Source organism: Rissa tridactyla, chromosome 2, assembly GCF_028500815.1.
Source record: "Rissa tridactyla isolate bRisTri1 chromosome 2, bRisTri1.patW.cur.20221130, whole genome shotgun sequence".
NCBI lineage: Eukaryota > Metazoa > Chordata > Aves > Charadriiformes > Laridae > Rissa > Rissa tridactyla.
Genome location: NC_071467.1, coordinates 72,659,169 through 72,781,064, shown reverse-complemented (window position 1 = coordinate 72,781,064; position 121,896 = coordinate 72,659,169). Strand labels below are relative to the sequence as shown.

The window sequence follows — 121,896 nt, the reverse complement described above, 5'->3', positions numbered from 1 at the left end:
AAGAAGAAAAAGAGGTCATTATAATCTGAACCATAACAACCTCACTCTTCACATTGGATTTTCTCTCAGAAAGAACGTCACTTGGGACACTTGGGAAGACTGAACACTTTTCTTGCAGTCTCAGAGTTAGGACTGAGCCCGATAGCAGATACTGTTCCACTAGGGTGAAGCAATTCTTCCTTCTTCCAATACGAGACTTTATATTAAATGGCCAAAATGACCCTCTGTCATTAGAAGAATATAACGTGACTCTTCTGCAGTATCCCATAATGCTCTTTATGGGCCTTGAAAAATAGAAGACATACTCCAAAAAATATCTTTGAGATGAACCTTAGAAGAACTTTATAAAAAAGATAAATCACAAGGACGGCATTTCTCTATTTCTTTTTGAACTGAATGTTTATGATCCACCCATGACAAAGAACTGCATCTCCACGTTAAATACGAACACTTCTCTGGCACTGTCTGGCTTCCATATGCCTTTTAGTCCAGAGAGCATTTATGCCTTTTGCGGAATGAAAAGAACAACCTAAAATGTCAACTTGCGAAGCAGAGCAAAAGGGACTGTTACCTGTGTCATTTTGCCACATTTGTATCTATGCTAAATTAGCTCTGGTAGACCAAAATACGATTTTGCTTTTGAACTGTGGCATATCAGTGTTTCCCTGCCTGCAGCATGTGCAGGACTGAATCTTTTTCTAAAAAACAGGAAGAGTCAAAAAACCAGTAACAGTCTTTGCCCATCAATGTTATTTCATTATGAACTTGGCCCTGCCTGATTTTTACAGCCGTGGTGTTGAGCTTGATTCTTTTGTCATCCTTCTTTATTTACTTCTCCAACAGTAGTTAGTCATTGCCAGAAATTACATATGCTGGGCAGATGCAGAATCCAGATATTATTGTGAGTTTTATTTCTCCACGAGTGCTATCTGATTTTACCTTTTGCTCCTTTCCTTGTTTGTTTGAAAGCCCTTCTAATGCCCTTTTTGGCTGGTATCATGCATTTGCAACAGCAATTTCACATACAGTGCCAGCTTCTGGGGTCAGCTGAAAAGAATCTGAATGCCGTGACTCAAGACCATCTCTGAAAAAATATACGTATAACTGAACTCTCTGCCTAAACACTTCAGGAACAGCCATTTTAGGATCTGTTCTTGTTCAGACTATAATTAAGAGAGAATTTTACTGCTAATTTTTGGGAAGCAGGATGATCCCTGTAATAGTCTACCTTCAAAATCTGGGGAAAGAAACTTCAGAGGAGCCTAATTATGAAGGATGGGCGTAGAAGAATTTAGTAATCTCCAATTCTGTTCTTTCCCTTATGGGCTCTGAAACAGCCTAAGCAAGACACATCAATATTCTATCAGACAGCATTCATGTTTGTAGGACAAGACTATCATTAGTGTGCAACAGAAACAAATGAACATCTCACATTATATTCTGCAGGGCATCTGAGACAATCAGTTGTCTTATTTGGATTTGTATGTGCTTGCAAACAGCTTACTTGCAGTTTACTAAGCAATACGGCTGACTTATTGTTCATTGATATACTTCATCTCAAGTAATGGGTACTGTTACAGCAGGATTATACTTTGATGTTATTTGTTCCATCCCTCCTCCTCTCTGAATTCTGATGACATGGGTGCAAGACGCATCCATGCTGTTCCACAGTAAAAGCAATATCCACAATAATCCTCAGACCCCGTTGATTTTGACAGAGCTATTTATACTTATGCTGGGCACATGCCTGAGTAGCTAGCTAAATTAAGACTTCAAGCCAGTACATTCACCCGTTACTTTCTTTTATGTTTGCATAAAAATGCAAAACCTCTTAAATCTGATATTTAAGCATGATCTTTAAGACACAGACATCTGGGACAGCTATTATAAATGTATCATTAAGCAATTCAGTGACTGGAGTATTACGCAGTTATCCTAGGCAGTTAATAGGTTTACTCAGCTGGTACGACAACCCACATATTACTCTCTACTAACTTCGCAGCTGCTGAGTGAATGTCATAAATCATTCATCTCTACCCTTGCCTAAATGATAAACGACTCATCTACAAGATGATGTTCTGAAGCAGGAGTGAGAAGCTGAACTTCCTCACTGATCCAGGTGGATCTGGAAAAAGTTACAGCAAGGTACACCTGGAAAGGGGTTAGACAGAGAGGTGTGAGGAATGACTAATGTAATTATTGCATTGCCTAAATCCTTCTAATGCAATCCGATAAGAATGCATAAACTATTTGAACAATAATGCTTTGAAATTTGTTATTATTAATGACATATACTTCTGTTGGCAAAATACTAAGAATGTCATTTTGAACTTTCAAGATTTGTTTTAGCACAATAACAGGTGTAACCACAGGCAAGTGCTATTGAACTTGTCTTATGGTGGGTGAATCCAAGATATAGAGAGGTCAATTTGTAGCCAAAAGTGATGCTACTTTTTCTGATTCCCAGTACAACCACTAAATATTGAAACAGATCCCCTATGTTCTCAAGTCCCCATTGTGGCAATCAAAGTAGAGTAACAGGTGACTCGAGGAGCAAGTGAGGATCATCCTCCTAGCCCCATTTCTCTCCCAAACAACCATGAAACGGATGGCCGTCACTGCTGGATATCTTACCTTTCAGTAGGTGCCAATTTTTGCCTTGTCTTAGTAGAAAAGACTTCATCCCAAAATTAAACTATCACAATTTATTTTGGTTTATGCAAATTAGCTAAGATAGCTCACTGATGTAAAGCTGGCTTTGGGTTCTGGTAGCTCTCTCTAATGAGACTGAGTCATCACCATCAGCCTCAAGAGCAAGCTATCAAAATTTTCATTAAAAATTATTTTTTAATGAAAAATTTACTTCCCTTTTTTTCCCATGTTTTTTTTTTTAATTTTCACAGAAATAAACTTAATTTGAATGTCAAACAGATTTTTTTTTCTCTTTTTTCCCTTCTTTTTTACTTCCTCACATAAGCAATTGTTGCCTACCATCTTCCCTCTGTTCCTTTGTTTTTGTACACACTTCTTCGTTGTGCTGGGAATTTTTCAGCACTTCCATACCTTTGGAAAAATATGTGAGTGTGGATCTGATAACTGTTTCAGAATTGGAGCAAGGTTGAATAGTTGTAGAATAGCAAAGAAGAAAAGTAGTTGGAAAAAAAAATCCAACCCAAAATAAACCTTGAACTTTGTTCATTTTTTACACTCAATGGAAAAGAGTAGAAACAGGAAAAAATAACTATTTGAATATTCTTTTCTGAAAGGTCACAAACACGTGGGTGGAAAAACTAAAGTCTCCACTCTTAAGCCTTCAGAATAAAAGAGACTTCAGAATGGCAATACATTTTGCAAAATTATTTTTCCATTATTTGAACCAGGTCAGGACTAAATGTTCAATTCTGGATAAAGCTCACGTCAACCACTGTAGTAATGTTTAATGGTTAGAGAACTTGTGTGAATCATACTATGATTTATACCTTATTATGTGCAGAGAAGTTAATAGGATACTGGGGCAATTGTCAGGGAACTGGTACGGTGTCTTTTGTGTAGCTTGCCAGCAGGACGTAAGAGTTTGGATGATGTGTAAAATACTCTTACTTTAAATCATAGAGATATGGCAGTAAGCTGCATAGTCACTATCCAAGAAAAAACTCTGCCCAACCAGATACTCATGAAAAAATAGTATTGTGTGTGTTCAGTACCAAAATTTCCTTTTTTAATGAGTACAGATTCATGCAAGAGAGGCAATTGTCAAACCTGGGCTTTAGATTTCCTCAAATTTTGCTGTGTTTGAAATCCAGAAGCAGATCTGAATTATACAGTTCAAGCCTAATAAAAAAAACACAGGTGAAGTCCATGAACGTTACAGAAATCAGTGGAAGTTTCATTATGTGCTCCAATGGAGAAAGAATCTGACTCCAAGATGCACTTGGAATCAGGGAGCCTCATTGTATTAAATTACGCAGAAATATAACTGTGCATGACTGTGAATTGGTCTGCAATCAGAGAAATGGATGAAAAACGAAAGGTCCTATTAACTTTGTCACTGAAGTCCAAAGAAAACGTGTGTGGACTACATCTGTTACACCCAGGCTTTTCTAGATGAATGAACACCAGGATTAAATCAAGCTAAATTTCAGAAAGCTACATGTATATGTGATGGCAGGAATGCCTCTAATCATGTATTTTCATCACCAAAAGGATTTTGGAGTTCTGCCATTTCAGAAGGGTCATCAGGCAGTAGTATCCCATAAGGACAAACTGAAAACTCATATAACTGAACTATAATAATACATTAGCAGTTAGTTATCATTATTCCTGTTAGGAATTCACAACAAACCAATTTTGATTACAATGTAAAAACCAGAAAATCCATGGAAAATGCAAAAAGAACAGTCTAGAAATCAAAACAAACTGAGACTGGCTTTTGGTGCAAATAACTTTGTCTGTAATCTTCTTTCTGTCTTGTAAATAATAAATGTATTTCTAACACTTGTAGGATTTGGATTCCTGTTGATATAGAGCTCTAATAGCGAGCCATGTGTGACTCCAATAAGACATGATAATATTCTGTCAGCTCATCAGTTGGACCTTTATACTGGAAATACCTGGCTCAGTCACTATGTGAGAAATCATGCCAAGGCATGAAAATAATGTGATTCTTTTAAAGAGAAAAGTTGTTTAAAATGTCCTATCCTGGTTTATGGGCCAAATTCCCGCACTAAACTATCCAAGAATAATTATAATACTTTGGAGCTATTGGAAGGCAGATAAGCTGAAAGCATGCTTATTTTTAAATGGTATACTATATAAAAAGCTTTATACATCTGAGTAATTTTGACACATTCCTGTTTATTTTCAGTAACGCCTTCAGCAAATTACTTTGTAAACGCTAATCGATGTGATGTTTTGAAATCAGTCAGAGTTAGTGAACCTGACAGACAGCTTCAAACTGTCTGAGTGTCTATTTAACAACATTTTGTGACAAAGCATTTTGTGCCAGAGCATTTTTCGGGAAGGTGGTGATTCATCCTATTTATGTAGCTCAATGCAGTAGCTAACAACCAGTATTAACACCGTGCAGAACCAGTAGCACGTGACAGGACCCCGACTCGGCCAGAGGGTTAGTGTGGAGCTACGACACTGTCTGATCACTACCCAAAAGCAGATAAAAGGAGGCCTGGACAGTATCTGCCCAGCTCTAACTCATTAGACAATTCTGGTTTGCACTGGAAAAAACAAGAAGGCATATAGTTACCACATGGGGTGTCCTACCTGAAAGCATTGCTAAATGAGACCTGTCCTACATCTGCCCTCTCCAATGGCTTAGGTACGCGCTGGGAGAACCAGGTAATGCACTATGTGGAATGAAAAGGACTTGTACTACTTCTTCTTCAAACATCAAAGAAACACTGGCTGCAAAATCTAGCTAAAAACGATCTGTTCTTTCACACTCATGGAAATTGTTTTCTTTTGTGTTGTGTTTTCTTACATTGAAATAAAACTAGTAGGGAGTGGAGAAAAATGTTTTTCTTTGTGTATTAAAAATACAGGGGCCTAAATCCAGCTTTCCTTGTACAGCTAGGCACAAAAATCAATCCTACAACACGCATAAGTAACCTTTGCAGGATCTGGCACTCAATCTTCTATACATGTAAAACCAAATTGCCATGTGAGTAGTGTGGTTCAGCAGAATACATTCTGCAACAACCCTGTGCATACATCTGCCTTTGACAAAGATGGGATGCGCTCACTGAAAGTAGTGCATGTAACAGAAAATTTCCTCCATAAAAGGTAGTTCTTTTTCACTTCCATGTAATCTCACTGAAATTAACAGAAATTGCACATAAGCAAATGGTAAGCTATTTTGACTACAGCATCACAGGGAAGAAATGTCTCGTGAAGGAGAGGGGAAGAGGATTAACTCTCCCAGTCAAAACATAGTATTTAATTTAAAGCAGTCACAATTTTTAAAGTATGTTAAAATTTGTTTGGTTTTTTTTTTTTCCCTTCTTCATTTAAAACTGTGACATTTTTCCTTGTTGCTCTTCTAGAGAAAAAATCCAACTAAGGATATTTACAAGAATGATTACTCAACAGATCGTTACCAAATTACACACTTTCAGCTGAGAGCTAATGCAGAATTTGTTCACCAAGAATAAGATAGTTTCCCTAGCGATGGTAATCCTGCAAAAGCCCTTTGTGTCACACTTGTAGCCACTCAGGTATGTAAAGTCTTAGGATCGAGGACAGGACATATCTCTCTTGTTGGCTGGTCTGGAACAAGAGTAGTGTACACTCTATGCCTTAAGGTTCCAAGCTGACAGATATATCTTGTAGTGTACATCACATCAACCTTGAGTACTAGCAGCAGCAACACAGGAGCAAGTGTCAGCATCTAAAATGATGTTACTGTACAGGAATGAACTACAGGCCTTGGATAATGTTGGCATTAGCCATTTTTCAAACAGGAGAGGTCATATTCTGAGAGGTTAAATAACTGCCGTTGTTAAAGGGAGTGACTTACTTAAAATAACTTAGGGTCTCAAGTGTAAATGAGTTCAAATTGGTCTTCCAGGTGGTTTGTGCAATGTGAGTTATTTAGGTTACAGAGGTTTAGTATCATTTTAGTTTTTATGACAAAACCTTCTGCACCACATGCATATAGGCCAGGATTTGCCAGCCTGGAAAAGTGATGACAGAGTGGTGATAGTAGAAGTCTGTAAGCAGCAACAGAAAGAGAAAAAAAAGAGTAGGAAGTGATTATTTATGGTTCTCTGCAATACAAAAAATAGGGGGAATTAACTGAAGTTATCAGCAACTTAAAAACACACAAAAGGAAGTAAGTTTTAACAGAAAGTAAAATTAAACTCTGGAATTCATTATTATAGGATAATTGTGGACATCAAAGTAAAATTGGATTTAGAAAGGAATTAGAAAAATTCAAGGAAGAAAAACCATCAAACACAAGGATATAACTTCAGACAGGAAATATTTTGTTACTGAAATGGTATTTGCACATACTATTTTAATAAAGAAAATATATTTTCTATTTGTGACCAGATATAGCTATTCCTAAAGTTGCTTCACACTAGATATCGACATTTTTGTATCATGCATTTTTACAGATCACCATTTTTAATATCTAATAGGAGAAATTTCTTAAAATTGCCTTTTGAGGACAGTTTGGATTTTTTTTCTTCTTTTTTCATTTTTGCTACTGAATGTAAATAGAAGAATATTTCTTATTCTTTCTTCCCCCTGATTTTTACCATTTTATTCCTTGGTATTTCAGTTTTGTTTTGGGGTGGTTTTTTTTTGCAATTTGAGTTTTTTCCAAAAATGTATAACTAGGTAAAAGCTAACACAAGGTAAGGAAATAAGGGTGGTTGTTTTTTTTTTTTTTAGAAAACTGAAGAAAATCACAGTGGAAAAGAAATATAATGGTACTGATGTCAGGGGAAAGTCCTAGTGGACCATTTCTAGTAGCAGGAATGTAGTTGGAACAGAGATGCCTAAATCATAACTCAATCAGTTGTTGACAGAGAAGGAGAGGAAAGACAGACACAGTCAAAAAAGAATCCCCAGAGAAGATGATAAAAGTCTGTGGCCTGACGGGGTCCTGATCTCAGCCTCTCGGCCGTTAAACCTCTCGCACTGAAGCTAGTCATTAGTAAACAGATTGCTCAGAAGAGGCAGAGGAGGAACACGGCAAGAAGAGGGCTGCGGGAGCCAGAAACACCATGATTAATGATGTTCTGCAGACATGCAAAAGCAAACGCGCTCCATGTTCACAGCATCAAATTCAGCTGCAGTCTAACAATGATCCCTTACTTGTTGTCTTGGCATACGGCACATGGTTCTTCTTCTAGAAATCATTTTATATTAAAATTCCTGGTAAATCTTTTATCCAGACCAGAATGAACTAAGCAGTGAAACTTGTCCTCAGGAAAGAAATGAATAACTTTGAGCAAAATGGCCAGAGAAGTGGTGGAGGAGAAGGTTCCGTCTGGAACAAAGACCATGCTGTAGCCAACTGTACCACTGGAATCCCCTGAGGAGTAGAGGAGTGATGCCGTGTCTAAGGAGGCCATCTTCCTGACAGAGAAAATTTGCTCTGGCAAGAGCAAAGTTTTCTCCTGAGGCGAGTGTGAAGGGTAAGGCTAGAAGTGGCAGGGCAGCACCTGGAGTGCTCTCCTGATCCCCAGCCAGTAGACCTACGCCTCTGATACCAAACCACAACAGCCCTGCTGCACAGCTAGGTAGAGGCAAGGTCTGGTTTGCTGCCCCAGGGTTGGGAGAAAGAATAAAAAGGCTGAGTTTTACATTTACATCCATCCCTCACCAAAACCAGAAATGTCAAAAAATCTCACATTTTGCTGTGGCATGCTGTCACATGCCACCAAGTCTGTTGACATTTGGTGCTCATGGCAGAAAATTAACTTTGTTGGTTTTCCGTCATGATCTCTGCCAACGTGGCTATCTCACTGTAATTTTAAGGCATCTGTGTGCTTTCTTTTGGAAGAACAAATTGACAGCCCTATTGCACAGCCTTCAAATTGGGACCCATTTTCACCTTTTGCTAGCCTAGCTCTTGGAGCTCCCACCATCAAAAGGTGCGATTCCAGTGAAGACATTTAACACAGAAAGCCCTAAAATATTCTGAAAACAATATAGATGCAGAATCGTTAGTCAATAACTTAAGCTTTACACTGAATGGTTATTCATTACATATATTTAGTTATTACAGCCCTGGTTAGAATAAAGAAAAAACTTGATTTTCAGTCTGCTGTCTTCAGAAGACGTTTGCTTGGAAGCTCTTGGTTTTGTTCTGGGATATTTTGTCCAAATACTGCATTCAGGGTCTCTATTCTATTGTTTCACCATGAAAGCTTTTCCCTAGAATAGCTTTTCCCTTTCTTAAAGCATCATTTTGCATTGCTCTGCCCACGACACGAAGGTTAAGAGAGTCTCTGAGGTCTGATCACACAGCAGAGAGACCCAGACACTCAGCCAGTGGGGTTGGCTACAGCTGGAATGGGATGGAGGAAACAAAGTACGGCTCTACCAGAAGGTGTGACCAAATGCTCATCTCAGAGGATTTAATTAACGGGAAGGCTGTAACCCTAGCAAAGCTGTAACCGCAGGTAGCTGCAGGCAGCAGAGGTGGTCTCTCTCACTACGGTTAGACGGGAGCTACTCACTTCTCTGCTTCTTTGAGGTGGATGCTTTGTTTTGGCACCTGCTTTCCTCTTGGACTGAGCAGGCATTCAGGATTGACTTTCCAGGCATGCTGCAAGATCTGCCTAAGCTTTGGGAGAGTTGTGATAGGATCTGGAATTTACTGGTGAAGGTAATTACAGTTTGGGATTGATTTAATATCAGGCTCGTTGGTTTATTACACTTGCTTGTGAGAGAATAAAGCAGATGACTTTTTCTTCTATATTGTTTTTCTCTAGCAGAATAGAAAAGCACTTAAACAACCCAGAAAACATCCATTTTCTTATTAATGGGAAAAGGTAAATAATTGATTAAAAGGCAAAATTTACTGTCAATAAACCAGTATTTGCAGAACAAAGTGAAATACCAACCAGTCTTGCTATAGACATCAACTTTCCATCCACCACTCCTTAATGAAAATCCAGTGGCCACATCTAACTTATCAAATAATAACTCGGAGCTGCAATCAGAGGTTCTACCTGGGTAGCACCTCGTGGGACACAAAGCATTTATCTGAGATGCGTCATCAGAATCTCTCATTTACCACATAGGCACACAGAGTAAAAAGCATTCATTAAACAAATAAGAGTAGAAATGGGAAGATTTATTCTGGAGACTGTTGAAAGCCTACCAGGAAAGCAGATTTTATTCTTATCAGCTGGGAAAACAATTGCAAAACATAATCTTGTTTTGTCTGGCTTGCATTTTGCTCTCTTTCTTTTCGTTTTTAAGATGATAGCAGCTCTGACTTCTGTGCAACTTTTTCATTTGTTTCACAGTCCATTTTTTTTTAAGAAATTCTTTCACTGGCAGCTACCTTTATGTCACTTTTAATTTCAAAGCTGATGCTTAAAACCTATTCTGTGGCACCAATACAATTAGTGGCATGTTGACTGCTATTCCTTCTGGCTTTAGTACTCTGTCAGATAATTTTTACAGTTCAAACAGAGAATGTGGAGCTAAGTGGATCTTTTTACAGAAGACTGGAAGAAATATATCGCTAGCAATGTTACTGCGACAATATATATACTGTAATATTAAAGCTGTATTTTAAACTGAGAGTAGTTTCTCATCAAGACCAAAGGTAAATGTAAAAAATTAGTGAATGTTAGTTGTATGTAATTTGAACCTCTGGAAAGTATTCCTTAGATTATGCATAATGAAATCGCAAAATAGAAAAGACAATCACTCGAATCAATAAGGGCTCATTTAAAAAGCTTGTTCCTACTCCCTTGGCAAGTACTGCCATCAGCAAGAGCAGGACCCAGTGATCACAGCACCACATGCCTATCTGCGTCCAGATCAGAATAATAACCTTGAATGTAGGGAAAGTTCCAGCAATGTTGGTTGAATTCCATTTTATTTTAGATCTGGTGGGCGTGGATATGCATTTAAGATGCACGCTTGCCAGCGACTGACTGCACACCGACATCAGTGAGAGACGCATGGTCTGTACAAACTGGAGGTGAACTCCAAACACTGCTGTAGGACTGCTATACACCGGTGGCGTTCTGCTGAGGTCACCGATGGTATATACCCTCCTTGGTACCAGTATAAGAAAGATGAGAATCACCTTTGCTATAAATAAGAAACTAAGACTGTGTGTTTACGAGTTTAAAAAAGGAGGAAAAAGGACTGGGGACCCCAGTCTGGCCTAGCCATGCTGAGAACGGATTAAAATTTCACTTACAATGCAGACCTTCCCCATTCTGCCACAAGCCCGATGGCTTCTTGATGCCAAATACTGTTTTCAGTGGTTTACCAAACCTCAAAGCATACTAAGACTGAAAGCATTTGGCTATGCATCTGAACATCAGAGAGACATGAAATTTCCAGCCTTTTTTGACTGTTAATCTAATTCCTATGTGTTAGGGTGAAAACAGACCTGCAAGTCATGTTTCAGTGCCTGAGTGATTCCCACTCCGAGCAGCAAATTGGTCTTAGGCTGGTAAACTTTCCTCTCTAAAAGGTCAAAGTTTGAGGGTAGAGAGGGCAGCATCAGCTTTCTGGTATTTTTCATGCTGAATGGGAAATGACCCTTAGGGATTTTTAGCAGGCCCTTGCAAGTCTTCAAGCTATGCCAGTGTACATCTGACAGGTGGAAAATGGTAAGGAGTAAATGCCATCACGGCAGGTAGCGAAGACAGACACATCAGAATGAGGACATTTGTCAGCCATGCATTGAATCACAAGAGGTATTAAGCAGTAAAATGAGGTGCTTACCATATAGGTACAGGAGATGTCAACTAAGGACGATTGTCTATGGTGTGTGGTTACCCTCAATGCACGTAGCAAGCTTCAGATTTCAAAAAAGTAGGCTTGCAATCATTGGCAGGGATGGGATTTCAGGTAATTTTCAGTACAAATCATACACTAACTGGAAGCGGGCATTGATTGCTTGGGGTGAGCCAAATTTCTTGATGATATCATATGAAGTCTGTTGGCATAACCCTGCTAACTTACGAGAGCAATGGAACTGACACAGCTCAAGGCTGCTGGAGCTCCTTCCTTATAAAAGAAGCAATACAGGCAGTTCTGGCAATCAGTACCTCCCTGTCCTGCCAAGTTCTTCTGACGCCATTTCATATTCACAATGCCCCAATGACTTTCTTGAGCTTTTTGGAATATCCAGGGTGGCAAGGGATGCTGAAAAGATGGTCTGCTGAGTACAAGCAAACTGAGATATGTCTTGCCGTGGATAAATTACCTGCTTTATATGATCAATTGTCATGTTTTGAAAACAATATGACTCTAAAGTTTTGTTTCATCTTATTAGAATATGTGTTTATCTGCAGAAAATCTTACCTATCTGTGCCACGAGGACTGTGTTCAAACACACAGCTGATCAACCTTCTTTCTTAAAATGCTTTGAGTGATTCCTAAGTCAGACAGCTGGATTATTTAATTAATTTATTCATGAAACCAGAATGACTTTGATCACAGTTAAATAGGTCTGATTCAAAATACCAAGTCGTAACCAAGAACTACACAATGAGGAATTGCTTCTACATTATTTAAATACGCTTTAAAATTTTAAAATTCTTTTTTATCTGAGCCCTGAACAGAGATGGGAGGACTACCCGGAAATAAGTTCTGAATTGTTGATGATCAGTACCATCACTCTGTGCAAGCTGAATATGTGAGGAACTGCTTACATTTACATCACTGATACAAGGTTCCTCTGGGGGGACATTCCTTCTGCCGTTTTCTGCCTGGACCACAGTGAGAGCAGTATTATTACAGCCAGGTGAAAGCAGAAGTTGTTGTGAGGTACAGAAGTTTACTTCAGACACTTCATAGCAGTGGAGTCCCTTTCTGCAAAGAAAAAACAGATGATATCTATCTTAACAGTGTGAATCATTAGTGTGCAGCCATCCCTTGATCATACAGAAGAATACTGCAGTCCATAGCACTGTTATGTACACTTTATTGAGGAATGTTAAAAAAAAATGGATTTCTACCTACACTATGAAATCTAGTGAAGGAATTCAAGTATATAATGGTGACATGACAAGTTCCTTACTTAAAAAGACTATGCAGGTCTTGTATTTCTTCCGTATTCTGACTTTCAGAGTGATCTTTGATAACCTACCTTGAAAATAAGAACGTATTATATGACATTTTTATTTTCAGCACCATATAGTGCTGTTATTGTTGAGTATTCACTGAAAGGGCAACACAGCAGGGTGTAAGAATCCAGGAAATTTCTGGAATTTAGATACACCTCTTTAATACAGATGCTGTATGGGTCAAGCACTGGAGGTGCCTCTGCTGGATTCCCTAGTCATGGATAAGGAAATACTGGTTGAAGATGTGATACTCGATGACAACCTTGGCTGTGATTACCACGAGAGGACAGAGCTTAAGATCCCGTCAAGATGGGCAAAAAGGGGGAAACTGGGGGGCTACCTGCTAGACAGCTATAACCTAAGTCTCCAGGAAGTTTATGGAGCAAGTCCTCCTGGAAACCACACCCAGGCACATGAAGGCCTACCGCAAAGCATCCCAGAGATTCTTTCTAGGAACTCAGTGAGACACAGACTAGAGAAGTGGACTACTAGGTTGCGAACAATGGCTGGATCACCAGGCTCCAAGGTTTGTGATCAATGGTACAAAGTCCAACTGATGGGCAGTCACTAGGTGTGTCCCACAGGAGGGACCTGAGGCCAATACCAGGATCAATATTGGTTAATGCCTCCTAATGACCTATGCAAGGAGACAGCATATACCCTTAGCAAGTTTGCAGCTGACAGCACAGTGGTGGGCAGATGGGGAGGTGGGGGAAGGCAGTCAATGCACTGGAGGGCAGGGCAGCCATTTGGATGGGCCTCAACAGGCTGCCAGAAACGTCACGAAGCTCTGGGGAGAAAAGTGCAGAGCCCTGGAACTCTGTAATGCAGGTGCTGCAGAGTCCTGGGGCTGAGGCTAGGCTGGCTGAGGGGAAGCTCTGCAGGAAAGGACTCCCTGGTCCTGGTCACAGAAAGTGGAACAGACATAAATAGTGAGCCCATGTGATGATGCAGGATCATCCCACCTGGTACTGGGCAGTATTATCGCACCACGGCCAGGTTAAGGGAAAGGATTCTTGCCCTCTGCTTGGCACTTGCGAGACCATGCGTGGACAACTGTGTCTGGCTTTGGGTTCCTCAATACAGAGAGAAAAGAAAAAAACAGAAAGTCTCACAAAGGGACACCAGGATGGTTAAGGTGACATACAAACAGAGCCAAGGAACATGTGTTTGTTTGGCTTAATAAGAAGAAGGCTACAGAAGGATCTAATTTCAATCTTCAGTTACAGAGGAAGCAGCTGCACGCTCTTTTGGAGGTGCACAAGGAGAGGCTATAAATGAGTTGCAGGAAAAAGAAGGAGATAGGAATAAAAATGTATCTGCTATTTCTAAACCACTAGTGACACCTAGTTTCCAAGAAAAATACCGGTAGCTACATTAGCACTGCAACTCAGAAAAATGCATCAGATTGCGTTTATGATGCTACAGGTTTGGCAATTTGAAGGTTCTGGATAGCATCATCCCAAACTAATAGACTTTGATAATAAAAATATGTGCATTAAATCTCTGCTCCAATAAAGAACACAGAGCTTGCAGCTGTGGCCTCTCAGTAGAAGGCACTGATGCTGTAACCTATCAGAGACATTTCCATGGCTGTGCTGTCAGGCTAAATCACTCATTCCTCATTAAGGACTGACTCCCTGATAGTCCACACACTGTACATATTGATGTGCACTGAGACAACCTTTGGGGTTCCACCATCTGGCTCCTCAGGTGGGAAATCCTGGACTTGAAGTGGAAGCAGCACATTCCTGCGCAACTCCTACTCTCACAGGCAAAAGAGATGCAATTGAGGCAGGTCTGGGCTGAGCTGTTCTGCTTAGAGTACTCCAAAGACACTAGAGTACTGCAAAGGCCAGGAGCCTCCTTTCCCTCATGCTGGCCCCAGTTCAAGTTAAAACAAAAGCAAAGTGAATGGTCACTCTGGGCCCCAGAGGACTGTCCAGAAACACTCAGGTTCTCCTTTTTGGCACAAGAACAAATCTCTGGCAAGTGTGTTGGTTTGGAAATTCTGTTCATTGGGGACAGAAGGTTACAAGTATGTGACACAGCATAAAGGTTCTGACACTTAGAAGAGGGGAAATGCCAGACAACAAAGTCTTTGGGCAGCCACAGTCTCACTGAATTGATAGAGCACTCTCAGCTACAGCATCCTTACCTGGCTTCCAAACTTTCCTGCCTCCTGCTCACCATCTCCCAAGAGAAATAAAAATCCCACTTCCAAAGAAATGCCCTAACTGGGCAGCAGCTGTGGTCAGATGTGACAGAATAGGAGAGTCACCAAGCGACAAAGCATATGGTGGCCTGGACCACGACCAGACAATGACAGCGTGTCTGGTCACCACTTTATAATCAGCAGATGACTGAAGAAACATGAACTTTCCATTGCATTCACAGCTGACACCCACACAGAGCTGCTTATCCATCACCAATTCTGACTGCATTTTGAGTCGGATATGACAAAACGATGCCACAGAAACCGAGTACAGAAGAAGACTATGTCACTAACAGCAACTGGCAAAATTACTGTGCTTAGGTCATGTTCCCGAAGATGTTGCAAGAGCAAACTAAGAACCCCTACTGCCTGCACAATCTTCCTTTCTACATACTCTCTCCTCATTTATTGTTCTTTCCTCAAAAAGCTCAAAAATACAGTTTTGAGGTGAAAAAATAAACATCCCTGGGGAACAGCCACCTAGCACTCTGGCAATTCTCAGGTGTGCTTTCAGTGTAAAGAAGAGAGAGCTAGTATGCATCAAAAAATACATGGATTTTATTTATGGACCCCTCATACATCTGGGAAAACTGTGGTTACTGAAGTAACTGATGTTTTTGACAACAAACTGACAGCTAGCATGTAGAAGATATGGCTGATGTCTGTGTAGTGACAATTCTAGTAGTAGACTTTTCCATCCCACTCTGGCTGCTCATTAATGAATAGGAGTCTGGGGGTAAGTGCACTCCAGAAGACAAGTACCCTCCGTACTGAAGGACTACACAACACGCAAGATAACCTGAGGTGCTCTACATGACAGGAGAGTAACGTTGTATAGCTGGACAACCTGTCGTGCTATGCGGATCCAACTGATACAAGCCAAGCAAGCTAAGCTCTACAGTGTGGGTTTGTACATGAACCTGTACAAGTACAAACCAAGCATTACAAAGTATGTTGCTCAGCAAATATGAATAGTGTAGTATATAGACATAGTCTAGAGCACTACTCCACCATCCTCCTGCTCAAAGCAGGATCACATATGAGGTCAGACCAGGGTGGTCAGAGCTTTATCCAGCCAAGTCTTGAAAATCTCCAAGGATGGAGACTGCACAGCCTTTCTGGGCAACCTGTTCCATTGTCTGACTGTCCCTCTGGTGAAAAAACATTCTCTTTATATCTAATTGGAAACTTCCATGTCAGTTTATGACCATTGCTTGTCAGCTTCTCATCATGCATGCCCATGAGTGGCTGTTTTCTCAGTAACCTCCCCATGGGTATTGGAAAGCTGCCATTAGGTTGCCCCAAAGCCCTCACTTCTCCAGGTTAAACAAGCCCAGTTTCCTCTGTCTCTCCTTCTGGGTTCTGTGCTCCAGCCATCTGACCATCTTGATGGCTTTCTGCTGGACTTGTTATAGATATTTTTCCTATACTAGGGTAGACCAAAACTGAATGCACTATTCCAGATGTGGTTTAATGAGTGCCGAGTAAAGGTGATTAAGCACTTCTCTCAACCCTCTGGCTATGCTTGTGGTAGTACAGCACAGTGTGCTGGCAGCCACCATCTCCAAAACCATGATGGAGATATTTTGTTACTGAGTTCACAGTAACAAAAATACAGTGTCTGCTTCCTACAGTTAAATGGTTTCTGGGACATCATGTACTCTACTGGATCACAAAGATGAACCAGCCCATTTCCTTTGTTTTACAGGCAAATTAAAACTGGTGTTTTCACAAATTTCAAGAAGGTTCTTCACACAGTATATCAATATACGGCAGAGTTTTCCTTTCTGTTGCAAAGATAACATTATTTATTGTTAGGAATGTGCTTTATTACTTTTATGCTGTAACTAAGAGCTACATGCACTCTAAGGCACATATTAATGATCCATTAATATACTGCTCAGATGTTTAAAATTACTCAGCCTAATGTTTCATGCCTTTCTGCACACCTGAGTTAATACATACCCTGGAGTGCTTTCTTGCATACTTACAGCACTCTCTCTACTAAGGAAAACCGGGACTTGATTGCGTCCATATATTAATCACAGCATATGTTTACATAGTATGACTTCACTTAATAGCGTAATGATGAAGAAGCCGGATGTACATAGCTGTCTGGCCGAATGCCTGACTTAGGAAAAAGGGAAGGTTTTCTACAAACATCTTTACATCTCCACAGAGGGCCAAAGAAATCACAGAAATGCTAGGGAGATTATTTTTTTTTAAGATTGTACAATCTATCTTTATGCATAAAATATGGGAATGTCTTGCCGGATCATCTATACATATCTCAGTAAGTGGTTTTTGTTAATCTCCTAAGCAGCAAATAATTTCTGCCTTTAATGAATTACATTAAAAGGTGAAGTGCTTAGTGGCAGGAACTCATGAAAAAGAACCATTATTCACAAAGAGGTTTTTGGCTCCAGTAGGCAGCTTCTGTAAGTGATTTCAATGGGCTGCTTCCTTCCATTTAAGTTTTCTTTTCTGCCTGCAGCGCTTCACACTGATTCAACTATTTAATTATTTTTAAAATTTATTTATTTATGATTTCTGCCAGGGATATGCCCTTTTGTTGTACAGGTAACAAATGGGGTTTAATGTTTCTGAAGAAATGACCCATATGAATTACGATCTTTCAGTCAGGAATCATTTTACAGCTATATACCAGTGTCTTCTTTTTGCATTTCTCCATTTTTCATGCCCTTATTGGGATGTGGAAGCAGGATCATTTACACAGAATTGGGTTGTGAGACAAACAAGCATATTGTGAGAGATGGAAAAATATTTTTAAGTATGAAACTTCAGAAACTGTTATACTGGATGGACTGGACACTTGGAACAATAAAAAAGAACTGATATACCCCTGCTGTACTTTTGAGATCCAGGTAGCAATTCATATGCTGACTAACACAAATTCTCAGATGGGAAACAAGACTAGAGAAACCTCATTTCTCCTCTAATGCTGTTGCATCTCCTGGGTGGGACTATTTGAGAAAGAGCTACAAAACAAAAATAAAAATTACAAAAGGCCAGCCTCATACAAAGAAAGATCTGGTCTGTTCTGATGCAAGAGCTGGTTTCAGCTCAAATCCTACATGGCTGATGAGCAATGTGTAGTAAACCAGTAAACAAACATATATATAGATTGTTTTACTGATCTATGTAGTGGTGTAAAATAAGGGTTTCTAAATAATTCCAGTGAAGCACAGAATATTACTAAGGATAAATAAATCTTCCAGTTACATCTCTGGGCTACAGGAGAAAACGGCAGCTAAAGGCAACTGCTGTGTGGGGGGAGTACCAGACTGGAGTGCCCTGGAGGAAACAATTAAAATTAAAATTGACGCTTAGACTAAGACATGTTCATATCAACAAACCATGCAATGAGATAGGTAAGCTTGGTGAACAGCAAAGTAGTCAGGTGGTGTATATTTTTAACATAGTCTATAGCTCTTGGAGGTATAATAGCAGACAATTCATGCTGAACTACATGATCAGTGGAGTGCAGACCATGGCCAGTTTCAGTGGGGCTTTGCCCATTTTGCCTCTCTGGGCAGTCTGTTAACCAACGCAAACTGACGCCTTTGCCGTTCCTTTGGTCCCATCTGAAAGATGAGAAGATAGAGCCTCAGTGTAGACAATCTGCCTTATCTATCTTAACATAGATCTCATTTTAAATTTTGCGTTTTCTTGCCAACTCCAGAGAAAATATCTAAACCAGTATTATCTTTTGTTATCCTACCTTTAAAATGCTTAGTGATAAAAAATCATGCTCCTGTCTTGTGGCAGTTTCAATTTAATCATGCCTCCAAGAGTTCCAGGAGCTCAGCTCAGACAGATTTTTGAAGGGGCTTCCAAGAATCAGGGTTCAATGTTCTGATGATCAGCTGGAGTGGTGTGGGCAGAGAAAGGGCACACATATAGGTTTGTACCTTGAAGCAGCTGCTTTTGAGAGAGCCCTGTAGGAGAGCCAAGATGCTGAGTGCCCCAGCACCTCAGCAGAACCAAGCCTTCTCTTTGAATTAAGACTGGATAATAGAAATGATCAGATATTTGGAAAAAAAAAAATTAAAAAATTCAAAGATGTGGACTGGAGGGGGGGGTTACCTTTTCCACACTGCACCATAAGCATTGCTATTTTAGACAGAGATCAGCCCTTCTAGTACTTGAACGCTTCCTAGAATTCCCTCAAGGTAACAGAACTTAAAAATTCCAATTGTTACTAGGGTTAAATTCCCCTCTTACAAAAGGTTTTATATGGGTGTCCTTGGGTAAGGGGAAAAAAGAAGCAAAAAATCTGCGGCCAGCACATGAAGCATAAGGATGATGTACAGCCTCTTGGTGACTGCCCTCTGAAATGGAATTACATCTTTGAGCTACCTCGAGCTTCCCAGTCCCATGTTCTACACAAACATCAATCAAGTCATTTCTTCACAGTCATTGTCTTTACACTTGCACGGGGCTCCTTTCTCCAGGAGCAGGAGAACACAGACGACTATCACTAACACACAGTGGTCAGTCAGACAGGAGGGAAGCAGTGCAGAATTTTCTTCTTAGGAAATCAGAGAAAAGGTGCTATTATGCTGTAAACACAGGAGCGGGTAGAAGAAAACTTGCCATCTGTTGGCAGCTCCGCCCTGGTGGACGTGGGTGGTTTTTTTTTAAAGGCAGGTGAATAATGGTATGAATTATTTCTGAGTGAAAGCTGAGCTTTTCAAAGCGCCGCAGCAAACGAACCCTCCATTGCGAATACTTCCTGTCTGAGAGTCACTTCACTTTGAGTAAGTCTCGTGGTAAATTTCTGCTCACTGACTGGATAAGCATAGCTTTTAAAATTAGAGTACTGGTGTAAACATTTACGATTACAAATTTAAAATGTGCTATAAAGATTTATGGGGAAAGTAAAATCTCAATTTTGCTGTATACTATATTGCGCACTATATTATACACAGATGATAAATCACTCGGTATTTAAATATATTTATTTACAGAACAAATACCTATCTCAGAGGATTTATTCTTGTTTGCAAAATGTTCTGATAATCTGGGATGAAAGATGCAGAGGAAGCAGTAATAAACACTTCTACAACCATTACTAACATTTTCTACCAATTTCCTGTTCTTTTTCCTTATCTTTTTTGCTTTAACGTCTGAATTTCACTGTTTGTTAAGATACTTTTTAATCTAGTCTTGTATGTGTGAGAAATGTTTCTTTCTCCATAGCTGTCCACAAGTTTCTCCTGCTAATGTCAGAATATATGCCTCCAGAAAACAGTATTTGAATGTTAGTTACTAGATTACCATTTGTATTTCATTTTTCTAATACTTGCATCCACGTTAGCTCTGTCTTAATTTTACTTCACTAGCCAGTTCTACTTAATGCCAGAGTGTCCTCTGCTGTACGTTGCAAAAATAGGTTCTTTAATCCATGATGATCAAAATGCAGTGAACTGATAGAAAGAGACTCTGTAGGGATCTGCGCAGATTCTCACTTAAATTTCTCTGTCAAAGCATTTTTGCAAAATCCTTTCTAGTTCTGCAAAAATCATTCACGCTACAGATGATTTTGTAAATAGAATTCACATCAAAAACCTCCTAATGCTCCCACCTTGCCTCACCAGTGTTTTATGTTTAAACGGAAGATTTCACTAAGAACGCATGCTAGGAAAATTGCCTGAAAACAATCTTCTGGGACATCTCTGAATGTCAGACATGAAATAGGGAGAAAACTTTTTTTTTTGTAACTAGCTTTCTGCTGTCTGGTGAGGACAAACTGGATGTGTGAAAGGCTATATGAATACTCCTTTTCAAGGGTGGATACTTAACCATTGCCAGGATGTCCCCAGAGTTAGGTGTACACATATTTTTCTAATGCACACATAATTTTATACAAATATTAAAAATAATATCTGAAAAGCACATTAACTGCAGTCATAATTATTTGCTACAGAAATAGGATTCAGGACAGACCTGTAGCAGTTAAGGTGGATAGTTCTTTGAAAACGTGAGTTAGTTGGTAATGTTTAAAATAAGAAGCGGTCAGGTGTTTTTCAGAAGAGCAGGAGGAAGGCTAGAAATGCTCACATTAAGGCTAGAAATGCTACTCATGTTCAGCAGCATAGAGCACTTTCCATGCATGAAGAACTGACTTGGATCCTTCAACTTGAAAAATGACTGAAGATGGTAATCTTGAAAAGATGATAATCTATGAAAGCAAAGGTGAGCAGAGAACCACTTTTATTCAGTTTCCGAAACAGCAGAAGTAGCAAGGATCCAATAAAGCTTTAAGGGAACAGGTTTTAAGAAACGAAGAGGAAATACTTCTGCACATGGTTTTGTCATTGAACGGCTGAATTCTGTCATGATACTGTCATTGTCAGAAATAAATAAAAAAGATGAGCCAGCTTTAAAAAATGAGACCAGGCGCATTTGTGGATTAGGTATCCACCTACAAGTATGTGTCACAGTTAGGTTCCTCAACCTACTAAGTGAAAAAAACTGGTAGGCCTGGATTGCCTTGGGCCCTTATTTGTGTCTGGTTTTTTATGTTATTCCCCATCGCAAAATGCCGATGTGTCTGTTCTTCTGTACTAACGGCCCATAACTCTGTTTCTGCTCGCTACATCCTACAGCCTCCCAGAGCTCATCGGGAAACCTCCCCAAAGTCACTTGCTAAGGTCGGCGCGCACAGACTTTGCAAAGTGTGGCCACCTGAAGGAAGCCATCGCCGAGCAGCCCCGCTCCCCTAGCGTTAACGCTCCGCCAGGACAGGCCCTAACGGCCACGCAAAGGCTGCTGGGAGAGGCGCGAGGGCGGTGCGCGCTCGAGGGATAAGAACGGCTCCAAGTACCCAGCCCCCTCCCCGCTCCGCCTCGTTCTAGGCCCCTGCCGGAAGTGAGGGAAGGAGGAGAAGGGGGGCGGGGCTGGGGCCGGGCGGCGCTCCGGTAGGGTCGGTCGCCGCCATTTTGTGAGCGGCGGGCTGCCGGAGCGCGCGGAAGTGGCGGACGGTGAGGCGGGAAGGGACGGGGCTCGCCCGGCTCCTCCCCTGCTGGGGCGGAGAGGCAGGGACTGAGCGCGGCTGAGCCGAGCCGAGCAGAGCCGGGCTGGTGGGGGCGGCGGGGCCGAGGCGAGCGCGGCCCAGCTATGTCGGCGTTCTCGGAGGCGGCGCTGGAGCGGAAGCTGTCGGAGCTGAGCAACTCGCAGCAGAGCGTGCAGACCCTGAGCCTGTGGCTCATCCACCACCGCAAGCACTCGGCGCTCATCGTCAACGTGTGGGAGCGGGAGCTGCGAAAAGGTGAGGCTGGCGCCGCCGCCGGGCCTTTTCCCGCCCGCGGGTGACGGGTGGGGCCTTCCTCGGGGCGGCGGGTCTGGGGGAGGTGGTAGCTTGTGCAGCTGCGGTAGGTGTGCGGCTGCTGAGGGGAGTGATGGCAGGCCTGACGAGCCGGGGAGGGAGGGAGGGAAGGTGGGTGGGCCGGCCGGCCACGGCACCTGGGGAGAACGGAGCTACTGGGGCGAGTATGAAACCCTGGGTCTCGATTTCTTGATGATTGTGGGCTGGGAGGTGCTTCTCTTCCTTCTTTTTTTCTCCACTCCCCTGGCTCCTCGCTTCTCCCTCCCCCATTTCTTCATCGTCCCTTAGTGAAATGTCTCTGAGGAGGCTATTTTTTGTGTTTTCCTTCCCTCCTTTGTGTAAGGAGAGAGGAAAGTGGGAAAAGGGAAGGAAGGGGTCAAGTACAGGGTTTGATACTGGTAGTTACGTCTCATCCAAGACACTTTTTAGGCACTGTTTTTAATCATCTAGAACGATGGTTAGCTGTAATACTATTTGAGTTTCCTGACAGGATGTTTTTTTCTACTTATGCCAGCAAATATTCTTGTAGGGCAACTGAGAATGGGAGTACTCTGTGGAAGAGCAATTTAATGTGTCCAAAGTGTTTTTTACTTCCTGTTTTTGCCAGATGGCTAATACCGATGTTAGCATTAAAAGATGTGTGTTTCTTTAGCTGTATTGAGTATTTGATGTTGAGTGTGCTGACTTAGGTTTTTACATGTATTTCCTTTTAAAAGAAAAGAACTTGCAGCTATAGGCAGTGGTTCAGGGACTGTAAGGTAGAAATGGCATGTAAGGTTTATTTGACCTGATTGAAAAATAACTTGATCTTAAGTTGTCTCATTTAAGAAAAAGAAAAATTACTTGCTAGAACTCTACCTTGTAGGAAATGTTACTGTCTTCCAGTTGCTTCCTTGGGAGCCCCATTAAGATGTGGATCTTTTATGGGAAAAGTAGAAGGCTAGACCTCTAAGTGGAGAGGAAAAGTAGCACTAAGCCATTAAAGGACCTATAAAAGAGAAACCACTCCCTTAGTTTCGCACAATGAAGAAGAATAGTCGACTTGCAGAAATTATGTGTAGTGGAATACAAGGAGTGCATGGCTGGGTCACAACTACCTCTTGATTAGGGGGCATAACTTCATAGCAAATGGATTGAACCACCACTTCCATACAGTATAGTATGTAAGTATGTTCCTATAAGCTGTAGGTTTTCACATGGCTGCTGTGTATTTGTTTAAAATATGCTTTTTGTGTGAAATATTATCTTTTGAACTTTCTAGCATGAGTTATATTCTTTTTTTTTGTTGCCTAAAGACACATTTGGTGGCATATTTTATCTTATGAAATAAACACATTTTCACTGTATGTTTGTGAGCTTTCACTATATGTTTGCAAGCTTGCTTTCTTGTTCTGGGAACAAATAAATGGATCTCTCATCTGCATCTGAAACGTTTCATGTTTCTGGGCCTTCTAAACAAACAACTTGAATGTTTGGTATTCTGAATAATATCAAAAAGGTATCTTAAACCAGTTGGCATACAGCTAGAGTTTTGGTTTCTTGTCTTAATTAATGTGCACAATACCAGTTCATAATAATCTATAATATTAATGGTCAGTCCTTAACTTTAGTATTAGAATAACTTTCCTGTTGTGCTGTTTGACTAATTGGAGAAATGAAATGTTTGAAACATGGGCTACATGTTTGAAGGTGGCATTGAGAGGCAAGGATAATGATTTTAAGAACTCATGGGAATGCTTTGCTTTTTCTCAGCTCTCAATGTCCAGCTTCCACTTTTAAGTCTGTTTTGAGGATGTAGCTCAGGAGCTGTGGATGAGCATAGCAGCTATAATTGGTTTTATCTTCTGTTGAAGTTCTCGTCCAGCTTTTGCTGCTTCAAAGTAAGATTTATTTCTGGTGACCTCTTTTTGGAAGCCAACATTCAAGGGTCTGTGGAAAGCATGTGGTAGCCTACCTCCAGGAGGACTATGTTAGTTTCTTTCGAGATCCTGCACCTTTTCTTCTGGGCTTTTAGGTCTTATGTGAAGTGTTTCCTCTTTCGTATGTTTCTATACCACTTCATTTGAAGCTGACATAGTTAAGATAGGTGGGATGTATTTTACTTTTCTATCTCTGATAATAGTACCTGAGCTTCATAAGTGCTAGCTTACATTTGCCCAGTACTGTCTTTTTGCTAATTGCAGCACTTAATTGTAAGACAGTCCCTAATCCCCAAGGGGTGGATTTAGTGGAAGATGAGAACGAAAACGAGTATGCTGTGGTGAAGTGACTTGCATAAAACATCACAAAGCAGAACACTGGCCATGAGGCCATAAATGGAGTAAGTTTAAGGCTCCTCACTTGCCACCATCCAAGCTGTAGAAACGTTATTTCTTTCCTACCTGAGAGGAAACTGATCTCTGTTTGGGGAATATGGACACAAAAATTACTGGCATTGCTGCTATTGCTAGCCACTAGTGTCCTGGAACTGAAAATCAAACCTTGCTTTCCTAAACTTTATTTCCTTTCACTGTATCCCTTTTTTATTATCACCCCTGTCTGCAGACCTTCCTTCCATCCTACTCCCTTTCACACTCGTGGAACATTGTCTAACCAAGTTGAACACAATACAGTGTGATATTACGTTTTTCCTGGGTGCTTTCATTTTTGGTAAAAGATCCTTTGTGTCATATCAGCTTGCATGAGCCTTTCTGAAGATTTCTTTAATTATTAATGAAAACAAGTGCTAGGGTCTCAGTTCTTTTGTTCCGAAATGCTTGGTCCTGATTCTTTTATTTTTAAAATAGTCTTGCCTATAGTCTTGGGGTAGAAGTGAAGAGGCAGCTTTTCAAATGTGCATATAACTTAGGTAATACAAAATCTTAGTCCCATTCTGTTTACTTGGATTCATTGGTAGTGTTCGGGTCCCATATTAGAGCATCTCTACAGATCATCAGTTCCATACACCCTCATCTACAGGTTTGCTGTTGAACTTTCATTGATTCTTTTGGTGAATTCTTGCATTTAGATGTAAACTTGGAGAATGGGCAAACCTTGCAGGTCTTTGTCATAACTTGGAGCAGTTATGTAACATTGGATTTGTCTTGCAGAACTCCAGTGTTGCTCAAGTTGTATCAAGACAGTTGGTGTAACTCTGATTACTGAAGGAATATGCATATATGCTTTTTCCCTAATAATACCATACATTTTAAATGTAGTTCTTAAAATACTGGCATGTAGAATTCATAGAAGGAAAGGTAGTATAATGTATTCTAGAATAAACTGTATAGTGACAGTACTGATAACTCTGAACTGTCCAGACATTCCTAGTAACTGTCACAAATATTTAAGTAAAGGACGTCTTCTCATACAACCAGTAGTTTGATGAAATTATGGTAAGGATTTGGTTGTTGTATACTTCAAGAGACTGAGTGTAGAGACATTCTGTTTCATGACTGACCTCAAATATGTACTAATGAAAAATGTATGGATAACCGTGCCTCTAGAGTGGGTCTGTGTCAGAGCTGGTGCTCTTCCTGGGGTATTAAGTATTTCTCATTCTGCATCTGTGCAAAACCACTCGGGTGTCACTCCAGGTACTCCACATTTTAGTTTATGTAGTGGTGTTTTCACTTTCTTTTACTATGATTAGTGGAGAATAGATTCTGTAGTTCATTGATCTTTTGTTCCTTGATGAGTAAAATGAGAAAAGATTAATAGAATGCCTTTAACTTAAATAACAACTATAATGAAATAACAAAGATTTCTCCTGTTTTGACAGATAAGCAGAGGCCTACAATGACAACAGAACAGCTCCTTTTCCACTCTGGTGTTGGTTAAATGTCTTTAAATATTTCTGATGCTTTTTTGCTGACAGTATCTTGTGCTGTGCTAATGATGAAAATCCAGTAAAATTAATAATTAGTTTTGAAATAGAGGAGTTGTCTGATGGAAAGCTGGTGCTGGCACAAAGGAGACTGTGATGATAGCATCACCCATTTAGGCTGCAGCCTGTGTTAGCACTGGCTTCTGCTGACCATGAGTCTGCATTCTTTTGGATTTCAAAGTTGATTTATGGAATAAATGATTTGGTGGGGCTACTCTTTCAGCACTTCATTTGTTGTAAATGTATTATTAACACAAGAATTTTATGCAGTTTGGATTTTTATTCTAGAAAGGTGTGGCTTTTTTCTTGGTATTTGTGATATGGCATGTTAATGATTGTTTCAAAGTAATGTTTGTGGATTACCTTGTGGTAATGTTGCCACAAAATGTAGTTATTCTACAGAGACCTTAGGAGTGGGGGTTAGGGAGAATTTTGTAAAGGCTTGAAAAGTGTGCTGAGGAAGAGGAAAATGATCCTGCTTCAGCTAGACTTCAGATGTATGAAATGTAACACTCAGTTAAATAGTTAATTACTTAGTAGTCACAAGTGTACTCAATATTTATTGAGTAGTACTAATTAATTAACTGTAATGTGAACACATCAGTCATTCACAAAATGCAACTGATGGGCCTGTTAAAACTATTTAGCTTTGTGTATCCATAAAGGCATTGATTTATAGTTGTGGTTTTTTTTTTAACTGAGGAGTGGGATTACACATAAAACTTTGTTGTCTAGGCCTGTAGCCACTGCATCGCTGCTGAGAAGACCCTTAGGACCCCCCTTGAAGAGGCTCTTCTGAGATGGAGGCTGTTCAGACTTATTTTTTGTTATTTGTGAATCAGTTATTTTGCTACCTCTTGCTCCCTGTTTTCAGGGTTCTCTGCAACTGTAGGGGTTTGTGGTTTGTGTGTTTTGTTTTGAAATGAAAAATTTCAATTACACAGAATCACAATTCTGTAATTCAAAGCATCAGCCTTCAAGGGTGAATACTAAGTGCTTCTTCAGTAGGCTACATGTGATACTTGCTATACTGGGTTAAAATGTGTCCAGTTTAAAAGGGAAAAAATGAAATAAAATTGCTAAATGTTTGAGTTTGGTAATATGGGACTTTTTATTTCAAGCTCCAGTTAGTTGTCTGTAATATCTTCTTTTCCTGTGAACTCATTTTCTGTAAGCTTTTCCAGGTCCATCTCTGTCACTTGTTAGGTATTTACATCCTAGTGATATTTTAATAGTTATTGTGTTGTATCTTTAAACCTAATTTCAGATTCAGGTATCTGTTTCCTCAGAGTCTGACATGGTATCTCATAGATTAGTCAGTCTCAGAAAGCAATGCTGAACACTGCCGTCTTCCCCCCCTCCCTTAATCACATGACCTCTGGTTTTGGCTGTTATCTGTCACCTCACCCGTGTCACACTGATCGTCTCTGCTGCAAAGCTTATCCAGGTTCGCAGAGCCATTGTGTATCGTCTTTGACAGCTACAATTGTATAAGTACACCTGGGCTGCTACAGAGGGACATATTTTTAGCGCTTGACTCTGACAATTTACTGGGTGTGCCAATTTATTATACTTGAACTTTTTTTGTTATTTTGAGGTGTTGAAGTCATTCAGTGGTATAAATAGCAACTAATTTTGCTTATTTATGGCTGTTTGTCTACAACTTCTGCTCTTGGGACATTTTCTAGTGTTTGGGTCCTTGCTCATATAGCTGCTGGCATTGATGCAATACATTTTTTTGAAGCTAGTGGCTGTTGTGTCAGTTGCTCAATGCTGCAGAAAATTGGAAGGTAGAGGATTCTAGTAGGCAAATTGAGAAGGTCTAGCAACACTGAACCCAGATTTGAAAGCTGTACTACATCTGAATTACTCTGATATTCAGTCAACTACTTTGGAGCAGAACCACAGCCAAAAGTGGTGGACATATATTGCCTTGCAGATGTGAAGTGGATTTCAGGAAACGAGTTCCTGATGTAAAGCAAGTATTTCCTGTATTACTTAGTGTAGTTTTTCTGCCAAGAGGAAGAATCTTTCACTACTAGCAGTTGTAAGATTATTTTACTTAATGTTGGTATAGTGTCATTGGCTAATGTGATATACATGAGAGAATAAATAGGTTTTGTTTTATTTAAAAGAAATAAAACAATGGCTTACTGATTTCAGTGGTTAGTAGGTATTCTTGAGGAGGCCAGTAGGATACTTAAGACGGAGGTGCTTGTGGATACCTTCTTGCTTATCCGCACGAATCTTCTCATCTGTGCAAAGAGGTTTGTAGATCAACCAACAGCAGGCAAGACTTCTGGTGAGCATGAGTTGTTGAGTCAAGTTAGAGAAACGTTATTTGCTGCATATACGATTTACAAAAATATGATATACAGGAGCAACAGATTAGCAATGTAAGAATCTTTCACTTGAAATAGTCACATTTGGATTGTGTAATCCAACCTGACTAGTTGACTCTCTAATATTAGTCTTGAAAGAATGCAGTGTGTACAAATCTACATTCATTTGTTGCTGTACCACGCATGTCTTGGTATCTTACCTGTGCCTGGCTGTCTTTCATCATTCTGGTTCTAAATGCTTAATTTTGGTGTCTTTTTCCTATCCTAAAATTGTTGTTGCTGTTGATTCCTATCTATCTTGGCATTGTACCGGCCAGGCAATGAAAGGAATTGGTTTGTTTCATGTGTTCAGGTGATAGACTGTATGTTCAAGACATACTAAATGCAGTGGGAAGCTTCTGCAGAGTAATTATGTTGGAATGGTTTCCTTGGTTTGTGACCAACTTTCTCTCATCCCTATGGTAATGCAGTGCTGATGGCCTCTTTCCCAGCAGTGGCTGTATGCTGTGTTCCCTTTTCTGCTAGCCTCCAAACTCAAAGTCAAGATACTTGGACCCTCAAACCTTGAAAACACACTTTGTGGGAAATGTCATTCCCCTCCAAAACGGAAACACAGCAGTTCTCAAACCTTGGTAAAATTCCTCAGGAGAATCAGGTGACTGTGCAATGCTGAACACTTAGTTTAACTTTTTCATAACAGAAGGTTAATGAATTTTAAGATTAAGTGCTCTTTGTACAACATGCTTTCTATGGATGTTTGAATCTGTCTTTGAATTGTCCTTTCTGGTGGTAGCCTCTCAAGTGACTTTTTACAGATACGCTTTCAGTCATGTTACCAAAGACGCTGCACTTCATCAGCTTGCATTAAAACTCAGGTTAGTTCTCAGTGTGAAGGCTCAGTGATCTTGCACTCAAGTTTCAGTGCTGCTTGACTGAAAAAAGAGAAGTTGGGTCTTGTAATAAAAATCTCAAAGGCTTGTCAGATGTTTACAAAGATGTCATGTAACTTCTCATGCAAAGGTATGAAGCATGCTATGACACAGTAAGTGTCCCAGGGAATTTGGGAGAAGTGCTGACACATACACAGCTGCATGTATGTAGGCTAATGTAATTCAAAAGCAATTGAGCCAAGTCTTTATTTAAATCCATATGAGAGAACTTTAGTAAAAAAGCTGTTTAGTGCTGATAACATTTGTGAAGTTTTTAACCTACTGATGCTCTTTTTCTCAAAACTTCTTGTTAAATGATATTTTCATTCAAGGTCAGTTAGCATAACAGAGCTGGCCTGTAGAAGGTTAAAGCCTGATGTAGCACTTTCAGATGGGTCAATAGTCTATGCACTTGTAGTGGGATGTAAGTGAAATCCCTTATGTGCCTGTGTGTTTCTCTGTAGTTTCTTCCCATGTGTTTAAGACAGCAAGTATCTTTCAGCTCTAGGGAAGAGGTGTAGAACAGAATGAAACTAACAGGCATGTTTCTAGCAATCTTCATGGGAGCTCAATTTCCAATGCCAGGAGGTAAATCTGCAGAAAACAAATATGGGTGATTATGCTGGCTTTGATTGCCAGAGTTAACCTCATTGAAAATAACATGCCTACTGCCTTCCAAGGTAGAATACTAGAGTTTCTTGCACAAAAGTGGTGGCTCTTCAGTGTTCTCTAAGTGTTCAGAGTTCTCTAAGTATTCTGGACTCAAGCATACAATATCAGGGCATCTATATTGGATTGTTAGAGAACCAGGAATACCCAGACCAGGCTAACAAGTATGCATTCCTAAGAGGTGTAGCTTGCCAAAAACTAATGCTTGATAATGAGGATGCTAAGTCTCTCCAGCATAGATGCCTGATTATGCTAGTTGCAGGTGAAATACCATGCATACCTGCAGAGTATTAATTGGCATTTAATTATGTCAGGTAGACTTTTGGGACAGAATTAGTTTCAGTTGCAAGGTGCCAATCCCATTTAGTCTCATTGTGGATGCTTTAAGATAATCTGCTTAATATGGTCCTTATACCAGCCAACACCATTGACCTCTTCAGAATCCAGCACTTCAGGGAGCTGCTTTGGTGATGGCTTTGGTGGGTAAATGGTAAATCTAACTGAAACAAGCAGAAGAGTTATGTGAACACCGCACAGAGCTTCTGAAAAGATGACTCAGTCCAGCATGGATGCTTTCTTAGCAGTTTTGTGTTTGCAAACCGTACTCTTAGTGTACCAGAGATACTGTGAGCTAGCTCCTACTTCTAACACTATACACTCTGGCAGTACGTGCTTTTCAGATCCTTCCTTAACCTAAGATTGTACCTTTATTCTTTCATTTTCTTCTGACAGTAAGAGTGCTTTTTACTAATAGCCTTGCCAAGCATTGAGGACACTTTTTTGTTTAAATAGTCTAATTGATCTTTGATCCATTTCGGTGTTCTGAGGTATATTAAAGCCCAGAGCTGAAAAGTTAGTGTTACTGCTACTGAAGATGCTTTAAGCAGATAATCTTTTTCAGAACAGACCTATCTGGTCTTGAATTTAATTTTGTATTTCAGATTTCAGTAGTTAATTTACAGTCATAGTGGCTTGGAGTTGAGAACCTCAGTTGCTGAAGGTTATGTTGCACTTTAGTCTTGTGTGTAAAGCAGAGAGGTAGTAGGCCAGTATGTAACTCCTGAAGATTTGTGAAGTGGAACGCTTTTTGACAGTAGGCATAATTTTTAGCTTTGGAATTTTGTGCGGAGCATTCTTACAGCAAGAAGAATTAAATTTTACTTCACAATATTCTTTGTGAACGTAAGGGCAGATTATTAGTTGAATTTCTAACTAAAGTTACAGATAGCTTTATAGTGTTTTGAAGATTTGTGTTCATTAAATGCAGCTTTGTGTCTGTTGAATTGTAGTAGAAAACTGAAAAGGTAATACTAGAGGAAATAAGATTGAACATGACTTCCTGGGTTTTAGCATGCTTTTTCCAAATACAGCATATTGATCTGTTTACTGTAGTGAACAGATGAAGTCTAAGCTTTGTGAGAATCAACATCACCTGACTTCATGGCACTGCGTACATCTCCTGTCTTTATACCAGCTCAGTTGATTTGGTTACTTGTTGGAAACAAGGAAGTTGAGGTCTGAAACAAACCAGTTACATCTCTGAGGATTAAAATAATAACCTTTTTTTTTTTTCCTGTGACATGGATAGACAAGAACCTATCCTGCATGCAGTTCAGAGGATGTAGCATGGGCAACAGTCTGCTTCGTTAGATTTTGAGCCCTAATTCTGGACTCATCTAAGAAATGGGGAGGGCAGGCTCAGCTGTGGTAAATGCTGATTAATTTTGGTGCATTCATGAGACAAGATGTATTTTTGAAGATTCTCTCTTTGAATAATTCAAAGCTTTCTATGTGTCAGAACTATGATTTACCTGAAACATAGGTAGGAGATGTATTGCTATATTGTCAGTCTTTTTAATACAGAAATTAGGTAGTATAAGTCTATGAAGTCTGTGTTTTAGTTTAGTCAGATGTTGACCCAAATAGATGATCTCCTGGGTGTTTGCAGGTAGTGACTTAATTATTTGAAGCAGACTTTTAATAGAGCCACTTTGTGTCCAGCACTTCCAAACTAATTCTTTTTTACCACTTTTTATTTTGCCTTGATTCTAAGAGATAGGTGCATTTTTACTTTCAATGCGGGTTTTTTTACCACTTAATCCACTTGTTGGGTATGTCTGTCCAAGAGGATGGGAAAAATTCAGTACTTAAAGGAAAAATCCTTCAGAGGAGTCTTTCTACAATGCAAAACTTATTCTCAAAAACATTTCCTTAGAATAGAAGCATATCAACATTGAATTTTCTGTTTGTATGTGAGGATGGTGGCTCTGCATGTTTGGGAGGTTGGACAAAATCAAATCATATTGGGAACTAAGCATGAGTTGTAAGAAATCCTAGGTTGGCTGTAGCACAGTGCTGTTTTCCTCAAGAGGGCAGAAAAAACTTAAATCTTGTCTTTCAAGAGAAACCACTATTTAAACTTGGGGCATACATACTGAGTCTGTGTGTTGGTAATGGATATTGAAAGTTTTTCTGGTATTAAGACAAGGTTAGAAGTGTTAAAGAGTTGCAGCTCTGAGAAACCTGCAGGCTAATGAAGATTAGATGAAGTGTGATGGTAAATGAAAATATCTGAGTAGGAACACTTAAAACATGGAATAGATTTGCAGAAGTACTTTGTAAATTGGAAGCTTGGAATCTATTGCACTTTATTGGGAATGGGGTAAAATGCTTATGACGTTTGGAGAAAATATCCACCACAGCAGCCTGAAAGTGATTTTTGAAAATGTTTTCTTGATATTACAGCTGTAGACACATGAACGTTTTAATGATTAGGAGGTGAGGGAGGGAAGTATCACGGTAATACGGAGAGGTTCACTAAGGATTGACTGTTTGGTTTGCTCAAATCAAAGAATGAGGGTTGGTCATATTAAACTGAATGAAATTCAAACTGAAAGGAGGAGGTTCTTCCCATGAATGATTGTGGATCTCTGAAGCTCCTTGTCAGAGGACTTCATCGGTGTAAGAAACTTATGCAGGCTAAAAGGGAAGCTGAAGTATGTGGAAGAAATACATGAAGGCTACCAAGCAGACAAATCACATCAGGCTCAGGAAGATACCTGAAAATAGTTGGCGCCTGAAGAATATTTTTGGAATATCATGGTTTTTTTCTGTTTATTTTTTGAGATGGGGCTAGAGGGATGTTGTGTCATTATGAAGGAGGAAGAATCTGAGGAAGGAGTTACAGCAGGAGAGAAGAATCAATGAGTCACCAAAGTCTTCACATTTTTAAATAAAAAATCAGAGTGAAATGTAAGCAGTGATTAGAGTAGGAAAAGCACATGTGATTTGCTTTTTCTGTGTTTAGTATAAATGTGGATAAATAGGTATTAGTTGGAGAAACTAAAATTTCTAATTGTTCTTGTTTATTGCTCTTCATTAGCAAAACCAAATAGGAAGCTGACATTCCTGTACTTGGCCAATGATGTCATACAGAACAGCAAAAGGAAAGGACCAGAATTTACGAAAGACTTTGCTCCAGTAATAGTGGAGGCTTTTAAGCATGTTTCAAGGTACAGTAAATTTCTGTGCAGTGTCCTTCATCATACTGTATTTGAGGGGGATTGAGAAAAGTCCTCAGTTCATCTCTTCTGACACAGCTAGTCCTTATGTGCTATTTCTGTACTTGAAGTCTTGTTAATTTATTCAATGTTCTTTTGATCTTGGATAGTCTTAATTCTGTTGGATGAAGTTACATAGTAAATTCATCTGCATTGAGTCCCTTTTGCCTTAGAAAGCTGCTAGCTGTGCCTTAATTTAAGACTTGCTTTCAGTCTGTGTTTATATGCTACAGCAGTTTGATATGTTTCATTAGTAGTGTTGCATGATTTGTTCTTTCCCAGCAGCCATTCATCTCGTTGCATGAGGATGCCAAATACGGAATTATTTTCACGTGGTACACAGCTGTTGAAGCAACACAAACGTATTTGCAGTGTTTGCATAATAGGCTTAGCGACCTACAGATTTATGGGTTGAGCAACAAGCAGAAAGAGAATTGGGTGTTTGCTTTTCTTTATGTGCTTGCTAAGACATCTTGAATTGGTCTTTGCTTTATTTTCTTTAAAATGTGATTTTATTATTTTTTGAGATTATTGGACTTCTGATACTTTGATATTAATAAAGTATGCCAAGGTCCTTCTGTGAAAGATAATCATACGGCAGTGCTGTCCTTTTACCTAGTGCTGATTTTTCCTTTTTTTTTTTTCTTGTAACAGTGAAACGGATGAGAGTTGTAAGAAACACCTTGGCCGAGTGCTCTCTATCTGGGAAGAAAGGTCTGTTTATGAAAATGATGTATTAGAACAACTTAGGCAAGCTTTGTGTAAGTATTTTGTGTGTGTACAAGGATTCAGTTTCTTGGTTGAAATATTATTTCTCTGACTCCTCTGTTTGTTTTCATTTAGATGGAGACAGAAAGGTGAGGAAACGCACATATGAACAGATAAAAGTTGATGAAAATAACTGTTCGCCTCGAAGTTCTCCCACTGACCCTCCACAGGTAAAAGCATGTGTATAAAATTCTGCATTTGCATATGGTTTCATGTAGAATTTTTCAATTAGTCTTGTTTTTTGAATGGTTTCTGTCTGTCTTTTTTTAATGAGGTACTGTTTCTGGGCAAGGGTGACTACACCTGAAACTTTCCTTCATGGTCCTATAGGTTACATGTGGACCTAAGAAGTTGAGTGCACTGTAACTTTAGTCAGTTTGACACTAAACCAAAGTGTATGAACTATATATCCAGCTTTGTCCACATCAGGATTTCAGCATTGGTTTCTACAATGTTTTAGGTTCTCATTTTGTTTCCAGGGTCGTAACCAGTAACACATGTATTAGAATAAGATTGTTATTGGTTTATGAGTAAAATATTTTTTCAATGTTGCAATCGTGATGGTTGGGAAAAGTTTTTTATCTTGCATTGTTATGGCTTTTATAATTCTTTTGTTATGGTACTGCCCTGACTCAGAAGGCTTTTTGTTACAGCAAGGAATCACTGTTCTAAAATAATCACAATTTAGTATGTTTCTCTGTAGCAGATACTGGGCTTCTATGAACATCAGCCCTTCTTCCAAAAGAAGTGCACTGATCTAGTCTGATGCGGTAGTGAAGCAAAACTACAAGAAAAATAATTTCAAAAAAGTATAGTAAAATGAAAGGTACTGTAAAATAATCGCCACTGTCAAAAGATTTATAGTAGTCTATACCAAGCATTTAAATGAAAAATCTGTTTTAGGAAGGTGACCTTTAAAACTAGGAACACTGCGATATTGCTCTTAGAATTAATGGCTTAGTTTTGTTTTATTTTCAGTCTGAGAGGGGATAGAATGTTGCTATAATGCTGATATCATAAATGCTTTTAAAATTACCATCAAATTGATTTTATAAGCTTGTTGCGAAATACTGTTTTGTACCAGGATCTGTTTATTTAAACTGGTTCTCAATCTTGCATGCTTTTTTCAGACCACAGATCTCATTAGAGCATTACAAGAACTAGAAAACGCTGCCTCTGGGGATGCAGCAGTTCATCAGAGAATAGCTTCTTTGCCTATAGAGGTCCAAGATGTGTCCCTGTTAGACAGAATAACAGGTGAGGGTTGGGGATCCAGTAACTGAAATGCTGTTCTAAGAATTTCACTGTATATGATGAAATCATGCTTTACTTGTTTTTCTCTGCTTCCTTTTTAGATAAGGAATCTGGAGAGCAACTTTCCAAAATGGTAGATGATGCATGTATGTTGCTGGCGGATTACAATGGCAGGTTGGCAGCTGAGATAGATGATAGAAAACAGCTAACTCGAATGTTGTCGGACTTTCTCCGATGTCAAAAAGAATTCCTTGCAGAGAAAGAACATAAGCTGGAAGTGCGTAATGTTTTGTTTTAGTCCATTCTTCACTAAAGCTTGTTCTTGCAAATGTTTTTAGTTTGCCTAAACAAATTTTCTCTCCAAGGGTAAATAGTTAATTGCCACTATTAGGTCTTTGCTTCCAGCAAATTTTTTTATTTTTGGTTCTAGAGTTCTAAATCTGTTAAACCAGTTCAACATTAGGTCATGTTACAACTGTAATCACTCCAGTGTTTTTCTTTCTGTCTTCATTATATGTACAGATTTAGTTTTAGTAGTGCAGATAGAAATTCTTATCCTGAGTGGTACAAACTTTTTCATTCATTGTTACAAGTCTTACTTACATGTTACACTTTAATAGCCTTTTTGTGAATAGAATGATCTTTCTGGTTGTTGTAGGTTTGTGAAGCCACTTAAAGGATGAGTTTAATCACTGATTTCAGCACAACTTTTTAAGCTGACTGAAGCATCTATTAAACCCAATAAAATGTAGTTTTAGGTTCTACAGCCTCTCACACAGCTGGTTAGAAGTATTTGTAGCACTAGCACCATTAGGACAGGACAAATTAATAAAAGAAGGATGCAGAGTGAATGGCTCATTATGAGCAAATGATCCCCTAAATTATTCCATTCTTCACTATTCCCAGTCATTTGTTTTCCTTTCGTACCACATAATACTGTCAGACCTCCTGTTGAACATTCCGCGTATCCTAAATAGGTACATAATTTCATGTGCATTGCTTCCCAGATCCCTTGTCTCAGCTTTGAGCCTTAACTCGGGTATTACAGTAATAGAACGGAAGCTGCATCCTTTTGCAAGGGGAGATAATAGAAGAGTTGCAGTGCCCTGTAACTGCAACATATGCATGTAGTCCTTATGTGGTGCACAAATTAATTGCTCTTCAGGTTTCATATCATACAGGCCTGTCAAGAACATTTTCTTCATTCTGTGGTTTCTTTACCCTTTTATAACTTCATAACTTGAGCTCAGATTCTGTGGTGTCCTTGTTCAGGAAAACGCTTTTCACAATGTATCTGAAGTGATCATTCAGATCAGACTACTCTTATTTCCTGACTTCCTTCTTTTCCTCTATGCCTCACAGAAAAGTATTTGATGAATGTTCTTCCTATCAACTTCACTGTGTTTATCCTGTGGGAAGACTATCAACCAACTTCACAAGAGATAGATGGTGTGCATGGTAGTGCTGATTGCAGTAGCAACTGATCCAGCTGCACAATGGAATCTGGAAGATTAAAGAACTGGAAGCCTTAAGCTTTTAATCACCTTCCCTGCCTTCCCTCTAGCTGGGTGTGATGTGTTTGAAGGACAGGTTCCCACAGTACCAGCATGGGACTGATTGTTTTGAGGCACTCACTTATAGATCATTACCAGCAATTAGACCCTGTTGAGGTATAGTAGACCACTGGGAATAGTGTATTGCTCAAAACACAGTGACTTAGTTCTTCAGACAGATCTATACTTCTGTAAAAACAAAAGAGCTCAATCAATAAGAAATTATGAATGGTGTGCAGCTGTGAACAGGGTCCACTCTTGTTGGTTGTTTTCAACAAATACAAAACAGTTTAATTTCCCGGTATTACTGGATCAAAGAGTTCATAGCTGTAAGTGAAAGCAATTGCTTATTCCTAGGCTGTCGTGGTCCTTAAAACTGGGTTTCTTGTTTGAATTATTTAAACTGTTAAATTCTAATACAGCACACTTCCAGTTTTAGACTGGTTTCAGAGGTCTGTTTTCAGAAAGCAGGAGCCAGTCTTCAGTATCTGTAGCAGTCTGTTTTGAACAAATGAAGTCCTAGGATGTTGAGGTGTAATGTAAGAATGGTTTTAGGCTGATCAATGTGGTATAAATGCAGGTTACTAATAAAGAACTGCGAGCTAACGTGGTGTCAACCTAAGGTACTAAGAAAGAGCCGTGAGCCAAGAGATTGTAAAGAATGAGAACCTTAAAGTCAAGCTTCTGAACTTGGCTTAAGATGAGTGAAGTGACTTCATGCTCACTACCAGTAGTGCCTTTTGGTTTGGGAAGTGCAGGCTGATAAATGCTCAGAAGTTTTGAAATGTAAGATCAGGATGTCTTCATGATACTGTCTATAGGGCCAGGTGACTTAGTTTCTCTGTTGTGTTTTTTTTTATTTTATTTTTAAGCAATGGCTGTCTTCTGATGTAAATACCAAATACCTGTAGCCAGATGCATTTATTTTCTGAAGCAAGGACTCTGTTTTTACAGTCTTTAGAAATACCATACCTCATTTGAAATAGCACTGGGAACAGGCCTGTCACCTAATTCTTTGAGAATGTTTTTCCTGAGCTGTCTGTCCCTAGGCTTTGCTGCTCACATTTAGTTTCTGGTGAAATTAATTTGTTCTAGGTAAGCTTGTTTCCTTTGTTAGACTTCTGGCTGTTGACTTTTTTTTTTGAGTATAACATGATCTCTGGGTTGTAACATAACAAATCTTCATTTCTTTCTGAATTAGTATCATCCATCTGTGAGTATATTGCTGAGATCCTACCGTATTGCTTTGTCAAACACCCAGGTATGGTAAGAAACAAGTGTTTGTATTTTAGTGGAATCTAGAAACATTACCTGCTGTTGACCTGGTTTAACAGTATTAGAATTTGAATTCCCAGTGAATTCTTGCTAACGTTAAACTTTAGATGGGAGCTTTAGACCTAAATTTGCAGATCTTTTATCTTCTGAAGAAAATTTACAGGTAAGTAACTTTGACAACCCAATCTTTCCATGAGTTTTTTTAAAAATAAGAGTTTCTCTAATAGTTATTTCTAAACAGTAATGCATGATTCCCATCAAAATCAAGGTAATGTATACATTAGATCTTGACAGGAAATTTTGACAACAGATTAATAATATGAGCTATCTTGTCTGCATCAAAAGCTAACTTTACTGCTTAGTAGGTGATTTTCGTAAGTCTGCTCTGGGTAAGTAGTGTCATCTTTAACTCTTAAATTGTTTTCTTTAACATCTGTCTAGCTTCTGTTGCAGGTGGTGGACATGGACCTATCTTCTAATGATGTCACCATCCATTAGTACACACATCCTGCTAAAAATAAATTTAAGAATCAAAATCTTGTATTGTCTGTTGTTTTTGAAAACTGAAGAGGAGAAATTCTGTAACTACTCATACCAAACCTCTGCTATTTTCATCTGTATTCTCACAAGTGTTACTGAGTTTATGCCTGAGGTGGATAAGTATTTATCCAGTGTCATTACTATTTCTTGAAGATTAAAACTTTCACATGGTTATTCCTAAAACTCACAAGTCCTTTCGGTTAAATAATTTGAAATTCCAAATGCAGAAGTTTGGGTGTCACTTGCATTGAAGCTGCCATTACCAAAAGGAAAGAGCTGTAAAAACACTACTTTTTTCAGACTTCCGCATTTGAACTCACACTCTAGTTCTTGGGTTTACATGAACATCAGAAATGAAAGCGATGGATGTAGAACTTTTCTTTCACAAGCACAATAAAGAACTTTCACTTTATTAACGTACATCTGTTTTACATTTTATGTAGGTAACAGGGAAATATGTTATAATTGCTCTTATACCCCTTTAAAGCCCCCCTCAAATTTAGGGTTGTCCTAATAAGCATTTTCCCCTTCACTTTGTAAGTTTTAAAGTAGTATAAGCATCTAAGATTCAGTGTACTGTAGCTGTCTCTGAAAACTTGCAAGGGATTTGTAGGTAGATGTGATTCTATCTGATAGAGAAAAATGGAGCTTTTTCAGAAGGGTTTTTGTAGGAACCCTTTTTTTTTCCCAGAACTTTGAGGACTAATATAATTTCCTGTTTTCTACTGCTTTGGCTGACTCCTCCCTCTCTGCTTCCTCATTGTGTCCCCCTCCTACCTGTCCCGTAGTTTTTTGAACAGAAATGTTGGTTGATCTCACTGAAGGCTGATAAAAAGAGCTTTTTATGGTATGCTGAAACAGAGAATTAGGTATACATAAATTAGTATCCAGGTGCTCTCATCTCCTTGTGATAAAGACTGTGGAGACATTCTAGAATTAATGTGATCTTAAAGATACAGGGATGACATGAACAAGGGAAGTACTTGATTTACTGTTTTGGTTTGTTTTTTTTTTCATATTGTGGAAAAGGCAAAAGCAAAGCAATCTCATTGATTACAGAGTAAATAGACTCTTACTAAATTTCAAATAAAGGCTTTGATATCTTTATAATAATCTTACCTGACTTATTAATGAGTGTGGGCAAGGGATCATATGACCTTTTTCTAGAAAACAAAGACAGCCGCCTTGCCTTCATTTTGATGTTATGGAAAACCACGGCATCGCTACACTTAGTGTATACTGGATGACCGAGTTTCTTACATGGTGTTTCTATCGACTTACCACTTTAAATTGGGGAACATTCTTGCCACTAAATCCAAATTTTTATGAAGGAAATGTTACTCTGCGATGCCTGCTGTGGATTAGCAGCTTGCATTTAATTAAGACACTTTTGTTGATGATGTTGCTGTGTTGCATTCCTTATTTTCTACAACTGTATAAACAATATTTGTATCCTTACACTCACACATCTGGTTATAATTTTTTTTGGCTCCTTAGCCTGTTGAGAGAATATTATATGTTCAATGCACTTTTACTTCGTGTTTGAGCTTTATAGCTCAGTATAGCTTCACTTGTCTTCCTAAAGGGTTTAATTGTGTCATGGGATTTTATGGCTAAACAGCAAGCAGTTAGTCATCCTAGTCTGTAACTCTGGAGTCAAAGGCTTTTTTTTTTTTTTTGGTTCAGTTCCAGCTTAATGATTTCAAATGCAGACAAAAATGGTAGGCAAAGAATTTAGTGATGGCAGTGGTATAACAGGCCTCTTGTGTTTAGGTTTTGTTTCTCAGTGCAAGACTGGATTGATACTGTTGTCTGCAGTTTCCCTCCATCATGGCCTTTGTGTTATCACAAGGTGTAGTGCTTTCCTTGCTGGTTTTTTTTGTGTGTGTGGTTTTTTTTTTTTCCTTACACTTACCTACTACCTTTGTATGCCCGCTTCTTTCTTTGAGTGCCAGGTGAACTTACAGTAATAGATTTGGTCATGCTTCATACTTCTAAGCCCGCTTAAAATAACTGGGATTAACTTCTTCATAACCTTGCAGCTAAGTAGCTAAAGTATTTTGCTGAGCTTTGGTTGCAGTCGAGGAACATTGATTTATAGCATGAATCCTACACTGCATTTTGTTACAGGGTGGAGTTTGCAGCATTGTAGGTGATCTACGACTCCCTATATGTGGCAGTGCCACAGTAACTCAGGTTAGTCCTGAATTAGGCACGAGTTGTGCTATACCTTTCATGAAGTGCAATGATTACAGAACTGGTAGCTGGGAAATATAAGGAAGAGGGCAATAAGGTTCATCCATACTCATCAGGAGGTTTGAGTATTTAAGAGCTTCTCATACAGGCTAGGCAGCAGAAGACCCTGTAAGCAGTGGTACCAGACAGACCATGTTGAGTGGTCTCTTCACATTACGAACCATTGCATTCTTTTTTCTTCAGGATTACAGCTTCAGAAATTGAAGCTGAGTTGACGGTGCTTCCAGTTCGGGGTAGCATATGACTTCTGAAAGAGGTGTTAGAATTGATCCAAATATTCCTGGACTGAGGGAGCGTGACTTGGGCTCTCTTTATAATAAAAAAGGGAGCAGACCCTTTGCCAGAATTTCTTACTTCTTTGGTGGGCCAATTTCAAGTAACTTTCACTGTTTTTCAGAGAAATGTATGTAGTTCTTAATCAGGAGTGAAATGTAGGCTAAGGATCTCTAATGGATGGATTCTCTTCCTTCTGGTTCTCCCCGTCCTGCCCTGTATGAAATGGAATAGGATTCAGAAACAGGTCCCTGTGCTTAGAGATTTGTGTAGATTGGTTTGAAGCCCTTTCTCATAGTTTGGCTTTGAATGACCGTTTGAGATGCTTTGCGTAATGTCGATGCTTTATTGATCTTAATGTTGGGTTGCACAGTGCAAGTCCTTTAGTGAATATAGTCACTGGGGATTTTCTGTTTCTTTTTCTTTCTTTTTTTTTTCCTTAAGAAAAATAACAAAGCCTACACTCCCCCTCCCAAAGAAAAGAAAAAAAAAAAAAAAAAAAAACAAACAAAAAACAAACGAACAAAAAAAAACCTTCAGAACACAAACATGAAACAAAAACACCAAACCCAGCCAAACTTCAGTAAGCTCATTAATTTGGATTATCTGCCTGAAGATGACTGAGGAGAATTAAGCAATAACTGCAATATTTATCTTTTAAGGGTTATTACATTAGAAGTTAAGGAATGTGAGGGAACATTTAAAATGAGACACAGCTTGCATCTCTTACCTGCAATAGAAGTATACTTGCTGATCATGCTTACAGGTTGCTAACCTATCTTTTAAATGTAGTCGTTCTTTGTTTCCGTGAGCATTTTTTTCAGTACCAAAAAGTGATGGGAGATACAGTTCTATGGGTTAAGTTACTTAGAGGTAGTTTGCTGGACACTTCAGTGGAGAGTGGCAGCCCTTTCGTCAAACACAGCAAAGTCAAGCGGTCATTGCATTTTGTTCCTCTGTGATGTACCTGTTTTATGAGAATAATGCTTATTTGCTCCATTTCTTAGAAGAAGCTAATAACCTCTCTGTACTTGACCAATAAATACCCCTTTTTTTTATATTATGACTTAACAACTGCAGCCTCAGATACCACGGTACATAGTTTCTCAATCTTTACCTGAAAGAGCGTTAGACTTCAGAGCAACAGGAATACTTTAAGACTCCCACTTTCTAAATTGAATTACCAGATACTTGAGTATAAATCCTGGCGTTTCTAACAGATCAGGCGGGTTGTAGGTTTTACTTTGCTCATCATTGTAAAGTAAGGATAACCTTTTGCTTCAGTTCATCATGTTTTAAAGCATTGCTTGTCACATTGAAGATGGCCCATTTTTGAAACAGGGTAATGAAAATATTGCAACTTTCCTATTTATAAAACTTTTTACCAATTTCACCCTTATTATTTGTGAAGAGTGGGGTTTTTTTAACCTTCACTCTGCAGCTTACCTGTTCCTTTTTATTTGGAAGGAAGGAAAAACAAAAAGGAAAGGAAATACAAGATGGCAGGTACTTTAATACTCTTGAGGTACCTTTTGAATTCCATGTTATAAAAACACTGAGAGAAGATACTGGTTTTATCTAGGTAGGACTTGCTGTTCATGGGTATTAGACAGAATATTCTGGGCTGTTGCAAGCCAAAAACTTGATACAGTTAACCAAAATGAATGGATCTATTTGTGTCATCCTCAGAAGAACGAGTTTTGCAGGTATGTAATGGATTCATTTTTTGTGCAAACAAGCATCTGAGAGGATGGGAAATTGAAGATGGAATAATCAGTACTTTAGAACTTATCGTTAAGTTTTTGAAGAACAGCTGTAGATTGGCAAATGACTTGGGTGCTTTCTGCAGCAGATGTTCCTATTGCTTTGATCAGATGTTTGCTGAAGAAAAAAAAAAGCACAACTGGATGTAAGAAATACTGAACTGGAGCACCTGTTTATGTCAGTAGTAGAAATGTAATTTTTCAAGTTAAGACTGCACCTTTGCTACAAGCTTAGTTTCCCACAGTAATATTGTTGCTGTTCGGACTTTTTAAATTCTGATGTTTCTGCCGCTAGACCTGTTAAATTTTAAGAAGACTTTTTTTTAATCATTGTGAATACAAAGTCGGATGCACTGTAAACCCTGCTTGTATGTCCCTGCTGCAACTAGAAACTTGCCTTTGAAATTGTTATTTGTTGAAGCAACTGTAAACTCTAAATAGGAACATAAGACTACACTGGAGTAAGAGGCAGTTGTGTTGGGGAAAACTCAATGCAAAAATGAAACTACACAAACTAGACATGGGGCTTTCTCACTCAGTTTGAGTTACAAAGGAAATGTTTGTAATCTAGTTTCGGAAAAGAAACAATGTTGTGGATGGAAGAGAAGAGGGGAGGGAAGCTATAAGAAAGCTTTGCTCCACAATCTGGGATGACTTCGTATAAGCAAACAGAATAGAAATCTGTTGCTTTAACTAATTCTTCTGGTACTTTCATTTACCAGGAAAGTAAGCCCGTGTGTATTTGAAGATAATTGTGTTCGACTCAAATGCCGTGCTCTTTAATGTTCTTTTTAAATTGTGTCCTAATTAAAGCCTGTGTCATTAGGCTGATACTCAAAAGATACACTTGGAAAATTTTTCTGCCGGCATTAACATCTAAAAACTTTATCGTAAATTCTTTGGTCTAACAAGCTTCTATATGAAGTTAAAAGGAAACACCACACTCAAGTTACTCTTCACTATAACATACACCTGTAGTTAGATTTTTTTTGCTGCGTTTCTGATAATGATTTGTCTGGTTGGTTGGAAGGGCTGATGAGAAGTGCTTCTAGGAATCTCTGACAGAAGAAAGGAGAGTGTTTTTTTTCTCTCAGCCTTGCTGAAACAACACAAAGCAGATTTCATTCTATCTCAGTTACAAACTTTTGATGTTTCCACTTGAAACCAGCATAGTGTTAGAAAAAGTGATATATGTAAAATCTGATGCAGAACGTATCTGATGGAAACGCTCATGCATTTGTGGACAGGGATGATACCTTTTTGAAGAATTTGAATGCGCACAGCAAGGAAACAGTCTACAAGTGGACAACAACTAGCTGTTTATGAGGCAGCATTTAAAGAAAATTTGCATCCATTGTATCTACTGTAGGTCTTGGGCAAAGTGCTCATATTTATCAGTGTCCTCGCATACACATAGGAAAGTAATTCATCTGCTTCTGTAATAGTCTGAGGTGGCAAATATTTTTAGACCCTGTTAATGAAATAATAAATTACCTTTTGTTGTTAGTTGTATTTTAATGTCAGCATAGGGGAAAGTAAAGTTCTTACTGGAAGAAATGTTAACTGGCACAAACTAATCAGTAAGGATAGGTGATGTCTATGACAAAAAACTTTGCATTTAAAAAAAAAAAGTTGTATTAGGAGTGAAATATTGTTTCAGAATACTTCAACATTTTGTGGTATGTAAGGACAGTCCACTTTCCCCGAGGCTTGTTTGGTTTTTTAGTTTGTTCTTTTTGAAACCTAGAGCTTGAATAGACATTCATCTATTACTAAGCCCATCAGTTATGGGTAAAACATCACTGAAAATAAAAAGAACATTGAAGAATTCATATGAAACTTGTATGACTGAGATAAGGACGATTTTTAGTTTTAATAATTCGGTTGTCAAATCAAAACTATTTGAGTTCATATGGATTAAAATGAATGAGTTCATAGTTGAGCTGCTTTAATCAGGCACCAAAACTATTCTGTTTCGCTAGTTTAAATTTATGATGATCTTATGTAGTGATACAACTAAACTACTCACAGGGTTTATTGTGACCATTTCAGATGTCTTGTATGGTCTGTAGGGTCTTTTCAAATACCTACTGATGATCTGAAGGATACCTTCAACTTTTTTGTTAATTACAAATTTTCCATCAAGTTCTTAATAAAGGTACAAGTAAGTAGGCAAACACTAGCAAAGAGGTAGAGTTTTAACACGTCATGGTAGCGAGGTCTTTGTGTTGACCAGTTGCTCTCCATTGCACTTTTTTAAAGTAACCTCTGCTTAAGCAGCAGATCATGGAAGTTAGTAACTTCCATATCTTTTTTCCAGTTCTTTTTTTCAGCTAAGGCTAAATGTAGATGGCAGAAATACTGTTCAGTAGGACTTCGAGTGAATCTGAATTTTATAGATCAAAAACATCACACACCAATGTTGAAGCAGGATAGTAAACCTGGGGAATTTTACTTCAAAAAATAAAATTCTATAAAATTGGCTACTCCTGGTTATTAAAGAGCTCTAAGAACAATAGGCCACTTCATGGAGCAGTAGAGCCCCAGCTGAGAAAAGATCAAAACTCTTAGGGAAAATAACGCTTCTCTTAGCTGGGCTGTTGCTGAAAAATCCAGTTCTTAAAAATGCTCGTTATCTTTCTGTTGAAGTGCGCAGGTGAAATGCAGAGTTTGAAGAATGTTTCTTTTCAGCTAGTACTAACTGTAGTTCAATTAATACTGGCCTGATTCTGAAAATTAATCCCCAAGAATAATGATAGCCTTTTTTTATTGGAGAAGCCAATCTGGAAGGCTTAGCTCCATACTGAAACACACACACACACACACACACAATGTGCATTCTCTGAATCAAAATGCTGAGAAGAGAATGGGAGGAAGAGAACTGCAGGGCTTCTACATGATGCTACGGCTACCTGGTTAGAAGTATTCATTCTTGCTTTGACTGGAATTGGGAGATGAGATTTATGATCATGTATATGTTTACACACACACAAACTCCTTTTTTTTTTTTCGCTAGTGCCTTATTTCCAAATGTGTTGTTTTAGAAGCTGGATTATTTTCTTCATACCTAGATTTCCGTGATTGAGAGGGGCATGGTACAGGTGTCTGCAGGGGGGAAGGACTTGGAAGCTATGAATTATAACATGGTTGAGGACAATGTAAAAACTCCAGCGCTCATTACTGACTGTCTCTTGAAGCTGTACACAGTAGTTACTCTGGGTGTGTGTAATGGAAAAGTAAGAAAGCAATTGGGAGAGCTATTTCAGCAGCAGTGAGGAAACAATGTATTCCACATCTGTGGTGAGAGTTAGTTTCTTAGCTGTGGAAAGGGAGAAATGGAAGAAGTTATTTGTCATAGGAGTTCTCATCATCACCCAGTAGGGGTGTAAAGTGTTCCTTATACTTGCCTTAAAATTTCATTCTAGATGAAAGGAATGGCCAGAGTACATTTATTTCTGCATTCAGGCTGAAGCAGTTATGATGTTTTTCATTTCTGCCAAAAGTAAAAGAATACTGGATTGGTCTACTTTGGAGTTGTTGGTAAAGATTTTTCCACTGCCAAAATCTGAAATGCTGTGGACTTAAAATGGTTGAAATAAGGAGAAACAGAATCCATGGAAAACAACTCAATGTATAAATCCTGTAAATGAACTCTCTGTTGTCTTAGAATTTCGTTCTGCTAAATTAGTATGAAGATATATCTCTGCGTTAAGTTGACTTGATTAGAGAGGGCAAAACATATAACACTTCTCAGCTACTGCTGGCAGTGACTGGTGGAAGAGGGGAGAGCGAATTGCTATTATAGCAGGCTTATAGGTATTGTGCTAGTCTGATTTCTCGGGAGAGAAATCTAGACTGTTGCAGTCACGCTGCCAGTCTATCAATTCTTCTTTCACTTGACGGGGAAACAATCATAAATAATTTAGTTCCTTAAAAGTTTGATAAAATTAGTTTTGTGAATAAGTGGATAGAAGAGAGGCCCAAAGGAATGCTTCAGTAGCTCTTCTCCCCTCATTCTGCTATCTAGTCAGCCTGTGTAGTGTGGAACCAGTCATGACCTCTGCTGCTCTTTGCCAAAACAGTAGTTGGGCAACATAGAAGATGTCAAGGGATATTGGGATGGGAAGGGGAGAGTTGGAGGGGGCACACTGGGTGGGAGTTACTGTGGGACAGAAGAATTGGGCTGGTTGTGGGATGGAGGTAGGACATTTAGCTGTTCCTTTACAAGAATCAAATAGAATCACCATTCACTGAACATCCTTTTTGCACCGTGCTGCCTGATCTTGAATAAATCATACTGTTGAGGGTGTAAAATACTTCCGTGTGATAATAGGATTGAAAAAGTATTTCTCTGAAAGTAGTAGTCGAAGAGCCAGTGTTTTGAGCTGCTCTCTCCAACATCACTAGCTGCTTTATTTTCTTGCCTGATTCACTATTAGATTAAATTCTTGTTTGTTTTTCACAGAAGCACCTTTCTGTTTAATTTTCTTCGTCTGTGAAATTGACCTCCCGTCAGGTTCTAAATTCTCAGTAGTTTGGTATCTTAGAAATAGATTATGAATTCACATTGATTAAAAAAAAAACCCTTTTGCACAGTTATCCAAAAAAGTACACTGCTCCATCAAGAAAATGAAGAAAAATCTGCTGTCGTAACTTTTTCAAATTGAAGAAGAGCTTCGGTATTTGAAATGGGATGGTACATATTTAAATGAGGATATTTGGAATGCTTTGTTGTCTAAGTGTCAAAAAGACATTTTAGTTTACTTGTTTCTCCACACTTTACGAAATTAAAAAAAAACCACACTTCTTTTAAGCCAGTGAGAATGGTATTTTTGAGAGGCATAGGCAGGAGAGGAATGTACTGTGACTTTTTAAGTCAGAAAATTTAGTGAATGTAAGAGACAAATGTGTCTTACATTTCTATTAGACAAAATAAGGACTCTGAGGAGAAAAATGACTGTTAACAGCATTATCTGGCCCCAGCCTTATCTCCCTGAATCAGACTGGTTTCTCAGTGCAAAAGAGATCAGTTCTCTCTCCATAGCTGGGTTGGTTTGCCATAGCATACACATCATTTGTAAGTGGGGGTGAGGGAGGAAGCTGAGAAGTAGGAAGAACGCTACATGCTTTTTAAAACAGTTTTAGGAGGTATAGTAGATGCGCACCTGAGGGCTGGAATATTTATTAATCATTGTTTTGTGATTTAGCACAAGTCATGAAGTATTTGAAGCTGTTCTGTGAGTCTTTAAGCGTAGGCCAGTGTTAACAAATAGAAATCACTGAAAAATTAAGCCTTTGATCTGTCTGCAAGTTAAACGCTTCCCTCTGTGTTTTGGGGGTTTTGTTTTTCCTCCCCATGCATCTAAACCAGACTTTTGTATGCTACTCCATCTTTGAGGCCCCGTAAACCAGATGTGGAGATTGAATTTTGCAGTAAGCACAGGCAATGGTTTTAAAGCTCTGCTTCATGCAGAGTTTGGGGGTAGGAAATGTGTAGTGGCTGCTTTGTTATTACATTGCAAGAGGGAGAGTGAGTCGAGTTTTGAAAGACACAGAATTGAGCGTTGGAGATAAGCATTTGAGCTTTGGGTTCCACCGTTCAAAAGATTTTTGTTTTGGAGTCATTTCTCAAAATAGCACGTTAACAACATGTCAAAAATAGCAATAAAACAATGTGAAGGCTGGAGAAGCAACATTTACATCTGACTGTGGTAGAGGTTGAGTAGATACTTACTTTGCTATAGTTCCTCAAATATTAGGTTCTCATTACCCCTTCCCATTCCTAATTATGTATTTATTTTCATCCTTTGTTGTTTTTGGTTTTTTTAAGTCATTCAGATAAGGTTCATTTTACTCTGGCTCAAATACTTCATTCAAGAGGTAGAGGGACAACATCGTTTGTTTGTTCCAGAGTTGTGCCTGTAAACAAGTTCTTGGATTTTATGTGGAGCGCTGAGCTCCTTATAACTTTTTTAAAAACAAGCCTCAGAGCTGTCCTGATCTCAATAAATGTGAGCCCTTTGATCATGAAGACGGTAGAAAGCAGAAGACCGAGCAGGCGGCACAACTCCCCCAAATGTTACACTTGGCAATGTTTCAAGCACACAGAGTTTTAATGTAATTTATTTCTAGGTTGCTAGTAACTACCAGAGTAGGAGGAATGATTCTGCAAAGGCAGGATATAGGAAATCAGTCCTTTCCTGCGTCACATCCTAATTCGCTATTTGTAATCTGACCCATCACTTTATTTTTTTCTTTCTGTGCTATCACTTACTCTGCTTTCTCCTCAAACCGTGGTCACTAAGAAAACACTGAGAACGTTGCATTCCCGTAGAATCTCTTCTGTTCCCTCCCTCCACCTTGTCTTTGCTATCCCACACATCAAGACTCAACAGTGAAGCTGCATCTGGTGCTATTTGTTACCTAAGAGTTCAGTGTCGAGGTGAGACCTGGTAAATTCTAGGTGTATTGTAGAAGTATCATAAAATCTCCCATTTTAAGTTACCTGTTTTCTGATGGAGATAATTGACATCTGTCAGCCATAGTGAACTGTAGTTGAAAGGCGGTGGCTCATTTGTAAGGTCGGCGTACTTGATAGATAAATTGAATGAGCTGTGACATCATTTTATTGTGGAGTATTTGGCCTCCCAGATACTGACAATCATCTGGCATCCAGAAAAAAAAGTCACGGGTTTAGTTAAACTGATATTTGATGCATGCCTTCCAGCCATATATTTTCAGTTTCACTCATCTATGATTCCATAATAACCAATGTAAACGACAGGTACTGCATGGGTGTCAGTAAATCATGTTTTCCTCTTTTCCTCATTTTCTGCCTTGTGCCCTAGGAAAACATTTTTTTTGTTTTGGTGGTGATTTTTGTTGCTGCTGTTGTTTTTTAAACCAGTGGTATGTTAAACAACCTTTAGTTTTAAATTATTTAGATCTAGAAGCTGTACCGCTGTCATTAGTGTTGTGTACACTGACTGTTAAGCAAAACAATTTAGCATGCCATGTTGAAAGCCGGACGTTTCTTGTGCTTGCTGTCACGGGTCACGTAGTGAATTGAGTGCCATTTCCAATAGAGAAACCCATCATTTGGGATAGGATGATACTAGATGCAGCCTCAGTAAAAAGAATTAAATTCTGTCTGTGTGTATACCTGCTAATTTGCTCTCTTGACCAAAACACAATTGCTGTGCTTAGCTATGGAATTTCGCTGAAGATGTAGGAGTGGAAAGTCCCTATTTATAATGTTCTTATCTGTGGAAGAAATCGGATGTTCTTGTTCAGCAATGTTATCTCAAAGCCTTTTTAGCCTAATGCTGAAAGATTGTGGAATAAAGCACGAACAGTGATGCAGGTACAAACCCGAAGTGGAAAGTGCAGTCACTACATGCTGGTTTGGTTCTGGAGAACCTGCGTGAACATTTTCCTCTCAAGAACTAATAATTCCTGATTTACTGGGTTTCTTCTTGTGCCATAGTGCTGTCTTAGAACACAGACAGCAGCAAGAAATTTAACATGACTAGGCTATCCTCCAGAAAGTAATCTTTAAACCACTACTCCTTTGTTTTCCTGGCTAGCTCCTCGCCTGTAATTCATATGGATTTTCAATGCCTGTAAGAGAAAATCATCCCAATGCCATTGAAAATGTAATGGGTTGTTTCTTCTGCAGCCCTTTTGTACCCATGTTCTCAGCATTTCTAGAAAGAAGCACCTTGAAACTTCTATTTTATTGCCTACTGGTTGATTAGTGTCTTCTGCCTTAGGCAGAGAGAAGAATCGAGGCCAGTCTTGTGGAACACCAAGGTCTTCCTTTATTCCCAACCCACGCTCTAGTAGAACTGTTACACCTAGTGCTAATCCCTGAGTCCTAGAGTGGTACTGCTTTATTATTGGGCTAATCAGCATTACCAAGATTGGACTCCAAAGGGTCGAGCAACTGCTTTCAAGGCAGGTAGTTGAAAATTTTTGTTTTGATGTATATGCAAAACATAAATGATTATTAGCTTTTTTTCCCCAAAAATATCTTGATTCATGATAAAGAAGCTTCCTGTCACTGTCCTGACTTGGAACATCTAATTTATTCCATTCCTGTTCTTTGCACTCTATATATGCATGTACAACTTGGCAAATATCCTAGCCCTAGATCCTTGAAGATATTCTGGATAACAGTCACTGTAATCAGTGGAAAATTAATGTTCTTTTCATGCAACGTGATCAGAAAAATTGTACACAGTTAATAGCAGCTGTGGCTTTTAACTTTATACTTCCGTTACATGGTAAGCAATGATTCTTAGGCTTCTGAGGGTAATTCCGTATGTGGGCTGTAGTAGAATAATCGTGAGTACTTGAACTTCAATTTTGGATTACCTATAAGTATTTACTGTTTCCTGGTGTCTGAATAGGTAATGTGCAGTTAGGTAATGACAAAAAGAGCAAGAGGCTTTACAGAAGCTACTCTTAAAAATACCAAAAGTAATAAAGACCAAGATGTATAATCTAGGTTTGAGCTATCTTCAGTTATAAAATGCTGAACACAAACTCCAGATTCGCATTTTTCAATGTAATTGATAAAGACTAAGCATTTAAGTATGTATTTGTTAATTTAAGAAATCATAATTGTTATTATGTGATTTAAGATTTAGAGCAAATTTGTTTTCTGCATGTGAGCCAGTGCCCAAGTTTCAGTAGGAGAAATTTGCTGGAAAGTACTAAATTTCATTACAGCTCCAATCAAAACAAAGCTATTAGTGAAAAGCAGAGGTGAACTGTTGTGAGGGACAGCAGGCAGGCTCTCCATGCTGCAGTGAGAGGGAGGGATGCTGTACAATTCTGACAACTGCGAGGCCCAAGCTTGAATTAAAACAATTTCTGCAGGAGACATGTTCTACACAGCCTGCAAAATGTTTGATGGCAGAAAAGCTTTCTCTTATGCTGCTATATACAGGCTTATTTGTTAAAGCATGTTGCCCACTTTTTTCATGGCACGTGTGTGTTTAACAATACTTTTTCTTCCGATATTTGAGTAGCTGGCGTGCTTCTGTGCTACATCACGCAGCTTTCGCCATGTTGCACAATGAACTTTCTCCTCCAAAGTTCAGGTGATCTGGAAACATAATGAAATATGCCCTACACAGTTGCAGATTTCAACCTACGTATGAATGACTGTGGGGAAGGGTTCTTTTGCTGGTTTTACCTGGTCTTGTTTTCTCAACGATTTTTACGCAGCTCACCAGTGGAATGAGACAGATGTAATTATTTTGCAATTTGGACATCAAATCAGATAAGACCCATGTACTTCCCTGCTTTCCTGAGGTATTGTAAGGAAAAGCAACATATTAAAAGATTTTAGGTTCTTACTTTAACCTGTACAAATGGAAGGAGAGCCCGAGTTTTTCTCTGGAACCTTTGATACAAATTGAAAATAGTATCAAGTTTGCAAGAGCGGATTTCGTATGACTAAGAGAGAAATTTGGAGTGTCTGTTACACAAAAAAACCCAGGGTAATGTACCTGGTGAAAAGGTACCTAAGCAACTTGCATACTGACATGCAAAAAGCATGTGGCAAAACAGGGAATTGAGGTGATTTACTACTTTGTATAATTCTATTTTTTTCAACACTGTGGAAACCCAAATAACTAGTTTAGGAAATACAGTAAAGGAACTGACGAAGACGAGTAACTGTGTTTAGGTGTTTTATTACTGCCTACGGATTAGTCAGAAATCTCAGTCATTAGAATCTTTATCCGGAATATCTGAAATGCTGTTCTTTGCCAACAGTGGTTCTTCCTGTGTTCCACTCCATTCCAAAATTACACATTTAATAAAAATTGGATGAAAATGGAAAGAATGAAAGAATTTTTTACATTATTTGCATTTTCCCTCTGTAACATGTTTAATGAATTACTCATGATTTACAAATGAAATAACTTAGTACTAAATTACTTTAGTAACATTTGACTTACTATGTTCTCCTGATGACCTGATTCTCCAAGGTCACTCCACAATGGGATAGAAATACAGACATACAAACCAGAAAAGCCCACAGGTACTTTTGGAGCTTCTATATAAACCAGGATAATAACTTTAAAGACCTTTTTAATGAAGTGCAGGTGGCTTGGATGGATGAAAGATGCTTTAAAAAGCTAAGATATTTTAGATAGAAATGATTGCTAACCTCTGATACATGTTTTCTTTTATCAGTAGATCACAGAATAATGTGCATTAGTGGGGTTATTGCAAGCTGTAGGCTTTTGGGAGGAAAATAGTTCATAATGGGAAAGAAGACTTCAGGAAAAACACTGTAAATGTCTTTCCTTGTTCTTTTTAATGTTGTTTACTTGTTCTGTGTTCTGCTTTCTCTCTATACTTTTTCTTCTCTGTTTGCTCATAATTTCTGCCCTGACAACCTCTTTTTACACCCTTTTTGTTATAAAATAAAACTACCCATTTGAGCAATTCAGATTTGTGTAAATAATGCCAAAAATGAGTGGCTGTGCCAAATTTGCTGCCTGAAGTTGATTGTTTGATAAGAGACTTTTACATTGTGATTTTTTTCCTTGTAATTGCTCTGTGCTGGTGTTGCTTACCTTATGCAAAACTTTCTCATCATAATATTTTAACACTAGGGCTAGAGGCCACTGTTTTTTTCTTTTTAAATGATAGAACTTGTATCTCTGTGCATTGTTAGGAAATTAAGATTCTGCTCCTTGTTGGCTGTAGAAGGGGCGCAGTTGTTTGCTTGCTTCATGCATGGTAGAGTTTTCGTTAGAGAGATTCCTATGGGACATGCTTGTGTAGTTCTCCCTTTCCAACATTACCTTTCTCACACTCCCGTCCCCATCACTGAACACTGCATTTGAAGTATCTATTTCACACTCACAAAAGGAAAGAAAACCAAAATTTACTGTGCAGCATATCAACAGTTTGTCTTACACACATAATTACTCTCATTAGTCACATAAACTATAGCTTCAATTCTCAAGTGACACTAAGCACTTTCAACTACCATTAAAGCAAATCAGGCTAGTGAATATTTATCTTTGAGCTGTAACTAAATCCTCTTCGTTAGAATCCATGTCTCCAAAATGGATGTTTCAACCTACTTAATGAGATTGTGAGAATGAGTTGACAAGTGTAATATCAAATTGTCTAGCTGATAAAATTTATTAGACTGTGTACACATTGGATGACCCGCTGCCATTTCTTGGCTTATTTTGAGAACGATTCCTTAAAAATCTCTTTAAGAAATAGCTTCATACTCTTCAGGTAAGACTGTTCTGGAATTGTAAGGTGGTTGTCCTTCACAGCTGTTTCTTCAGGTTGGATAGGAGTCATTTCTGAACTGAGAAAATAAAAGACAGAAATTAATAATAATAATAATAATAAAAATTAGTCTGAAGAGCTTGTTCAAAATATCCAAGACCAGTTTTGCACAGATAGACCTGCACTGATAGATAACTTAAATGAGCAAGGTCAACAGCTTGGGCTCACCTGCAGCAGAAAGCTGATGTCCTCTATCTGTATTACTTTTATTTATTTCACTTTAAATATAGCTAATACCCAGTCTCGGGTCAATAAAACACTTTTGATTCAAACACTTCTCATTCATTTTCTTTCTTGCTCACAGGTTAACACTGAGTGGCTCCGCACTGCCGTTGCAAAAGCTATATACGTTAGCCTGCTTTAAGCTCTCTGCTGCTTGGACTAGACTGCTACTAGTACTTAGCCTTGCTACAGTAAAACTGGGTCTCATGCTTCTACTTTATGTAGATCAGTTCTTTGACAAAAGAAAAGGATCTGAAACAGTTGTCTCTTGGCTAGCTATAGATAAATCCCCTGCCTAGCGACCTGTAGTGTTACTTTCATTCTCCAACTCACTTCTCGTCTTCAAAATAGTTACATGTAGTCTTGGCTTTACAGAATTTCATACTTTCAGATGTCCATTTGTCTCTTAAACAATGAACATCAAAGTCCACATTTTTGTAGTTCGGCACGCACAGCATTAGCTTTAGAAAGATGAGTTGCACATGTGGAATCTGAAGTTGGAACTGAGACTGTTGTAGGGACCTACAGGCAAGGGTTGCATGAAATGAGGAATACGCATCTGACACAATTTTTACAGTTCTACTGTTACGTAAATAGTTGAGCCTGAAGGCTTTACACAGCTGTTCTTAAGTGCATTGCTAAAGGCCTACTTTTTCTAAAAAAACATCATAATTTTTCATTCATAGATTCCTTTAAAATTGAACCCTGATATCCTTTAATTTGGATTTCCTTTGGGTCATTTGTGAATAGATGAAACTTTAAGAAGTGATCTCTAAGTCTGCAACCATTTAATTTTTTGTTCTTATTTTCAAAACTTCTGCTTTATCCCTTGTAAGTGTGTCTGTGTAGTGTATCAACTTGAATATTTGAGCACAATTGCTCAGAATTGTTCTGAAGTGCCTGATTGCTTGTCATCACAAGTTCTCCAAAACTTCATTCTGTCAGCCAAGATTTGAAACTTAAGAATTCAGTGTAATTTAAGCATCTGTTGGAAGTGTGTAGCTTTGAGTTTATTATAATGGCTAAATTTTCAAGCAGATAAAAATGCTGTATCAGATAATAAAACACAAGGAGACATAATTTAACCTCAAGCATGCATCATTCATTCGAGCTGCTGCTCATATGTGCCATCCTGAAATGCTTTAAATTAAATCATTGTGCCATAGAGATTCTCTAATTAAATCAGTGTCTTTAAATAGTAACTTGTTTTATAAATTAATATTCATCACTGTGGACATTTTATGATTGAATGGATGTAAATATAAACTAAGTAAGCCTAGTAATAATACTGGTAATTCAACTTACAAGTTTATTAACTGTTTTCTTTAACTTTCCCAAACATTGACCAATTTTTTTGCCAACACAATCCTCAAGAATAAAGCTAAGGACCAGTATAATAAGACATTCTTAAAAAATTACCATTTCTTTGAGATGACATAATTCATGTTCTTTCTTAAAGTATTGTGGAATGGGGAAATCCTTTCTGTCAGGGGCATGTGTATTTTTATATACTGGTGAAAATCAACCTGAATTTAATGAAGTTACAAGCCTTTGGAAAAATCTTACTTTATACTCTTGATACCTGTTAGATCGAGTCCAGAGAAGGGCCATGGAGATGCTCGGAGGGCTGGAGCACCTCTGCTATGAGGACAGGCTGAGAGAGTTGGGATTGTTCAGTCTGGAGAAGAGGAGGCGCCAAGGAGACCTTATTGTGGCCTTACAGTACTTAAAGGGGGCTTATAAGAAAGATGAAGACAAACTTTTTAGCAAGGACTGTTGTGATAGGACAAGGGGTAATGGTTTCAAACTAAAAGAGGGCAGATTTAGACTAGATAATAAGGAAGACATTTTTTATGATGAGCATGGTGAAACACTGGAACAGGTTGCCCAGAGAGGTAGGTGGTAGATGCCCCATCCCTGGAAACATTCAAGATCATGTTGGATGGGGCTCTGAGCAACCTATCTAGTTGTTCTAGATCTAACCTGATCCCTGTGCATTGCAGGGGAGTTGGACTAGGTGACCTTTAAAGGTCCCTTCCAACCCAAACTATTCTATGATAATATGCTCATCAGAGATTTCTTAAAACATTACTAACTTCCATGAAGAGCTTCTCTGCCAGAGAGTTTTCCAGCTTGACTGCAATTGCTGCTGTAAACAGTTGTTCTCTGGGTTGACCATGGACCAAGCACCTGACGTAAGAGCAGAGAATTTCTTCTGTGGCTGGGTTGTCCATGGCTCCCATGAGTCTAAGTAATGAAGAGGTGGAAGCTGATGGGTTTTAATTCAGAACTTGGACAAGTGCCCGTGAAACTTGGCACCAGAGGCTGCAGAGATTAAGAAGGGATCCAGGACTAGACATTACACGAAAGAACAGAATAGAAGATCAGCTGGCTGAGAAGAAAGGGAGTGACCAGCCAGAAAAGCATAACATCATGTAGGACTGAAATGGGAGGAACTGGAATTCCTTTGGACTAAAAGGATGGAAGCAAAAATTGATGTGAGGTGATAGAGAGATGTGGTGGAGATCTTATATAGGTAAAGAATAGGAACAGACTGAGAATAGGACTAGGGAGAAATAGGTGGGACTGGAACCAGATGCAGCCAAAACTATAGACAAAGTGATAAGTGCAGATGAGGGTTGGAGGGGGAGGAATTCAGATTTGGAGTCAGAAAGGAAGGAAATGGGAACAGTTAGGCAAAAAACAGTTGTGAGCGTTTGTACTGGATGTGAATACAGGCATGATGGGAGTCTGAGAGGCGTTGAACATCCTTGCTGGACAAAGAGATTGGTTCTAGGAACAGTGTTCAAGGAATAGAGATGGCAACCAGGAGTCAAGACTGGGGTGAGCGAGATTTGAGATCAAGGTTTAGGCTGGAAGGAGCTAGACAAAGAAATGGCATTTTCAAGGAAGGGGAAGAATAGTTTGTGACCATTGTGAAGGAGTTCACGTTTCTGATAATCACCCTTCAGATGGGAAATGTCCTGGTAAAATGCCTTGTTCCTATTTACTGCTGCTGCACCAGGGAATTTATGGTTTGAAGATGTGCAGTGTATTCCTGTCTGTACCACAGCATAACGGTGGTAGACAAAATCACTTAATCAAGGTTTCCCCAGATGGTCACTAATTTAGTTTGTGGGTTTCAAACTTCTGAGTTCATTGTTTCCTGTTGCTTCCTTTGCAGACAAGCTGAGGAGTCTCTGATATTTTAGCCAAATTTTTAAGGACAGCACAGAATTTAACCCTGCTCATCTGTTTTCCAGACTGATAGTGAGGCTTATCTGACTCCTCCAAGTTCTAGTTGTCAGTCTTTCTTGCAGAAGAATGCCCAGGCTGGGTGAAGCATTAGATTTTAACAAGGTGGTCTACAAACAAATACTGTGTTTCTGAACTTCAAAGTGTAGATATCGGGGTACCGCAGGCCATTTGCCTTTGTCTCAGCCTTTGGAGATTTCCAGTGGTTTCTGTGCTGTTGGACACAGCAAGCGAGAAGCCTCTGTTCTGTGACATCTGCACCTGAAATGGGAAGGTTGGAACAGACCTAGAAAGTCAGATATCTCAGTTTTAAATAGGATGTATGTACAGGCCGCGCATGCTGATATACATACAAGCCCTCAACACCTTGAAAGTCTTTTAAGGCTTTTGGCATTTGTTTTTCTGTATTGAGAATATTGATTTCCACCTTACCTTTCTATCTGTAGCTAACAAAGATGCAGATTAAGTATTTGTGTTTTCTGCAAACTTTTTATTCTTGCTTTGGAATCAGACTTTGTTTCTTTTGCTTTGCTATGCATTTTCTGTTGTGCAGTATTTTTATGCATGTTGTAGCCTTAGTGATCAGATAAAGGTTCAAAGTCATATTAATGTTGTAAAGGGAAAGCACATCCCTGAAATTCCAGTTGTTTTAGCTGTAGCAGCTCTCTACGGTAATTGCAGAAACTCTATATTAAGATCTATTTCAGTTGGAAGGGAAAATATCCTCTGCAGTGCACAGCCTGTTTGGCCTGCCCACGTTTTTGTTATTCATGATGGTTGTAGTGTCTAATCAAAAATTATTTGGCTTTTTTGTCTGGTACTTATTTGATAAATAATTACTATTAATCTAGGTGTGGAATCCATATGTTGTTAGCATTGCTTTCACAAAATAGCCATATTCTGCACTGTCAAGTAATGGAAACTGTAGTAATCAGTGAGATTCTAATGAGCAAAATAAGTTCTTCTAATTATCTCATAAACCTTCTTTTATGACTGGAAGTACAAAAAATTATTGCTTGAAAGTCGTGTTAGACCGCTGAAGAAATTGAAGAGACTTTAATTCCGTACATCAGGTTGCCTATATATCCCAAGAGTAAGGTTCTCCATAGGTAGCAAGCAATGCAAATTATGTTCAGAGTAGCAAAAGTAAACATCATACTTCTGCATGTCCTTGACTGTTTGAAGTAAATAGCTTCAATCTTGCCTCATTTACACGGGGGTAATTTGAAGTATATCTTAAATCAACATAATGAAAATGAAATACAAATTCTCCATGAGGATTTCTGCAATAAGTGTCAACAATACAGGTAAATTGTTACTTGGTTGTATGGTATACGGCATTTCTAATGGAGCAACAATATTAGAAATGACAGCTAGATATCCCCATTCCCACTCCTCTGCTTTAATTAAGTCACACCCTCACCATACATAGACACTGAGGAAAAAGCTTGTAGGTACATGTGCATCCTATTATGATAAAATGATAAAGGCTGTACATGTAATGAGTATTGTTGATAATAAGTACTTGATACTTGTATTCTAGCAGTCCAGGACTACTTAGGTAATGCCAGGACTATATTAGCAGCTTTAAAAATATATAAGCAAACCCTTTCAGAAGTGACTAGTGATTTTAAATAGCATCAAACTGTGAAAAGCAGCCCTTTTGAAAGTACCTCAAAACTGCTAAGTCACTGTACTTGAAAATCAGCCCTCTGTTGAACTTGCTTACCGGTCATGAAAACTAGAGATTTCCAGTGATTTCCAGAATGGTTTTGAGAGTGTTGTGGAAAATGAGGTGCTCTGGATAAGGTGAATAATATTTCTACTTGTGGGGGAGGATAGTCATGGCCATCTAACCTGTAGCTGCAGATCTCATAGGCTTTGGATTACCAAAATTGTATTAAAATTGCACTTTGTAGCTTATACTGCATCGATAATACAATGAACTATAAAACTTTATGTAATTTTTTATCTACTCTACTGTTATAGTAAAAACCTTGAGCAAACCTTCCTAGAGGTCTCTATTTCTAAGAAGGCACAAGGAATGAGTTTTGACCCCCTGAGAGTGTGTGTTGTGCTAAAGGCATTGGCAAGAGGAAGAAGACTGTTATATGGGAGACCGAATTTTTGAGAACATTTTCCTTAGTGAGAAAAAGGAACCTACTGTCAGTAATATTGATCAAGCTGATATTCACTAGTCAGCAAGTGCCAGGCAAAATTTATATGGAAAATGCTGGATGTCAGAAACGTGATGTTACTATGGAAATGATTTATTATCAGCTAAAGGGAATTTCAATGGAGTCAAGTGACTGGCAATCTAATTTAAGGCACATTTCAGGTTTTAGAGTAAAGTCTTCAGAGAATATAGCTGCTAATTGTGATCTGTGTGTATTTGCCTGGCGTCGCGCTTTGAAAGGATGCTGATTTGCTGTTTCACGTTCTTCATTGACAGAGAATGAACTTAGTCGGGATTCAGCTGTTTCAAACACCATTTACAAGAATTAATTGCTGGAATGATTTTATAGGTTTGTTTGGGGTTTTTTTTACTAATTTTGGGCCTTTTGAGTGTTTTTGTTCTGCTTACAGTTCTGCTCAGCCTGTTCTGTACAGCAGTACGTCTTTCACAACGGAGGCCAGGTCTCCTGGCTTCAAGCTTGCTCAAAGCCCTCATTGCCCAATGCTCAACCTGCAGCCATCCTGCTTCTGAAAATACAGATTCTGGTTAACTAGTGTTCTGTATATTGCCAAATTGTTTATTTTACTAAACAATGAAACCCATCTTTTCCTCTGACATTAAAATCTATTACCTAAAATAATAGTCAGGAGTATATCTCTGCAATCTGAGCTAAAATAAATAGAGAAAAGGGCAAAAAGTATTCTGTTATTGGCTTTTTACATGCTCGCAAAGGACCATGACTCTTGCACAGAATCAGCTCACTGAGGCCTCTGGACACTGCTGTAAATGAGATACGAAACAGTAAAATATTTATGGCCTTTGGGCATTACTGTAAGGATATAGTATCAGGACACAGCCCTTCATTTCCATAGCCACGTCCTGAAGTCACTTGCACCAGAGAGAATGTTTTTGGCAAGTCTGAGCAAGTGACAGTTTTCCTAGGACCAGAAGACTCACAGGTGTAAGACTTTTTTGGTCATCTGTATCATAAAAGGAACGCTGCTTTGCCCTGTGTACCATCACCAAGTGTTTACAGTTCTGCTGACTAGGCATCTGCAATATTTGCACCGTGTTTAATATCTCCTAAGACTCTGAGCTCTATGTAATATTTATTTTTTAAATATAAATGATATCAAGGAATTGATGATCCTAATTCAGGGACACTTTCTCTCTATGTAAAGATTTAATTATTATTATTTTAGTTATGCATTATTTTCTCGTTAAGAATTTAAGATTTCTTGTGGTTCTTTTACCACCACCTCTTGGTGAAAGGCCACACTGCCACTAATAGTCACAAACTTTGTTTTTATGTGTGTTGGACCTTGTCCAACAATCTTGATCATGCCCCAGGTATTTAACATTTGTACTACTGTATTGCGTTCTACTACCAAAAGGTCTTTTCATTGGCCTTCCTTTTTACTCCTTGCTGTTAACAATATAGAAAAACGTTTAACATTATGTTTAGACCTTGTAAGTGGCATGGCTGTTATCTTTTACAGACATTTGCACAGTGTTTCTATACTTGCTGGAACTTTCAAGTGTTCGTATTTGTCACTTTCACAGGATGATGATGGGGTTTTTTTCCCCACTGTTATTTAGAAGTGGTAATAATCGTGAGATCTTGCTTATCTGTGTGTAGGTTAACTATTTCTTGTTATTTCCAGCCGTTCCCAGGCTGCAGCAAAACCTGCAGCTGCACTAGAAAGCATTTGCATTTGATCTGTTGTGAATTAAAGTATATTTTTATGAAGCGACACTTTGCCTGCTAATGCTTAGTCTCTTCTGCTCTCCAAAGAAATGTTTCCCGGTTTCTGAAGTGTAAATATTCTTTTAAATTGTACCTTGATCTTCCTACATTTTGCAATAATTGTTTTCATTTTATACGAGCTGGTGTTCTTCTCCATTATGTCTTGTATTCTTAATAGGTGAGCACTAACAATATTCTAGAGGACTAATTTACAGTGTTAAATACTTTATCTTGTATAATGTTGTTTCATGTGGAAAGTGCCTCATAATCATTAAATATATGAATTATGAATGGTTTGACCTGTATTCCAACACAATGTGAAATCCTAAGTCCCCAATTCAAAAACTTTCTGAAAACTCAGGGTTAGATCCATAAATGTACTGATGCAATATGGATTTATTATAAAAATTAATGCAAAATACTTATGATTGGTCAGCTTGGTGGCGCTGATCAACAGGCCTGGTTAAGTGCTATTTGGTTGTTTTTTAGTCTTTCTTCAGTATGAGCTGACAGTAACTTCTTTGACATCAGTAAGTTTAACCTCCTGTATTCTGTGAGCGATAGTAGAGTATGTGTATCGATTATGCTTAATGCAGTTTCTAAGAACAATCCCATTCTACTAGTCATATGGAAGGCGTTAACTGGGATTGTCTTCCTTGTTTAGCATTTATGTACTTACCATTCAAAGCAAAAAAATCCCACGGCTATGCTTCTGAAGTCAGAGGCTGAAAAAATGCTAGAGCTGATGCCTCTGCCTCCAGAATACCCAGTTCTCTGGGTTCTCACCTTTTAAAGGATGTTTACTCATCTAACTCACAGAAGGAATACTTTCTTTAGAAAATGTCAAGTGCAATAACTAGTAGGGGTGGTATTAGCAAGCGTCTCATGTTGAATTCTTCTGCATTACAGGAGTACAAACGCAAGCTAGCCAGAGTGTCCCAAGTACGGAAAGAACTCAGGTCACGCATCCAGAACCTGCCTGATCTGTCTCGACTTCCCAACGTCACGGGCAGCCACGTACACCTACCGTTTGCGGGAGACATCTACAGTGATGACTGATTACAAGAACATCCTTCCATAACCTCTACTTTTCTGTGAAATGAGGGGTAGGTCAGACTGATTGGTACTCTTGTAGTATTATTTTTGTATATTGTTGGAGAGTGTCAGTAAAAATACTCTAATAATTTATAAAAAATGGTTTAAAAAGTTGATTTGTTTACTATTTTATTGGCGAGTGAACATAAGGGTACGTTTATAAAAGTGGCATCTGTGTCTATTACATTGAAGAATGGATAATTATCTTATCTTTTGTAAAGATTTTAGTTGGGTGCCCTGTAAAAAACATGCTAAGATTTTTCTTATGTACCCTATATTTAATGTAAGTCAACATATAATCAGTGCATACTTCTAACTCAAGACATTTCAGTTGCTAGTGAGGGAGTGAAATGTGGAAATCAGAAGCTTATATTTGCAAGAAGGTTGATGCAATTTAATGCAAAGTTAAAAGTGATCTTACTGTCCATTACATTTAAATTACCCACTCCCAAAACAAGTCAAGTGGGTTTTTTTGAAGTAAATGTTAGCAACCAATTTTGTATTGGAAAAGATAAATCATGTTACACTGAGCAGATATTGAAATGACTCAAAATATTGCAATATTTTATTATCATTTGAAATTCAGCATAAGAAGCTATACAATCGACCAGTTTAATTGTGTTTCAGAATTGTAACTTACTTTTTACAGCTGCTTAGTTTCTAAATTGAGACACCATTCATATGTACTCTAATCCCTTTCTGGAATATCTGTCTCCATCTAAAAAGGTTAATCCCAGAAATGCGAAGCCGTTTTACAGCTTTAATTAAATTCAAAGGTCATTCTCTAAACTGTCCCAGTTGTTAAATGTCCATTATTAAAATTTGACAATGCTATGTCCCATCCATCCATGCAACGACACGATGACACATCCGTGCTGTACAGCCTCTTCCGCTGAGAAACCCCGGAGGCCAGCATGGGATTCCGGCCCCCCGCCCGCTCCAGCAAACATTTCTAGATCTTGACTGTCTTTTCTCGCAGAACAGGAGGAGACGAGTCAGGCCTGTGTATAAGTTAAACTGCAGAAAATTATTGCCAAATGTCTGTTTCTGAAAAGAAGTCCTTTGCATGGCACAAACGTTGTATTTGTCTGCAGGTAGCTGAATTTGTGAAAATTCTTTTTTACCATACTACGCACCAGCTTTTAGGTTCACTTAAAAACCTAAAGATACAGACAGGCCTCCAGGAGATTGCCAGAAAGTTTAGGCTTTTGAGTGAATAGGAATTAGGCAAGTAATTGTCGAGGAGTGATTTAAAAAATGCCTGTCTGTACCTTTGGCATTTAGATGACTTTAACAACCTGTGCTTGTGTTTGAGTTCAATATATCGTCGGAGTATTTAACGCTAGCATTTTGTTCGTGGGTTTGCACTTGTCAGGTGTTGTTTTGCGTCAGTTAAGTTCACAGTTTGCGAGTTTAACACTCCTTCTCACATGAAAGCAAATTTTCAAAAAAAAAAATCTATTCTTCCTTTTCAAAAACCACAACAATTCGAAATAGTCCTGGAGTGAAATTGTTGAAGATAGTGATCTGTCACTTGTTACTGACTTCTACAAGGCTAATCTCTGGAATAGTTGTTGGATGTGAATGGAGAATAATCTTTCTCTTTGAAATAGATACACTTGGACATAAGCATCCCAGTCCAATTATCTTTTCTCATGGAAGTCGCCATGAATTAGAGCTTAGTTAAGCAGGGGAAAAAACCCAAAAGATAAAAATACCGCTGTTGACATAGCATTCCATAGCGTGCAATGTAGAATACTAATTTCATCAAAAATTCTGACTGACAGATAGAAATGCTGAAAATAGTTCATCAGAGCTCACTAGCTGTCCAAAGATTTGTAAATTTTAAGTGGCAATTTTCCGCTCCATAGGAATAAAGAGCTAACTGTAATGAATACAGAGGAGTGTTTCTTTAGTTTAAGTCTAATATGCAAAATCAAATAGCATTCGTTGGCATCTTTTCAGCATAGATTCTTGATAAGAAAATGAGTGTTCAGTTACAATTTTAATGTTTTAAATATTTCTGTTCTAGCACGTTAAACTCTGCTCATAAATTCATATATATACATGTATGTGCATTACAGTTGCATTTAAAGCTCAGTCTTGCTAAAGGATAGCACCATAAATATTAAAAGAGATTAATCTATTAAGAATTATAAAACGAATCACAGAACAAGAAGGATAAATAGAGAGTTCACAGTTGAATCTCATCCATGGTAAACTTAATTTGTGCCCAGAGGTGACTCTAAGTGTAGCAGCGTGGCTTGTTTAGAGTGCATTGAAGGATCTAAGTCTTGGATACTCAAAACCATAAGGGAATTAAGCTTAAACCGTCTTTTGCTACCTTAACTAAAAATAATTATAATACTAAAGTTGAAGGCTGAATTTCCTTGATCTCTCAAGGGTATTAAAAAAGACACAACACTTACTTCACTAGGCTTGTTTTTCCTATTCATAACTCTGAGTGATAATGTTGCTTATCTATAGGTAATGTAGAACTGATAAAAGAATGGGGAAAAATCTCAACTTCTCCTTGATGTATATAAGTTTCAATTTTGAGAGAGTGCTATTTTCTGGATATATTTTTCTTTTTTTACTGTGAAATTGTTTACTTCAAGGAATATTTCATAGCTGGGTTTTTGGAAATGATCCCTCAACATTTGTTTGGGGAAGAGGACTTGAGGAAGGTAAAGGTCACTCTTCTAGCAATTCTCTTATTTTGTGGCTGAATGGTATGTGTTTTTTTATTTATATGGGAAAGGCATCAGGTATCAACTAGTTAGGAAATTTATATCGTAACTGTAATAGTATAGCAGGAGATAACATGGTACGATACAAATGCGGCCCCGTAGTATCAAAAAATACCTCCAAATTCTCAGGTTCCCAAGCTTAATGTAGGTACTTCTGACATCTCAGGAAGAAAAGAGTCTGGGTGGGGAAGGGAAGGGTGCCTAGGAGCTGAAAGGGAGAACATGCCTGGGTGGAAATGAAAAGCAAAACAAATGTCAACTTCTGTCAAAACAGAAATAACAGCGAAAAGCTGGGCAGCACGATGTTTTAGCTGTAGATGGGATTATACCACAGAATTGCTTTGGGGCGTTACCACCCTGGGAAAGAAGATGTGTGGGTGTACCCTGCCCGTCTCTTCTAACGTGGTCTGACTCTACTCAAACCAGAACACCCACCCTACAAAAGGCACAATTATAAAATATCTGAACATTTTTCATCTAATAATAAACGTATAAGAATTAGATGATTTGCTTCACTGTATTGCACTTTTATCGAGCGTTCTCTGAAAAAAGCAAAGACAAACCTGCAGCTCTTTGCCATACGAGAATGCTTACCTTGGAGGTCACTGGGACTGCTTGTATATTCTAGTGTTTGCAGGCTCAAGCTGTGTTTTTGCGGAATGTGTTGAAAGATATCAGGAATATTACCCCACTTCTGTGGTTTTAAAAATAAATGTGTAGTCCTTAGTTACAAAAATTACCATTCTTAGAAATCGTGTTTCATTACTCCTTTTGAAAATTAAACTACAGCCTGCAGTAACATTAGCCTGTCTGTTTCACTCCGTTAATGTTTGTATTAATATATTAAAACACCTCAGTTAATGCCTAGCAGCACAACCCAAACTACACGCTTATTACGTATTTTATCTGAGTAGTCTGCTGAATGTTTAACTGAGAGCTTTTGTTATGATAAAATGACATTCCTGTTTACCTGAAGTTTAGAAGGACAATGTGTTCGGACTTCCACAGACTAATACTGCTCCCACAAGTCAGTGGTAACTCGCTCTGGTGCTTCAATGCTGACCCAAAATACATATGTAGGATGCAGTAGCCCCCTACACAGATGACCACGGAAGACATGGAAATCAGACGTAGGCTTGATTGGCCCTCGGCAGAAGAGCTGGATTTCAGCCTTTTGGCACGTAAGCAAATAGATTCATGGGCGTGGGGGGGGGGGTTTCAGTGGAAAAATTAGGGAACTAGAAAACCAGCACGTCTAAAATTTGATGGTTACATTTATAAATATTTAGGGCCAGTTCTGCTCATTACTCGCGCATATAATCACAGTGACTATTCCTGCAAGTAAAGAAAGCCAATTCAAATGTAGTGTCTGAAGTGGAATTTTTTTTTAATGAATGACCAATTTTGTCTCGGCTCCTATTTCAGTGTGTCATTTATCTTGATTAAGTAGTAAATCTCTTCCATCTTGTTATTTAGAGATCTATTTCTGATTTCATCTTTACAATATTTAAAGTATCCTACTAAGCATGATGTTTTTGTGGGAATTTGCAAAGTTCAATAGCACTCATTACTTGTTTGCAACAGAAATAGACTCATTTGTTAAAAGCTAACAAAAGTTTGAAATGTAAAGATGTTTCATTATTGTGCTTTTCTGACAGAACGTGTAATCCTTGTGTAATTTATGTCCTCAGAATAACACCTGTATGTACGCTCTTTCATATTTAATAGAATAAAACATTGTTGTAAAAACATCTTTGAAATCATTGTTTATTGCTTGCCTACTCAATCTCTATACTTAGCAGTCAACCAAAATCTCATATTGAAGCTGAGGAAATGATCAATACTAATTTTGAAGTTTATTACTCTCTGTATTTGTGTTTTGTATAAGAGAGTGACCATTTTCAGTGAGGAAGCAGTGCATCAAAAAGTCTGAGGTCGTATCTCTAGAACTGTAAGTTTCTTAAAAAAGAAATATTGTTCATATACCATCTAGTTTGGCTGAAGTTTGTGTTTCTTCAGAGGGGTGGCTGGCTGTGAGGGAACCAGTTGTGATGTGCCGGCTTGAGGTCCCCAGTACTCAAAAATGGGAAAATGGCCCAAACCAATGTTCCAAAAGAAAACATGATTTAGTTGAACTGGTCGTACTAAGCCACATTTTGTAACATTTCAATGTGTGGTATGATGCTGTTACTGGTGATGATATACATACCATTGTGTAAGTAGAATTTGTACGAGCTGGGAAATAACTCTCTCTCTTGTCATTAAATACCTGTAGGCAGGGGTGTTGCGTGCTTAAGAGAACCTTCTTTGTCTTCCTTTACAAGTTCGGGTGAAATTCTGGCCTCGCTGAAATCAGTGAGGCCGTTTCCTCCCTGTAAGTTGTTTTTCCAGCTCTTCAAACAGAAACCAGTTGCGCTGCCTGGCAGAGGTTTGGCGGGGAGCTTCAGCCAACACTTAACCTTCAGTGTTTCATTGCGTACAGGAATGTACTATATTCTGAAAGGAAAAGTGCATCACATGCATGCATGTATGTAGATATATACACACATCTGATCTGTGTGTGTATGTATATACATCATATATAGAGATACCTATATACATAGGTGTGTGTGTGTCTCTACATACGTTTTTCAGTACACTGATACAGTGTATTTCAATGCACTGTGACAGTCCAATAACAGAAGACTGTAAGAGGCTTAGGAGTAACATAAAAGCACTTCAGATAGACCATACCAATGCAATTTCTGCCCAGCATTTTGCAGCACACTTGTAAAACAAGGAACGGCACGCACTGAATGATATTTTTTTTCCCCTTTTTTTTCTACGGTGAAGTCCGATAGCTTGCAATAGTGATCCCTTACAACAACACATCCAGACGTGTCTGACAACTCTGGTAATTACAAAGAAAAACAAGCTGTTTGGAGCATGACGAGACCGTCTAGGTTAACAAATAGCCCACTGCAACAGCACTGCAGGTGGAGTGCAGAATACCTGAAGCTCAGTGCCTGCCATCCACCATCCACTTTTTGGAGATGCGTACTTCAGACTAGCTTTCCTGCGATCCTGGGGATAGACTGCCCATTAGCATTTGCAGCACACTGGCTGTGCTCCGGATCACGTCTTTCATCCGTTATCTGTAGTTTTATCCAAAAAGAATGTGCCTCGTACTCTGAGACCACTGGGTATTGCGTAAAAAGCACAGTAAACAGGGACAATTGGAAGATCTGCTTCAAAAGCACATGCCTCATCTAACACATTAATGTTGGTGCACCTTAAAACACAGCAGATGGCCGTGCTGGTTTTGCGTAAGCCTCATAGGAAGCACAGCAGTAGAGTACCTAACGTGTGTATTTTCAACAGAAAAACTTATTGCAAAACTTGTTTTTCAAATACTTTTGTATAATACACATTTTCCATCAACAAGATTGAAGTATTTTTCCAGGGGCTGGGACCCTAAATACAGCAGGTGAATTAATGCCAAGTTCTACAACGGAAAAGGCCCAACTCCAAGTTCCATATTTTCATCAAAGAATGACAGTTAATTTGATCCTTCACCTACGTAAGAAACAAACAGCAGCGAACCTTCCAAAGTTCTTGTACAAGTGTACAGGAGATATAAAAAGGATACATGCCAATCTTTGAGACCGTAAGTAGAATTTGCAACAAGCTATTCTCCCCTGCCCTGGATTGCTTTCAAGTCTGCCAACTTACTCACTGGTCCTGTTTCTTAAGCGGTGTTTATTCAATCTGAATACACCTAGAGAAGTTACTCGTTAGAGTACATAAAAAAGGAAAATACAGGCCTTTAAAGCCAAGGATTTAAATGTTTTTAACTGACTCTCCAAGGGGAAATCTGAAGCACAATTTGCAAACTATACACAGGGCAGGCTACGCACTCAGTCCTGAACTGTGACTTTCTGTTGTCCTTTCTCATCTCTGTGCTGAACTGAAAATGCGAAATCTGACAGCGGAGACTGCTTTAACCTTGGCAATCGTCCATTCACATCAAAACACTTTGGTGCAACGAGTTGACTGCTGTCCAGGGCAAGCCTAGTTTTCCAGACTGAAGTCCAGGAAGGAAGCAACTCTGAAACCTGATAAAACCGAAAAGACATTTAAGAAAGATTGATTCTCTCTTTAGTCATTTCTGAATGAGACAGAAGTGACCCATTTTGGTAGCACCAGAGCAATTGGAAAGGCAGCATCTGGTATTCTTTACGGCTGTGCCACTCTCATAGCGGTAACAACTCAGGGTGCTGACAAATCTCACAGCGGGGAGCTCTCTGTCAGTATTGAGAGCATCCCGCATTAGCGTGCAGTGTTACAAGGTTCGGCATTATCCTGGGACCAGTATCGTCTGCAGTCCAAATCACAGACAACATTCTTAAGAAAAGGAATAAACTTAATCTGGGGATAAAATGCTTTATCTCTCTTTGTATACGAGTGCAGTCTCAAAGAGTAAGTTGTTCTGAAACCTTCGTAAAGGCTGCGTTAAAGGCTGTACTTAAATTACCACAAGTACCAAAAGACAGCGACACTACAGGACACTACATTAAATCCTTGAAAAAATCATGCCTGCAGAAAGTGCTGGTGAAACTCTCTTTGGTTTACTCAAACGTGCAAAGCAGGGATGAAATCTTTTAAATTCTATCGTGATGCATTATCTTAAAAATAGTGGTAGAGTGAGGTGGAAGAAAGCCAAATTGCTTTCAGGTTTGCCAACCTATCCCTTGGTCCTGCTGGACCCACTGATGGATCCAGTATTGTCAGCTTCCTCAAAGGACAGATCCTGGCTTTTAATTCTTAGGCCATTAGAGACTGCAAAACATGTTCAAGATTCCCAATCAAATCAGACTGGCCATTTTCTCATCTCCCTCTTGCGGACACTCAGTCCCCTTAGAAACAGAGCTTGCTTCTAAAAAATACAGTCTACGCTTACACAGGGTACACGCTGTTAGCCTGAGTTTTAAAGAAATCACTTTGTTGATTTACTAAAACAGGGACAATACTTATTGCTGTAATCTTTATTACTTTGAAACAATGAGTAACTAAAGTAAAGTCAAGAAGGTTTTCAAATCTGCCTTCTGGCTTTTCTCTTTTTCTTCTAGGTTAAGCATCCGTTTTAGCTTAGAAAAGTGAAATTTGGAGTTTCGGGGAGTCTTGGAAGCAGAGCTGGTTGTCGCCTGTCCGGATACACGTGTTCTGAAAAACAAAAGACTCAAATGTCTTAAAGGTGAGGAACCAGAATTAACATGAAGTAACTATGAAAGTGCATATTTATAATTTAAGTGAAAAATTTTGCAGGTAGATAGTGTATTTTCATGTGAAAGTGAACAGTCAGAAGTATAACTTTGTTGTGCAAATTTTAAGCCAGACATTTCACATTAATGACAAAACCATATTTGGTCATTTTTTGCACATAGTTGCTTTTCATTAGAATCTTTGATTTTAAAGGTTGGCAAGTTAAAATTAATCTTCTCAGTCAGACCACTAAGAAAAATACTTAGTTATCAATTTAAATTTTATTAAATGACCAATCTGAAATTAGTACATGACACCCTTTCCCAACAAGACGTAATACACTCTACTCGGCAAAGCGCCTCTTTAAATAGGAAAGAAACAGGTACCTGGGAAGTGATGAGGGACTGTTCCCTTTAGATCCCAAATTACTGCAGCTTACAGGTGTCACTTTGTTTGCAGACTGAATTTTTACATCTGGTGTCCTCAGGCTAGATTTAATACTCGGAGTGCCAGAATTGTGCATCTTGGTAGTTAGAAAATCCCTGCTTTTACCATAATGTCTTCTTGTTTTGTTGCACGAGTTGCAAGTAACCAGCTATGGAGAGAAGAAAGGAAGTATCAACCATTCTTTCAGTCCTTCCACCTCTATATAAAGCCATTGTAAGAATTAGCTGAACTCTTCTCCAAATATCATGAAGCAAATTAAATATTTGCTTAAATGAAACGAGATATTAAAAAGCAACTTATACTTTGCAGTCAGTATTTTCATTCAGGCTTCTTAAGCCAAACACATCCTGTGGGCTTATCTAGAAATGACTCAAATCCCCTAGCAACTGATTTCAGTAACTCTGAATGTAACGTTGTACAGTGAAATACAGAAAACAACCCTGCCAAAACAGAAAGATGAAACAGCACCTGGAACTGGATATATGGCATCTTGAGTATACGCTAGGGGCACTCATATTTTGCTGAAAAACATGACATACAGTGTCATGTAAATTCATTAGCATATTCTGTCCCCAATGAAGTTATATTACACACTTTCCAGGGAGTCTTGAGATAGATAAAATATTTATATTACCAAACTCTCAAAAACAGCCATCCATAAATAATAACAGCAAGTCTTAGTGAACAAAGAAGAGACTTTCCATTAGTGCAGAAATACCGACTACAACATGCAGGAGGTTCTAAACAAAGGGCACTTTCTCTTCTACCTCTGTACTTCTAGGCTGCAGGGAACTTCCAGTTGCAGAAATGCATCAGAACAGATAATGTCAGACAGTCACAGAGACTGTCAGATATTCCTAAGATCCCTGACTGCCATGGCAACCACTCTTATTAAGAGACATGAGATTAATACAGCCAGACAACTTTTTGTGGCACACAGTTAAACTGCCTGAAAAAACACAGTTACATGATGTTTCTGGTTAAAAAAACACGTCACAAAAACGCCTAAGCAGTTTGGAAAACATCTGTACCAAATCATTCTTCATTTCAAAGTGTTTAAATTTACCTAAATTCAGATTGCTTAGAAAGAATTACATTTAGAAATGCTGAAATGAAACATTTTCAGTTAAGTGTTTTGACTGTCTCTAGACGTTATTTTGTCAGCCTAACAAACTGAAAAAGAGAAAGATCATTAATTTATACAGCTGAGGTATTGATGTATTTTTAGTTCTTCTAAATGAAATTCAGATGGAGAAAAAAAACCCACCAGCATCACATGACGAATTAGCATTCCATGGAATATAAATGGAGGTGAACACCTTATAATGCAGGAATTAGTGGATTAATCATAGCACTGCACAGCTACTTTCCATTCCCTGAATTGCATATGCAGTTAACTCCAAAAATTTCAAAAGCCCTGAAATAGTTCCTATGTTATATGCCTTCTCATGGCAGAAGTATTCTCAAATCAAGTTCTACTTGCTAAGAAAGGTATCAGAGGCACAACCTGTCACATTGTTACTTGGTTTAATTTCAACCACACTCAAATTTTCATTTTCGCAAGTCTCAGGTATTAGATTATAGGGATCTACATTGCTAATTTTGAAAGCTGTCATTTGCTGACAGTATTTTAAATACTTAAGACCAGAAAAACTTAAATCATAATCCACAGGACAAATGCAAACAGAACTGAGCAGAACACAGGTGCAGCAAACTGTAATTACATCCCAAGATTAGAATATTACCCAGAGTTTAAACTGGACCTATTTAAAATTGAATTTTAAACTACTCATATGGATGCACAGTGCATCCTACAAACCTCTCCAGCTACAGAATAACTCTCAAGAACCCATCATAATTCTGAAGGACAACTGTTCATTAGTTGTCTGAACAGACAGTTCTTACTGTACATTAAATATTTGTGATCCCTGAAAAATAAAGCAAGGATTCCAGCTTTTCAGGTGCCCTTTCCGTCGCCCAACTATGATCTACAATTTGGAGAGAGTAATAGCAAAGGTGCCTTTCTGGAGTGCCTTATTTTCCCATAAGAGCTGAGAACCTCAGTGATATCTCCTCAGTTTCATTTTGTGTTACTGACTAATAATTTTTCGTTTCAAAAATTTTACTCCCCAAACCAGCAGACTCTCATCTGAGAAAATGCCAAGTGCGCCAGCAACTGCTGGGCACAATAGGGTGCTGTCTCATGTATTAAAACATCCATTCACATAACCTGTTTTAATAGTAGTGCCTGCCTTGGCAACACTAGATTAAATGTATACTATTATTCTTCAAACAATAGTAATTAGTATAAAAAATAGTAATTAAATCTTACATTCATTAATAATTTTAGGAAAAAGAACTGAAGCCCTAAGAGCAATGTTAACTTGTTTAAATTACCTATGATATGGTTTAGTTTTGAAAGACTACCTATAAACAGTAATATTCAGACCAATATAAAAAATCTGTACAGAAGTTAACAATAATCTCATGCAGCCATAAAAGTCTACTGAAATAAGTGAAGTAAAGCTTGTTAAACTGAGCAAATGTATCTTTACACAACTGATAAAACTGGAAAAAATCTGACAATCTATCAGTCACTCAAGCCCTTCTTCAGAGCTGAAACAAAAGCAGCAAATGTCAAGCTACGCATACTGGCAAAACCATCCTGACTTCAGCCAATGGCACGTGTTTCTTCTTAGGTATGTTTTGGGATATTCTTAGCAATGGATTTCTATGGACTTGAATGGATTTTAGGATCTAGGCAGCTGTATTAAGGCTCTGCATCTAGTAGAGTTGCCTGGCCATAGCTCTGCCACATACATAGGAAAAAAGGAACAGGCAAAAATCTGCCACTCCTGCCATTTTCTGCAAAGCTATGCAAATGATACAGTAGCTGACAGTGCAAATGCCAGAGCTTCCTGGCAGGAAGAAATTACATATTTTTCGGCAAGATCTTAGACATCTGCAGACTCTACCCAAACTGATGCTAAAGAGATCACAGGGAGGGCAGAATTGTTTGTGTAGCTTCTCTGACAAGTGGGGCTGTTTGTTTGGGTTTTTTTTTGCGGGGGAGAGGCGGGAGCTTACTGTTCTTGTCATTGTGCTCAGGATCTCTCTTTTTGTGGAGGGTAGATTTTAAATTTTTTTATTGTGAATAGAAATTATCCCAAAAGAAAGGAAGGGCTATATGCTCATGAAAAACGAAATGTGTAGGTGTGAGCTCCTCTTCTAAGAGAAAGATTTCCATACCTTCTTTTTTATGCCACTGAAAGGTTTCAAGGAAATACCAGGTATTTGGCAGTTCCAAGTAAATATCCTTACCAGAACGCTTCTTGACTCCCTGTACTTTTTCAAAAGCTTTGTCTGTTTCATATTAAGTTTGTGGTTCTTCGCCTCTCGTTTAAGAACTTTCTCGATCTGTGGAGTCATTTTCATCTTTGGTTTGAGACGCACCCGGTAGCTATCAGGAACCAGGAACTGGAAGCAGTAAGGACATATTCTTTCTAATCCACATTCATTATCTACAGATTAACAAAGGTACAAGAGTAAAACTTAAATGAAATAATTACGTTTTACAGGCAAACATTAAAATGACATGTTTCTATTTTAACATTATCTAGGTAGGTTCGTTTTTATTTTATGTTTCAGATACAACTAGAACACAAGAGGAAGCTGAGCACCAGTATGTACACCAACATGTGCTCAGCTGGGCACAATTCATGCTAAGCTTATGCACAGCATAAGTTTACACAATATCTAACTGTACATTTTCCTGAGAAAATGCAATTCCTTACTAAAAATCTTTAAAGAGGGAGGGTCACAATGCAGGAATGTTCTTTTGCCAGATCAGTGACACCAAAGCCTTCTAAAGCTCTTTGCCCATTTTAAGTGCAAGAAGATGACAGCATCTCAGCCTGGGATGAAGAAATGCTTTGAGACAAATTTCACACCTAATAATAAGCTGTGTGCTCCCGCACCTGCCTTATTACTTCCTGCTGCCAGGGCTGGACTCCAGCATCTCTCTCTAAACCCTTGGGGAAAAACCTGGGCCCTGCTGCCTAGCAAGCACGCCATTTCCTCCAGAAGCCCCTGAGCCCACCCTGCCACAGGGGAAAACGGGAGGCAAAGAGAAAGCCTGCGTTCTGGGGGCCCCGCTGCCTGCGTTCTGGGGGCCCCGCTTCCGCCCTTCTGCTGCCCAGGCCGCCCCTACGTGCTGCTCTCCCACCGCGGGGGCCCCTCTGCTCCCCCGCAGCGGCCCCGGCACCATCGGCCGGCCCCGAGTCCCCCTCCACTCGCCTCGGGAGTTGCGGAGCGTCCACCTGCGGGGGAGAAAGGCACAGCGTCACATCACGTCACGTCACCCCCGGCCACGCCGCGCCACCGCAGGCGCGAGGACAGGGGGCGGAGCCACCCACGTGCGTCACCAGCTCGCGCCCTCCCTCCCTCGCCGCTTCCCTTCCCGCCTCCGGCTCCCTGCCCCCCGGTTCCCCCCCAACGGCCGCCGCGTCCCGCCGCGGGTTGCTTACAGCAGGAACCGGGCCTGTCCCGGGCAGGTAGCCGCCAGTCCCTCCGCCGCCACCTCCAGGAACCGCCGCTGCCACCCCATGGCGCCGAACACCCGCCCCGCCGGAAGCCGCCGCCAGCCCAGGTCCGGCGGCCGGGGGCGGGGAGGGGAAGGGGGTGTGTGTGGGGGTGTGTGTCGGTGCAGCGTTTCGCCGAGGCTCGGCGGGTACCCGCCGCCGCAGCACGACGGTTCCGGGTTCGCACGGGCCGCGGCCGCCGGGGTGGGCTGCCTCGGCGAAGGCTTCGTGCCCGGCCGAAGGTTTCGTGCCGCCGCCGCCGCTTTGCCCGGGAGGCCGCGGGCCGGGGATCGGTTAGGGCTCGCGCCGCCGGCAGCCGTTGGGGCGGCAGCAACGGCTGCGCGCGTCCGTTGGCGGGGCCGCTGTGAGGGGGGGGCGCGCGGGCGAGGTAGGGTGAGGGGACGGGCGGGCGCCCCCAGCTCTGCCGGCCGGCGCAAGGAGCGGGAGCCGCTGCGCCTTCCGCGGCGTCAGAAGTGTTTGGTTTTGGCTTTTGTTTATTTTTTTTTTCCAGTAGGGAAGAAAACTTTTACCGTAGGGGGAAAGGAAAAAAAAAAAGGAATAAAATGTTTCTCTGTCAAGAGTTGTCACGTGAAAAATTTCAACCAGCAGCTCCGCAAAGCCGCTTGATGTTCAGAAGTGCCGAACATCAGCCATCTCCCACTCTATTTAGATGCTTTTTTTTTTTTTTATGAATTTTGGCAACTACATACTTTGCTTTATCACTCAGCAAATGTGCTCCCATTAAAAAGAAAAGAAAAAAAAAAAAACAACCCTCAAGCTTTTCAACGTTTGATGTGTGTTTTATTAATTCCCTTGGCCCCATTCATTTGCTAGACATTCTTCTTCTTTGATCTGTTGGTAATGGTGTTCGTTTAGGAGAGGTATTCATCTGAGCAGGCTTCAATATGCTATCAAGGAATTTGAATAAATATAATTATTTCTTATTTTCTAACATGGAGTAGCCGAGGGCTTTAGAAGTAGAAAAGCATGGGAAGAATTGAATTTCTGGCTTCCCTTTAATAGGAAATAGCTTTACAGTGCAGTCAATAAATCTGGGCTTGTTAATGAAATGTTCATAATAGCTACAATTAGGGCCTCTGCTGACTTTATTTTTGAATTAAAAACACATTTTTCAATGGACCTTTCAATATTACATTTTTTTGTTGCCAAGTTGCTGGCTTTGTTGATGATAGTTTTTGTGTGAACTCTGCCTTTCCTGAGTGGAAGAGCAGGGATGTCACATAACATCTATTTAAAACACAACCAGCGTTCATCAGTCAACAGATTTTTGGCAAATGAAATATTCCCATTTATTAATAGCTGTGGGGGGAACAAAAAGAAAATGTTTTTTGAACAGGAGTAAGCAAAAATAATTTCAGCACTTTTTTTTTGGGGGGGGGGGGGGGGGGGGGAGGTGGGACGGTTTTTGTCATTTTTAACTATACCAGTGTGTTTGTCCTGCAGGGGACTCGGCTGCAGAGGAGGAATGGCCAGGCGAGATGGCGGGAGGAGGGATGCCCAGCAAAGGGGGATGGTGCCGGGGAGCTGCCTGTTGTCTGGGGCTGAGACCTGTCTCCTCCCTGCCCCTGGGGTGGTGCAGGTGGGCCAGAGCACTCCCACCACCACCTCGGGGCAGCCTGTTCTTTGGTGAGAACAAGTGCCTGAGTGACTTGGTTAACAAGCACCGTACTGTACTAATGAAGCAGTGACTAATACAATACAAAGGATTCGTTTTTATTTTTTCCCTTCCCCCTACCCTGCCCTTAGACTCTTCTTATCCCTTGCGTTTTTTTTTCCCTCAGTCTCTTCCAGTCTGTCTGAAACGCTTATAATTTTTTTTCTTTTGCTCCTGGAACTAGGCTGTGCCATTCCCTTTTTTATGTTAGTTCACTGGTTTCTCTTTGCATTATAGATCATCATTGTCCGAAAGGCAGTGCAAACAGCACCTCCCAGTGCCATTCATATACAGTATATCACATGTCTTGTCCCAGTACCTGTCTCATGAGGCAGAAACTATGTTTGTCATGTTAGATGTGGTACTGAATGTGCTAAACAAATAAAACTCTAGAGACAAAGGGAAAATGATCAAGAAACTGTGGCTTCCAATTCATGGCTCTCTACGAGACCCTTTCTGCAGAACTTCCATCAAAAGCCTGTATTTCTGTGCATCCAGTGCTGTCAGGACCGGACCCTTAAAACCAGATAACCCTCAGCTCCCTGGTACAGTATTTATGGCATCGGTGGGTTTAATTCACCGGCATTTCAAGGCAGAATGCATTCATCTCTACTTTTTCCTGGCTTTTATTCACCAAAACCCCCACATTAGCAGACCCATGTTACGAACTGCTTCCCGTTTCTGTTGTTTAGTGTTTTGTAGCTACCACGGCTGGCCAACAAGCTGTAAATCTTGCCTGGTGTTTTGTAACAAAAGAAAAAATAGAATGATTTGTGTTGACTTTTGGTCATCGTGTATCATTATTGATTTGAGGGAGGGCAGTGGAGGAAAGCATACTGTGTATCTGCCGGTTCTCCAGGAAGGCGGTGTTAGCTAGCAGTCAGTAGAGGGCAATAGAGAAATACAGTTTGTGGTACCTAAAGGATTTGAAGCACTGATTATGTGTTTACAGAAAAGAAAAAGAAGAAAAGAAGAGCCAGGAGGATAGGTTGTTCAGTTTACTACTGGAGACCTGACTGTGACAGACCACCAAGAAAACAAAATTTTCAAAGAGAGTACAGAAGACCTTCTGCAGCATCTGCGACTCTCCTTTTTTCTTCAGAGTTCCGTAGGATAACTTAGCCAGAACTTACTGATGACTGCATGTTCAGTGGACTCGGGGATGGACTGGGAGATGCGGGAAGGCACGCTTTGGAAGGAACAGAAGAGGAGGTGTTTCAAAGATCCTGCAGGTGACTGAGGTGAACAAACTCACAGCTTCTCTTTCAGGTGAGATAATAGGTGTTCAGTCAGCTGTATACAAGTAACGAGCAAACTGAGTGAGTGATTGAAATTATATGAGGATTTTGCTTTTTCAGGCATGCTGGTGCAAGACTAATTTTATCTTGGGGAAAAAAAAGGACAGTGATGCTACAAGGATAAGCGTTTCTAAGCATATGTTATTTTAGAGACATGCTAAAACTGGTCACTTGTTTTATGTGTAATATTTTATATTAGAACTGTTTGAAACATGCTCATCATTTTACAAGGTTTATGTGCTATAGTTCCTAGACTCTAGTTTACGGAGAAATATATAAAGAAAATGTGACTATTGTTCTTCCTTTTAGAGGGTATTTTTGCTAAGCTTTTGGACAAATGTGACTTGGAGGTTTGGAGAAATTTATTAAGAGATTTTGGATGCATGGTGGGAATGCCCTCAGATTCTTCAAAGGCTTTATTATCAGAATGATACTGAAAAGCGATAACAAAGAATATAGCAATAACAAAGAATATAGCAATAACAAAAGGAGTTAAGCCACAGAAATCAAGGGGCTGACAGAGGGTTGGGAAAGCAGAAAAAAAGCAAGAGACTAAGTTAGGAAATAAGCATATGAAACACTTTTCTATTGCCAAGATCTCAGCTGGTGTCACCATAGCACTTGGAAAATATCCTCAGGATGCTGGGAACCATTAAAGCAGTACAGATTATCAGAGGATAAACTTCCACTTCAGCTGCCACTGGTATCAGAAGTGACCAATAAGAAATGTTTGGGGAATGAACGATGAAGAATTGAAGCATTGACATTCTGGGGATATCATAGAGCAAGTGCAAGGGTATCTAGAGGTCAGTCAGACAGTACCCATCTGAAAAAAGGCAAGCTGATAAATAAAAGGAATAAATCATATTCTAAAAAAAACCATCAGATTTGAAAAGCTGATAAAAGCAAAAAGTTATCTAGTGTTCCTCCTGAACCCGGATTTTTTTTGTAAGTGATATGATAGGTAGGGCTACAGCACAGCGATTTATCTGTGCTTTGAGTGCCAAAATATGTAAAAGATTAATATGATGATTGTTTATTTATTGTTTAGAAGACAGCTTCCTTGTAGTATGTACCTGAGGGAAATGAAAGATAACATATATAAAGCATGTCACTATTTTCCATGGGTTGGCAACATCCATCTGACAGGGAAGGGACTCAGTGACAATCAGAATCCCCCTGATCTTGAAAGCTACAAGTTCCAGTCTCCAATTTTTTTCTTTCTTTCATTCCGTTTCCAGTGCTCTAGATCTTCTTGTATACTTACAAATCCATTCTCTCAAAAGATAATAGAAATTAAAGATGGTATTGAACAAAAACCTTAGAGAGAAACATAACTGCCATTTAAGGAAATCCGTAGTTGTGTACCAACTCTTCTTTAAAGTGGTCTCTGGTAGAAATTATTAGTCCTTTATCTAAAATGTAAAGCTCTAGGGCAATAAACATTCTCTTATAGGTGATACCTGTTTTCAGTGAAATTAGCATGATTGCTTGTTGGTGTTTGCTGAAGAGTTTTCTTATGGGTCATAACTCCACAGACATAATCAAAGGGATTTTTGAAGTGGGTAGTCACACAGATCTGCAGCTGGGGCTGAGAAATGAGAGCTACTGCTTTTTCAAGTCCAGGCTTTGCTTTGCTTCTGTGTGACTTTGTGGTAGGTTAGGCCTTTTTATGGTCAGCTTATGAAGTGGCCAGCCTGGCATCTTGCCCACTCTAAGGGCTAGGCTTTAAATGGCAGACTGCAGATGTACAAGGAGGCCCTCCTTGCATAGAAGTTATGGGAAAGGCCATCGTCTGGTTGCAGTGTCCTTCAGTACGTAGACAAATGGACTCCTGTGCCAGTTCTGGATATGAGTCCTTGTCACCTTCATAAGAAACTATTCCTTTGCGTTCATTCACAAAACAGTTGTCTAAAAGTGTTGAAATCTCAAACTGAAGTTCCACCAGTGAAAAAGATGTTGCTAATTAATGTGTTAATTGTCATGTAAACTTTTTTGCTTAATGAGATGTGAAATAGCCCCTACTGTTAGGAGTATCAAGGTGCACAGGAGTTCGTCCCAAGCACTCAGGGTCATTTATTGCTGTGCTGCAGCACAACCCAGGGCTGCTATTTCAGCCTTTTGCCAAAATAGGAACATTTTACTTTCTGATGAGTCATCTGGGTTTCACTTAGATCTCGTAAGGTTCCCCCACCCTGTTCTTTGCTATATAGTCCAGCCCCTACCCTAGAGGCCTTGCTTTCCCAGCTGAAAGATGGGGTGGAACCCTCTACAGCAGTTGTCAGCTCCATTCCTTAATTAACTTGGAGGGGACTGCTAATGAATGATACAGAGCATTTTCTCTGTCACTGGAGCTGAACATGCGGCATTCCTAGCCTTTTCTGGCCTGCAGTGTGGCAGAGCAGTGGTGGCAACTGAGATGAAGTTTGCCACACGCTGTGCTAAATGTTACCTGCATCAAGACAGCAAGGGAACTAGGTCAATCAAAGGAAGCAGTTGTAGATATTTTCCATATTGGTCATATTTACTTCTGAACAACACAGAAGAGCTATATGTTTCAGGAAAACACTTCTTGCTTTTTTTTTCCCTTGTGGTGCAAAAAGGGGATATGGGAAGTCTTAGTTTTTTGTTTCTTTTTGCTTTAAATTATTTTCTTTTCCTTTTAATTCTGAGTGACCTGTTCTAAGGTGGCACTGGTTTGAGTGTGAGGTTGGCCTGGATGACCTCTAGAGGTTTACAACCTTACCCTGTAATTTTCAACAGTCATGCTGTTATTTTTGATTTGTCCTGACTGGAAATTACCTGGGACAGGAAAAAAAAAATTACTATTTTAAGATAATTTTCTTTCCCCCCTAAGTTATTATTTTAATTCATTTGAAAATGGAGCAGAGAGACTAAAAAAAAAAGGTACTTCCAATAAATAACTGTGTCATGGAGTAGTTCTTTGCACTTGTTGGTTTCTGGGTTTTGTGTTTCTGAGTTTTGTCATAAACACTTTGGCTATCATGTTTAGGCTGCTTAGCAGAATTGATATTATACAGAAACGTAGTCAGTTGAAGGCTAAAACATTTGAGGGCTGTACTCCCTGCTGCAATTGAAAAGTGGCTTCTCACACCTGTTTATAGTATCCAAAGTTGGTTTCATGTCTGAGAAGCTGGCATCATTGCTGATTCTTCCAGTTTTATGCTTGGTGAGTCTGATGGCAAGAAGGGGTGGAATATTTGCTGCTAAAGTATGTAAAATAATATGAGCTTGAAAGATTCATATCAGTTTTTCAGTAATCAATTTTGTCTAATTTCATTAAAAATTAAACTTTTTGCCCAGATGACATCCTTAATTCATCACCCTTGCTGAGACTGAGATCTTCAAAGCCGTTTACAACAGCTAAACAAACATATCTTCCATTAGCTTTGATTGGAAAGCCTGATAAAGTGCGTAGAAGATCTGAATCTTTAGACATGACAGTGATGGATATAATTTAGACACAAGAGAGGTAACAGAATCAGACTGATGCTTAGAGTGAACTTTAAGCCAGAGTTTCACAGTCGAATATGGGTGGGTGGTGCAGTGCTCCTTATCTCTTCAAAACTGCTGCTGATGCACAGTGGTAGCATGAAGTGTTTTATCGACATTGGGAAGAGAGTGCTTGAGTCTTCATTGCTGGTAACATGGCATTGCTCCCAAAACCTACTCCTCTTTTAAAGGAAAAACTGGGAGAGGATGTAACTACTCTGTAAGTCTGAAGCAGCTACAGTAAAGACGAAAAACTCCACGTGACAGTCATTTAATTAGACTGCAGTAGTATTATCCTGGCTAGCATGTAAAACTTCTTCACTGAGGTTTGTATTATAGCTCTATAATTCCCCAATACTGAAAGGAACTAGCCTTTCTAAAGTTGGCCTGCATGCAAGGCCCTCTGCTTTCCTGTGCTCCTGTGAGATTTTGTACAGAAAACAAAACAGCAAGGGGTAGATGGTTCGATAGTGTATTTTTTTCTAAAACCCCAGAGATCTCTGCTTAAGCATCCCAAGTCAGAAAAAGCTCGAAGTAGTTGTATGCACATATGTTAAACAAACATTAACATCAGAGTTGTTGTTAACTTGCTACTTACTTGAAGTGTGAGGAGGGGCTGATGCAATCTCCAGACTTTTTCCAGAAGTCACGTAGCCATGGTTTTCTTTATATTCTTTTCATTATTATTAGATAATGCCAACAGTAGTACTCATGTATGGTCTGCATCAGTCTCCTGAAAGATCATTTTGGTCCTTAGTGAGGAAAAGGCTTGTTTTCCCTCTTTAGAAAAGTAGTTTTAAAGTGGCCTGGCTGATGTCATGGCAGGCATAACAAATTTTGTCAATTCATAATTGGACATAGTTGGTGCAAATGAAAATTATTTTTCTCCTTACTGTGTCCTTAAGCAAAGTTTTCCTGATGAAAATACATGTTTTGGACTTTTTCACTAATCTCACCCTTTCTTCTAAGACAGTCTGAAATCTCCCTTAGCACTTTTTGGAAAAAAAAATCTGGTTATCCTGAGAGCATGGGTGAAAGACAGGACAGTGGAAAGCCTGAAGGAGTAAAGGTCCAGATAGAGATGTACTGGCAGGTCCGTGAAGAGCTTGTCACAGTGCCTGTTGGCTCTCTGCTTCTGTTTCGTTTGTTCTGCTGGTTAATCATTTGCTTGAGTGCTCAGGTACCATGGCGATGGACACACTACCAGTGCCACAGACCCATGCTGCATATTCATTAAAACATTAATTTTGAAAGGAAACCCAAAGTAAATACAACTTTTGAAAATCCTCAGCATAGCTAACGTTGCTGTTTACTTTCCTCTCTAACAATACAAATTAGCATGGTAGGATAGAGGCTTCTTCCTCCCATGTTAGGATTTTCATTCTGCTGTTGATATCCACAGCTTTCTCATGAAAACATAAGTGGTTTGAAAGGCTTCAAACTTCTTCCATATGTTGAGTATAGCACATTTGTGCATTAGCCTTTCTGTGTAGCTACTGAGATGTTTGTTCCATTGTCATCAATATTAAAATCAGGGAAAGGGCCTTGGAAAAAGAGCCAAGTGCGTCTGGTCTATTAAGCCCCACCAGTTTGCTAGCGTGACCTTTGTGAAACGAGGGGTATAAAGTGCAACTTTGAAAATCCTGGCCAGCAACTAACTGCTGGAATGCCAGTTGGCAAGCTGTTCTTCCTTCTTCTCCAAATATGAAGCCTTCTGCCTGAAGAGCTCCTATGCAGCATCTCTTCTGCAGTGTCATGTTTTGAGATCTGATCCTCACACAGACCTCTGTTGCTGTTGTTACTTTTTATAGTGCTGTGCTATTTATACCTCTGTTTGAATATTTATGGTGGCTGCCACTGGAAAGTTAGCGCTGAGCAATAGTTTCCCACAGAGGGCATTACTGTGCTAGCATCCGTCCAAGATAACCGCACAGAATATAGAAACAAATGTTACCTCTTTATCATTAGTACCTTAAGAGTTTGCTCCTGGTTTTGGTATCTTGAGTTGCTTCACAACACTGCTGTCTGAACACTGGTGCCTGGAGCAGCTTGAACTTGCATATTGGCAGTCTATGAACCCCCAGCACATGATGTGCCCAGGAGGCAAACTAAACCACAGGGGAGGGAATTAGATAGAGTTAGACGTAGGGTATGCATCCACTGTAGCTGGATAATTGTTCCTCAAACTCGACTGATAATAAAAGCTTGCTTTAACTTTTGTTGCAGCCCTCAGGAAATGGAAAATACATTCTTTCCCTCTTATATTTCCCTCACATGATAAAAAAGTACCAAATATTATTTTCAGGCCTATCTTCCCATCTGCTCTGACAGCAATTAGCTCACCAATTGGTGTGTGCTGAGGTTCATTAATATGTGGTAAAAATATGCAGAAAAGCTCAAAACTCAGACAGTGATGCAGGGATGCTGTTTATGTCTCCCTGGCATGAGGTAGGAAGGGCCTGTGATGCCCACTGCTTGCCAGAAGTTGGAGACACTTACAAGCAGTGTGAATCTCCCGTACTACTGGTAAATAAAACAAAAAAGTATAGTAAAGACACGAAATATGGCAATCCTGTTAACATTTCTGAGCAAATGGCTAGTGAGATTTGTGGGACTTGTGGGTCAGGACAGTGGTCTCCTCCCTAGCCTGCTTCCTGTAAGATCTGAGCTGACGTTGTTGCAGGGGTCGTGGGAGAGAAGCCGAGACTTACCCTTTAAGGATTTAATTTGGAAGGCAATTTAAAGTGGAATCCCCTCTTCTCTATCCTTCTGCAGTATGGGACTTTCACCTTGGCACCATCCAGTCCTTGAACTCTCTAAGATCCTTACAAAATCCTTATAAAATGTGCAGGTACATCAACTCTGCTCTGCTCTGGTGTTTTACTGGGGAGAAAGAACAGCCCTTGAGGAAAGTGGAAGATGAGTGCTGCTTGCCTCTTCTGCCTCTCCTGAATCCAGGAGCCAGTGCAGGTAGAGCTACACCCCTCTCCCAGGTGGAAGTCTGACCAGACTGTACAGGAAGGCACGGAATAGGGTGCAGCTAGTATTGTGGGATATCAAAGTAATACCTTAAGAATCCTGGTGCCTGTAGTATGATTGAAAACTGGGCTGTGGCATCAGACTACTACTGTTGAGATGGCAAACACTGCCCTATGGTGCAGAACCTATTAGTTTTCCTGTAAAATGCTTTTGTTGCTGTGATATTGCCAGTCATGCAGGCAACCCTTCCTGCCAACTGTTCCCTCTTTTTCATTAATCTGCAGTAATTTCTTTGGTGTTCCTTTGCATTAAATCTGAGGGGTATTCATGGCATTCACAGGTATGGTTCAATTAACTCCCTCATACTTCCCTTCCCAGGGTGTTCCATTTTTGAGAACCACCCTAGGAACATGTGTGAGTTCAGCGTGGATAGAGGCATCTCCTGCCAGCAGATCTGCGCACTTGTTTTTTTCCATGGACTATTGTCTGGAACTTGGCAAGCCTTTGGAATCTTTCCTGGACGAGCAGTTCTGGATTATTCACCAATTTTTTGTGAGCTGAAGTGAAAATAAACATGAGCTTAGGACTCTGAGCTCAAACTCAAACCCAGGCTTTCCCAATGTGAGCCCAGAACTGAGACTTTTAATTTGGCCTTTTATGATTATGATCCAGCGACAGAATTAGGTTTTGAATCTGAATGGTATCCAGGCTCTGTGATACTCATGTAAATATACTAGCTTAGGGCTTGCAGTATGTTTACAGCCTGTTATTCATTTCTAACTAGTAGCGTTTTCCTTTTTGGCTACAGTGGGAGAAGCTGTGGGTTTTACCAGTTGTGTTGGGTTTGGTGGTAATATAATCTGCAGATGTAGAAGCATGATAAATGCTCAGATATGAGGGTCAGAAATGAGTCCATTTCTAAACAATCTTAATGTCTTAATGTTGGAATGGGCAAAGAAAGAGTTTATGTAGTTTGCACAACTGCAACCATTGACTTCACTTTCAGTAAAGCAGATCCGTGATTTTTCTGTCCTCAAATACTTGGTAATTTTGGTTTAAAACAGTAGGTCCAAATCCAAACTGAGTTCAAGTTCTCCAAGAGTCTAATTAACAACAGGTATTGGTACACCTGGAATTAAAAGTATGTAAGTAAAGGAAAGCAATCACCTGGTCTAGTGCTGAAAGGCTTAATGAGGAATTAAGGAGAAAATACAAACAGGCTGCTGGAGTTGTGTTTGATTTTTCAGTTTCTTTGCCGTCTGCCAGTCCTTTACATGAGTGCTAAAAATTTCATTAAAAAATTAAAAATATATTTTAAAGACCAATTTAAGAAACAGAACTTGTAATACTAACTTTGGAAAATTGCAGCTCTATTTTCTGACACATTCTTACATTTGTGACTAAGGGAAAACTCAATTATTTCAGTGGATTGCTGGAGAAGTAGATGTGAATCTCACTTTATCCATTCTCATCTTAAAAGATTGACTTGGAAACCTTTCGTTTCAAAGAAGGTAAAGGTGTCAGGGTGAGTTCATATGGAACAGATGGGTTTTCTGGAAAAAGCCTCCAATTTGATAAACTTCCAGAAAAAAATCACATGACTGGCAGGAGACAAAGTACCTTTGTTTTGAATTTTTGCTGGTCCCACTGAAGTTGATGCTACTTTGGGAATTGATTTCAGCTGAGATTAGGACTTTGGTTATAGACTAGTGTTGAAGTGTTGAGTGTTGAAGATGCTGATCATTAAAGCTGTGTCAGCTTCTCAGCAATGAACTGATGTTCTTTCTGGCTTAAGTTCAATGCTCTTTGAATGAGAACCCTTGATTTACATTAAGTGTTTCTCAACTATTCTTGCGGGGGCATTAGGCTGATGTCTTGCTACTGTTTGTGGAGCCATCAAAGGAACAAGCAAAAAGGAAAAAAAAACCTTAAAACCCAAACAACCTCCCCCCAAAATATTGATTTCAGTTTGATGTCTGGTGTTGAATGTGCTCGTCCTTCCCTCTTGCAGCTGCAGAACGTACTGGCATTGCAGGTGGGTCGTCCGACAGCTCCCTTTCGGACCGTTGCCAATCCTGCTTCATGGATCCGCTAGCAACTGCCTCCCGAATTGTGCTTGCACCTGTTTCCTCTTCTTGTGGAATAAACAGTTTTGTCTGAAAAGAGCATTGACAAAGGCCAAAGTTGCACACCCATCCTGGCCCACTGATATAAAGGAAATCACATTTTCTTGATGCTTGTAGAATGAAAGTGGCAGCTGTTGCCATGGAAATAGTCCATTTATGAAAGAAGAAGTTTTGAGGAGGCTGAACATCACCACTAATCTAAGAGATTGCAGTCAAGACAAAAGGTTAAAGTTGGAGATGTGCTAATTAGGAGATAGCTGTGTTTCTGATAATGTGAGGATAGATACAAAGGAATTCTATTTGATAAAAATTCTGTTGTCCTGGCTAATCCCTTCAACCTATTATTTTGAATACACAACATGGATTAGATTCATCCCTAGTATAAATCCACTGATTTGTGTTCAAATAGGTGTAAACTTAATGGGTATAAATAGGCACTATGCCCTGGAAAGGTTCTTTCAAATACTTACTTCAAATGTATTTTAAGAGTTATTTTTTCACATTCCCTTTTTGGAAACATTTTCCTGGGTTTTGTTTTCTATTTTGCAAGTACTGATGTCCTCTCTGTCCTCTTCTCTATGCTCAACGCATTTCCTGAGGTGCAGAAATTACTGTGGTTCTTCAGATTTCTCCTTAAATGTGCTAAAAATGTTAGCAGCAAATAAAGAAAAGGCTTTGTTATTTCCAGTGCACTCTGTTGATCAACTGTGTCAAGACAAAGTGAATAATGCAGTAACATCATCATCAGCAAACAGGAATGTTTGGGCCCGATCCTCTCTGCTCATACAAGGTGCCAAATTTTCACTCTCTTCAGGAGAGATGCATCTCTCCACAAATCCTGAAAATACAGCAACATACTATTTCTGTTAAATTTTTCAGCTTTAAAGCACTGAAAACCCATCTGACAAACTCCATCTGAGTAGCTAATAAAAATTTTAAAACAAAGGCACAGTTTGCCCTGGATTATTTCACAAAAGACTTAATTATTCCTAATTAAAGCTCCTGTTGATTATATTTGTATGAGCCCTAGCCATTCAAATAATCTTGGGCCCTACATTCTTCTATTTATTTGTTTTCATTTACAAGTAGCCTGCGTTATTCCAAAAGCCTTTATCTGTGTAATTAGTTTTACATGGATTTTGTAATGAAGACTGTATGTGAAAAATGAAATGGTAAATGTTGTTGGATATGTCCCCCAAAATGACACCAGTAACATCAAAGCATTAAAAATATCACTACCACACTGTTCATGAAAGAGCGAAAGGACATTCTGTCACCAGTGGATGCAAGCAATGGGTCCAGGAAATTGTGAAGGGTGTTATAGCATGTGATAGTTCCAACTGTATCTCAAGCTCCAACTTGAAGGCTGTAATTTTGCTGTAACTCTTCTATCTGGGAGACTGAAAAACTCATAGGCTTATTGCTAAGTCCCTTCTTTACAAGCAAAATGAATATGTAGCATGAATACTGTCTTTTTCCCGCCTTCCCCTCCCCTATGCGATTGTTGGTGTTTAACTTAAATGACACTTCTCCCACCTGGAGATGTCTTCCTCAAGGCATTTCTAGGCAGCAGTTACATCCTTACTTAGGTCTTTTATTGCTAGGCTGAACAGCTTAGTTCTGTTAGTATCTTTGGATGGAGGATCTCTGTTCCTTCAGTCATTTTAGAAGCTATTGTCTGCACTTCTCCCCATTTGATTTCATCTTTCTTGAATGTGTATAGGATTTCAGGTGAGCTACAATCCGCACTGTGCACATGATCACAGATGTCTCCCAGATTCTACTGAAAATCTTTGTCCTCATGTCCTGTAGTTTCACTTGCCTTTTTCATCATGTTACTAGTCATCTGCTCATTGGCAACTACAGCCTTCATTTGTCTCTACCTGGTCATCTCCCAGAATACATTTGAATTTTCTGCATGTGACCTTGCTGTTTACCCCATTTCTGTGGCTCCCATCTAAAAGCTGCTCTGTTTGTATATTTTCAGTACTCTTCTGTGCTGACAGTACAAGAGTGCCCAGGTACTCTTCTACCTGGGTCACAATAATCAAGAGCTATGAAAGGACAGCAGAAGCCCCATACTGGATCCTGAATGCCTCTTACTAGTTCTCCTTTAGCTGTTTTTAAACACCAAAAAATGTCTTTACTTAGTCCTCAGATTCCTTAATCATGTATAACATGGTGTCAAATGCGTTCCTAAAGTCCTGAAAGATGAGATCTGTTACACTTCATCTGTTCAGAAAATCAGTTACCTCATCTAAGAAAACTATATGGATAGTTTGTATGGTGTCCTTTTTATAAATTGCTGTTGCATTTTAGCATTTTATCCCATTTTTCATTTATCTCCGTGTCTTTATATATTGTCTCCTTCAAAATGTATTTTAAGGCCTTTGCTGCTAATGAGGTCAAATTAAATAGCTTTTAGAGGAAACTGGCTTTTCCTCTTCTTTTTCTTCACATTTTTTTTTAAGTAAAGAAATCATATTTACTATTTTTCAGTTTCACTCCCAACTTGCTGGTGGTGTTAAAAATATTTGTCACTGAACCAGCATTACACGTCAGAAATGTTTAGAAGTCAGAAACAGTGATTAACCAGACTTCAAGCTTGATGCATTTCACTTTTTTAGTTGAGCTTTTGTGTTAGCTATGGTAGTTCTATTTGCATACTGACATTCTCATTATTCACCCTATCTTTCTCTCTAAATTCAACTTAAAACTTCTTATTGAAAACTGTGGCAAAATACTTATTCAGAGCCTTTCCTTGTGTTGTCTTTAATCTCTACTCCATCCTTCTTCCGCAGTGGCACAGCATTTTTCCTTGTCTGTCTTTATTTATACTACCAAAAAGTCTTTTACTATTTGTTTTCATATTCTTTGCAAGATATAACTCAGTTGGGTTCTTACAGTTCAAAATTTATCTTTGTACTTCCTGGCCTCTCGGATGTTTTTAGTTTGTGGACAGCACCTTTGGAAATCTGTGTGGACTCTGCTTATTTCCAGTACCTTCTTTTCGACATGTTTGTTCATTCAGGTTAGACCTGGGATCTCTTCTTGAAAGGTTCTGCTAGTTACTGGCTGCTGCTTTGTAAAAGCTACTAGTTCAGTTTACTGTCTCTTTTCTGTACTACAGAACAGACATAGTTTAGACAGCTTAAATGCCATTTTTATTGTTGTTTTACAATGCTTTACTATGCTAGTGCAATTCTTAAGTTCCTATGCCCGCCTTGCTTCTCTCTTACATAAGTAATCCTACTTATGTCATAATCAAAGCTATGAAGATTATTTGTGTGAGAAAAGGGTTGCAGATCAGGGTCTACATTCCTTAAAGTACTTTCACTGGGTGCAGCATTTTCTCACAGTGGTGGCTTTTTTAGCTGAACTGTAAAAGCTGTTTAAGAGATACATGTGCAGTTATCAAAGAAGTGCAGAATATTTTGGAAGATGAAACTGCTTGGAAACTGAAGGATGCGGGGATTTGTCCAGGTGCCTATTATTTCTGTAATAGCCTTTTTGCCACTTGACTCAGGTTTTATTTCTGTCTTTTTAAGTATTATTAGATTTTCTTTTGGCACCCTGGTGATTTGCAAATGTACAAGTACTGTACTGAGTGCTCAGGAAAATGGTCTTTCACAGAACTAAATTGTTGCATGGAGAAAGTTCCTTGGTAACTACTTATTACTTGGATTTTTGTCAGGTCTCAAGATATATCATGTCTATGTTGCATTAACACTGGAAAAGCTATTCAGCAGCAGGCTCTGCCCCAAAGAGCTTGCAACTGAAATACATAAAATACATTCAGGGCCGAAGGAAGCAAATACTTTTTTACAGTCACTGTGAATGTGTGAAATAATCCAGACTCAATCATCTAGGACATGATCAGTAGCTGAACCCAGCCTCCTTGACTTCTCAGTCTCTTTCTCAGTTGCAGGAAGATTTTTTGTATTTTCATCCACTACAGTCATTAATAGGAGTAGGAAATTTCAGTAGGATAGTGGGAATGAAAAGAGATAAAATTTCATTTATTTTCCTGCTTTCACTGACTTTAATAATCTGTTGGAATATGACAAAGTAGTTGGTAGAAGACATCTACTGATGCCATTGCATTTTTTAGCCAATCCAGTAGGGGAGTATATATTAGCTGTTAATCTGTTACAGGGAGAAGGCAGTGGATGGGTCAAAACCTGATTTTGCTGTTAATTTACAAATTTTGAGCAATAGGCATGAAATGACTGAACAAAGAAGTACATGACAATGCAGAAAATATTTTTCGGTATATAAGGAGCTTCCTTTTAGATTGAGCCTCTTCATAAGTAATATTACACACAATTCTGAGAAGATATTAGGAAGTCTCAGTGCATTTAGATTTTCAGATTAGCTGGTGAGCTGCACAAATGTGACCTGAATTATGACTCTCCTGTGGTTTCTACTTATAAATACTTTTCCCACTACAAATAAATTATGAAATACGTTTAAAATCATGACTTAATGAAAAAAAAATATATTTTTTTCAATCTAATGGACACAGCTACTTTGAATAGTGTAATTTTTTGCTGTGGGAATGAAAAACAACAACCCTCCAAATCTCTTCTGTATATAAATACATCCATTTACTTCAGCAGCATCTCAGTGAACCTAAGTTTGACCAATAAAACCTAGCTGTAATGTCACTCCTGAGTGTGTCAGAAAGATTCAGGAGAGATTAGTGAGGAATCTGTATGTGATTCAGTACTTACCACTGTGTCAACTTCACAGCAAAGCAGGATCTTGAGTCATGGGAAAAAAAAGGAAACAGTTTTGTTTCGAAGAGTGTCATCTCATGTACATACAAAGCTGTTACTTCCCTCTCTGGCAGCAAAACTCCATATTGTATCTACCAAAAGAACAGCAACAAATCTCATAAAGTGCTCAGATAATGTTACAATAAGGAATTTCAAAGAAATTCTGATCAAGACGGTACTCGGGCTATGAATACCTGCAGAATTGCCAGGTACCAGCACAGTGTTGTAAAGAGCACTACAAGGAGGGTTTCCGCTGGCACCAGTGTTGCAGTTTTACTCACCCAACAAATCTTGTGCTCATTGTGCTCAGTAATTGGTCTCAAAGAAAACCCCCTTCCAAATAATTTTACTACTGGAAATGTTTTTTCCCCAGTGTCTGTTCTGAAATAGCCAACGCAAATCTTTGTTTTGTTCTCTTGTTCTGATTGATTTTTTTTCAGGAAAGAAGGAGGTATTCAAACAATTAGAAACTTTCACATCAAGAATGTGGGGGGAATAAGTTAAGTGGGGATGATAAATCATCATAATGGAAAGCTGTCCCTTCCAGTATACGTGCTGGCTTTCTGAGTAAGATTTTCAGAAAACAAGATCTTAGCCTTAGGACTTGTACTCCTGCGTGAACTTTTCAGGAAAACAATTCTACTATATCAAGGATGCTCCACAGCCTGTTGGAGTGATGGGTGTTGATTTAAAATCCAGAGAGACAAAATAACTGGCTTAATTTTCAGACATGTAAAATGTACAGATCACTAGTTGAAAAAACATATAATTTATTTTAATGCTTATTTGTCAAAAATAATGCATATTTTTGACTTGGCTTATATGTCTATGTTGATTTTTCTTAGCTGTGGAGAAAGAGCTACAATACAAATAATGTGGCATAGGTATTTACTCAGCAGTCTGTTCAAACAAACTGACCTGATTAAGGTGAAAATTTTTCATTGCAGCAGTTTTCTGTTGGTGCATTAGGAGATTTGTAGTGAAAAGCATGTTATTTTTGCAGGTTTATTTTAATAAAAACAAACCCACCTCAAAACCAAATACTCAACCACAAAGTCATATTCGTTTTAATTCCAAAAAGGCTCCATAATGCCTTCTGAGTATTATAATTTAGATGCTTCTTGCTCCTGTTCTACTTAGGGGCTTTTTTTCCTGTCTGGACCTAATCTTCCGTGACGTGCCACTATCTCTGCTTTATGGCTATGGACATAGCCTATTCTCTGATGAATTGAGGGAAATACAGTCTAATAATGTCGCTACACAAGGGAATGAGAATATGAGTCACTCAAACTTTAATATCTGTACAGGCCAAAAGCTTGTATTTAAAGCTCCCCTGGAAAACTGAATTCTCTGCAAAGGAAAAAAGCACAAATATTTTTAATTACCTCTAGGCACCTAGTTCTCATTTACTGTTGAATACGTACGGTCACTTCAGTAAAGTTAGTTCACAGGAAATGAGCGTAGAATCTGAGCTGTGCAGAAACCTAGCATTGCGTGTGAAGGGCTCAGTCTGAATTTCTATACCAATGACTTCATCTGAGAGGAGGAAGAAAGGGGTGATGGTGAGTTAAGAGCATGGTGGGCTATTGTTATTCTTCAACCACAGTCTTTGTATGGAGAACTTTTTTGTTGATGGCTCTATTCATCCTTTCTCTCAGTTCATAGCATTTGAGACAAAAAGCATTTTTTACACGTGTTGTGCATGTGGCATGGCCCACACAACTGAAATCCATCTGTGAACTACAGTGTCAGCCTGACATCAGTTACTGTCTGTGGCTCTAGGAGAGGTATCTTTAAGCATCGAACAACAAGCAGAAGTTGTATTTCAAAGCCTTGAAACCAGCTGCCTGTCTGAAAGCTCTCCAATTCAGATAGAATATTCTCAGCTTGGATTGCTTAATCAATGCTCTGTTTTCACGTCATTGGCAAAAAATAATATAAAAATAAAGCTTCTCTGTTAACAAATTGTTTGTCATTTTCAAGCTGGCTGCAGAGGTCTGTGCAGTCACGTCTACTGAGTCGCTAAATCTTTATGCCTCCTCCTCTTTGGAGAGTCATTAAGCTTAGAAGCATTAGCCTCTACAGGGCTGATCAGGATGGCTTGTTTTAAAACATGTCAAAACTGTTGGACAGCAGCTTGTTAAAAACACATTATGGATCATTCTGATTGACTGGGCATACATTAGTGCCAGTTCTGTTGTTATTGTTTTTAACACAAGTTGCAAAGACATTTACACATCATAATCGAGCCTTTAGGCTGGCGTTGGCACAGGTATTTAGTGCATCTGAGCTCTTCCAATTTTTCTTTTTATTAATCCAAAATTTTTTATATGGTCTATTAATTAGAAGTCTGAGTAACTGTTACTCAGTGCAACTACAAGACTGTTGAGAAACTGATTTTCAGAAAGACTGTTCGCCCAGACCTTCATTGGCTTTAGCTCAAGTTGACAGTATCACTGCTTCTAAAGCTTGGATTTGTATAGGGTACACCACAGCTCTGCAGTTAACCTATAGCTCTGCAAGAGAATGTTAACTACAAGCCAGCTCTGCAGACCAAACCTCTGTGCCAGAATTCACTTGAGCTTTTCCCTTTGGTGAGTACAAGGGGGGAGGGAGATGGAGGAGAGGGGAGCAACCATCCTCCTTTCCCCCCTTATATTTCAGGGGGACTAGTCCCTATCAGGGAGAAAGGAGGGAACAGACCCTGCTCACAGGAAGAACTTTTTGCTCTCTGCCTTTGTATGCACCATGTGAGTGTGTAAGCTATGTCTTCCCTGTCATCCCCTCCATTATACCACAAAGACAGACTCTCCTCTTCTCCTATAGCTAGATTTTCAGAGCTCAGCAGCAAAGGTGCAAGCCCATGTTCTGCCAGAATATGACTTGACATTTTGTTGGCACCAAAGAGAATTGGACACTAGTATCCAAAGGCAGATTTTAGGTCTTCTTTTGAAGACTGCCCTCCAAGTTAAATCATTTTGTTGTCTGACCAATTCATAGGGAAGAATTACATCTGTTTGCTGTTTTGTATGCTATAAATACAATCTGAGTATATTATATTTATTATACTTTGAAATTTAAGTACTTCCTGCAATTTCCAGGAAAACTTCCTTTAAAAAAGCAATAAGCTACTGACGAATATGTAGAAATGATTTAGCATTTTATTTTTAGTAATGGAGAAAATACAAAGAAAAAAATTCATGGCCTACTGTGACAATTTATAAGGAAGAAAAAATAGGAGGAAAATCATCAGATAAATGACATCATATAATTCACCCTGGTCTGATTTGTGACTTTTAGATTTTGAGCATTTCTTAATTTGATTCGCAGGTGGTGATCTGGTGCCAGAATAAATTAGTCTTAGAAAGTGCCAAGACTGCTCAGCCATTTGCTGTGGTATCACTCCCACATGAGGAACCTGTATCATCATCTTTCTTCAAGTATCTTCTCTAGCGTGGTAAGTTTTTCAGGCATACAATCTTATTCTGTGTCAGGAGTTTCAAGAAGAGGGAGTGAGGTGAGTTCTGAAAAGTCCTGCTCCGGTCCTAGATTTTGTTGGCAGAACTGGAAGCTATAGTCAGTAAACCTAGGTGTACTCATGTTGAACACATGTAAGGTTTGGTAAGGCTGTGGAGTGTAGTAAATACCACAGAACAGGTGTCACTAACTCTGGTTTGTATTTCCTTCTTCCCCCTGAAGTGGACCACAGTTGCACAGGGTGTAAAATTTCTCCACTTGTCTTATTATCTGAAATTAATTTTTTTAATACTGGCATCTGTATTTGCAATTTATGACTTTCAAAGCAATGTCAGTCCCTCTAAATAATTAAAAAAAGAGCCTCTCATCCAATATTAAAAACAAACAAACAAAAATCCATGAATAATTCTGACAACTAACCTTTGGAATCAAGACCTAATTAGTTCTTATTGAGCTTGGTCCAAAGATCATTGAAGTAATTTGGAGTCTTTCCATTAAAGTTAATTGACTTCAGAGCAAAGTTGTTTCTCAGATACACTGGTTTAGCAACAGGGTAGCAAACAGTCACCCTGTCACCCATCAGTAACATCACCCGCAGTCAGGGTGCGTTAGGTGTTCTATTTGACATTGTTTCTGGTAAAGATGTTGCCTAAGTTGATGATGCCCCTGGGGCCATATAGAGGACGTGGAAAAAACTTTGTGCCCTGAGTACCCATTACTTTGGCAGTCACCAAAGCCTGCAGGTTTCACTCATTCCAGCTTCACTGCAGAGCTTTCATCAGAAGTGTCAACAAGATTTTAAACTGCAGGCGAATACAGAACATCATTTGATCCTGGCAAAGAACTGTTTGCCTCAGCACTTGTGGGATAATGTAGAGTAAGCAGCAAATCATTGATGAATCTGTAATGCAACACCAGTCCCAAGAGTGCTCAGGCAAAATTGCTGCAAAGAAGGAGGAAAGACACCAAAAGTGATTAAATGCAGCAATAGATTCAGACCTTGGGAGACCTCCCGGGAGATTCTTCTTAAAAAAACCCAACAAACCAACCAAAAAAACCCATAAAGCAAAAAAGAAAAAGGGGTACAGAATTATGTGCTTAACCCTTTCATTCTGTCTTAATAAAAACCATAAGGAACCCACAGATGTGAATGTTTACTGAACCTTAATTTGCCTGGAATCATCATAGATTCATAGAATTGTCTAGGTTGGAAGGGACCTTCCTTGCAGTTACTCTAGTTTTATGCTTGTGGTAATGTTGACTTCTGGCCATTACCATGAGTTTCCAGTGAAACTTTTGCACATTCCATCAGGCCAATAACTCTTATCACTGTTAAATACCTTATTTGCTTTTGCTGTCTATAGAGATAATTAGTAAATGTAGGATAAAATTTGTACATTTAAAAATGTTTCAAATTCAATAACAATATCCAGCAATACTTAGGTGGTGATTAGAGAACTTCAGTGGAATTGCATTCTCAAAATGTTAAAAAACATCTGTCAACACAGACAGTTGGTTCTTAGACTAGCATTTCAGTGGATGCTTACTTGCTCCCCATCTCTGTTTTGTCTTGTATCTGGCTGCCATAGTTCAAATATAGATCCAGTAGGGTCAGTGCAGGTTTTCCATTGTGATGATTGGGACTTGTACTTAAGACCTTGGCACTTGGGGGATCCCTGCTCAGTTTCCATCTCTGTTACGTATTTTCTCTGGGAACATAGGTGAGTCGCTCTTGGGCGAGTCATAATAGAGCTGCTTCTTATGAATAGTAAAATGAATATATATATTCATTATTATTGAATTTATATATTCATATATATTATAAGAATATTATGAATAATAGAGCTTCTTTCTTATGCCCTGGGTGCTTGGATAGTCTGCTTTGTGACAGGGCTTTGTTTCCTACTATATTTCTGTACCTAGGCAGTAGGGTTCCAGTTCCTGGTGCACCAGGTTACTTAACAAATTTAATTTAGTCAATTTCAAATAATGACATCAAGATAAAAAAATCTCCCTATGACGTTAATTATCTTCAGAGTATTCCACTCCCTTTGCAAATTTATTTTGGAGACTAAGCAAGGTTATACTGCAGTATTAAATACAGTCATCTGCTTGTATTAAAGTAGTTGCAAAGCTCTGGCTAATGCTTATATGAAGTTGAGATTAGAGAGTACATTCCACCTACTGATACCAAAAATATCGAGTTACTGTACCAAAAATAAACATTCATTTAAAGAAAACAAAGAAGCTTTTAAGTGATCATTCTGAAAATTTCAATGGCATTTTGCAGTCATTTGCATTGCATGATTCATGCTTGAAATACTGTTTCCTACTTTCTCTTAAATATACTTCTCTTGTTTAAAATTAATTTGCCTTTTACTTTGCACTGGCAAAGTAAAGTTTGGGAAGTATATGAGAGTGGTTGTTAGTCTTTTATCATTTGCAGCAGTGGGGATGTCACTTCAGACTGTATCGGCCTAAGATGATGTAAGGATCTTTAACTTCATGTTTATATCCAAGCCAGTGGACATCTAAAAGAATTTTAATTTCCAAGGTACCATCAGAAAAGTGGCAGGCAGTGTAGATGGGCAAAGAAGTCCATATGTGGGCAACGAAGCCCCACCTGTGCCGTGACAAAAGGGCCCCATGAGGCTTTTCAAATCTGTAATAAAGCACTTGCTCAAGGGATTATGCAGGATGGCAGAAGAGAATCTACTCTTTTTCTTTTTTTGAACTCACAAAAAAAGAAACGTTCTTTCCCAGGCATAACCAGGAAGGCAATGTTTTATTGACAGAGCAACATATATTTAGGACCAGGATTTGTAGGGAGTGTTTGTACTTGTTTCCTGAGAATACATGGAGCCTCTTGATAATGCTAGATGATAGCAATCTGCCCTGTAGGCAGATGTGCAAATAATAGATAGTGCCTGAGGCATATTTGCCCGCATTTGGTGAATTCTCCTTTTGTTTATGTTACCATATGGTTTAGTTTTATTCTATTAACTATTGAGAACAATATCTCCTGAATGTCAGAAATCAATACCTTATTTATAAGTATGCAGATTTTAATAATGCAATAAGGATAATGATTTTTTCTAACCGTATAGAAAAAATAGCGTGTCACTATTTTCCTGTGGTTGAAGATACTTTAAAATTGGTGGACTGGTCATACTGATTTTGAAATAATCTATTTTTACTGTTGTTCCAGATGATGTAAATTCATGGAAAATGATCTCAGAATCTGGCTGGGCAATGCTTTTGCTTGTTTTAGCCTCTGCACTATGTTTAAGAGTCTTGCTCTATGGGCTCAGATGAGACTGAGATGAGGTCATTTTCCTTGAAGTTTTACTGTTAAGGTTCCAGATCAATACAGGACTTATGTTTTCATGTATTCAAGTACACAAGTAGTCCTTCTGAAATCAATGAATAAAGTTCTGACTTCACTGATGTCAATGTCAAAACTCCCACTCACTTCAGTGAGGCCAGAACTAATCATGTTTTTCAATGGAATAGTTTTGGGGCAGGGGAAAGGAGGTTTGTTTGTTGTTTTTTTTTATCAATGAATGAAGGGTAGTCAATATTTTAAGGTTTTATAACACATACAGTGCAGATACCTGTGGAGAACTGTCAGAAATAATTATTTCGGTTTTGTAAAAATCTTCTAGTTTAGTAATGCTGGTTCTTTATTTTGTCCTGACTTTTACATGATATATAAATGTTAACCATATTACTATGATGACATGAAATATAATTGTCATGGTTTAACGCCAGCTGGCAACTGGGACCGTGCAGCCGCTCTCTCAGTTTCTGTCCCCACTCCTCCCCACCAGTGGGATGGGGAAAAGAATCGGGAAAAATAAGGAAAACTTCTGGATTGAGATAAAGACATTAAAGCAAAAGCCACGCGTCCAAGCAAAATTTAACAAGGAATTCATTCACTACTTCCCATCGGCAGGCAGGTGTTCAGCCATCTCTGGGAAAGCAGGGCCCCATCACACGTAATGGTTACTTGGGAAGACAAAACACCATCCCTCTGAATGTCTCCCCCTTCCCTCTTCCTCCCCCAGCTTTATATACTGAGCATGATGCTATATGGTATGGAAAATCCCTTTGGTCAGTTGGGGTCAGCTGTGCCAGCTGTGTCCCCTCCCAAATTTCTGTGCATGCCCAGCCTACTGGCTGGCAGGGTGGTGTGAGAAAAGGCCTTGAGTGCTTAGCAACAACCGAAAGCATCTGTGTGCCATCAAAACCTCTCCCATCCCAAATCCAAGACACAGCACCACACTGGCTGCCAGCAAGAAAGTCAATTCGATCTCAGACAAAACCATGACAGTAATCTAAAGTGGTTTAGAATGCATTTAGATACAATTGATCTAAAGCTTCTTACTAAAGCATCAAACTAAAACCATTCAATCATATAAAAATAAATTGTTTTGTCATTACCAAAATGCTTTTGGTTTAGATTCCTGAATCTAAAATCTATCTTGAATATCTTCAAGATATTTGTTTAATGGGAAATTCTGAAGTAGTGGCATTCTTTCTGATTTAAAGCATAATCAAATTCTGAAGGGTCAGGATTTCCTGCAGAAAAGAAATTTCAATTTTGACCATCTGTCAATGCAAGAGTAGTACATTCCCTGTGGCTGTTTACCAACTCAATGAAAAGCTGGGTACTAAAGTGCTGTGCAAATTTGGAGCTTAGCAGAGTAATGTTATTCCTGATCAAAATAACATGAACATATGATCATACTGTTGGTCAAATACATTGTCTGTGGTACCTTGATTTTTCAGAAGATAATGACTATTCTTGTGGTTGCTCTTACTCAGGCACTCCTCCTCATTTCTGGTTGACAAGATTTTTAAATAGAACCCAAGCATTTCTAGAAAATAACATGTTTCTTTTACTTTCCTTTTGCTCTTAGAAAACAACTTCATGACCTACAGTCAGAAATGTCATAGTCACAAATAAGTCGTAATTTTACTGTTAAAAGCTTTTGCAATAGATTGATGTGCAGTATAGCCTCTTTTATTGACCATTTAATTTGCTTCTACTTATTTTAAATTTCTTCATAGTCTTAATTTCTTGGAAGAGTACAATATACCAACAACAACTCTTTATCCACTTACCTGGTAACTTTATCTACAGAACCACAGTGTTTGTTTTTATTTCACTGTAATGGTGATTGGCTGGGATTCACTCTGTTTTTACACTATACAAATATAGTGCCCTCAGTTTAAGTGGAGTGCATCCCAGTTTATACATGTGGCTGCAAAAAAAGGACTTTTGGACATTTCATTGCGTATTGAAAGTGCTGAATTTGGGTAATACAAATGCCTGGGTGGTGGTAATATCCTCGAAAGTTTTCTGCTTGTTTCCTAAAATATCTGTGTTATCAGAAGTTTTGTTCACAGAAAGTCATGAGAATCCTTTGTTCAAACAGGGCTGACTATGGTGTAATAACTATCCCAGCTGTTTGATGGGAACCTTTCACATACAGGCTGAGTGACAAGTAGCAACATAAACGTTCCTCCACTGTTGTAACAGACCTTGAAAATCTGCTAAGCCCAGGAGGACAAGGGAGGTCAAGGAGAGGCAGGATGTAAAAAATAATATTAACACATCATAAGCGGGAGGAAACACAGTGAGAGTTTTGCATTTAAATGAAATTTTATATACTCACAGGAAGCATCATCTAGTGGTTAAAGTGTAGAACTGGGAGCTGAGCGGTGCCTCTTCTATTCTTGGCCGTGCTGCTGCAGGTTTTGTTCCAAATAGAGAAGAGCAGAGGTCAAAAATATACCTGTATAAAGAGCTTTCGTTTTTTAATAATAGCATGAGATAAGGCCATATCCCAGAGCATTAAAGAGAATCAGAACTTTGATTGTAGATAAGATTTTTATGAAAACCATCTCAGAATTTCAAAAAAAGGACAGATCAGAGTTAAATGAAAATGGATATGAGAGGAAAGTTGTAGTCAGTCTGAAATCATGTGAAGAGAGGTATGTAAGTATAATCTGGGGTCAACAAATGTAGAAAGCACCAAGGGTAGTAACGGCACAATAATTAGTTAAGGGGTCATAAAATCTGTCCATCTCATACACCCATGAAATTTCAATAGCTGTCTGGCAAAGGATATTGAAAACCTCCTTTTGTATGAATAGAAAATTGCTTTTATAGGGAGATCTGTGCAAAATTCATGGTAGGATTCATGGTCTCCACAGGGTTTGTGCCTCAAGTTGAATGGGAATGGATTCAGACAAGTTCATACTCAACTGTGCTCAGTTGCACAGGTAATGTACACTGCCATATGAAAAAAACAGAACTTCGACTGAGACAGCTTGGAAAGTTTGATCACAGGTATGCAGAGCTTTGGGCTCATTTTCTATCTCCTAGCACAGCTTCATGTCATCTCCACCTATCTGTAGTATCCAGGGTCTTATTGAGCAGTTTAGGTTTTAATTTACAAGCCCAAATCAGTGTACCCTAGATTTCTCTTCAATTTACAGCCTGCTGCTCTCTGTTCTAGATTTGGAAGCTGGTTGTTCTTGGACATGCTGAAAGATAAGAAAATATATAGATCTCTGCAATCACATATGTGCAGAACCACTTGTCTCTGAATACCGGGTGTAGTCTAAGTGTTGAGATGTTCCTGGTGTGCCTTAAGGCTTGCTCCTGTGCATGCCCAGAGTGTCTCCAGCCTTGACATTGCTGAGCAGTTCAGCATCTGTCTTGCACCTCAGACCTGTCATCATGATTTTAAACTTAGAAATGGATGGCTCACCTGTACAATCTAATGTTATAGTTATTCTTTGAGCATGGTGTTGACACACTCAGTCTGGTCCAGTGGCATTCACCGAGTAGTTGGGAGATCCCACTTCAAATCCCACCTCTGCCTGAGTAGATATGAATTTGCATTTTCTGCCTTGTGGGGGAAGCAGCTTAAACACCAGGCTATAGAGTAAGTTTTGAGAAGGGTGATGGGACATGGAGCCAAGGTTGTCCTTCGCTCAGTTGAAGCTCTTCCAGTTTCTATGAAGTAATTAAATTGGATTGGAGGTGGAAGGGGGAGAAAGAATGAACTGTATCAAGGGACAGAGGAGAAGGGGCCAAAGACCTTCAGACATTTGAAGGATTTGAAACTGGGATTTGAGCTCCCAAGTGAGATCCCCAAGGAGGTTGGAGAGGGTCTTGTCTGTATTTTGTGAGAAAGGGATGGCTTAACTGTCCATCTTTAGAAGAGGGTTCATAACTATGAATTACAGGAGAAGAGACGCACCATCTGCAGCTCAGGATAGCAGCTATGTTGGGGAAGAGGGGGAGAAGAGGGGCACTTCCATCTCCAGCAGTGCCACTTGGCCACCTTCAGCAAGTTGGCCTTCTGTATGTCTCATGCTGAGGCACCTAACTGTCTCCATGCTCTATCTAATAGCACATCAGTATCTAAGTCAGGATATGGATTGTGTCAAAGCATTGGGGAATATTTGTCTTTCTGAGGATATAGTCCGTCGTACTTTATACCTCAAGAATCCTAGTGGTATCTGTAAACCTCTTTATAAAGATCTTTAAAATCTCCAAATGAAAAATGAAATGGCAGTAGTTTTTCTATTCAGAATGGATTAAAAATCTAAGTGAGGCAAGGTTTTAGGGGAGAGATTATCTTTTATTAGATCATCTGCTATACTTGGAACAAGCAGGCCAGGTTTCAGGTATGAGTCTCTTCATTCTAATCTTGATCACTGCTCATTACCACAAGGTGTTGCAAAGCCTACTAGTTTGTCTCTATCTTTGTATCTCTTTCTCATTTTAATGCAGGAAGTTATTTTTTCCTTTCTGTTGCTGATTTTGTGATTATTCTAGTTATTCATCTTTCCTGAAGTGTAATTTTTGGAAGCTGGACTGCGCTACCTTTTACAGCTCCAGGGACTTCTTTGCAATGGCAGAATACCCATCTGCTGTGTTCCATCTGGTTGCCACTTCTGCCTCTGCCACCTGAATGCAGAGAGCCAGAGAAGTGGGCCCAGCATTTTGCATTTTAGCATGCCCACATGCAGGGAGTGTATTTAATGATTTAATATTTAATAGTTAATTAATACATTTTTAAAAATTGAGCTCTAAATAGAACAGCTGATGCTTAATTTATTGAAATTAAGTTACCCCAGTGCACTGGGGTTCATGGTTAAAAAAAGTCAGTTCCTTGAGGGTTAAAAAGAAGAGAGAAGCTGATGACAGAAGGGAAAAATAATGACATTATTTTTTACTGTATTTCCAAAATGACTGTCAGCTTTCTATGGAAAGTCAGTCTGCAGTGTCAGTTTTTGTGTCCATTCACCTGCCCTTCTTTGACTTTGAAGATTCTAGTTCGGCATCCACTAGTTTCTCCAAATGCTCTCCAGAGATGACTGAACCTCTTTGTTTTCTGTTTTCTCTTTAAAATCTTTGTTAAGCTTTCAGAGCTTATACGTGGATATGCAATCATGAGAAAGCAGAAGCTAGGTGAAAAAAATGAAGTAGGTTTTCAGTGAAGTTTTGCTGTAGCATTTGCCCCCAGTGAACTGAACGCTGCTGTACTCTATTTAAAGATGTCCTCAGGACACAGTTCAGTTTTGCCTCTGTCCAAATTCAAGGGGTTCTGAGACAAGCTTTTGTCTCAAACTGAGTCCTCAGGCTGGGGATCAGCTACTGAAGCACTAATGTACTTGTGTATTTTTTTCCTTGTAAACAGTTCTCTTAAAATTTTGGTTGATTTTTTTTTATTTTCAGCTTCAAAAGACAAGCAAGTCTTCTCCCAATCCCTAGGGTGTCATGAATATATTGGTTATATCCATATGAGGCCAAACTGTGACAAGCTAACACCTGTACCTTGCGCTATGAGTTCAGTGAATTATTTAAGGAGCAAAGCATTATTCGTAGATATGAATAAGGGTAATGACACCCTGGGCTTTTTTTTTTTGCCTTTTCTTCCTGGTCCTTATAATAAACATAAAAAATATAAGGAGGACTTCAGGAAACTTTACTTTATGGGAGGAGTCAAAATTAAGAATTGTGATGATACAACCTGAAAATTGCCAGTGAGAATAGCAGGGCATAAAAGTCAATTACTTGCAAGACACTGGGAGCTTGGGAAGAAGGTATCATAACAATATCACATAATGGCTCCATTATAAGACTATAGATGCTTTGCAGAGCAATATTAATGAGCTCTTCTAAAACTTCAGGGAAGGTTAGACCAGTCTAAACTCACTTGGTGCCTTGGCCTAATTTAGGCATACATTAATGTCTCTGCAGTCACTTGATGCTGAGTAGTGGAAGGAAACTTGCTATAATCCACTAAGCATGCTGTCGTGTTTTGCTAACAAAACTATCAGAAGTAATAGAGCACTTTAAATATATCACAACATGAGTTAAAATTGCAAAATAAATTATAATAGAGTAAAGCAAAATATTAGCAAATGCAAATAAGTAAATAATAAAGTTACATATTACATTTAAGAGTAAAAGATACTGAAACATTAACACTTTACATTGGTTTGCTTTTTAGAAATTACTGAATTTATGATTTAGAATTTGATGCAAAATTTATTGGCCAAGAATTGTTTCTGGAGCAAGGCACCACTGTTTGTTCTAAGATTAGTAAATTCATTACAAAGAAGCATGAGTGTACAAAATTTCTTGGTATTGCTGAGTGCTCTGAGCTCAGATAGTGCTGTAAGTGGAGCCCTCTCCATCCATTCTTCCACCTCCACTACTTTCAGCATTGTAGATATGCTTCTGCATGTCACCAGGACATATTAAAATGTAGTACATGTCTTAAAAGCTATTCAGTTCTTTCTATTTTATGCAGATGCATAAAAAATGCTTTTGTTAGCTCAGGCATTGATAAAGTAATAGCAATTTCTGGAAGCTTAACTATTCAATTTCATTATTTATTTCGACAAATTTTACAGAATGGGGCAGGGGAAGTGAAACTGAGGGAAATTTATTGCAATTTAGAGTTGAAAGAATTTGGTAATTAGCATGAAATAAGAAAGAGAAAACAGAATTTTCCTGTACGTAGTTACTGGTAAGGTTTGGGGGTTTTTTTATATGAATGTCCTTTCCTTCCTCCTAGCAGATGCTTTAAATGTATGATCCATACCTACCTGAGAGTGTGAGCACCACTCATAAAGCATCTGCAGAACTTTGCTAAGTAAATCAAGTCTGTTGTGTAAATTTTAAGGCACTGCAAGCAAAAAAGGCTGAAAACTAACACTATATGATAGTACCAGTATAGAGTTAGGTATTTTTTTTTTCTAATGTCATTATTAAGCCCTTAAGGTCTTATCCTAAAAGCCTTGAAGTCATCAGGAAACAGGAAGCAGACTTCCAGGGTCTTAGGATCAGCATCTCAGTTTATTGGAGTTTTCTTTAATATCTAAAATGTATGTAAGAAGATGCTTGAATGGCAGGGATTGGAATTTCCTAACTTGGTCATTCAGCAAACAAGGGTAGGATGCTAGAGATTGGCATTACTGAGTGTTGTATTGATGCTTTTCCATTGACTGTCTGTATGACCTTTGCACACTGACTTGCCTCTTCAGCCCTCAGTTAATTTATTGTGAAGAGTCAGAAAATATGAAGAATCCTTTTTTTTTTCCTTTCAGAATCCAGCAGCTGTGAAATTTAGGGATTCTTGGATAGGGGAGGAGACAGAATGCTCGAAGGCAGCAAAGCAGAGGTTTCTGTGCCTGCAGACAGATCAACAGTGGCTGGTAGCCAAAAAGAGAAAAAACCCCTGCATGTGAAGATACCTGCACAAATAGATTTTTCCTCATAATAATAATATATTCTTCCAGGTACAATGGAGTATAGAGCAACTCCACTGAAGATGATGCTGTTACTGCAAGAACAGAACTGAGTTTGGCCCATGAGAAACAGAGATCTTTCCCCTTTTCCCTTGTGGAAACTGCCATTCACAGGAAGATGTAGGGAGGAAAAAGGAATGATGTTAAGGAACAAGGAAGTTACAGCAGTGGGAGGCTGCCATGGTGATGACCAACCTTCCACTGCTTTCAGTCCTAATGTGTATTGCATTGCGTGTTCTGGGTTTAATTACGGTGCTGGAGTGTAGTGCTAATAAGGCTGCACAGTTTTGTCTTCTCCCTCTCTCTGAGGCAGGGATAATTAAAATAGGCATTAATTAATATGTGCTTTGAGGTCCCTGAACTTAAGGTGATTAAAATATCATAAATAATATATTATAACTTATAGCACTATGAAAGAGTTTAGTGTCACTGACTGTGAAATGTGACTAATCTTGAGTGCCCTGCATGGTAGGGAACAGAGCAGTTTGAAGTGACCACCTACATCTCCATGTCCCTGGAAGAGGTCAGTTTAGCTGTCAGTCCCTGGGATCCCTTCTCAAGCCAGCCATAGGGGACATTAGTGGCAGAAACTTTCCATCTTTGATCTCACTAACTTTTTCTGATGCCAAGACTCTACCTTTTCATCAGGTGCTTAACAGGCTATTGCTGGTTTTATATCTGCTCTAGATAAGTTGCAGGTTTTGAGCAAGGCATTTTTTTATGGCTTTGTGCTTTTAGTTCTCTAATCATCCCACATCATCTTTGTCCTCTTTTTGTTGGTGATACATAGAGGATAATTAATTAAATATTGAAAACATTTTTACTAACTTCACAATGGCTCTTGTAAGTTTTGTCTTTGCATCCATTGCTGTCTTTTTATGATGCTTATGATCAAGCATATGCACTGTCAGCAAACTAGACCTCTTGCTCTAGAATACTTATTTAGAATATAAATTCGGTAAATGTGGCAGTGAATGTTAATAAACTCTGTTAGTGCTTGGTATATGCAAGAGTCAAGCCTACCTTAGTGCTATATAGGGAAGGTCCCGGACAAATGGGACAGCTTTTAAATGATCAGCATAGTGGTGCCACCCTTACAGCTACCTCAGGGATGACAATGCCTTCTCCTTCACACCCCTGCTGAGAGGAGGAGGTTCACCTCCCTGCTATGAGTGATCTCCTTCACATCTCCTTCAGACAAATTAGTAAATCAGACAGTCCTCTTGCTTACAGGAAAAGGATTAAAGATTTGCTTTTCAAAATGACCTCTCTGTTCCAGCCTTCCACCCCTACCCCCTCCATACACACAGTAAAAGCCTCCTGTTAGAAAGGATTCAAATCAAATACTCTGGCTACTGAGAATTTTTAATCTGTATCCAGATTTCTAGGCTGCTGTTTGGTGATGATTTCTTCTTATAATCACCACGGCAGCAATACTTAACTCATTCTGTTAAAAAAAAAAGAAGCTTTATAGATACTTTGTCTATGAAGCACCACGCCAAAAAAAAAAAAAGAAAAAGGAAGATAATTTTTGTAATTTATTACATGACAACACAAAATTGGAAGCCTGCAATCAGTGGGAAGTAAAAGCTTTCAAAAATAAAGCTCCAAGGTGATAAGTTAAAATTGCTGGTTGTCACATCTATCCTACTGCTTTTATCCATAGCTGCTCTGTTCCTTGTATAAAAGCCTGGCTTTATTAGCATCCACTGGAGGCCTTCAGACACCGTAAGACCTTGTGACTCCCAGGTTAATGACTGGTATTAATTACTACCAATGTACAAATTTCTAAGGCCGTATACCAGTCGCTGTGTTTTATCTCAGGTGCATGTAAAAATCCACTCTTTAATTTCATTTAATGTCACTGGCTTCAGCACTGAGCGTTACTCTAAGACAAGGCCATTTACAGGTGTCATGAATAGCTGTATTTGTATTTAACTGTAAAAACATTCAGAGTTTATTGCAGCAAAATGGGCCTTCACAGAGGTTTCAAGGGGGAAGAGGGAGGTGCTGCTTTGGTCTAGCCTCCTCTCTGAATGGACATCATTCCAGATCTTGCAGAAACGAAAGAGAAGGATGGTTGATCACTTATATAAAGGGTAAGGATCAAAGATGCAACTTTCCAGACTTCTTCCTGGCCTAGCGGTATCTGTCTTGTCTTGTATTTGAAATACAGCCTGACTCTATATTGTTCTTCCTGAGCCTGTCTTCAGTACTATATTCATAGAACTCCCGGGAAGGTCTGAGACAGCCGTGGATACCATCTCCCTGCTGGAAACCCAATAGGTTGGTCCAGCCTACAGGCCATCTTCCACGATCTCTAAGGTTTGCCCTTCATGCTGGGAAACTATGCTCTGCAAATATCCATCAACATCTACTTCACCATCACACTTCAAAACTATTTTCCTCTGTGGTTCCATTTATGAGTTACCAACAGGGTGCATGACAACATTGACAGCCAGTGCGATGACACCATGACTTCCCACTGGCTTAGGTTGTCTCATTCCATTCTTCCCACAACAGATAGATAACTTGTGAAACTCCTTGCCAAAGGATATGGTAGGTACTAAAAATTTACAAGGGATGACTGAAGCTCTTTAAAATAAATCCACTGAGCATTGCAAAATACATCAAGCCCACATTCAGAGAAGTATGATCCGGAGCTAAAATCATTAAAGGCAGAGAGAGAATTAGCATGAAGTTTCATAGAAGTTGTGGATGCCCCGTCCATGGAAATGTTCAAGACCAGGCTGGAGGGGACTTTGAGCAACCGTGTCTAGTGGGAGTTGTCCCTGCCCATGGCAGGGGCGTTGGAACCAGATGATCTTTAAGGTCCCTTCCAACCCAAACTGTTCTATGATTCTATATGTGGTTGTCTTGTTCTTACTGTTCCATAACCATCCACTTATGGCCATACTTTGATGTTTTTTTTAATCAAGACACCAGAACAAGAGATAGTCAACAGTCCCAGGAGCAAAAACTGTGTTCAGAGATCTCTTAATGTCAATTCTATAAAAACAGGGTGCTCTCCCAGAGTGGATAGACCTTTGGTCTAATCCACTGTGGCCATTTTTAGGTTTTGCTTTTATGTATCTAAAATGGGAATCAAAATCACAGTATTTAACTCTCTATTAGCCTTTTTATTGTTTTTCCTGTAACACAACTAGATTAGTTACACACACACACAATTAAAACGGTGGCACCCAGGGCAAAAAACCCCAAACCTTAAGTTTTACCCTGCATCCCAGTAACAACAGAGATGCTCTGATAAGATGTGAGTTGGAGAAGGTCATCTTGACATCTTGAGCCACAATCTTTTCTTGGAGAGCTGTCATTTCAATCAGAAGAGGGTGAAACAGGCCCTAGTGCATCTTTTACAAAGAAATTTGTGATGGTTTCCCTGTGATTTATTCAGTGTCACAGTATGAGACGCTAAAACCCACTATGGGTTTTAGGTATTTTGTCCAGTGCATTTTCTACAAGTAGAAATTTAATAGAATCATTTTCTGCCTTTGAAATACCAGATGCCATATTGATCTTTCTCTTATAAATGCTGTTATTATGGATTTTGATGCCTCCCTGCTTACAACAAGACACAGAGATTTGTTGTAGAGACTGTTTCTGTATATGTTTTGTAAATGAGCATAATTTCGAGTGATGGAGATTTCTTTTCTTTTTTACTTCGGTTAGAGCTAGCAAAACAGTGTTTACAGGAGGAAGAATTTTTGAACATTTGAACCCCAGAGAAGGTTTTTATTCAATAGCTAATTTCTCCTTTACCTGTATTCTTTTACGTGGGACTACAAAGGTAATCTGTCTCTCTGAATACTAGAACAGCTACAGGGGCTAATTTTACCTGTCTATGGCCTCTTAAGGAGAAATACAAGTCCTCATTTACTGAATACTAGTATTCCCTTTATTGTAATTTTTTTTGTTGCTTATATAAATACATTATTTTACACATTTCCCAGACTGCCACCTTCTCCCACCTCTGTAAGCAGTATCTCCCAAGCTGGAGATGAAGACTTCCCTAGGTGGATTGACAGATGACGGCACTAATACCATTTTGTACACAAGTCCCCAAAGATTATTTAAGCATGTATTCTTCTGTTGAAGCTGACAGGAGATTGGTGTCTGGTGGATTTTAGCCCTGCTGCACCAGAGCCCTGGCAAAAACTGAAGCAGTATAGCTCACCACCAGCTCCATCACAAGGGTCAGCTCTCAGCATGCCTGGTCTCCTCGTGCTACTTCTCACACACAGACAGTCCAGACTGAAAGTCACACTGAAAACTACCAGTTGCTGTTGCTGTCTTTCATACGTGCATAGCTAAAACCTTCTCCAGCTCTGTCCTCTCATCTGACTGACTGTAGCAAATGTACAGAGCTCCAAATTCATGTCACATCCCACCAAAAACTTCTCTGCTGTCCCTTGGCATCCAGCTCTAATGTATTTGCTATCACTGGACATCCTCTGCTCTGGAGCGCAGCCCACACTGAACCAAGCATTCTTAGCATGCTCTGGTCACCATCCACTGTCTTTAAATTCATTTACAGCCAATTCACTTGAATTAAAATTGGACCACAAACTCTAATCTAGATTTACTCAGAGACACTTTATACAGATGACACATGCACTTTGTGTAAACGCATGATGCTGTTTAATCTAAGCCGTTTTAATTAACTTAAATACAAAATCCAACCAAAGTATTTTTTGTTGCTGATAGTTTTTATTAACAATGTTGCAGAAGAGCTAGTGACACCTGTAGCAACCAAGGACTATATTGCTGAATGGTTCCCATAAGGAATGTATAGAGACTTGATTCCTTTGTTTTCTGTTTCCCTTTTCCCATTTTCACTCCCAAAGCTATCTTTGGGAACCTTCTGTTCTGTTATCTGTTCGTTGCATTCCCAGTATTGAACATGATGCCCCCAGAAGTTGCCCAAAATTTGAGATTTTCCATCCAAAGTACCTTTGACTGGGAGATGGGGAAAGCATTAAATGATATTCAAGAGAATCTGTTGAGCACCTTTGATCTATCTACAGCACTTTGAAAGGGTTCTCTCCCGAGTAGGTGCAAAAGGGACATCCTTTGCTTCCTTTTGCTTCCTTCTCACCTCCTTTGTGTGGCTGCCTTGGAGGCAGGCAGTGGACAATGTGTGTCACCAGACTCTGAAAGCCATGCACTAATATGCTGGTCTTGCTAGGGCACGTGCCTTGGAGAGCATTTCCCAGCTCAACCAGCAAATGTGCTTTCAGGCTCACCCCTGTACAGCGGGCATGTTCAGTTTGGGGAGTATTTAAGCTTTGATGCTGCCCTTGCCAGACACTGTAGCCACAGACTGTGACCCTGGGCTAGTTACTTACTATTTTTGCATGTCTGTTCTTCTTTTGCAGTTAGCTGCAAGAGTAGTCATTGAAGTATATTAAATGCTCAAATACTTTACTTCAATAGTCTGAACTTCAAAAAATGCCTTGTATGTTATTCCTTCCTTAAGTGAATGCTTTTGTTCTTTCAGAGGGCTGGGTTACAGAAGGGCATCTATGAACAGGGCACTAGCATAGTCTTTTATGTTCTTAAGAACTGGAATGGACATACTTGTGCTCATTCAGAGTCAGAAGGACTTTGCACAAAGATTTCACTGAGCTGAAGAGTAATCAAAGACATGGAGAATACAGCAGTTTGATTCTCTGCTAGCCAGTTTCATCAGGCTGTGTCTGCCTAGATCCTTCACTACCAAGCAAATACAATAAACCAGGAGGTCTGTGCTATGCATACAGGTACCAGACATGTCCAGTGCAAACACTTTCTTACCGACTTTGTCCCTTTGCCAATGTGGAACAGTGGGACCCGTTTAAAAGCAAATACTGTAGTCAACTGTAATGCAGACATGTTAGTAAATGGCTATGGCTGAGTGCATGAATTATTACAGTCACAGTTACAGCCTAACATGCCTAAGCAGCAACTAAGCTAGAGCTAACGCGTGCCCTATGGGTAGGATTCTAGCAGCAATACTTGTACAGTGTAATAATTCAGTATAATTTTGTATGTTCCATAATTTGTTGTGTTCCCACACAGTTCAGCATAGCTGGCACTAATGGAAAACAGAGGGACATGAGCTAATGGTGTTAGAAGCTGTTGCAATGAATTTGATAGCAGGTGTCCACATGCGTTTCCCATAGTGTTGCTGGCAAGCCATTGTGTAAGGAAAAATTACCAGTGGGGTTGTTGTTCTTAAATGTGTCTATTGGTATACGGATAAACACACAGATACAGTCTGAGATGTAGCTGTTCTACTGCCGTGGAAGAAGAGACTGGGAACACGTACACAGCAGACCCCCGCCTTGTCGGGACATTTCCAGCTGATACACATTTCACAGTCCTAATCACACTTTCCAGACTGGTGAACGAAGCAGAGCTTAGAGAATGGAATAAGCTGGTTTTCTTTTTCCTTTTCTTTTTTTTTTTAACTTGTCTTTTTCCCTTATTTGTGAATTTCTGCAAGAAAAGTGACTGCAGTCCCAAGTTTTGGAATGGATCCAGCTATCAAAGTTCAGTGGTGTAGTGGCAACTAACTACTTTAATTCAGTTTGAAGTTAGAGTAATTTAGCAAGAAGGGAATATATCGCAAAGAGCTATTCAATCCCACACATACATTAGACAGCAAATGGACTGTACATTATTATTATGTCATTTCAAATTTCTGTCAGTTGTGCTGTGGGAACAATTTTTTCATATAGAGTATTTAATTCTGGAAGCAGTAGTCAGTAGTTAGTACTGGAAGGAAGTAGCAATGGACAAAACCACCTACAGACTGGCAAATTTAGGACATCACTAAATCCATCATCGGCTCCATTATTCACCGTGTTTCAATTACTTACCACAGACAACACCAACAGGGGCTTAACAGTGAATATGAAAATCAGTTTCTGGGGAGGTAAAGTTTACAGGCTTTATTTGCAATTTGGATCCGGAGGCTGGCTGGGAGGAGCTACGTGGCAAGTGCTGCACGTGGCTGACGGCACCTTGGAGGCTTGTTTGTGTATGTCGGTGTGACACACCAAGCACGCAGTGTCCAACCCTATTTTCTGGTGCCCTTTGGACACCAGCTCAAAACCTGCAGAGGATTTTTACATCCATCTGTAGATGCCTACTCACTCCTCAGCTTTATAATCTTATTTTCGTTGCTGATTCTGCCCCACACTTTCCATATAACCGTAGATGAGCCAGTAAGCTGCAGCAGTCCCAGACATAAAATGTCTGTAATAGCCGCTCAGTTCTCAAGGAAGCAGTATTCAGTGGCATGTCTCCAGCTCGTGGAGATGTTTGAGGGTCACGGTATCAGTGAAGAGTATCACTAGATGAGACTTTTGTATCATTCCACGGGTATAGCTGCATGCCTTCCCTTGGTGCTACTTCATTTAATTAATTAGATCAGTTTTAATAACTGACTGCCTAATTCTGCTTTGTAAATTGGTACCCACAAAGCAGTGGAAAGACAGCGTTAACTGTGCAGAAGCAGGACGCGGGTGTTGTTACACAAGCGCATTCTATGGGAGAAGGACAGCTCGAGTCACGGCTGAATAAGAAGTGGGAAAAAAAATTATGGCCTGTCATAATGACAATGACAGTCTCCTCCTGCATCCTCACCCTGCAGGAACAGGGAGGCAAAGGAGGCTGAGCCGTGCAAGCCACAGCATCCCCATCGGAGGGTGCATGCACGTGGCAGCAGGCACGTGCGGGTGGCTTCCCAGTGAGGAGAGCACAGCCGCAGAGAGCCAGCCCATGGGAGCACAGCACTGCCTGACGAGACAGAGCTTGTGTCGACAGCCTTTCTCCCAAACTGATGCTGATCCTGGGGTGAAAATGGCAGTTTTGTGGGATTTCTTCTGTGGTGAGTGGAAGCTAAGCCAGCTTCCCCTCTCTTTTCCTTGATTTAGGAAAGAGAGACTTTTTGTTTAGGAATTAATGCCTGTCTCATTTTTGGTTTTGTCTGTGGAGATGGGCTTTCTCTGTGCTACCCGAGCTGCTGAATAATGAACAGCAGCCCTCTCACAGCATAAACCACCTCTGCCTAAGGAGGGAATGCTTGCACAGGGATGGGTTTGCTAAATACTGATGCTGGAGAATCACTAGCACAAGCATTTTCACCTTGACTCAATGTTCCACCCTTCTGGGCTCCTGAAATAGCTGTGACCTTGATTGATTCATGCATTTTATGCATGTTTGTGTTACAGCTGGAAAGTAAGCAACAGATCTTTTGACTTTCAGACTTTCTTTGCAGGTTGATGCAGAACTTGGGCAGATTCTCCAGAAACACAGTGGCCAGGGTGATTGAGTCCATCAAGCATAACAAGACGAAGAGATATCATGGGGATATGATGCAAACTTCCTCAGTTCAGTGATGAGGGCTGTCAGCAGAAGCCTCAAAATAAACGCTCGATTTGTTGTGACTGTGGGCTTTTTTTGGGCCTCTTTCCAGAACTGAGAATACACAGTGGAAATAGTCAAGCAACCTCCAAAACTTTGCAAAGTCACAATGTATGAACGGGTGGTAAAAAATGTGATGGCTGGCTTAATAGAAGACAAATTAAAATGTTTGGAAAAATCATAATGGATACAGGAAAGAAAAAATCTTTCTCCAAAGGGAATATGTCTAAATCAGCATAAAACCAGCAGAAGCCTTTAGTATTTTGTCTGGTGGTGCAACACCAGCTCAATGGAGTGTGAAGCATGACAACCCATCCGTGGCAACTATGGGCCATCTCCATACTACGGTTTGTATGCTGCAGTAGGAACAAGACTCGGCATCTCCCAAGTTACTGTTGTACCACAACTCTAGAGTAACCTCAGTGTTCAACAGGAGACATCAAGTATGAAGCATGAAGGGAAGCTCCTTATAATAAAGGCCAGATGAAACACTTACCCTAAAGCTGTAAGAGCCATTGAAATAATTGCTAGCTCCTTAACCTTTCAAGAAAAAATTAGCTGAACTGTAGAAAATGAAGGATTAAAAAAGTGAGGTGGGGGGGAGAGAGAGAAAACTGGGAAGAGAAAGACACTTTTAATTTGCAACCTGCTCTCTTCATCAGAATTACTTTAGGATAATCAGGCAGATGCGGATGTTTCCTGGAAGGTAATGCTTGAGTGGTGAAGGTAGAATGCGATGGTTGGATAAAACATGCTTGCAAATTTGACAGGTTACATTATCTTTTATTGACATCCGAACAGAACTGCCAGACTCTGGAGGCTTTATTTTTGCATCAGCCTCTTTTTTTTATGACATCTGCCATCTTTAGAAATTAAACAAACTTTTTATTGCTGAGTTTTAGCATATTATCTCAAGCAAAGAGTCTTGACTGCTTCTTGGTAAAATCTGTGATATGTGATGTGCTTCTGACTTTAACCTGCATTTTTTTCTCCTTTTTTTTTTCTGTAAAATCATTCAAAATAATTTATGAAATTCACTCTGTGTTATAATCTAACTTTGATCTGGGCAGACAATACCAAGACGAAATAGAAAAAGATGGATTGTAGTTCCTACATTAATAGACTTGCACCAAAAAAACCCTTACACTTTATGAAATGAGAAAGATAAGAACATGAATTAATAATGCTTTAACAGCGGTGGCACAAAATCCTTGAACGGTAATGCTCCAAAACTACTCATATTGATTTAAAATCTATATTTAAGACAGTCAGGTCTAGATGTCCCCCTTCAGCCACATCAGATATAGATTTTCAATTTACAGGATTATTTCAAATTGCAGTCTTTAATTCAGAAAATATCGTATAACGCTTTCCATGTTTAAAAGTAAATTCCTTGCCTCTCGCTCTCTCAAATTATGCTAGTTAAAGTTTAACAGTCACTATTGATAAATGCTTGTGCATGACCATGTCAAAGCAGAACTGCCACATGTCCCACAGAGGCCTTGTCCCAAGTTGCATGGTTATAAGGCTTTGGAGCCTGGAATGAGGGAAATCCCACAGTGAATACAGATTAGAAGAAGATTGGGCTCACGGAGAGCTTAAGGTCACCGAGGGCCAAATTCTGCCTGCGGTGATGTGTACCTATTGAGTACAACAAGGGTTTGTGTTCATGCAAAGGCAGAGTTTGTCAAAAATGTTTTGCTAATAATAAAAAGAGATTGATGTTCTTAAAAATAAAGTTAGACAATTCTTTGCTTTATTTTGAAGTAGGAGCAACAAGAGAATTGATTATTGCTTTCTTGCATTCCAAAACAGTTCTTGAGGACTTTGCTGAAAGTGTGCACTGTTCATTCAAAGGGAAATGATTACAGCCTGCAGCTACATTAATGTGCTAATATGTAATTAGTACAGTGTCACCTTAAACACCAAATTAATTCACAGTGGTTAGGTAAATTGTAACACATACTCACATCTATTTTCTATAAAATGACTGAAATTTTTAGTGTCTCCCAGCAAGACTGTCCTCTCCAAAGAATGAGGTGAACTGGTGTGGAACAGATGTGAAATTTAATTAGAAGAACAAAAGGGTATTTGTCACAAACTCAAAAATTGCAACAAAGAATGGGGGCTGGGAAAGCAAATTGATTCCAACAGTGGCAAGAAATGTCTCCCTTAACTAATAATAGTAATGGGCAGAGAAGGCAGTATCCAGATCCAAAAGAAAGTGCTAGTTTACATTTAATGGCTTGAAGATGAGGACAAATCACCCTGGCTCGAGTTCAAATTCACATTCTGTGGCTTCAGTATCCCTGTGATGTGTTTCTGGAACTGGAAAATAACCCCTTTCCCATTTTGGGTCCAGCCACACCACCAAATTTTAAGGGTGGGTTTGGTGGTGGCAGACAGAATTCCCTTCAGACCTCCAGTTTAGAGATTTAATTTGACGGACAGGTCTGGAATGGCAGCTCCTCAGCTCGGGGAAGGACCCTTGGACACCTCTGTAGTCATATGAGCGCATTTTATCCGGTCTTGCTCCTTATGCAAACCATAGAAGTAATGACTGTCTGGCTAATGATATTGCTGCTGATTGTTCTCGAATGGCTCACTGTGAAGATTACGCTGAACAGCTCAGCTGAGAGGCCAAATTTCCATGATCGTTCTCTGCAGTTTGCCGTACCAGCTTCCCACTCGTGCCAGGGGAGAGGGGAGTGAAACACCACACAAGAGGTGATTTGCAAATCTCTCCCTCGCCCTCCATCCCATCAGTATTCATCATGACTCAAAGTTTATAGCCATGGAGTGAAAGATGATTGTACTGTCAGACTAGGGAAATGAATCCTGAGGAATGAGCAGGTTTCCCATTTATCCATAAATTGACTTACCCCTGTTGGTAGTATAAAACAGGTAAAAGGCTGCGTTGTATAGAGCAGGTAGCAGTGCTAAAGCATCTTGCTTCCTATTTGAGACGTCTCACGGAGCAGACAGCGAGATCATTCCAGAGAGGCTTGTGAACTCAGAGTAACTTCTCTTCAAAACGCTTTCAGTGAACAAAAACGAGGAGACACAAAAGAAGGAAATACAGACTAATTAAACAGAATCTTCGCTAACCCAGATGATTTTCATGCTTTTTCCACAGGGCATCAGCAAATCTTTAAGGATGCAATTTCAGCTCTAACCTTGAATTTCCTTGCGGTAATGGGGATGGAGTGAATCTTTTAGCTTTATCTGAACATAATTTTTCTGTAAAAAGCAGATTAATTCTAGGTCCCAAGTTTCTAGTACTCTGTGTTTTGATTTCCTTTTAGTGCCTGTATAGGCACAGTTTAGGGAATTGGTAAGACAGATGGAGCTTGGTGTGATTTTTTTTTTCACGCTGAATGTAAAAATGGTTGAGGTTTTTTTACTATGCAGCTAAGATAAGAAAGGCAGGTGGCTGGAAATAACTGATTTCTAGATAAACTATATCATTCATTGCAAAAATCTCAGAATACTTACACAAAAAGATTTGGGGGTTCTTCAAGTTGCAGACGAACAGCTGAAAACTGTTGTTGCACTCATCGTTAGACAACCTTAAGAGCCATGTTATTGTCAAAAATACTGACAGCATTCCTTTTGATACACTCATGTGGAAAGATCTTTTAATTCATAGCTTTGTCCTTTGCCTAATCTGAGCTGTGACTGGTTGGACTGCACTTTATTCCATGTGAGATAAGTCTGGAAATGAACAAAGCTGATAGCTGTGCGTTTTATTTGAAGTAGATAGGAAAGTTTAAAGAAAAATTTTAAAATCTTTTGAACAGAAGTTCATCATTTTAGAGCAAACAGCTTATGTAATTTACTAAGTTCTATTAATGTGAGTACTTATCATCAAAGTGCCTGAGCAGGCATTCAGTGGGTCACCTTCATAAAAATAGCAGCTAAGTACACTTCATTTCTTCTCCCACTTCTTCGAGTTTGTTTGGAGAAGAAAAAGTACCAAACGAAGTAGACGAAGTAGCGACAGCGTAAAAGTGATATGTAGAGAGTCAGGGACAAAAAAGCAATAAATCTGCCAAAGATATTTTGAACAGAGATAGCAATAATCTTGTATACCTGGCTCTAAATTGCTGATCTTTATTGTAATGCACAGCAATGTACTGTACTGGATTGACATTTATAAAAAAAAAAAAAAAAGTCTTTTCAAGATCTGCCTCTCAGAGCATTTCAGTTGGGAATGAATTGTAAGTCCGTAAGGAAGAGAACACATACAAGTAAATACTGTGCTCATATGAAATTCAACAACAGCTCTGAACATTTTGGTTAGAATTAATTTATGACTTGAGTTGAGCAAGCAGTAAAAAAAAACATGCTGTCCTGTGAATATCCGCTTGGATTCATAAGTGAATTCCAATTTAACTCTTTGAACCATTTCTAGGGGTTGTTTTCTGTGGATATTTGCCATGGAGCTTTATTAGCAGAAACTATTCTCAGCAGTGCCCATTTTAAATTCAAAAGTTTGAATGTTTACCAAAAGTGATTTCTTGAGCTGCATATCCACAGTGTCAGTTAGTTAATTAGACAACTAACCTCATCAGGAATAAGTTTTACATGACTTATATAATTAAGAAATGCAATGTGATTTGCAACTCCTTACGAGTGATCTGCAGACCTGGAATTATTAATTACGAAGGCATTCATAAATAATTCTGCATAATAAATGTGGAAATGTTGTGATCCGTGTAAGGGCAATTTGCAAACAAGAAACAAAAGGCAGAATTTGTTTATACATGATTAGCTGCTAATTATTTGCTTAGCTTTATCTGCCATTGAAAGAATAGGTGCTGGCAAAGTTGCCAAAGACATGCTTTCAGTCTTCAAGATCTGGAGATCATGCTGGAAAGGTATTAGAGCTAATTCAAGCTGCTGTGAGGTGACGTGTCTTTGCTGAGGTCAACTGAATGGCAGCTTTTAACTCCGGGTCTGAACTTGACCTTTCTGCCCCAGGTTGGCAGCTACTTGGGTCGTTTTTCCATTTGCAATGTTGACAGTAGCAATAGCACACAGTGTTATCTGCATGCTGTCCATGAGCACCTGATTTCCATTCTTCTCCGCTTCTCTTTCGCAGATTGACACATAGATTGAATTCAGAAGTGCAGGAAAAGAGCTGTGCCTGCAAAAGGAGCCTGCACTCCAGAGGGTTGGCTCTAAACTATTGTGAGACCTCCGGCTACAACACAGGACATGGGAGCTTTTCTGAACCCTCGTGTCTTGTGTTGCAGCCAGAGGGGCACATCTTTTCAACTGAGTCTGAGACAAGTGGAAGAAACCAACATGAAAGAGGTGTAAAGAGAGAGTGAGAGACGGGTACGGGCGTGGGACTTCACTGAATGTCTGAGAGCAGACGATTCAGGAATGGGATCCTTGGCATTAGACTTTGAAGCTTTCTCCTAGATCCAGAGATGTCAGATTTTCACCTGTTCTTGAATGCAGATTGAAAGATATGAATCAGGTAGTAAAAGTTACTGTGCTTACAATGCCACTGGCATTGGTCTTTTTATTTCTTTCTGCAAATTTGACTAGAATCACTGAATTAAACACTAAATGGTCCTCATGATCTGCCCTTTTGAAATTCAGCAGTTTTGTTTCTGTAATTCAGCAGTTGTAGGTGTGAGCTTTCAGTAGACATAGAATTAAGTAATCTCACATGTTTTGAGCAGAGAACATGCCTATGATTAGTATTCAATTTTTTTGCTTTTCACTGGGACAAATTTTTCACTTCTTGAGCAGCTGATTTCAGGGTGAGCCTCAGATTGAGTAGGAGCTGCAATATGATTTCTCTGTTTTGGCTTAACTTTGCCACTTGTTTAAAATATTGCATGCCAGTATGACCCATCTAATAAAGTATTAAAGTATACTTAACTGAATCTTCCTTTTTAATACTTAATTAGACTGAATATACTGGGATAAAATGTTTTAAATATCGTAGAATCATAGAATAGTTTGGGTAGGAAGGGACCTTTAAAGGTCATCTAGTCCAGCTTCCCCTGCAACGGGCAGGGACATCTTAGAATCATAGAATTGTTAGGGTTGGAAGGGACCTTAAAGATGATCTAGTTCCAACCCCCCTGCCATGGGCAGGGACACCTCCCACTAGATCAGGTTGCTCAGAGCCCCGTCCAGCCTGGCCTTAAAAACTTCCAGGGATGGGGCTTCCACCACCTCTCTGGGCAACCTGTTCCTGTGCCTCACCACCTTCATGGTGAAGAACTTCTTCCTAACGTCCCATCTGAATCTACCCATCTCTAGTTTTAATCCATTCCCTCTAGTCCTACCATTACCTGCCATCCTAAAAAGTCCCTCACCAGCTTTCTTGTAGGCCCCCTTAAGATACTGGTCGGCCACTATAAGGTCTCCTCGGAGCCTTCTTTTCTCCAGACTGAACAACCCCAACTCTCTCAGTCTGTCCTCATAGGAGAGGTACTCCAGCCCTCTGATCATCTTCGTGGCCCTTCTCTGGACATGTTCCAGCACATCCATGTCTCCCTTGTAGT

At 39.3% G+C, this 121,896-nt stretch overlaps 2 protein-coding genes and 1 long non-coding RNA gene across 8 annotated transcripts; 2 read left to right on the top strand and 1 right to left on the bottom strand.

Annotated features, from left to right (window-relative positions):
- Positions 1-21,932: 21,932 nt before the first annotated feature.
- On the top strand, positions 21,933-67,720 carry RPRD1A (regulation of nuclear pre-mRNA domain containing 1A). Of its 5 annotated transcripts, none has more exons than XM_054190899.1 (7): positions 21,933-22,300; positions 33,545-33,674; positions 34,377-34,483; positions 34,566-34,660; positions 35,621-35,747; positions 35,846-36,021; positions 63,045-67,720. In XM_054190899.1, exons 1-7 carry the CDS (start codon positions 22,150-22,152, stop codon positions 63,192-63,194), a joined length of 936 nt encoding a protein of 311 aa, XP_054046874.1. In that variant the 5' UTR covers positions 21,933-22,149; the 3' UTR covers positions 63,195-67,720. The 5 variants fall into 5 exon arrangements, with proteins under 5 accessions (XP_054046874.1, XP_054046876.1, XP_054046875.1 ...); XM_054190901.1 differs by lacking the exon at positions 63,045-67,720 and adding an exon at positions 39,014-39,108 and having other exon boundaries at positions 21,935-22,300; XM_054190900.1 differs by lacking the exon at positions 63,045-67,720 and adding an exon at positions 38,499-39,108 and having other exon boundaries at positions 21,935-22,300.
- A 3,247-nt stretch (positions 67,721-70,967) lies between these two features.
- On the bottom strand, positions 70,968-76,324 carry C2H18orf21 (chromosome 2 C18orf21 homolog). Its single transcript, XM_054192817.1, has 5 exons — positions 76,195-76,324; positions 75,965-75,987; positions 74,990-75,189; positions 71,608-71,816; positions 70,968-71,182 (listed from the first exon to the last, which is right to left on the bottom strand). Exons 1-5 carry the CDS (start codon positions 76,272-76,274, stop codon positions 71,029-71,031), a joined length of 666 nt encoding a protein of 221 aa, XP_054048792.1. The 5' UTR covers positions 76,275-76,324; the 3' UTR covers positions 70,968-71,028.
- LOC128906033 (uncharacterized) lies at positions 76,177-116,419 on the top strand. Of its 2 annotated transcripts, none has more exons than XR_008465051.1 (4): positions 76,177-76,316; positions 77,713-79,192; positions 95,948-96,074; positions 115,221-116,419. It is a non-coding gene; the product is annotated as an uncharacterized LOC128906033 (long non-coding RNA). The 2 variants fall into 2 exon arrangements; XR_008465050.1 differs by lacking the exon at positions 115,221-116,419 and adding an exon at positions 102,317-102,560.
- Positions 116,420-121,896: the final 5,477 nt, after the last annotated feature.

Coding starts and splice junctions, on each gene's coding strand:
- C2H18orf21 (XM_054192817.1), bottom strand. CDS start 76,274: ATGGGGTGGCAGCGGCGGTTCCTGGAGGTGGCGGCGGAGGGACTGGCG. Junction 75,988..76,194: donor GGACAGGCCCGGTTCCTGCT/GTAAGCAACCCG, acceptor TCTCCCCCGCAG/GTGGACGCTCCGCAACTCCC. Junction 75,190..75,964: donor GACGCTCCGCAACTCCCGAG/GCGAGTGGAGGG, acceptor GTTAATCTGTAG/ATAATGAATGTGGATTAGAA.
- RPRD1A (XM_054190899.1), top strand. CDS start 22,150: ATGTCGGCGTTCTCGGAGGCGGCGCTGGAGCGGAAGCTGTCGGAGCTG. Junction 33,675..34,376: donor GCTTTTAAGCATGTTTCAAG/GTACAGTAAATT, acceptor TTCTTGTAACAG/TGAAACGGATGAGAGTTGTA. Junction 36,022..63,044: donor AGAAAGAACATAAGCTGGAA/GTGCGTAATGTT, acceptor TCTGCATTACAG/GAGTACAAACGCAAGCTAGC.